At 31.0% G+C, this 110,630-nt stretch overlaps 2 protein-coding genes across 3 annotated transcripts; one reads left to right on the top strand and one right to left on the bottom strand.

The window, feature by feature from the left end:
• Positions 1-53,518: 53,518 nt before the first annotated feature.
• Positions 53,519-69,898, bottom strand: LOC129961628 (thioredoxin-related transmembrane protein 2 homolog). 2 transcript variants are annotated; one of them, XM_056075144.1, is made up of 8 exons: positions 69,500-69,878; positions 66,226-66,286; positions 65,668-65,787; positions 64,362-64,438; positions 61,924-62,030; positions 60,911-60,976; positions 55,638-55,767; positions 53,519-54,511 (listed from the first exon to the last, which is right to left on the bottom strand). In XM_056075144.1, exons 1-8 carry the CDS (start codon positions 69,647-69,649, stop codon positions 54,398-54,400), a joined length of 825 nt encoding a protein of 274 aa, XP_055931119.1. In that variant the 5' UTR covers positions 69,650-69,878; the 3' UTR covers positions 53,519-54,397. The 2 variants fall into 2 exon arrangements, with proteins under 2 accessions (XP_055931119.1, XP_055931120.1); XM_056075145.1 differs by lacking the exons at positions 53,519-54,511; positions 55,638-55,767 and adding an exon at positions 57,735-58,980 and having other exon boundaries at positions 69,500-69,898.
• A 178-nt stretch (positions 69,899-70,076) lies between these two features.
• On the top strand, positions 70,077-109,856 carry LOC129961923 (uncharacterized). The gene is made up of 11 exons (XM_056075560.1): positions 70,077-70,467; positions 74,274-74,414; positions 76,517-76,624; positions 79,101-79,235; positions 83,139-83,230; positions 86,703-86,772; positions 90,291-90,816; positions 96,980-97,566; positions 101,659-101,788; positions 104,587-104,698; positions 105,331-109,856. The coding sequence occupies exons 1-11, from the start codon at positions 70,378-70,380 to the stop codon at positions 105,482-105,484; spliced, it is 2,145 nt and encodes a 714-aa protein (XP_055931535.1). The 5' UTR covers positions 70,077-70,377; the 3' UTR covers positions 105,485-109,856.
• Positions 109,857-110,630: the final 774 nt, after the last annotated feature.

Genomic DNA, 110,630 nt, shown 5'->3' with positions numbered 1-110,630 from the left:
TGCTTGTAATTTACGAGCATGTTATGCGCCTCGGACCAAATCAATACCAAGAAATTAATGTTATCTTATCGAATGCAGACAAATTGCAGAAATTGTTCCAATTAAATCCGTTTTCAGAGTAAGGTTTCAATAGACATGACTCAATAGATAATATTAAATACACCAGACAAGGCAGAATATTATTTACGACAAAGGACCCGACTTGTGCTGTGCAATTATATTCACCAAACAAATTTATAGATAAAGATATCGTGACAGATGTAATATGGAAAAACATCATTTCTCGCTTCTTACTGATTGACATACCAACAAATACCCCGATGGATGAAGCAGCAGAAATACAAGATAAAAATAACCTTATTGTGGTTGAAATGTGGAGAATTTTAAAACAAGATGCTACAAAAGATATATCACCAGACCTGAGAATAACTCTGCCAGATTCTGTCAAAATTTCATTTATTAACTAGCGCACCCAGCTATTTATAGACCACCCGCGACAATGCAACAAATGTTTTTCTTTTGGCCATCCTACCCGTATTTGTGGGAAAACTGACAACTGCCATCTTTGTGGAGTGACGCATCTTGAGCCTTGCCAAAGACCTGAGAAATATATTAACTGCAACGATCCTCATAATGTCAAGCATAAATCATGTCCAGCATATGTAAAAGAGCAAAAGATACTTCAACTTAAGTGTCATAACCATATAACTACTGGCGAAGCTCGCAGAACTTTCAAAGCATCAAATATTCTGATACTGTCAAAATCATGCTGACAACTACTGACCTACAAGATTCTTTCCAAGCGAAATTCGAATCATTTCTACAATCAATAAACGAAAAATTCGAAAAACAAACTGCCCTTTTTGCAGACATGCTTCAAAAATCTATTGAATGCATAATCCAGAATATGTGCAAAGTAATTTCACAAAGTATCGATTGCAGTTCATCTCCTGCACGCAAAAAGAAAATCCTAATCTTTCCTAATTTTTATTTACACATTAAATATATATATATATATATGTAGAGAGAGAGAGAGATAAAATATATGTGATAATTATTTGAAAAAATATGATCAAATGTGTGTTTCAATGTACTCACTAATACAAAAAAACTAAAAAAAAAACTATTTACTATTTATCAACATTTATTTTTCTAGACACTTAGAAATAATGTACACACAGTATGACAAGAATGTCAATGTAAATGATGAAATCATTTTTATTCAACAGAAACATCCTAGATACTAAAGAACAGGGTTTTTTTTTATCACTAATAAAAACATAATGTTGAACAATACACTTTTAAAGCAGAACATTTATGAAATATTTTTAAATGCTAAAGTTACATTGATAAAAATTACATTGAATGAATATCATAAAATAAAACAAAAACATAAAATACAGTAAATTTAATAAACAAGAATAAGATCATGATATATATATATATATATATATATATATATATATATATATATATATATATATATATATATATATATATATATATATATAGAGAGAGAGAGAGAGAGAGAGAGAGAGAGAGAAGTTAAATAGGCTATAAAGAGGAGTTGAAAGAAACACTTTTGTGCTTTCACAGAATTTTATAATTCAAAATTGATATGTTAAAGAAATAGAAAAAAAAGTGAAACATGCATGTAGCAATGAAGTTGGGAATAAAAATTATAAAATAAATGCTGATATGGAAATTGATTTTCAATGAAAAGACCTTTATTTAATAAAACAGAAATCACTGAGGTGCACAGTATTATAACAGGATATCAGGATAACAGTCAATTTCAGTTTAAATACAATAAACTATTGACATTTCATTTTTAAAAACAGAAAAGTTGTTTGATATAAATTCACTTTGAATCCATCACAAACCTGCATGTAATTAGAAAACTAGTAATATTCACTTCCACCTAAGATTAGCATTATAGCAGTTGTTATTTTTGCAACAGGAGTTTTTTTACTTACATTAATTAAATTTAGATAAGATTTTGTAAAAAAATGCAATGTAATATCCATGTAAACATTTTAAAACCTTCTAAGCATATTCAAAATTATCAGAAATTTCATCAAATGTGAATAAATTAAAATTAGAAATGCACTCACGATTTTGTTTGATTGTTTTTGACGGCAAATCGCTTACAGCTATATTTAATAAATGGACACATACTGAATGAATTCTTCAAATGAACGGAGCATATCACCGACTTCGAAGGCTTGAAAAAATCTATACCAAAGCTATCAACCCAAGTCAAGGATTGTTAAAAGGAAAATAAGAAAACATTTTATCATGACAGTCACTCTTATGTTTCGCATTAAAGCATGCATCCATCAGCACACCAGTTTTTTCTCTTTTAATACATAATAAGAGGAAAGAAAATAACTCAAAAATTATAACTTCAAATGTAAGCAAAAAATCCGCTTCATACTTGGCGGAGAACGTTAATGGCAGACTAATCGACGAAAGCGGTGCGGATGAAACTTAAATGCCATGCGCAAGAAGTACATGATATGTGACTTTTACGTCACATGAATTGACCCCATTACTACAAAAGACAACACAATGACGTCACGCGGGCTTCATATTGGTCGTGTTGGTTATTCCGGGTTATTCTATTGTTCGTTTTCTCGTCCCTGTGATCCTGAGCTCTCATTGCTCCTGAGATTATCTTTTATTTTTGCCTAAATATAATTTTGTATATGTACTCTTTTCTGTGTGCGTGTTTTATATTTTTCAGGATTGCTATGGATGTGAACGCCGATGATGCCGGTCCGAAAATTAGAACCCTTTTTATGTGAAACCCCTGGATAAGTTTTATTCGGAATTCCTCCAGATGAGGACAGTTATGATTTCTTAGGCAATTTGTATAGTTGCATGATATGTACATGCGAGGTAACTTTCGTTTTTGCATTTTCACAGACAATACATACTATTCATATGTATTAATATCTCAACTCGTATAACTAAATTAATCTCCCTAAAAAATAATTTCCTTGGGTGAATTTATTAAAAATTATATTTGAACAAAAAAAATTTGAGAAAAGAATAAAAAGGAATTAATTTGAAAAATACTTTACACTTCTTAAATTTTTTTATCCTCGTATTTTAAAATATTCATACTCTACGAAAGGGATAATTATTTTCTGTTCATATATTAAAAACATGAATATGATTTTATTTAAAAGAAACTTAATACTTTTTTAATGAAATTTCCACATGCTTTAAATTATTAATTCTCTACAAAAAGCAAATCTCAAATAGTGAGGAAAGGGTGCTGGATTAGAATTTTTTCATAATAGTCATGGAGTGGATTATTCACACAGATGAATGAGAAGCAAAACAAGCTTAAAACTTCAGTCCGTCGATATCTAAAAATAAAGTACTGCTCTACTCTAATCTGTAGAAAAAAATTGAAAGACTCCTTACATTAATGACTAAATAGTAATTCTAAATTAACAATGCATAAAAAAATTACGGCTGCTCCTAAATTTCATAATTGTCGAAGCATTATAAAAATTTAGGAAAATTAACGATAGCAATTGAAAAAACTTTTCACATTGTTGTCATGGCGACAGGCATCCTCTCCTGTCGTGATGACGTCACGATGACGTAGATCGGTTAGTTCAATTGCGGAAAGTAAGAGGCGCTACTGTCTATGGGAAGCGCTATGTTAAAAAAGTTGCCATTAGCGTCTATGAGAGTGAGACTCTCTCTGTTTCTCTCCTTCTCTGTGTTTAAATCTGTGTCTTCATGTCCTATTTTGCTTAACAATATTGCCTACAGTGCCATTTCACCCTTGGTGGTAAGTTTTTGAACTTTATTTGGGGTGGGGCAGGAAAGAAATTCCCATGACCTCCTTTAAACTACACTGCTCAAAACAATGAAAGGATATTGAGTTTATGGGTTGATCTTGCACCTGAAGAATTATTTGAGTGATTGATACATTATCGACAAATATAGTAGGCAATATGAGACAAAAATGACATTTGTTTGGCAGAAAAAAAAATGCGTTTTATTGAGCATTTGGATACAAAAGGAGAGAAAAGAAAACGAAATTTCTGCATATGAGAAAAACTAATAAAAAAAGGTGTTTCCTTAAAAGAAAATCGTTTTTAGTAGAGGGTATGGTTTCTCCGGACGACCAGCAACGTTGAACACCTTTGAAGCATCGAATCAATGAGGCTATTGATGATGAGCTGGAGTATTATGTCCCACTCCTCCAGAAAAGCTCTTTCCAGTTCTTCGAGAGTTTGTGGGGGTGGTAGGCGTCCAGAAATTCGTCCGCCTATAATGTCACAAACATGCTCAATTGGGTTCATGTCGGAGAACACGCTGGCCAATCCATTCGCATGATTCCTTCCTCCAAAAAGAAATCATTCACCAAGTTAACATGATGTGACCTGCAATTGACATCCATTTACATGAAGTCATTTCCAATTGCTGCAGCCTAAGGGACTACGAAAGGTCTCAGGATCTCATCTTTATATCGACGACCGGTCAGAGCTCCATTTCGAATGATATGGAAATCGGTGCGCCTATCAATGGAGATGCCAGTATAGACCATCATTCCCTCACCGCCAAATCTTACATTTTCGTGCACGAAAGCAGGATTATTTCTAATGGCACGTTCCCTCCAGATGAAAATACGCCTATTATCAGGATGAACAAAAAGACGGGACTCGCCAGAGAAAAGAATATTCATTTCTCCTCCAGTTCACAAGCTCTGTTGCCCACTCCCTACGGGCACAATGGTGCCTTACTGTTAACGTGACACACATTGATCGGCGAACATACAGAGCTACAGAGTGAAAGCGGTTTCGGACAGTTTGTGCCGAAACTGTGGTACCAGTAGCAGAGCGAAGGTATTGTTGAAGAAGAGTGGCATTCATATTCCGATATCTCCGAGCCGTTAGCGTTAAATAACGGTCTGCATTGGGCATTGTTGCACGTCTACGCTCTTGCCTTGATCTTCGGTCTGCATGTCCAGTCTCCAAAAAGCGATTCCAGATCATGGAAATCACACTTTGTGAAACTCCAATGGCGTTTGCTACTTTGGCTTGTGTTTGCCTCCCCGCCTTCTGACCGGCCAACAACTCTCTAAGCTTCTGATTCAGTTAAATGACTTCGTTGAGATATCACACTCATCGAAACAACGCGTTTACTGAATGTCGATCATTCTTTTCTGCTTTGTCTTACATTATGTTGAAAGCCAAATCAAATTCGCTGCCGCTAAAGCGTCCCCTTCGACATCAAACTCAAAACTTGCACACTGCGAAGTTTAAAAATAAGAAAAATTTACATTTGTGACTCACTTTTTCCATTTTATTCAAAAAGATTTTGCTTATACTGTTATTTTAAGCAAGACTTACAACATCCTTTCATTGTTTTGAGCAGTGTATTACCAAGTTTGATAACATTTCGTCATGTAGTTTTCATTTTATAACCATTTCAACTTTAATTATAACTACCATGTATTTTGGCAGTCTCTTTGCCAGCCGATTGATTCCAAAATGTGACACAAAACAAACTTGTAGCCACAAGATAATATACCCAATTTCATGGATTTAAGTCATTGAACTTTGCGAGTTATGGCATTTACATGTACGCGAAAATACAGACAGACGGGCAGTGAACTGTCTGACAACTTGGTTCAAAATATGATAAGTGTCTGCATTTTAGATTCTAAATCTGTATATCAAATTTTATTTACATAGTTCTTTGCGTTTTGTAGATATTAAGTTCACTTGGTTCTCGAACAGCCAGACAGCCAGACTTTCCATTTAATGGATGTCGTTCAAAATTTGATAGAAATCTTCACATTTAGTCATAATTCCATATATCAAATTTCAGCCGTCAAGCTCAAAGCGCTTTTAAATGATCGTGATCGTGGATAGACAGACATTGTGCCAAAAAAATGTGTTTTTCGGACTCGGAGGTCTAAAAGATGGAAATTCGGCGAAACCCCGCAAAAAATTCGGCAAATTTTTTTTTTTTACAATTATAAAATTTCATTTTGTAAAAAAGTAAAAAGCACAAAACTCTCATATACGGAACACCAAAATTATAAACGTGCGCACTTTTGGCCCGCCCAAGGTTCATAATTTTATACGAGAGACGGACATCACCATTATTATTGAGCATAGATGGCAGTGCGAGTGAAACCACTCTTCCATATCAGCCTCGAGTCATTAAATTCGAAACTGGCTTTCAAATTGCAGCCAGAGACTTTTTTTCATTTAGTTTGATTTGTTTAATATATGTAAGGATGGAATTTGAAAATGGATTATTTTCTCCTGATGCGTTAGAATTCTAAAATTTTGCAAAATAAAGAAACCAATGAAATATTCCCTAACACTATGTTTGGGGACATTTCTTATATACCTACCTCTACGATACGCGTGAGTTTCACACCAGAACGACTGCATATATTTCAAGAAAAAGCAACCAACTAGAAGGCACATAATTTTACTCCATAAGTAAAAAATAAAAATATGCGATATCTATTCATAGAAAGTTTTTATTTAAAAATTTTAGTACACATTATTTCAATATTAAAAATTCATTTCACGCATCTTTTACACAAATACTGAACTGTGTGTGTACACTTTCCGCAAACAATCTGTTCACATATTTTATAAGTGTTATTGCTTCTGTTGCTTTTACAAAAGCCAATTTGACAACCCTTTGGTTATTGCAAAATACTAGGAGACGGGAGATTTTAATCTATACTTTTATATATATATATATATATATTTATTTCCGTCTGCAAGTTTATTGGACAGCTGAAACAGGAAATCCTTTAGAATAGTTTTGATGTAGTATGTTCTTGAATAAGATATATGCGTTTATTCACATTAAATCTCAAATGTTGAAAATCAGCTAGAGAGACCATTGTAAAGATGCTGCTTTGATCGTATATTTGCCCATTTGGTATACTGTGTCGACTCCAAACTCTGTCTCGTTGTAATATGCTATTGTTTTTAGGGGATGTTTGTTATCGTCTTTTTCACTAGGTTTACGATCGCGTCAAATCGACACACATTCGTAAAGATACCACAGAGAATTACGATATTTCAACCCATTTGAAAAAAATAGACACCGATATATATTTACCTCTTTCAACGGCTAAAAGTTAATGCAAGAGATAAAATAAAAATAACTAATTTTCCTTATAATATTTGAAATGTGTCAAAAGGACGCTCTTCCATAAACCTAGTGTTAAACAACATTTAAGTTTGCATAAAGTACAATTTTTATTTTCTTATCAATATGTAATATAACTTTCCTTTTATAAGATTTTTAATTGTTTAAAAAACACTTTTATTGAAATGCGGAAAAAAAATGATTAATAATCATAATTGAAGTTTCGTTGTTCCAGCGAAAATAAAACCAAGCTTAAAAAAGCGTGTTCAGAGTTTTTTTTAAAAACCATTAGTCATTCCTAAAACAATTACTTCATGGCATTTGTTGAAAAAATTTTTTTTTTAATTGTTTCGCGTTTGTAACGATGAAATCTTGTAATCGAATTTTAATTCATTTTTCAAATACTATAGAGTTCAAAAATTTGGGCTGTTTGCATATTCCCATAACAATATATTATTTTAATATTCTTAGACCTTCATTGTAAGTTTAATTAAATGAATTTAAATGCAAGAAGGTGAATAATGTACATTGTTACAAGATAATTTCAAAGCGCAGGATATATTCTTACTTTCTCATACGAATATACGGAACGAACTGTATTCCAAGGCTTCTAAATTTGACGCAGTTAAATCTCATTAAACAAGGTTATTTCAGCGTTTTAATTGGATCTTAACCAGTGCACTCTAATTCTAATTGAAGATTTTACCATTAACCTATAGTTCATAAGTAATTTCTTTTTATTGGTATACCACATTTGTTAGGAATCCACAAAATAGTTTAGGTACCAAATGTCATGGCAATGACCCCCTACAATTCCCAACTTGAGATTTCACCCTTAACCTATAGTTTGTAACCAATTTTTTTTTAGTATTGGTACCGCTATTACCAGGTATCCATAAAAATAGTTTATATACCATAATGGTATGGTAGTGGTACGGGGGGTCTCAGTTTCCCAACAGGAAAGTACGAGAGATACAAAAGAATATTAGATTTCAATTCTCCGTTTAAATACACTACCATTAAGTAATTGGACACTTATGATAAAAACAATTTATTCTTATTCAATTGTTGGTATAGCGTCCACCTGAAGCAATTATAGACTCAACACTTTAGGGTATGCTTTCCACAAATATTTGGATAGTAAGCAGGAATATTTTCTTTCACTCGGATCGAAGAAGACATGCAAGTCCACTCACCGATTTTGGACGGTTGCTGCCCTCCTTAATTCGGCTATTCAACTCTTCCCAGAGGATTTCTATAGGATTCAACTGATCTCCGGGAGGGCGAGTAAAATCGGTTCACCTCATTCTCATGCCAATTCATGGTGGACCCCTCAACACAAAGCCGGCGTTCTGGCATAGGAGTAGCGCATCTTGCCCGTGATCTGGAGGTCCCGGCTCGGGCATGGTTCTGTGTTCTATCTGTGAAGTGCCTGTCTAAAAAAGGTCGTGCAAGCGAATATGACCCATGAAGTACCCAAGTCGTACTCTTGGCCCTAGTTGAAGTTATTGAAAAAACAAGAGACGCTCATTCGGCTTAAATCGTTCACAGATCTTGTGAAGTGCCATAAATCACAAAAACATGACAAGTGACATTGTCATCCTAGAAATAACAATAGTCCTACTCTTAAAATTGCGTGGAAGCACATTATCCTTCATAATAGTGGAGCCGGCGCCGAGATTACCGTGAATTGGGATCAAGAGTCCTAGTCCATACTACGAGAAATACCCCGAGATTACAATTCCTCCTCCAAGCTTTACTGTATTCACAATATTTTCCGTCGAAAGCGTTCTCCATGCATATTCCAAACCCAGGCTGCCAGCTGATTAAACCTTGATCCATTCCAGAGAACCCATTTCCACTAATTTAGGATACAATTCTGACGTGCCTTGAACCAGTGCTGTCAGATTTTGTATTCGAAAGCTTATGGGCGGCAACAGACCATGGAAACCAAGCAAGTGGGCTTCCTTGCGTTAGTTAATAAGTAGACGCGGATACTTATTGGAACTCCTTGATTCTCTGCGTCGTAGTTGAATGATATGCGGGATTAAAGTGCATTCTGGCCACTACAAGTCACCTTCCACTTCCTAACCACAGAAACTATTGACGGCTTTGGAATATTTAACACTCTATATCTGCCCTTCAAAGATCGGCCATCTCAATGATGTCCAACAATTACGCCTTTTCTCGAAGTCAGACAAAGTTGAATTTCGTAGCATTTTCCATGTAGCTAATGCCACTGCTGGATCCTACACGATATTTAAGTAGAGAAGATGTGACGTCGATCATGACCGCAGATAATCTCATTTACATGGGTGCGCAAATACTTTTTGGTAGATAGTGTATAATCTCAAGTTCTGCTGTTTAGAATTGCCTTCTGGATTGCGATTTGTGTTATTAAGTATTTAATATTTATTTATTATTACGATTTAGTATTTAACTCGTCTTTTTGTTGTTGTTGATTTCAAAATTCTTTTTTAAATTCTAAAAAGTTACGAACCTAATAATAGAATATTATTCTATCCTGGAGTTCTTTACCAGGGCTTCAAATACTTTTTACAACTGTAGCCTCATTTGAGTTCATATTATTTGTGTTCTCAAGTGTATTCATAATCAAGGAAATTTTAAAGAAAAACTAATAACTGATCTGCAATAAAAGAATTTAAAAAGAAATATAGTTTATTGTGCTTATTTGTAAAACTGGAATGAAATTCTTAAAATTAAATGGAGTTATTTATCGTAACTTAATAAATAAAAAAAATCCATATTGCAAGGGCTGATGAAATTTTAATAGCATAAAAAGTTATCAAACAATCATGATTAGAACCTGAACCCATAGCTTAGGGAGTTATGCTCTAGCCCATTGACTTGGGCCGCTCGGGAGAAATTAAGTACAGAAAATAAGCCAGGTTGCAATTATATTCTTCTACTATAAAAGAAATGATTTCAGATGCTTTTTTTTTTCCAAAGCATTGATAATAGTTGGTATTTAATATTGAATAGTGACGTAGATATAGTGAAGACGTAGTGACGTGACATAGTGGTCGATTATTATTTGCAAAGATTTTTGGTATAGTGATAGCTCACTTCGACTTTGTCGGAATTTTGAAAAAGGAAACCTCGACTGCCTTAGGATTGAGACAGACTCCTGTTAATCTCAAGAAGGCAATTTTTCTCGTGCTTCTATTGTAAGTTATTTATTATATTCTGTAAATATTTAGTATGTTGTGGATGTTTTCTGATACTTTGTTTTAGGTTATGAACTGATAATTGTACACCATCGCCGTTCTGAAAATTTTCGGGTTTTTTTTTTTTTTTTTTTTGCAACCTAATTTTTCTGAGTAGTCAATTTTTTCATAACACTAAGTATTTTGCTGCAAATGAAAGTGAATAATACGTGACGATAGTTTTTAATGTTCCTGTAATTATGTATCTATAGGATATTCATCCTCAGCCAGCGTATAATATGTATCCGCGTTTATAACGCTTTGTTATGCAATTTTATTGAATGCTAAAATGGTAATTGTGAACCATTGTTCTGAAAATTAATTTAATCTCATTTTCGACACTTTTTGTCGTCTTTTGAGCATTTACTCTTCTTATTTAAGCGAAATCTATGGATTAAGCTCCAATTATTGGCTTATAACAATTGTTTTATTGTTGTAGAATTTTTGAGATTCGAATAAGAAATTTATCAATTAAAAGTTTTAACGGCATATCCCGGCAATTTGCTTGTCCATTTGGGTCGCAACCTTTAAGTTCAAAACCCTTATGACTGGATCAGTATGTACAATATTTAGTTCGCAAATGCAAAATAGTAACTCTCTAACTGCATTCTATCCCTCCACTGAATCTATAGAATTACGAGAATTTGAAAAATCGAGTTCAAACATATTGCGATCAATTTTTTAATAAACCTTTTAATCTCTCATAATATTCTTTGGATGTAAATTTAATATTTATTTCTAATTTGGTTAAGTTCATTTGTGTTTTAGTTGTAGCAGCATTAGCGCTCTCTAAATACAATGTATAAATTATATGGATTCAGGAAATATTATGTAAGTGAATTTTCATATTGATCATTTTGGATTGATAGTTTCCTATTCCTGCATCTGGCTGGAATTAAGCTGCACTTGCGCTTTTCCACTAAATGCATCCTTTAAAAATAAAAATACTTTCGCTTTTGGATTTTATTCGAGGATTCGGGATTGTTGAGGCAAGAGATTTCTTTCCTTTCTGGTACCAATAAATTAAAACTATTCAAAGGTCAACTGCTCAGAGCATGGCCCGTCGCGCGCCTTACGAAGTGGCACTGTCGGTAGCTTTGTGCTTGGGGCATCCACGGATAAAAAGTTACTTGCATGACCTGTTTTGTTCAAAAAATTTTAAAAATGCAAAAAATATCGAGTTTGTGATAGCAAAAAATGTAAGACTTGTCCACTAGCTAATAAAGAGCAAATTAAAAACGAAATTACAAATCGAATTGTTCTGTAAAAACCAAAATCGTATTGATTTGTTGAATTGTAAAGAATGTAATTTGAATGACATAGGACAAACTAGTACTGGACTAAATAAACGAATAAATGGCCACAGATCTGCTATTAAAAACTTTATTAAAAATGAGTCTTTTGTCTTTGAGCTTCTACACTTCCAATGTCATAAATTTGATAATATTAATATTTACATTTTGGAAGATAATATTATTGATTTAAACAGGAGATTAGACTTGGAAAATATCTGTACATGTAATTTAAAAACATGGCTTCCTTATGGACTTGCTATTAAGTTAAATGGAGAAGATTGCGGGGATTTGGATAGAATTTTTATTTATAACAAACTTAACATCTTTAAAGATTTTCTAGATAAGGAAAACAAAAGTACGATTTAAGAGGCAAAAAGAGGTGGCAATTTTGATATAATATCTGAGGAATTTCAGAATTTTTGTAACTTAGTATATAATAATGAGAACATTCTTAAAATTAAGAAATTTCTTTTTGGCTTTAGGAAAAATAAAATGAGATGGTTTATTAATAACAATCTTAAAGATTGAAAATTTAAATTCTTTCACTAAATTCATAATCCTAAATCTAATCAAATTCAAGCTTAATATAGGGAAAAACGATTTACAATTTAAAAAATAAAAGTAATTTAAATAAAGAGTAGTGTGTAGCGAGACTTTTGGATATTTACTTCGAAAACCTAAAATTATGCACAACAGTAAAGAAATTTTTCCTTTAAAGGATAATGCAATGGTCTCAATAGCATTTAGTTATTCAGTAACTTTAAGGAAAAGAATCTTTAGCTATAATTACTATAGCAAAAATTTAAATAAGATAAACAAAACGGATTGTAATTGTATAAGAGAAATTTATAAAGATTATATAGATGCTGACAAAGGACGTATTATAACAGGGAATTTGAAAATTATAGATTCAAACTCAAGCGATCTAATGGAAAGGGAAACAAAATTTAGATTGAGAGAAAAACTAAACATCAAAAAAATCTTAATTTCTATCTGAGAAGATCTGGATATTTTTATTTCTAAATTATCTAGGAAATACCACTGGCCTGCAGAAGGTTTCAGAGAATGGAAAGTAAGGATTTTAGAAGAAAGAAAACAAAATTTAATGCAGATAACGTTAGAACTAAAGAACGAGGAATTTATTTTAATAAATCATTGAAAAAAGAAATTTAAGAGGTTTATTATTACAGTAATAGATCAATCGGCAAATAAATTTCGGTGTAATTTGTAAATATTATAAAGAACTTCTAATTAATGAATATAACTTTAATTCGATTTACAAATTAAATAGGAATAGGAATTGGAACAAAGGATGTTAGCTTTCGCCAAAAAAAAACTACAATTAAGTCTTGCTCTTTAAACTATCCTTCCTTGTTCCCAATAGTTAAGTTTCATGAAAACCAATAAAATTTAGAATCGTAACTTGTAGCACCGGTAGTTACAATGACTATACGGGAAAACATTTCTTTAAATACTTGAAAATTATCCTAGATAAAATTAAAAATGAAGATGGCTTTATAATCAATAGTAACAAAGATATTTTGGATTTTGTAAAAGATAACAATATTAAAAAGTTTAATACTCTTGATTTTGAAAATTTGTATACTAATCATCCTCATGAAAAATTAATAGATGTCTGTACTATTATATATGGCGAATATTTAAATAGATATTACAAAGTAATTGGCTAGATTTATGTAAATTTAATATGAAAGAAAACTACGTTTTTAACAGATTTAATTTTTATAAACAAGTAAAGGTAATTCCATTGGGAACAGCTTTTTCAAGTGCTTTAGCCAATATTTTCCTACATTATTATAAGAAAGAAATAATTAAACACAACTTTATAAAATGGTGGAGATATATTGATGACTTAATTTTTTTAAACTTGGATAATCATAATATTGTTATTAATTGTTACCCAAAAGATTTAGTTTTAACTCAAACAAACGAAAATCAACTTAAAGCTAACTATTTTAGATTTCAATATAGAAATTTCTAATGGAAAAACTTTAATGGGTATTTATGATAAAAAGGATGAATTTAATTTTAAAATAACTAAACTTAGTAATTACCATTCTAATTTAAACTCTAAAATTTTCAAAAATTTGATATTCTTACATTTTAACAGGATTAAAAAAAATTGTAGTAATAAAATTTCTTATATTTTAGCAACAATCTCATTAAAACCTTAACTACTAATGAATTTTCCCAAAAACTTTTGCAATATACAGGTTTTAATAAAAAAAAGTTGATCTAATTTCTGACTTACTTCAGTTTATTCACTTTGAATTTTAACTCAATAGATGGCGCTTCAATTATGATGACGATGCATTATGACGAAATGTGGTAGACGTATATAGTTTTAAACGCGGTAAAATTATATTTAGTTTAACTTATCGAAGTGTAATTGCACTAACAATTTTTTTTTTTTTTTGCCTCACACTGTCTTTTGGAATTGTACTTTCAAATGGTAAACGTTTCGTTTTATTATTTAAATGAATTTGGTTCTATTTTAATGTTTTTCTTTGATTTGCTGTGTTCTTAGTTGGATTAATTTACTTGTTATTATATAATCTTTAATTTTGTGATATTTAATTTTATATCAAAAGCCTCAATTTCCTGAGATTTTCGGGTCACGAGGGGTCAGTTTGTTGGACGAAAGTCAGACCCCCTACAGAAAAAATCCCTGGTTTGAATCCTTGCCTGAAGGTGACCCTTGAGAAAGTCTTCAGGCCGGATTCATTCTTTCTTTCTTTGACTATAAACTTAATATTTATTTCCAATTTGGTTTCTAACTGCATTTTATCCCTCCACTGAATCTATATAATTACGAGAATTTGAAAAATCAAATTCAAATATATTCCGATCCATTTTTTAATAAACCTTCTAATCTCTCAACGATTGCAATTATAATTGTTTATTTGTTGCTTCTTTTTCTCGGCTGGCTTTCTCTTGAAATTTGAAATCTATACTTAAAATGGAAGTGTATATATGTGTGTCGGAAGTTTACAGGACAACCATTAGAACTATCAAATTCGGCACAGGTATACTTTACAGGATGAAAATGTTTATCTCCAAGCGATTTTATAAAACTTTAATTGCATACTAAATGAAACTTTAATTTTCTCGGGTCACAATTTCCTAAAACATCGAAGGAAAAAATTTAGTTTTTACGTCTTTTTAAAATTTAAAAAATCCTCTAAGGAAATCTTATTGCCCTACAATTTCTTCTGAATGTTGACAGATTTTTAAAGTAATTGTTAGTCTTTCTTGTATTTCATTATTGTAATGATATTCAAACCATTTGTATTGTTTTATCAAATAGCAATCGCATGACATTGTTGCATTTGTGAAAGCTTCAGGAAAAAAGCTTCTGCTAATCCTGGAACAAACTGTAATTGCATTACCTTAAACGATAACTTGAAATTTGAAATAAAATATTCGGAAACTTTATTTTGAGAAACTTAATAAACCTTTAAACGATGTCATGGAATTATGCTTCATTAAGTGTATGCTTCAGTTGAGGAGAGAATCATGAGCGTCAAGTTGTATTTACGAGATTCAGCATAAATCGAAAGCGATATTCCCTGCATATCAATTAGTGGTTAGTCTGCAATACTCTCCAACCTGAAAGCGGCTGTATTCGTCATTGAGAATTGCAAGTCGCGATCCTTTAGGCATCTGAAACTGGAATGTTGCCGATATTGTTTTAACTTTAAAAATTCGCCTAAAACTATAATGCGAGATTACTAGCTTCTCTGCGTTGAATACAAAGATTTTATATGCAAGCCTAGTGTTACTCCTTGAAGATAAACGGATCAAAATGAGCCACTCTGATGTCGGAAATGCAACGTATGGTTACAATGGGAAAATACCTCCAATTTTGTTGATTGCTCAATTATTTATATAGAAATTTTTTTGTGGAGTTCACATTTCAAAATGAAGCGTTGCATTCATCCATTGCATTTTGTTCTTGAAAAATTTCAATTTTAAATGAAGATGCATCTAGGGGCAGTTGAATGATTGGATTATGTCGCATCTAATTAGTTACTTTGCCTTTTAATGGGTTTTAATTTATGCCATTTCTCGTAGCTTATTATAATCGCTAAAATTCGAACTCGTGTTTTTGATGAATTGTCATGTTTTAGTCCTCCACGAGTTCGGAAACTGTCTTTAGAAATGTCTGTATTTGGCCATAATCGAAACTCGTTGAGCTACAATAATGAAACGTCGATCAAAATTTTACGATCTCGATTAAATTTTGGACCAAAACCATTCATAGAATACCTGTCTTAGTGCAATACAATAGCTGTGAAGCATAAAAAGGTAGACGCTTGATATTTGGTACAATTTTAACATCTAAATTATCTGTGCCAAATCTTGAAACTAATCAGTCAATGAGTTGACTGTCAGTAAGTATATTTGTCTCTATGCATGCGATAAAAACGCACCATTTTAGTAAGATGAAATCTGACATGTGGTCTTCGTACAAATATTGAGTTTCTAACAATTTTAATCTCGAACGACGAAAAAGCCTTACATTCTCGGTTCACTATGCTATTGAAGTACGAAAGGTCATATTCGGATTTCAAATAAGAAATTCGTGGCGGTCATAACCTTAACAATGGTTTACAATTTTAATGCTAGGGCAGGAGGATAACAATTGTATTGGGGAATTTCTTGACGCTTCCGCATGTTTTGTCAAGCATGTTCTGCATCAAAAAAACTCACTGATTATTTAGAATCAGCTCAACACCTGTGTGCTGTCGTTTAATTCTTTATTAACCGTTTCTCAAACGATGACAAGTCTAACTCGTTCATCGAATAACTAAACTTTTATTAATCTGCAATTAAGTAAAAATAACAAATTAAAAGACAACACTAAAACGCTTCACTACCCAAATGCCATTTTAATAGAAATTAAAATAATGCCCCAAATAAGTTGAATCGTCTGATTAGCAAAATTACTGTGCCAATGGTTTTATAAACTGAGATCACTTTGAGGATCATGCAATTTTCTATATCTTTAAATTGTGAACAGTTTAAACACGTTTCACTGATGTATTTCCGTTCTTTTCAGGTTATTCAATCCGTCATCTCATTTGCTATTGCCTGGATACTTGGTTAGTCGAGAAAATTCGAATAAATTCCGGGCTTTTATAAGATTTACTATGCAAGAATCGACTAATGCCAAGTTGATGCCAAAACGAAATGGAAGCAACTTCCGTAACCATCTGCTGGTGTTATTCTAGTTGCATCAAGGATAAAGGCGGATCGGGAGATGAACAGAGCTATACGGGACGAATACAAAGGCGAGTAAACTGATAAACATCATTATTTTGCTTTGTTCATAATTTATACTTTGCCGTAATTCTTCCTCGCATCTTTCAAGCCTAAATGCTGAATGTTATATTTAAGAAGCTTGCGTAAAATTATCTTCTAAAATGAGAATAGATTGAATTGCTAATGCTATTTATTGACAATAAAATCATACCAAGTATGTTACTAAATGAGTTTGCTGCATGTGCTTGGCGGAAGGGTTGATTTTTTTTAATTGCGACTCCATGTTCATTTTAATTTTCTCATATGAAGTTTAAAGTATTTTAAGCTTTGAAAAATTCAAATTCGAGATTTGGGCCTCTCCGATGTGAATAACGTTAGGTTTGTTCGTTTGTGATAGACAATTCAAAAGTGTTTTGAGGTAGACAAGTGAATTTGGGCTGAGGTCTTTACATATTTCTAAAATTTTGCCAAATTATAAGCAGAATCCGTCCTAAAGAAATCTGCCCTGCTGTTTATATACAAAATAACACCGTTTAAAGAATTGAGATGAAATTTGGTAGACTTTTATAGCCCTAGTATTTCTTTAGAACGGGACGTTAATATGACTAAATTTGGTACAGGCTTAATATCTGTAGTGTAGATGCCCATTACATTTTGAATGAAATCCATCAAGGGACTTGCCGTCTGTCGGTATGTACTTTCAAAAGCGTGTAAAAACGATATATAGCGAATGTAGCATGGGTTTTTGCGATTATTGTAGTTTTGGGTCAAACTTTAATTTTAATCGGTTAGGAAAAACGCGTCTAAAACACACTAGTTTTCCGGATACTATTAACCATATGTCGAGGATTAATGCGATCCTCTCTAGGATCACACGATAGATTCAGTAAAAATGCTAAATTCATGCTGAAATTAATATTTCATAATTATTGCACTCCAATGCCCTGAAACGTATTCTCTGGAATAACACTTTCATTATAAAGTGTACGAGTTTTTAGGACAACTTCATATGGTTCTTGTTTATACGGTTAAGAGCGTGTCTTATTCTTCAGTGTTGAAATAAAAGCTGTAAATTGTAAAGTAAGGCATTTAAATTTACCGCTATTCCCAATCATTTTACTGAACAAAAGCAGTCTAGCCAATTAGCAGCAAGCTGTTTCTTTGCCTTAAACCCTACTTAAAATTGTCCTTTTTCAGTATTTTTCAATTTGTTCATAAAATGAAAGTTAAATGTTTCAAAACTATTAATTAAAATCCGAAATATACTCAAAATAGTTAATGAATATGTTGCCATCTAGAATGTTTTTAACCGATTGAATTTAGGAGTCAATTTACGCCATCTAAGTCAAATGCCGATGAAACTGCTCATGCACTCCACTACTTCAATTACACGCATTGATGTGCTCTTTCATATATATTGAATTTTAAAATGGATACGGCTTATTTAATATTAGCCGCCTTTGTTGACCAGCTGGGTCACCAGGTACAAAACTCCCAAAATTGAATTAAATATCTGTCTTGGTCTCTTAATAGCTTAGTCAAAATATTAAGCTTCAGATTTAGTTCCATATATAGAAGCTTTCCAATATAGAAGCGTTGCGATATTTTGTTCATTGTAATATCCAATTTGCTGTCATCTCCAATTCGCTGTGAGATTTAAGTTTGAAGTTGAAACGAACTTTTTTACTGAAACCAGTCATTTTTTAGTTGCAGAAAATCGAATCTCTCAGTATTGTGAGCTTGCATGTATCGTAGAATATTTAATAATTCAGTATTTAAAACAATACACTAAACTTCTGATTCGTCAAATTCAGTTTTGCCTTCAAAAAGATTTAAATGCGGCAAATGTTATTTCAATCAATATACTTCAGAAAATAATTATGAATTCTACGTTATACAGTTCTTCGATCATGGTCAGTAAAATTATCTTGCGTCTAACGGTTGTCTTCCGAGATCAAGCCTGATCTAGTTACAATACTTTGAATATCATTATTTTAAAATTATCATTTACATTATTTTAGACAATCAACCTTAGAAATTCCGAGCCCTGAGTAGCGCATTTTCATCAAGACGAATCTTTTTTATAGAATAGGCATTCAAATTTTCATAACTTCATACATTTTAATTGCAAAGGAGTGGAACTTTTGATAAAAATATGCTTGAGACATTAATATTTAATTACTTGTAGAATGTAGGATCCCTATAAAAAATTTTAAATATATAAAAAAATTCTGTAAACGTAATTTATAGGAATATTTTATTCAAACTATTTAAAGTCTCATTTAGACTAATTCGCGTATGTATCTAATAAAATTATAGAAATTAGCTGTTGGGTCCTAATTAATGTGGATATCCTATGTATTAAGCTATATATGCCTTAAATAGAATTGAATTATTAAACTGATAGCCATTTTAAAACATCGCAGAACTTTTTTCGTATTGCTTTTTAGAAAATATAGCATTTTATAGTCTATTTCATACAGACAGCAATACCTAAAAATCCTTTTTAGGTTAAAATTTTCGGAAGAGTTAACTCAGTCTTTCAAGAGTTATCAGTTGGAGTTTTTGCCAGCGTAATTACAACACGTTAATTGGAACCACTTTTTCCCTACGTACTTTTCATCTCTTCGCGAAATTCTTTGAAAGCATGGTTAAAATATTCTCTTAAAATTCATTAAAAGTAGAAACTTAATTTACAAGTTAACACTGGTATAATTTACGATTGTTTGAACTTTAAAATGATGTAAAAACTATTTATGCTATATTTTCGTAAGTCATACCAAAGATACTGAAGAAAGACACCGAAATTTCGCTTCATTTTCAGTTAATGATAATTCTGATTAAAATTTGCACTTTTTCCCGAAGTGCTATCCCCACCCTCTAAAGTATATTTCTGACTAGTTTGGTAGTTCTGGGCAGTAGCGCAGATATATTAAATTAGCATGAATAGAATATAAAATAGCGCGAGTTTCCTCGCGCTATTTCATTTTCTGACGAAAGCCATGATATTCATCAAGGCACAACCCTTACGCCGATTTCATCAAACTTTACTTTCTCATACGAAGTATTGTAATTTGCAAAATATTCGTAATTTTTCACGGACCTTTTCTGATGTCTTTAAATCCAAATCGCATTTTTGGCATTCCCGTTTTTCTGTGAAAATTCAAACGCTTTGAGCTAAACAGATGAATTTGGTATGGGACTTGATATCAAATTTTGAACAAAATCCAATCGGAGAAAGTTATTCCCCAGCTATCCGAGTAAAACGAGCGCAGTAAATACAAAACTTATAGAACCAACGCATAGTTTAGTGCCAGCCACCGTATAGTGTGATGCACAGGTTTAGCGTCTAAAATGTGGATTCGGTTCAAATTTGGAATCAAACTCGTCTCCAAATTTGACTCTTATTAGTCTGTACTTTCACATGCATATAAAGGCAATTTAAAATCATACAAAATTCTATTAATTTCAGATTACATTTATGTCGGACAAATTTGTTTTAATCGGTTAGCAACCAGCGGGAGTAGTTCTCTCGCAAGCTCTCCAATAAGTGTTATTACAGAGAAAGTCAAATGTAAATTGTAATTGTATTTTAAGCATGTGTCATGTATATGCAAAAACTTTTTATTTAGACGAGCCACTTTGAAGCACATATCGTTTGACACCCTTGGGGCCGACAATGTTTGTTTTGGTGAAATTCGACTTAAAATGATTAGCTTCTTACAATGTTCATTAAATTTAACCTGAAAAATGGCGAACGACAAATTTGTCTTTGTGCCACTGAACCAAACTAATCCTAGAGAGGCTGGGAGAACTCCTTGCATAGCATTAGTGTACTATAGTTACGAAATATTAACTTTTGACATCTTTTTGCCATTTGTACTGAATCTGTCTTGTATTCTTTGGCGAGTTTTCTGCCGATTAATCCTTGGAATGAGGTAGAGAGCATTTGAAAATCTAATTTGTTTATATGCAATTTTTTCAACTGATTGAAAGAAAGACTACATTTGTAGTCACAATCGCATATCAAATTTGTAACGCGTAATGTTTCTGAATGTATAAATCGACAAACTGTCAACCACAAGTTGGATTTGGCTCAATTTCATACAGATGTTAAATCTGTGTACCGAAGTTGATCCATTTTTAAATCCCATCTCTTTGTAATTACCGCGTTAACTTAAATTCGAACAGACATCCACTGAACGGATTTTGTTCAAAATTTGACTGAAATCTAAAAATCTCGTGTAAAAACGGTGTATCAGTTGTTTGACATTTGGAAAATATACATACTAAAATTTATTTCGGATCTGAATTTTTATGGTGTCCTTGTGTTTTTCAATTCCGCGCCATAATTTTGTGTAAACAGATTAGAATCCGATCTTTTTGCAAGTTTCGTGATCTGTGGTTGGAAACAACTGCAGTGCAAATTTGGCTACTATTTTAACTCGCCTCGTGTACTTTTTTAGACGGAATATTAGAAGTGGTTTAAGCTCTTCGGTCGAGGCGGAAGATAAGTTAACTGTGGGCAATTGGTTTGTTTCGCCATTTTAAGACGGTTTCTTTCCGTTTGTTTAAATATTAGAAAGGATGAATGGTTAGAATCTGTTTACCAAGGTCTGGTAATGTTAATCTGAACTTTGATTTTAACATTTATCGTATTTTGATTGCACCAGTAATGAGCACATTGACTTTATAGTTTATAATCAATAAGTTATTTAAAGGAAACTGCTTTACGCCTTCTTGACATAAAATTTCAATTTCAATTTTGCTAAAATTTGGGTTAGTTTACTCAGAGGAATAAGTTTTCATACGTCTAACTTAAAGCTTTTTCAGTTCTGCCATATAGATTTAAGGATGGAAGGTTTTGTAGTTATCGTATTCATTTTTTTTCGTATCGCTAGATTTCTACAAAATTTGATATTTACAAGATATGTAAATGTCACTTACCAAACTTCATCCACCGGACTCAGTTTGCAAGTTTTCAAGTTAAGATACAACTCCAAAAATGTTTTTCGGATGCGAAATGGCTTAAAGCGTGGATTCATTAAAATCTCGAGTTCGAATTTTTCGACATTCACAATCTTTTCTTATAGTTCAGACATGATTAGGTAATGTTTGGTAGATTAAATTTTCTCATTAAATTTTAATTTTTCTCATCTTGCATGCATAGAGGTTTAAATAGTTATTTCTTTTTAAGATTGTTGGTTCTTTCATTACTGAATATGGATCTACTGCAAGCTACTATCTGAGGAACCTGACCAGATAGAAATTATTTCAGTCTGTTCCGGTAAACCCAGAATTTCAAGCTTCAATTTGTTTGCTCTTCACGAGAAGTTCGGAAAGTGTCTTTAGAAAATCAAGTCCAGAAGATCCCAAGGAATCGAATTTAACATGGTAACGTTTCTTGAAAATATTTCTAATCGTAGTTTAAGATTGTCTGGATTATTTAAGACATCTTCATGGGATGTTTCTGAATATAATAAATTTGCGTAAAATGAGCATGTGCAATTAATACTTGAAGAGCTTGATTGACTATAAATCCCAATTGTTGAATGATTATTTTTGCAAGTGCGCTAATATTTGATCAGACTTCTGTGGCAGATTTTTCAGTCTCAACGGAATTTCAAACCCGATCTTGTTAGCAAAATATTAATTTTCTTTCGCAATTGCATGCAAAAGATTTTGATACAAAGGTTCAAATGACTTTTATTCTCTCTTTTCCATTAGATGTCTAATTTTCAGTGTTAATCCTATGTGGTATATGTGCAGTTCATTGCGAAGTAGTGTAGGAATATTTTTCCAGTTCTGAAGGCCCGAAAGACTTCGATTAAAATACGGCGATTCAGCCTCTTGTCAAGCGGCTCCTTTTTAGAGTAAGTCGTTGGGAAGGTTTCTGTGCAATGGGACATATTTTGGAAATCTTAAAGGAAGTCGGAGCATTTCATTTGTGCATTAGCTCTTGGAAAAAATGAGATCGTAGCCATTTTTGAGGGTATTTAGTGAATTTCTGACAAATGAACTCTGGTGTTTCAGTATTCAACTTCAGAATTCTTCAGACTGTAGGAATTGATTATTCATAGTGTTTCTGAATAGGAATTTGTCCCAAAAATCCTCGGCAATACAATAACAGTAGTAAATAGTTTTTGAGCATGAATTTCTAAAGGAAGGTTGTAGTTAGAATATAAGCCATTTGATGCTTTGACATTGAGGACTTTTAACAAAAACCTGATTCTTATAATCGAAGCAATCCTTACAGTGTATTTAAAAGCAATACAAAAGAAATTTCCGATTATGGGTGCAAAATCGAACTCGAGTCTATTTTCTAATTGGTTTAACATGCTTCAATGAGGCATTTGGCCTTTATGTTGGAGAAATCTGAGTACATAATTTCTATAATTGAATCTTTATTAAGTCATCAGGCCTTCGCATTCGGATGGCAATTCAGGTTCCAATCATTTAAAGCGGGTAACATCGGGAAAGTTGTATCTGATGCCAATAACACTCGCTTAATGATCTTCATAACACTCGCTTAAAAGAAACTCTTTATATTAATCAATATAAAATATCTTTAGAAGTAATGCTCCAATGGATTTCTCCATTTTCTATATGGAATTCAAACATGCTTAAATACTCTAGGAAACAAATTTATAATCTTCCCTCCCACCCCCCAAAAAATCTTCATTCCATTAAGGTTAGAATTCGAAACTAATCCTTATATAAATGGCTGCTCCGAGTAAACAAGCCCCAAAGCATCAAAAAAATTCTATTGTCTGTGAAGAATACGATGTCTTGTTTTGATAGACCATGTAAATATAAACATAAATTTGAAACCGTTTTAAATTTTAGTTAAGTACCCACAACATACCGTTGAATAAAAGAAATTCAATCCGAGAAACTCAATACTTTGAGCACCGAACAGTATTCGATATTTAATTCGTCCGATTGAAAAAATTCATTTCAATACTTATGAAATTGAGAATAAAATTGACTTCATCAAGTCATCCGACTTTTTGCCTTTAGACTTAAGTGATGACTCTTCAAGCAATTTTTAATTTCGGAGCCAAGAAAGTAAATATGATGTTAAAAGTGTATACTACACGGTAAATTTGAATAAATGGTGACATTAATTCTGGAATTAAATACTCTGAAATTTTGTAACTTAAAAGCGAATATTAATAAGTATTGGTGAAAATTCGTAAATTGTATAATTTTTCCCCTCTCGATGCCATTTTTATGCTAGGAAAATTTTGCTTCAGAATAGGAAATGCTAAGAATTTGTTATTGATTTTCAACTGTTAGAAAGTGTCACTGAATTACGATTCTGAAATGAGAGCTCAAAAATTAATAGGGTGTCTACCACAATAATGCAGAACTAAAGACATGGAATTAAGATGGAAATATAAATTTTCCGACCATTGAACTATGCGCCTAATGCTCATCTTTCTCGATATCGAAATATTTGAAACTTCAAATAACCAGTAATAATGCATTTAGAGAACTGAATGTAAAATGGTAGGAACATAATTCTCAATGCAAAATCCTTCATCAATAACATTAGGTGCGGGAAGAATGTTTCATTTACATAAAATTACAATGAAAGAATTTTTTCGCAATTGTATTTAATTCACGACCAGAATCTATAAATCTCTAATAAATTGCATTTCATTCTATCAATGTTGCCTACTTTCTGAATTTATCTTCCTGCACGAAAGCTTGAAGTGAAAATGAATCGATTTTGTAATAACCAATCCCGTTTCACTAACTTTTTAGTAATCGGTGTCCATCAATCCACGTCGATTCACTTAATTATTATCCGAAGGTCTCGATTTTAATAGTCGATCATTTTAACGCTCTCGCATATGTAAAGTATAACAATCGCTGAAAGTTCGAACTCGAGATTGACGCCCCTCCCCATTCCAGATTTACATGAATTCGAAAAACCTTTTTGGGCAACTTCCATCTGTTTGTGACAAAACTCAACGTCTTTGAGCTAGGCGGTTGAAATTTCTCATGTCCTTGTGAGAGAATGTTTTGAGGCCACTTCCGTAAGCGTACTAAATTCGTATCGATTTGTTAAGGGTAACGTCGCCATTCGAAAATTTTTCTTAAACACTGTCGATCTTAACAGTTTAAGTATAGCGAATTTCGTATTCATTTTAATTTGTTGAATACAAAAATTAATATTACATTGACCTTTCATTAATATTACATTTATAACTCCAACCCTGATTGGTACAGTTTGGCCATATTTGGCTCTTTAATTAAACCATAGCTTATCGGTATACATTTGCAGTGGCGCATCTTGGCACAGGCGCATCTTGGCACTGAGCCTTGCGTCATGAAATCGAAACTCGATAACTTCTCAGCAGGTACTTGGATACCATTTCAGTTGCAGAAAGTTAAGGAGAAATTTCATTTCTTTCCCTCGTTCCAACTCTGAAGTATAAAGATGGACTTATTTTAGAAAGATTCACATAAAAATAACGGGAAAATGCGCGCGCACTATTAGGGTTAGGTATTTAATAGAAAGGTTTAATATATTAACATTAAATTGAGAATAAAAGGTTTAGGATGGCACCCTCCCCTCCCCTTTTTCTTAAATGGGACGGAATAGTTACCAGCCGGCTGGTGAGAGGGTGGGAAAATATTCGCAACTATAAATTCATTTGTCCCTTGTCCCCCAAAAGAAGCTTAATTTACACTTTCAGTTTTGGTAGTGTGGTGGAAAAAAATTGAAATTTCCCGATGAAAACATATAGAACGATAATGTCAATCTTTTTTATGCCAAATTTTAAAAGCAAACCAGAAGTGCGACTATTCACATTATTTTTCCATGTAGTAAACATAGGCTTTCAATAGTCACTTTCATGTTAGGATCGATCGAGGCTCTTTGGGTTAGGATCGATCGAGGCTCTTTGGGTTGGGATCGATCGAGGCTCTTTGGGTTGGGATCGATCGAGGCTCTTTGGGTTGGGATCGATCGAGGCTCTTTGGGTTGGGATCGATCGAGGCTCTTTGGGTTGGGATCGATCGAGGCTCTTTGGGTTGGGATCGATCGAGGCTCTTTGGGTTGGGATCGATCGAGGCTCTTTGGGTTGGGATCGATCGAGGCTCTTTGGGTTGGGATCGATCGAGGCTCTTTGGGTTGGGATCGATCGAGGCTCTTTGGGTTGGGATCGATCGAGGCTCTTTGGGTTGGGATCGATCGAGGCTCTTTGGGTTGGGATCGATCGAGGCTCTTTGGGTTGGGATCGATCGAGGCTCTTTGGGTTGGGATCGATCGAGGCTCTTTGGGTTGGGATCGATCGAGGCTCTATGGGTTGGGATCGATCGAGGCTCTATGGGTTGGGATCGATCGAGGCTCTATGGGTTGGGATCGATCGAGGCTCTATGGGTTGGGATCGATCGAGGCTCTATGGGTTGGGATCGATCGAGGCTCTATGGGTTGGGATCGATCGAGGCTCTATGGGTTGGGATCGATCGAGGCTCTATGGGTTGGGATCGATCGAGGCTCTATGGGTTGTTAGGAATACACCTAAAATAAAACGTCATGTTCTTCAAAGCTGAATGCAAAGTACAGAATCAAATTAATACTTTTTTAATCTGTTAAATATTTAACAGCGGTTCCCTCTTAACATCTTCATTGTCAAAGAATGTGTAGAATTCTTCCAAAAATTGAGCGAGTTCTATAATTATAGATGCGTTTAACTACATATTTAACGTCTATTCAAATTTGCGCTACTCTTATTCTTAGAGGATATTCACATGCGCTTATGTTCTGTAGTATTTTAAGTCTTTGAAATAAAACTTACTTCGATAGCAAACTTAATTTTTTCCCTTTAAAAATATTTTCACTAAAAGCGCTCTTTTAGAATTTTATGTATTAACGACTTGCGTAAAATTCCCGAATCCAGTTTGGCCCTCTGTTTGATATCAAATTTTTCCATCTATGGATCATTTGTTAGAAATAACACATGATTAAATATTTTCAGGTGCTCAAAGTTATTGAATTATTAGGAAGCATAACTAATAAATCAAGTTATTGAGGAAACAATTTTGAAAGCTTTTCATAATACAAGTCGAAAAGTAAAAACACGCCCCAAGTCAATTTTAAAGATAAACACATTAGCTTTTAAAATTCTAGCATTCGTTCGAGACGAGTGCCGCAACATTTAACCATCCCAGTGACTAAGCAGCAATTTGTACGAGTCGGAAGTTCTTGGCTGCGGCCTTTGATTTTTGAGGGCAACATTTCTTTTAAAATTGCAGCGTTGAATTATATTGCGTAATTAGACATCGTTTAAAAATTTTCTTGATGTAAAAAAAAATATAGCATATGTTACATATGAATGCTTTAATCGGCAAGGAGAGTTCACTCAACTGCTAACGTAGTCTCTAGTAGACTTTGAAAGTCTTTATTTTATCAGGCTAAAGACCCCTTGGTTCATTTCCAGTATTTTGGATCTGTGCTATTGGTTGTCTACTTACTAGTGCAATAGTTGATGTATTGGATAGCTTCAATGCATTTTTCATAAACCTGTCTTCAGTTGTATTGAAATGCAATGAAATTCTTGTTCGCTTATTAATTCTTGGCCCCCTTTGCATAACTTTTCTGCTTATGTTGATACTAAGAAATGAAACTTGCCGAGTTCTTCCAATTACTCTTGATTGAGTTGACCTGTAGAAATAATTCATGGATTGGATTTTCATATTTGCTTGGCCACTCCGAAATGGACCAAATTAATCGAAATTGTAATGCTTACTGTCTGGTTTTAAATACGTCTTAAAATTATTCTGATAGTACAGGCTGCTAATCTGCACTAAGGAAAATAATGGAGTTGTAAGATGAAGCATACTTTTATCAAGATCATAAAATCTAGAAGGAAATCTATTGCATAACATTCTTGCATTTCCGTATATAAAGTATAAAGAGAAAGAATAGCTATTGTCAAGTTTCGAACTCGAGATTTTGGAGATTCTCCTCTTTTAATACTTCCCCGAGTTTGAACACATATTTGGAAATTGTCTGTGACAACTAACTCTTTATACCAAATTTCAACCGTCTAGCTTAAAGTCTTTACACCAAATTTGCAGATTTCTTTCAAATCATGAGCAAAAGTCTTTAAAGTTCGTCTGCCTTTCTGTTCGAATTAAGACATTTACAAAAAGAGCTAGATTAATAAAACTCGGTTAAAATTTAACATCTCTAAGGTAGACTGCGGAATTTTGAGCCAAATCCAACAAAGCGATAACTGTCTGTCTGTACCTTCAGAAATATGTAATTGCTATAATTCAAAAAAAGTAATTTAAATATATCTAATATTATGATTTTCATTACAAATGCTGTTTCAATCGGTTGAGAAAAGTGTCTAAAGTGCTAATCCAATTGTAGGAGACTATTAACGCATGCCGGCGATTATTTGACAAATAACTTGCCAAGGATGACAAGATAGATACAGTAAATGCCAAATTCAAATCAAAAGTTAATTTTTCGTTATTATAGTGCATCAGGTTTTATAAGCTAATGCAAAGTTGAAATTAATTTCTTCATTCCAGTTCTGGAAAATTAGGTAGTTTGTCTAATCCTGGGTCACATTTACAAAACTGCAATCTTCGTAGAAATTAGATTCTTTGCATTTTGGATATCCAAAGAGATGGAATTCTTACTTGCTTTTAATCGATTTTCTAACAATACTCTAAATGTTATTAAAGGGCAACATGGACATTCAAGCTTAAAATAACTGCGTCTCATTATTGTTTCAATCATTATGTAATCTGATGCAACCTGAAATCCTAACAATGCATGCCCATCTGGTTTAATTATAGTAGCTGCCTCGTGTTTTATTTTGGATTGGAGTCTCAGTTTTAAAATCCAGTGTGTTCTTTTTTATTTCATTAAAGGTTTTCTGGAAATTCGAATAATTAAATTCCAAACTTAAAATTTCTTTACAGTATTGGGAAAATCATTGCAGTTATTTAGTTGTGTGAAGATTTAGTGCATCTCATACTTGTCGCATTCTTTTAGTCGCATTCTTTCATACATGGAGGCAACTTTCAGTTTGGAACTTTTATCTCTAATTTGGAATTTTGTTACTATTTCACTGTTATAATGTATTATCCTATGGATTGTCTTCATTCTGTAGTCTCAGTGTGGGAAACCTATATTGTCTACTTTATCGGTGGTGATGCGACTGATTTCGAGAGGTTCTGGCATGTCTAATTGTTCACTTTTAGGTGAATTTCATATTTAATACTATTGCAGAAATAAACCAGTGAATATGTAGTATAAGTTTAGTATGCCGAGAAATAGATGCTTTATTCTATGAATATTTCAGGGTAATTCTGAATACAGCTAACTTAGCCGATTTGTACGCATAAATGATACTTGTAGTCACTAACGCATTGGCATAAGGCATCTCGCTCTGTAAAGGACACAACAGCGTTCGGAGTAAAACTGAAGAGTGAGCTTTGCGTTTAACCTAAAATTAGCTGCTAGAGTTTCATATAAATTCTTACAAGGCTTGCAATTACAAAGAACACTTATTGGATCTCCGTTCTTGAAAATTTTAACTCTCCATAGGTTGAAATATCCCCGTTTTTTCATTCATATAAAGCATTTCGCTAGACGACCGCTATTCAAAATGGTCCCTTTTTAAAATTGCCCATCGGTTAAATTTAAAAATAGCTCCTTGGTTTTATACAAATTAGAACAGTTTCAGTTTATTAAAACATGAGCAGATTCTTTCAATAATAGACTTCTATAACAGAAAATCCAAAGTTAGTCTTCGAAATGAATTGTTTTGTTGGTAAATAGTTCAATATACTTCAGGATCCTCGAAAATTATACCGAAAAAATTACTTATTTCTATATTCATTCTTTACTTCAGTTAAGTAAAAACTTTAAGTTAAAAATATTTGTCCAGCCCTTTAAATTTCTTTAGATTTAAGAACCATAAGGACGAAAGATCTTAATCTAGTGAGGAATTTGCATGAAGAACGCAATACGTAGAAATAACTTGGTGCCATGTTTCACCTTTCAATCGTCAAATTCTAGTGCTAAAGAATCGAAACCGGAATGGCTAGTAAGGTATAAGAGGGTTGGGAAAGAGCTGGCTTAAGAGGATTTGTCGTCATCTGGCATGGATGAAAGATTACTAGGTACTTCTTTCAATATCCCCTCTCACAACATGAAAACGAGACTAATTTTACCGATCCCAGAAAGATCTAGGATAAATTCAATGTTCTGTGACATTCTCAGGATAATCTGATGTCGTGAAAATGTCAGATTTTTTTTGAAAAATTAGGATATGGTAAAACAACTACGGTTATTAAATTTCTGATTTCAGGAGATCAATATCTGTGGTCAAGATATTTTGCCTACACGTTTTATGTCAATACCTTAAGTTCAAAGTGTACATCATCGATAGGGTTGAAAATCATATGGGGATATTGACAGCTTTTATAAGGAAAGCTATCTTTAGCAGCAATGCCAATCAAAGCGAACTTTGTAGGAATGCAGTTAAATCGGATATAAATCCTGAGAGAATTTGTGGCCATCCTTCAAAACCGAAGGACTTTTTAACAAGCCAGGCTGTCATGGATGATGCACTGGTGCTCCACCAATCGGCTCACTTCATGAGTGGGAAATCTAAATGTGTCGACAACCCGAGTGGCTGTCATCATCGTCACCAATAATCAACATGCGCGATGATTCCCTGTAGTGCTTCTTGCAGCAAAACGGTGCACCCACGAATTTGGACAAGGCTCTCTGCATTGGAAAACGTACTTTATGAAAGTACTCCAGAAGTGACCACGCAAGTCATCTCTTCTAAATTCTGTCATTTTTTTAAATGTGATTGTAGGATGATTGTGAACAGTTTGGCAACTTGTGTAATGAGAATTTCTCGAATATGAGCTAGAAATTGCATTTTTCATGACAACCTGAAATAAAACTGAATTGCGTTTACTGCTGTTAATTTCATTCGTTGTCTTTACAAACATTAGCATAACTTTTCCTATTGTAACATTACCATGCAGATTATCTTATACGCATTCTATATTCCACATCAAGGCAAGGAATAGCTAACAAATGAAATAGCGATGCTTCTTTGCTTAACGTAATTGTCCTTTCTCTACAAAAGGCTTAATTGTATTTGTTCAACACGGTTCATCCGGGAATTAGCCATAATATCAAAGGTCTCTTGGGGGAGGAGATTCCTTCTTTTAAACTATCTTAATCGTGTGACTTTTTTGGTGTTAACGATTCCTAATTTGAGAACACGTTTGAATATCTTTCTGTAACTGTGAATAATCTCCTTATTGAAAGTAAAACTCTAAAACCCCGAGTGTGTGTCTCTTTGCCCCCCGAGTGTGTGTCTCTTTGCCCCCCGAGTGTGTGTCTCTTTGCCCCCCGAGTGTGTGTCTCTTTGCCCCCCGAGTGTGTGTCTCTTTGCCCCCCGAGTGTGTGTCTCTTTGCCCCCCGAGTGTGTGTCTCTTTGCCCCCCGAGTGTGTGTCTCTTTGCCCCCCGAGTGTGTGTCTCTTTGCCCCCCGAGTGTGTGTCTCTTTGCCCCCCGAGTGTGTGTCTCTTTGCCCCCCGAGTGTGTGTCTCTTTGCCCCCCGAGTGTGTGTCTCTTTGCCCCCCGAGTGTGTGTCTCTTTGCCCCCCGAGTGTGTGTCTCTTTGCCCCCCGAGTGTGTGTCTCTTTGCCCCCCGAGTGTGTGTCTCTTTGCCCCCCGAGTGTGTGTCTCTTTGCCCCCCGAGTGTGTGTCTCTTTGCCCCCCGAGTGTGTGTCTCTTTGCCCCCCGAGTGTGTGTCTCTTTGCCCCCCGAGTGTGTGTCTCTTTGCCCCCCGAGTGTGTGTCTCTTTGCCCCCCGAGTGTGTGTCTCTTTGCCCCCCGAGTGTGTGTCTCTTTGCCCCCCGAGTGTGTGTCTCTTTGCCCCCCGAGTGTGTGTCTCTTTGCCCCCCCCCGAGTGTGTGTCTCTTTGCCCCCCCCCGAGTGTGTGTCTCTTTGCCCCCCCCCGAGTGTGTGTGTGTGTGTGTGTCTCTTTGCCCCCCCCCGAGTGTGTGTGTGTGTGTGTGTCTCTTTGCCCCCCCCCGAGTGTGTGTGTGTGTGTGTGTCTCTTTGCCCCCCCCCGAGTGTGTGTGTGTGTGTGTGTCTCTTTGCCCCCCCCCGAGTGTGTGTGTGTGTGTGTCTCTTTGCCCCCCCCCGAGTGTGTGTGTGTCTCTTTGCCCCCCCCCCCGAGTGTGTGTGTGTCTCTTTGCCCCCCCCCCCGAGTGTGTGTGTGTCTCTTTGCCCCCCCCCCGAGTGTGTGTGTGTCTGTCTTATTTGGTAAGAGCTTCTTAAATTCAGCGGCATATTAATACCGAGATTTTATTGTACCTTTCTACATGAAGACCAGTTATTGAAGGGAGAAGTTCGATGTCGGTTCATGGGTTCGTTTAATGGGTTTTAGGAACGAATGTAGAATTAAGCATCTTGCAGAGAAATGGAAGTTAAATTAAGCAGGAAAGTATCGTCTTCATTTTATGTTGTCATCTCTTCCGTGTCTTGATATGGAATGCAGAGTTTTTAAAGGATCATCTACATAGTAGTGTTGTGATTGGAAAAGCTATATTAATGAATTCAGTGTTGTTAAAATCGATTAACAGAAATGAATACGAATTTTTGTTTCAGGTTACAGCTAAAAGAAATTTCTAGCCCGTATTTTAGAAATGTTTATAATTGTTGCCAAACTATTCACAATTTTCTCAGTTTGGCAAATGTAGTTTCAGAAGCGATATCCTGCGTGGTTGCTTCTGGAATACTTACTTTCATAACGATTGATTTACGATGCTGAGAGCCTTGTGGAGGCACTGTATTCTTCAGGAGGCACTACAGGGAATCATCGCTCATGTTGGCGATGACAACGGCCATTCGAGTAGTCCAGTTTAACGACACGGTTATAGATTTCCTATTCATGGAGTGAAAAATTAGAGCAGACTGGTGGAGCACGAGTGTATCTTGTATAGCCCATGCTGTCATGGATACGTCCTTCAATTTCGGAGGATGGCCTCAAATTACCTCCAGAACTTTACTGAAGCTGCATCCTTTACACAGCCATATGTAGTGACATTGATGCTAGTGCAACACTCAATGACTAGCTGTATTGCCAACTACAGCTATCCGTTGAGTGTTGTATAAAACCTCGACGATTTCCAACTCTAACAATGATTCACATTGTGATTTAGGTGGCATTGACACAAAAGGGCAAGATATCCTGACCACAATCTCCTGGTATCAGAAATTTAGCAACTGATTTTGATATTGCTTCACTTTAAGAATCGTTTATTTTCAGGGCATAAGATTATCTAGAGAATGCCACAGAAACGAAAGCTGTCGTATCTTTGTAATCCTTCTGCAATTTCTGATCTTGAGGCATTTTGGTGAGCACGTTGAGGAATTGCGCGAAATGGTAATCTAGGATAACTTCAATGTTTTAGACGCTAATCTTCTTGGGATCGACAAAATTAGCCTTGATTTTATTTTGTCGAAGAGATATTGGAAAACAGACCTAGTAATCGTCATCTGGCCATGATGTCAGACACGTTCCTCTTAAGCTGATCTTTATTCGCAAATGTTCATAGGCAGGAAACGTTACTCATCTGTAATCCATTTTTTGGACCTACCAAACTCAAAAATTAAGTTCAAGCAAAAACAATTATTCTAAAATTTTTTGAAATTTTGTGCAGTTTAGTTAAAAATCGTAAACGATTCTGAAAATTAAATATACTATAGAAAATGCAATTTGCAAAATGTGGACGTAGATCATAGGCAAGATAGTAAAGAAAAAAAACTTTCAGATATATTTAGCTTCTTTTTAGATAAAACTAGACGTCAAACGGTTAATATAACCACATTCCGCCTAATGTATTAATCCAAAATTCCCCATAAGAAATAAAATATGCAACTGCATGATAGGTTAATTTAACTTTGTGATATCTAAAACATTGATTTTTGTGCTTTGTTCCATTAATTCGAAATCATTGTTTTCTTAATGGCTTCTTATTCTTGCGCCTTGATTTTAAGCATAAGTCTTCAAAAGCAAATTTTGACTTTTCGTCGAGGAGAAAATTCTCGTATATACTAGTTCGAAAATGCAACGAACATTTGAAGTAAAATTTTCTGTTGTGCTAAGACTAAAAATTAATTCGTGTTAATAAAGTGGTTTCTTATTTAATCCGATAAAGTAAGTTCTCCCATTTACTGCAAAACTTAAAAATAAACAATCCGTGCTAGTTAGATGCGTGCATTCTTCAGAGAAAAAAATTGGGCACTCCCTTCAACTTATAGGAAACTGCACATCGGAAAATATGAATAATAGTATTTCATGTATTTCAACATTGATTGAAATGAGAGGAAAAAGCATTACTCGATTGGGTATCTTGGATAACGACTTTTCTGAAAAGTGGGTTGTTAGCTGTATGCTTAACTTAATGCCTCCATATTCATTTCATAACTTTGTCATAGATATGACTATCAATACATATTTAATAAAATGCAATTTTGAACTCAAACACAGCTGCAGTTGATTTTCAGTTGGCTGCAATATACAAAAGGGCTCTCTAAATGGACAAATGCATTAAAATTACCCCCATTTTCAATCATGTTTCGTAATTTGATTCTTGGTCTATGCAATGGTTCTCTTGTACTTGTCAGTCTTCCATCATTCGGTTTCCAAAGATTCTTTTAGCGCAGCTCTTTGAAGGTTCTATACTCTAACAGTGTCGGTCTTTCTTGGCCGTTTGTTTAAAAGCTTGTCAGCTATTTTGTTCTCTTTATTCGATATATGCTTTAGTCCATATTACCTTTATGTTGGAATGCTTCAGAAGCGTTGCTGTGATACGTTTTCTATTCAACTGTTTTTGTGCGTTGCAAGTCTAAAAGTTGCCAATTTTGCGTCGAAAATCAATTGGATGGACCAATTATGGGAAATATCTGCTCTCAGATGCAATACGTAACACCAACTACAAGTTGGGTCTTAGTCATCTGTGTATACATGTCAATGTAAAACTGCAAAATGCCAGTCTCCAAGTGAGGTTTGTTCTTGGACGAAGTATCTTGAGGAGTTTTCTGTCCAATTTGCGGCTTTATATTATGTGGATTTAATGTCAACAGTCTTAATCTGCAGAGGCTGGTCATTCTATTTTCCATTTCTTGAGATTAGTCAACCTCTAAATGAAATGGTGCTGTCTATAATTTATATCCACAACTCTGTAATAGGCAGTCAATGTTCGGTTTTCGAACATCCTATAACGTCTCTGGTCACCAATGTGATAGGATGCCAATTTTAATGTGTATACGATTAACTAGGCAGTGCCGGAGGTTAAAATAAAAGGTTAGCATTGAAAGTATTCCAGTTGGCTTGCATCTGTGAATTTTTGTTAGTTTTTCAATATCCAAGGCAGCTACTCTCCAATTGCCTGTATTGTTCCAAGTTTTTTTTAACGTTGGATATCATATTGTCATTTGTTGTGGGAAGGAATTGCATATTTTTAAAAATATTCTCAATACTTGGTTTTGAGTTTCTAGTTTAATATTTCAACTTGAAAAGTATACTATACTTAAATATCAAGTGAAAATTCCAGAAGCCATTAACTTGTTTGACTTCACCAATGACTACCAACAATAAGAGCCATGGTTATGGGCATATATTGATCAATTCTGAGAACATATGTCCTAAATATTTAGGAATTCCATTTGACTGAGCGAAGAGACTGCGTAGAAAACTTTTATTGCCTTCTGGTAAGCTACTTAATTTTGACTTATCTTCAGAAATTTATCTCGACTGATAAATCCCAGGCAGACAAAGCAGGGCTTTACTTCCTGTTTAAAATTTTTTCCTAGAGAAATCTCGTAACTGATTCAGCCAAGGTACCGTTTGAGTTTTTAATGATCGTATTTAGCATCTAAATAAAATTCAAATGTCATTTTGATCCAAAAACTGCCTGAAATCCACAAGTCGCAGGTGTTCGATGGAAGTGTTCTGTCTCCAGAATGAAATTGAATGGTTGGATAGACTCGAACTCTCTTACTAGTAATCTGATTTACTCCGTTTCGTAATGGAGATAAATATTGTATATTTGAGGTTAGGCATAGGAATCATTATCCTTCTAAATGCTTAAAAACCCCGATCTTCGATCCTTCTGACTTTCATAAGACTACAGGTGAAGAAACTGGCTTTCTCAGTTTCCATTTGCTCTCGTCCATAAAAATCTCTCGGTGAATTAGATGCCATTTCTAAGACTGTTTATACAGATTTGTATATAGGATTAGATTTGTTCATAAGCAAATTTATAAGCCAGTTTTAAACTTGAATCTCTGCCAACTAAATATTATTTTAATTTACTTGTAATTCTTCTCTATCTTAACCAAGTAAAAAGTTCCTTAAAAGGAAACGCAACTACTGATTAACAACCAATATTATTTGATTTCGGCAAGTCTCTTTACATTTGAATAAATTGTATTTAAGCCTAAAGCATGCACGAGATTCAATGTCCTCGTAACAATATCAGTGGAATGCTGAGGCTAAATTTTTCCGCACATTTTTCTCTGCATACGCTTGTGCTGACTGGATTGCACAAATTTATTGTAGGTATCCAGTGGGCGAGAATCTGACTAATTCTGGTCAGTCTCCAATTGCGGCAATGGTTCACTAACTTCAGTTCTATATACCATGCCTTTGTCTTAATATTTATCTGGTCTTATCGATTCGTAAAAAGCTTTTTCAATTTCTTTTTGCATTCATGCATGGAAAGCATAATACATCGTGGTTATTTTAAGTTCCTCTCAGAATACCCGTTTAAAAAAAATAAGAGGCTGGTTAACTACTTCTTTAGTCTAATTCGTTATAGGTAGAATTGTGATCGTTTAAATTTCAATCTGTTTTGTTTAGATTACTTCAATTTTCAAACTTCTTAGATTTTCACATAGTCAAAGTGTAATATTGTAATTGAATTGCATATGCATGTCTAAAGATAAAAACGAATCAAATAATGTATTCAATTAGGAAATGCCCGAATCAGCTTTAAACGTAAAAAAAAAAAATATATCGGAAAACTCTCATTAGCCTTTGTATTATATGGCATATGTTTCATGTGTATAAAATGTGTTTCTATTTCCAGCGAATGTAATGTAATGTGTTTCTATTTCCAGCGAATGTAATGTAATGTGTTTCTATTTCCAGCGAATGTAATGTAATGTGTTTCTATTTCCAGCGAATGTAATGTAATGTGTTTCTATTTCCAGCGAATGTAATGTAATGTGTTTCTATTTCCAGCGAATGTAATGTAATGTGTTGTAAATCGTAAATGGCGCCATTTAAAACGAGATATGTATCAAATGTTATGAAATTGAAATTGTGTATCAGTAACTTTTGTACATCTTTTTACATAAGTTTTATGTATTTCATGCATTTGTATAAATTTTGCATTGTTCGTGTATTTTTGTATATAATATCTATAAATGTAATCTGTTGTTTTATGTGTTACAATTGGCTGTATGCAATTTCTAATTATCCTTTATACTTGTATACTCCGTAAGTTTACTAAGATACTTCTATTGTATAGAAGACCGACTGTAAATGCCTTCGACTGGGTGTAATAAAGTTGTTTTGTTCAATCAAATTTGTCATTTGTTAATTTATTCGTAAGATTTATTTAATCGTTAATTTAATCGCAAGATCTCTATTCTTTGCCGTTTAAGTAAAGTCATAATGGAAACAAAGATCTAACTAAAGATTTTAACATCTTGACTATATATTTTAATTGCATCTAAATCTGAAATTAGATTGTGAACCAAATTTCGCGTGTAAATTTATATTTTAAAAATATTTAGAGGTTTTGAAGACCTATTCTTAAACTAAAAATGTTTTGTACATAAGTATTTCGAACGAATGCAATACCCTCTACTAATCTGAACTAAAATATTTTGTAAAGACTTTCTTGGATGTTTTTTTTTTTATTCGGTCAGGAATATCTCTAACCAGCAAGAGTATCAAGTTTTGAAATTATCCAATTTCCTAATACTTCTGACAATTTAACAAAATACTGATGAGTATAATCCTATTCTAGGTAATAAAACTCGGAAAATCTCGGAAATTCCCAATTACTCAAGTGTTAAATTTAATGTGTGTACAGTTCCCAAAAAAAAAAAAATATCAAAAGATTATAATTGCGAAAACTCCTTGTAAATTTGTAGCTATCGCATCTACTGAAAATTGATATCGATGGAAATGACTCAAGACAAGTTTATGGAGTTTCGGTTTTTATGATTTCCGTATTTAATGTAGGCATTAACTTCTTAAAAAGTGTCTAATTCATTATAAGGAATTGACTTGTTTTAGAAAACGTGTTTTGATTTTCTCATCGTTTTAACTATAACAAACCATTTCTAAATCAATTGTCGAAAAACGCGGTACGTAAGGAAAATACAAGCGAAGCTGGAGAAGTAAAACGTTTTATATTAATCACAGTTAACGATGTTTAAGCAGAAACTACACATTTAACAATACAATTGTCTTAAAATAAAAAAATAATACAAACGATTCTTCAATTTTGTTGCTGTCAATCCGCTCCAAGTTTACTTAGATAGAAAAATTAACAGAGTTAGCATTTCGGAATTTTTCCATTCCGAAAATCCGATTTTTTGATCATGCAATTCAGTATCTTTATTAGCATCAAATTTCATTCCAAAATTCGTAGTGTGAGATATAATCAATTTTGGATCTTTTCGGGTAGTTTTAAGCAATCCACTAGGGGCCACATCTATATCTATTCTATACTTATAATAAAGCTCAGTGTGTGTGTGTGTGTGTGTGTGTGTGTGTGTGTGTGTGTGTGTGTTGGAGCTCTACAGGCCAGGTCATTTGACATACAGCTATCAAATTTGGTACATGTATACCTTAGGGACCCCAGGTGCACATTTCCGACCTCTTTTTTTGAAATTTTAATTAGTTTTTAATTAATAATTAAAATTCTAACTTTCCCGCCAAAAAAATCTTCCATTTCCCCCACCGCCAAATTTTCCGCCAAAATAATCTTCCATTTTCCAGACCGCCAAATGAGTAAGGCTTCAGCTTTTTTTTTTTTTTTTTATCCCAACAATGAGGCTAGGGTTAATATTTTTCGGCGAATTATTTCAAACGATTCTGTTTATTTTCTTAGTGTTTTATGCATTTAAAATTAAACATTGTTAATTAATCCATGTTTCAGATTCATTCTGAAGTACTTTTGAATTAAAATAACACAGAATAAAGGAAATTAAAAATGTATAATCTGCATAGCGTTACCCCAACTGACGTAGAAAAATTCACGCATTTGCGTTACCGTAACTGGCGAAAAAAATTCACGCATGCGCATTGTGTTCTGATTGTTGACATGATAACCATTATCAACGGATGACTTAAACTATTTTTAGGTTAGTTGCATGCTTTTGTAAGTAAATTGTATTTGTTAGTTATATATATTTTGTATATGCTTATAGTTTTAAGTACATCGTTTTTTAAGTAGTTTTTTTAAACCTGTTTTCGACCGATTATTTTAAACGATTCATTTTATTTTCTTAGTGTTTGATGCATTTAAAATTAAACATTGTTAATTAATCGATCTGTTCATGATGAATCTGTGAAAATTTTCTTGACAAATTCTTGAGATATTACATAAATTAAGAAAGATATTCTTTAGTGCGCATAAAGTTTAAACGCTCAGTGATTCTGTTTTCAGTAATCATATTATGCTTTGTTTCAGTAAAAAATATAATTATATTAATTGCAGATTAATCCTTTCTACTTTAATTTAAAGTATAAATTCTACGGGAGCTAACAGAAAATTAGCGAGATCCACATTACGCTATGACTGAAGGCCTTTATAATATTATGAGTAAATTATATGACTATCAAAATTTGAAGTTTTAAAATATTGTGAGGAAGAATCTATTAAAGTTGGAATTGCATAAAATATTTAATTACTAAAATTTTAATGAACATTAAGATTGGCGAACCGGCTGGTCGCCAAAGGCGGCTAGTACTTATAATAAGGCTCAGTGTGTGTGTGTGTGTGTTGGCGCTCTACAGGCCAGACCATTCAACCTACAGCTACCAAATTTGGTACGTGTATACCTTAGAGGCCGGGAATGTGCACCTGGGGGTTATTTTTTCGAACTTTTAATTAGAATTTTATTTATTTAAAAATTAAGCGAAATTTTGGCGTGTTTCTGCTTTAACTTCCGAAAATATTACCGCACAAAAAAGATTTTTACATGAAGTTAAAGATAAAAAAATTATCTTTTAAATGATACCAATGTTTTAACCTTAAAATTAAATATCTATTTTTAATGAATTTTTAAATAAATATTAACTATATTTTTCCATAATTTTTTTTCGTACAAAATAAAAATAAAATTTAAGCTGCACGAGCACGTTTCGCATTCATGGGAAAAAAAATTAGCTTTTTTCAAAGTGTTGCCATCACATTGATTAAATCTCCAACTAAAAATAAATTAAATCTTTTTGGAAATGAAATCTGCAAAAATATAATTTTCGGCACGTGTCTGTTGGAAATGAAACAAATATGAAATATTTTTTTTTAGAAAATAAATTCAAGAAAAATTATTTTATGATCTTTTGCACTCTCCATATTATTAATCCAATAAATCAGTTTTATTTTAAGGCAAGTTTTTTTTAATATGAACAGGATATCCATTCAAATCAGGGCCACACAGCTAATTTGTAAACCTTTAGTAAGACACAGATCTGCTAAAATGGTCTAAATGGAAAATGATTATTTTATGTAACTTGATTCAATAAATGCTCTAATAAATAACGAATTTTTGATTTTACATAAAGCTTCTGCTTTGGAAATCACGAATAACAAAATTTTCTTGAAACACTAATATTTTAAATAAAAAGAGTTAGTTTAAGTGATTGATTTAGTTGATTGGAAATTAACTCCTTTATGAAAATTTGAATATCACTATTCAATAAAAAAAAAGGATAATTTTAATTTTCCATTGATCGTTTCAAAGAAAATACGCCAATCAGCGCGCAGGTTTCTCAATATTAATTGGCCTAAGATTATGAAAATGTTGAGTTTTTCAAAATTTTTAACATTCAAAACTTTATAAATAAGTCTTAGTTGATCGTGGAAAATAGGAACATTCATTCATTTATTTAAAATTTGGTGTGTCCAAAATATTTCTCAGAATATGATACCTTACTGCATTAAATTTAGACTTCATAATTTTTGAAATATATTTATAGGCCGGAACCAAAATATTATTATTGATTTCATTTCAATCCTTTTGAAAACAAAACTAAAAACTGAATTTTATGCTGAATGTGAGAAATTTTTGTTGAATTATTGTTTGAGATATTACATAAATTATGAAAAATATTTTGTAGTTCACATAAGACTTAAATACCGAGCGATTCTGTTTGCAATACTCATATTCAATAATAATAATAATAATAAAATAACAATAAAGATGATAAATAAAATAAAACGCTCGGTTTTATTAAAAAATATCTTTATATTAATTGCAATTTCATCATTTCCACTTTAAATTAAAGTTGAAGTTTTACCCGAAATGACAACAAATTAGCAAAATATATATAGTAAATTGAACGAAACGATCTAAACAACAGTAGAAGTTTGGTATGACTATCAAAATTTGAAGATTAAAAATGTTTTGTTTGAGAATCTATTAAGAGACCAGTTACTTAAAATATTTAATTGAAAATTGTAGCGAGCGGTAATAATGGCGAACCGGCTGGTCGCCAAAGGTAGCTAGTATTAAATAAATCTGAGTTCTAAAAGCAAAGCAAGTGCATTAATTTTTATTTCACTTGGATTCCAAAGAATTAACTAAACTTGAATCTGACTGATCGTTAGATTAAAAATCGTTTCCAAATTCCAATTAATATATTTTTAAAAATTTCAGGACTTCATTAACTTAATTTTTCAGAATCCGCCAGTGGTTTATCCCTCCCAAGCGAATTTTATATCATGAAATTTTTATTGTGATTGAAATTCGCTTCTACTACTTCTGAGTGAAATTTTACTTTATGAAGGAACTAATTAGTTGAATGACATTTTAAGTCAATGACTTTATTAACGTTTAAATAAAGATGAATTTAAAGTCAGCCAATCATAAATTTCAGTAAGTCGCACATCAGCAGAAATTAGATTGCTAATGTCTGTTCTTTCAGCTTATACACAAGATCTTGTTCTCGACAAGTACGTACTTGTCGAGAACAAGATCTGTACAGTAGGGTGGAACGAAAAAACCAACTTTTGATTTTTAATTTGGAATAGCGCCGGAAAGTTGCCTTTTGGTTTAGATAAAATAAATTATAAATATGAGCAATATTAGAGTACGTCTTGAGGTGCCGCAAGAGCATACAAGTGTCATAAAATTGAAATTTTTGTTACATTTTAAAGTTTTTTTACGAAATAATCGGCTTTTGATTTTTTAATTTGTAATAGCGTGGAAAAGATGTCTTTTGGTATAGATAAGATAAATAAAAATTATTAGAGTACATCTTGTGGTAGGGATGACGAATATTTAACGAGTGGTTATTACGTAACTAATATCATAAATTCACAAATACCAGTCATCAATACTTTTCAAAGAGGTGTGATTCAAATCCTTGATACGATCTTACTGGTGATATTTCGATTACAGGTTTTGGATCACTATAGAAAGTAACAATCGATACGATATCACTGACATTTATCGGAGCGGTGACTTCACTGGAAAGTGAGAAGTCGCCGTTCCACTTCATGAGAGTAACCTTGACTTTCCGATATTCGCATTTGATGATGCACTATTCCATATAAATCCTTTTTAATTGCTTGTGATTTGACTTTGCATATATTCCGTTTACTGCTGGCGCCATCTATTGGTAGAATGTAGAACTAAAGTAAACATTTAAAGAAATAAAATATTTAATTCAAATTTTTCAGAAAATGGTTTACTCTAATAAAGAAATTAAATAAATATTTCTGAAAAAAAAATCAAAATTAAGAAGTACGCTGAAATAGATAAATTAATTCAATCACACGTTAGTTAAATTAGTAAATTAAGTATTAATTACAATTATTAAAATTTATATTTTAAGTAATAATTTTTAATTATTAATATGATTGAAATAACAGATATTTGGAACAAATATTTAAAAATAACAATAGCAAAATTATTTGTTATTCAAAAAATCGTGGATTATGCATCTACTCAAGTACATACTCAATTCGTGATCTTATTTTATGCTCTGTCCAAGATTTCGAAGAAATTGAATGCTCTTCCGAAAGTGATCATAGATCCATAATAGTGCCATGGTCAAAACTCAATGATGTTTCTAAATTTGGCATTACAGGCAAGATCGTTAAATAGGTGCACACTTTTCTGCAAGATGGAGCCTTTCAGATTAGATGGCGAGACACCATTTCTGATCCAAATCTCCTTCATAAAGGCCTTCCCCAGGGAAGTGTTCTCTCGCCGATTCTTCTTGCCGTTTTCATGAATGATTTCTTTGAAACATTAGACACAAATGTCGAGTGTTCCATCTTTGCTGATGATATTTTTGTTTATTGTTCTCATCTTTCAATGGATTAAATTAAAACTAAATTGAAAATACATTGAAAAATATTTATAAATGGTGCTTTTATTATAAAATTTCCATTAGCGCTGAAAAAAGTACTATAATTTGAAGGAAGCTCTAGAAAACACACAATTTTACTTCCGTGTATAACGTATGGCGGATTCCCTCTTACATGGAATGAATTGATCAAATATCTTAAAATTCCGTTCGCTAAAACTAATCAAAATGGCAAAATTCTAAAAAGTCTTTGAAATAAGGCACTTAAAAAAATACAAGGTCTCAAAATTTTAGGATCCATGAGACGTGACCCCCCCCAAAAAAAAAATAATTAATTAATCACAATCGTTCATAACAATATACTTATTTTATTACAGTAGTCCTATCATTAACAAATTTTCTGAAATAAATCTCAAATCCTGTAATACAATCCAAACAATGGCGATGAGAATAGCACTTGGCGCTCCCATCTGCCTCCCCCCCCAAGACTATTTTATTAAAACTTCAGGGCAAGAAATACTTTCAGAAAAATTAAACGCCTTGCAATCCAATTTTTCATCAAACAAATGGTTAATTTTAGTTTCTCACCTTCTTTAAAAATATTTACTTCTCAAGGTGAAAATATTTTTTATCTTTCCATAGTAAATATTCAAAGAGAATATTTTATAAAGAGACATAGAAACCTATTTCTTATATATTCCAAAAAAACAACATTCATATTTAACAACATTCAACATAAATATTCAAAGAGAATATTTTAGGAAGAGATATTGAAATCTATTCTTATATATTTCTAAAAAACAACATTCATATTTTCGTTTATTTCTTTAATAATGCTTTGTGACACATCTGTGTGTTCTTAAACACTCTGAAAATACAAATAATAATAATGATAAATGAAACTACTTCTGAGAAATGGGGATAATATAACTATTACACAATTAATTATGTATGAAGGTTTCTACATTATTCGTCATTTCAATTGCATCATGAACCTTTTAAATAATCTCGTATATAAAAATGAATTTTTGTTTGCTCTTATCTTTTTCGCTGACCAGTTGAGATAAAACTTGACCATCTCATTACCTGCATTTGCGTGAAGGTTATGGGCATAGTACAATTATCGGCATTTATTTAGATTACAATAAAATTTGCAAACAAATTGATTAAAAACTCAAAACTTTATCGCAATAAAGAGATTATTTCAGAGAACGCTTTGCATGACATTTTCGTATAATTGTTACGAAATATTAATGCTTAGCCCAAATTTAGTATTTTCATCGAATCCGTCGTTGGCTTTTTTTTGGCGATTAATCTCTGGCATGCGGTTAATTGTATCCGAATATCGAGTTTCTGTCTTAAATGTGTTTTTCCAACCGAATGAAACAAGAATATGACACAGAACTATAACTGCAATCACACATCAAATTAGATACATTGAAGAAGTTGTGTTTTTGAGTTGTCCCATTTACATGCTTTTAAACAACAGACGGCCAATCTCTTGTTACATTGGCTCAAAATCTGATGGGTGTCTGCACTGAAGATGTACTCAATATTATTCATTGTGTTTAACTTATTTATGTTCCAACAGCAGGGTACATAAACTTCCTCTGAACAGATTTTGCTCAAAATGTGATAGAAATCTAGAAAATTGGTGTAATAAAGATCATGTACAAAGTCCTATCTTTGTCACAGACATAATGACAAAAATGTGTTTTCTAAACTCGATTTGCTCCAATTTTTTGACGATTAATATACTTACTATATATTCCTTACACAAGAAAGTAAAAACGGATGGAACAAGGCCAATGTTGGGGATGATGCTTCTTTGGTTTAGCCAATTATTTTAAACATATGCATAATTGTATTATTAAGTATGTTAATGAATGATCGATGTTTAAAGTTTATAAATGTTAACAAAATTAAAAATATATTCTGTCAATTAAAAAAAACCTTTTACATCGGATTTAACTGTTTGAACTATGCATGTGAATATGTATTGGCAATTTCCTTTGACTTGGGAAGCATGAGTTTTTCTTTGCCGAAGTATTATAGACTGGCTCTTGGTGGAAACACGGAGAAAATGAAAAGAAAATTGTAGAAACAATACATTTCAAAGATTAAACTTTCATTGATTCTACATCAGAATGACTAAAGATCATGGTGCTGCAAGAATCATGCAGAAGTTTTTTTTTCAGCAAAATTTTTTTTCATGTATTTATTTACAGCTAATCATATCTAAATAAATTGTAAGAATAATTTAAATCTTAAATATTGACTTGTTTAGAAAATATACAGTCAAAGAGACATCTCCAAAGCAGGTTTGTAGAGCAAAAATTTGTCCGTCACTGAACCGGATGACGATTTTCAAAATCTACCAACATCGATGATTTCCAAAAACTCGATATCACCGACTGATCCTCTTTCTCTGGCGAGGATTCAAATTGAAAAGCTACTAAAATTTTTATTTGGAAGAATTCGTTTCAACAAGACCTCTGCTTGGCCTTCCTTTTCTGGCGAGAATCAATGATACAATGTAAACAAAACGACTCCTTCTACGCAGGAACGGCGGCCGAGTGTTTTAAAATATAACCGTTTCTTCTAGCGTGGATCTTTAAGAAACACACATCACCATTAGACCAAATGGTCTAATTCTCTTCTTTTTATTTTATTTATTCACCTAATTCTGTCTTGCTGCTAAACTTGGAAAAAAGGAATCAAAATGAAAACCTTCCGTCTATTTCGCAAAAGAACAGTGGTATGAATTTTTAAAAATTTATATATATATATATATATATATATATATATATATATATATATTGTTCTGCTTTTGAAGTGATGATTTCAACACAATAGTTCATCAAAGCTGCTTAACATTACTAAATTAATGCTATTAATATGATGAGTGTGCATTTAGTTATCAAAAACCAGCCACAACATTCTTCAATGTAATGTGTACTTAATGTGTTCTTCATAGATACAGAATCAATTGCTAATAATATATAAATGGATGTAATCTGTGATTCACTGGTGTTCAGTTATGAAGACAAAATGAGATGAAGTTAGGATGCCTGAATTTCAGAAATATTTGTCATTCTGGTTCGAAAACATTTAAAAATGGCACATGAAATTATTCCAACAACTGGAAGTATTACTAAATGGAATCACTTATCTTTACTTTTAGTACTGCTTACAACATCCACCACTTGTACTGTATATGGCAGAATAAGGACTGAATCTGAAGCATCAAATTCAATTTCTTCAAAACCTTGAAATTCATTTATACGGAGCATTTTTGAACTGCATCCTTTCCAAATCATTACTAAATCGGGAAAATCGACTATATCTTTTCTTATAAGCAAATTAGGTCCTTGATATGCATCATCGGAGACAACATGCAATTTCATTCTTCTGAAAGCTAATTTGTTAACACTGATATTTGCTATACGAATTCCAAACGATTTTGTTATTCCTCGTCTGGTAGTAACACCGTTACCAAGAACAGATACATTTTTTTTCGTAGACACATACTTTGTGATGTTTATTATGAAATATTTACCGAAGGGCTATCGAATGTTTGAACTGGTGGATTGGACGGACTTTTGGATGTTGATACTGTCCGAAATTATTAAGCCTTTTAAATTTTCTACTGTCTCTATTTTTAATCCGTTTATCCAGTATGAGTTTCGAGTTCATAAAAACATTTCAGTCAAGTTTTTCCATCCTAAATTTTATTAGAGTAAAACAATTGTCTAAACTTCTCAGCACTTGATTTAAAGCGTTTAAGTTGTATTCCTTGACATATGAATGATTTTCAGCTAATTTCTTCTGGTTCTCTCATGATGAGCTCTACTATTTCGCTGGAAACAGCTCCAATTAAACAAGCCATCCACAATGAATATCTCATATTAATTCTCTTCCTTACTCTTTCGAAATGTACTAAAAACAAACCAATATCATCAATTGTGGAATGTCGCAGTTGTGCTTGACATTCAACTTTTGGTTTGGGCGATGTGTTGTTGTTTGCTACAATTTGGGCAACTTCCAGCTCTTTCATGTTCAGCGACTGATCTTTTTGTTTCTTAAACAGCTTTTTTTTTTCATTTAAATTAAATAAAATTCCGAGTATAATTCCTCATCGTAGTTGTAACTCTTTAAAATCGAGTTTTTGAAATCAGCAATCTCTGGAATTTCTTCTCCAAGTTCAAATACGATATATTGCAAGTCGATCTTAAGTAATCTTGATAAAAACGACGTTATTTTAAAACGATTCTAGTTAGCTAATCCCACTTCCGAATTGTAACGTAATTAAAAAAAAAAAAAAAAAAAAAAAAAGGTTCTAGTGTAGATTTGAGTGTCCTTTCGATTAGCGACAATTTTCAGAGATGAAAGCACTACTTCTGGTTTACATAATGTTTTGTTTCCATTGATGTTACTGTTGGATTACCGATCGAAATTTTTTAATCTTGGCATTAAAAAAATCAAGGAGCATCCAAATGTAAACTTTTACAAAAAAAAAAAAAAAAAAAAAAAAAAAAAAAAAAAAAAAAACAAGAAGGCGAAAAAAAAATGCAGCTTATGCAGTTAAATCAAAACGAGAATGATTTGAAAATGATTAAATTTACACAAAAACACGATGCACGTACAGGAAACCAAGAGAGATACAGTTACAGGTATTAAAATCACAATCACATTACAGATTAATTAGGATATTGTTTGGATGTCTCTGTATAGTCGCAATGTATTTCGGTAAAAATAATATGTTTTTCAGTAGTGTTGAAGTAATTTTATCAAAGAAATAGGCCATTATTTAATGTGAAATTACTTTACAAAATAAATATAAAGGAAAAAATATTTTTCTCCAGATTAATTCGAAGAGGTTTTGTTAACTTTGTGGCGATCCTGCTTCCATCAAAATGACTGTATTCGAAAAACTATTTTCCTAACTGCGCACCGGAAGTACGAAGCAGTTATCTACGATCAAGCGCGCAAGCTGTGCGAATTAAAAAGATCAATTTCCGATCTTTCACAAAATCTGTTGTCTGTCGATGTGTTAGCGTTAAAAATTAAATGTTTATTTTTATATAAAAAAAGTCGTCGCTCATTCTTTATGTGTGGATGTAACTTAACTATCCCAATTTGCAACCTTCTCCACTAAAACATCCCACATTTGGTGACTCGAAAAGTGAAAGGATAACTTTCCCAGTTTTCTTTATGCATTAAATGGCGCCATAGCGCATTTCTTCCTAATGGCGGTAAGCGTATCGTTGAATATTGTTTCTATTTTCACAGCCTAAATAATTTCCATCGGAACTTCTGTTATAATTTGGATTAGCATTTTCATATTATTTACTCTGATTATCAGTATATTATTTGTATTTTCGTATTTCAAAGCAGTTTTGTGAAATTATATTTATAACGTGCCTTTGATTTCTTGAATAAAACATGCCAGGAGATACTCCAAATTCCGCCAACAACGACGCAACAGTTTCTCGTGTTGGCGTCAAACTTCCGCCTTTCTGGAAAGCTAACCCTGCATTATGGTTTGTTCAACTTGAGGCGCAATTCGCCTTGGCGGGAATTACTGCTGACGATACAAAATTTAATCATGTTATTTCTGCAGTGGATTCTGATATTTTGAATTGTGTAAGCGATATAATATTGAAACCTCCTGATACTGATAAATATCCAACATTAAAAAAACGTTTAATTGAGTTGCATTCTGAAAGTGAAGCTTCGAAAATACGTACGCTGCTACAAGGCCTAGAACTTGGCGACCAACGACCATCTCAGTTATTAGCTCGTATGAAAACATTGGCGGGCGATACTGTTGGCGAGCCACTCTTAAAATCTCTTTGGCTCGGAAAACTGCCAAACAGCACACAAACTATTTTAACTGCTTTGAATGAAGATTTAGCTGGTTTAGCATCAGTTGCAGATAAAATAAATGATTTGGCTGGCCATTCAAACATTAATTCCGTTACTCCTCAATCTTCGAATAATCAAATAGCCCAACTTGAAAAACAAGTCGCCCATTTGACGACTTTAGTTGGCGAGCTTACTACAACAATGCGCCAATCACGCTCTCAAAGCAGAAATAGAAATCGACCTTTTAAAAACAGTCGTAGTTGCTCTCGTGATCGCTTAAAAAAATATAAAGAACCTGCTGATGGCATTTGCTTTTATCATACAAATTTTGGCACAAAAGCAAAAAAATGTAGTTTGCCTTGCTCTTTCAAGAATTCGGGAAACTAAATCGGCGGTCGTCCACTGGCCTTGGCCACGATCGCAAAATTAATAGAATTATGCTGGCCGATAAAGTTAGTAAATGGAAATTTTTAGTGGATACAGGCGCAGACGTATCTGTTTTACCACACAATTATGCTCCTAAAGCTGATTCCTCTAATGAATTACTCCTCTTAGCTGCTAATGGCACAAAAATAGCTACTTTTGGTAAAAAACGCCTTACGCTAGACTTAAATTTACGGCGAAATTTTACTTGGTCTTTCATAATTGCAAATGTGAACCAACCAATTATAGGTGTTGATTTTTTAAAACACTATAATCTTTTGGTTGATGTTAAAAGTGGTTGTTTGATTGATGGCATAACTAAATTAACCACTCAAGGCAAATATACAAACACAGATTCATTAACTTCTGGTATATCCATTTTGCTTGGTGATTCAGAATTCTATGACATTTTATCGCAATTCCAAGACCTCACTAATCCCTCTCAACCAACAAAAAGCAAAGTATCAACTAAAATACATCACTTTATTGAAACAACTGGTCAACCAGTATTTTCGAGACCTCGTCGCTTATCTCCCGAGTTGCTAAAAATTGCACGTCAGGAATTTGAATTTTTAATGTCTCAAGGTATTATCCGTCCTTCTAGTAGCCCATGGGCAAGTCCTCTACACATGGTGAAAAAGTCTAATGGAGAATGGAGACCGTGTGGCGACTACCGTCGTTTAAATTCAATTACCGTTCCTGATAGATACCCAGTTCCTCATATTCAAGATTGCACTCAAATGTTTTTCAATAAAACCATTTTCTCCACCCTGGATTTGATCCGAACTTATCATCAAATTCCTATTAACCCAGCGGACATTCCAAAAACAGCAATCACAACCCCATTTGGTCTTTTTGAATATGTTTATATGCCCTTTGGTTTAAGAAACGCGGGACAAACCTTTCAACGTTATATGCATCAAGTTTTGTCAAATTTAGATTTCTGCATTCCTTATTTTGATGACATACTGATTGCATCAAATAATGTAGAACAGCACAAACAACATTTAAAAACAGTATTTGAACGATTATCTCAGCACGGATTGAAACTAAACCCTTCAAAATGCGTCCTTGGGAAGCAATCGGTAAAGTTTCTAGGTTGTCTAATTACATCTGAAGGCGTGAAACCTTTACCGGAAAAAGTTCAAGCCATTTCTGATTTTCCCAAACCTCAAAATATATCTGAGCTAAAGCGTTTCTTGGCCATGCTCAATTTTTACCGTCGATTTTTGCCTCATGCCGCTCAGACTCAAGCTAGCCTACACGAACTTTTAAAAAACTCTAAAAAGAATGATAAGCGACTTGTTCCTTGGACTGACCTCACTACAGAAGCTTTCGAAAAATGCAAATCTGATATTGCAAATGCAGCTACTTTGAACTTCCATTCACCTAACCAGCAATTATCTATCATGGTTGATGCTTCAGACTCAGCCATCGGATCTGTCCTCCATACAACTACGTCTAATGGTCAACAACCTCTAGCATTTTATTCCCGAAAACTTACGCCCTCAGAACGTAAATACAGTACGTATGATAGGGAACTTTTGGCGATATATGCAACTATCAAACATTTTCGACACTTGTTGGGAGGTCAAAATTTCATAATATTTACAGATCATCGACCTCTTACTTTTGCTTTCACCAAAAAATCTGACTCTTCTTCTCCAAGACAACTAAGATACCTTGATTTCATTGCACAATTCAGCACCGACATCAGGCACGTATCGGGCTCAAAAAACGTCGTAGCTGATACCTTATCTCGTATTAATGAAATACAGTTACCAAAAATAGACTTTTCTGCCATGGCGGAAGCACAAGCATCTGATGAAGAACTTCAGACTATTTTGGCAAAGAATGAACTGTCACTTTGTTTAAAACCTCTCTCAACCGACCCCAATTCATCTAAACTTTACTGTGATGTCAAGCAAAACAAAATTAGACCTTACGTCCCAGAAATTTTCCGAAAGAAAGTTTTTCTATCTTTGCACAATATTTCCCACCCAGGTATCCGTGCCACTAAACATTTGATTTCAGAGAGATTCTTTTGGCCGTCCATGCAAAAGGACATTTCAAATTTCACCCGTTCATGTCTAGATTGCCTAAAATCTAAAATAGCTAGACACACCAATAGTCCTCTTAAATCTTTTCAATTACCTGCAGCCAGATTCGATCATGTTCATCTAGATCTCGTAGGACCTCTTCCACCTTCAAACAATTGCGGATACCTACTTACCTGCATAGATCGTTTCACACGATGGCCTGAGGCAATTCCCATTCCTGATATTTCTGCTGAAACTGTTGCGCGTGCATTCATAACTCATTGGATCTCACGCTTCGGTTTGCCTTCAATAATCACGACAGATCAAGGACGACAATTCCAAAGCAACTTGTTTTCTTTGCTCAGCAAACTCTTGGGTGTCCAAAAGATCCGAACGACCCCATACCACCCAAAAAGCAATGGAATAGTCGAGCGATTCCATCGATCTCTTAAACAAAGCCTCCGATGTCATGCATCTACGAAATGGACCGAATCAATTCCTTTGGTTTTGCTCGGACTCCGAACCGCATTAAAAGAAGATCTACAGTGCACATCGGCCGAACTAGTTTATGGCTCAACCCTTAAACTACCATCAGAATTTTTTGAATCCCCTTCAATTAACGTCGAGCCTCATGAGTTCCTAATAAATTTACGGACCTTGATGGATCAACTTAAACCTGTTGCTACTGCACCTCATGACACCAAGAAAGTATTCGTTCATCCAGCTCTGGACACTTGCTCACATGTGTTCGTGCGCCACGATGCTGTTAAAAAACCTTTACAAGCGCCATACGATGGACCATACCTCGTACTCAAACGAACTGATAAAATGTTCACAATTGAAAAGAACGGCAAACAGTCCACAATCAACATTGATCGCTTAAAGCCTGCGTTCTTCGAGAACTCTCACCAGTCCTCTGCACCAGCAATATCACCACCAGTTGCAGTTCCGACTTCACCAAAACCAGTACCTGAACTGTCTCCATCGAGTCCTGTGTCACCTACAAATTCTACTCCAGTACCTTATGTGACCAGATCTGGCCGACGAGTTCGCTTCAACACTCGTTACCTCTAACTTCAGTGCCTGCTGCACTACTAGAGGGGGGAGTACTGTGGCGATCCTGCTTCCATCAAAATGACTGTATTCGAAAAACTATTTTCCTAACTGCGCACCGGAAGTACGAAGCAGTTATCTACGATCAAGCGCGCAAGCTGTGCGAATTAAAAAGATCAATTTCCGGTCTTTCACAAAATCTGTTGTCTGTCGATGTGTTAGCGTTAAAAATTAAAAGATGTTTATTTTTATATAAAAAAAGTCGTCGCTCATTCTTTATGTGTGGATGTAACTTAACTATCCCAATTTGCAACCTTCTCCACTAAAACATCCCACAACTTCAAAGATATAGGAAACCTTTATGGCTGGAAAACGATACTTTTTATTTGGATCTAATGCATTAAATGATTATTTCTGTGGGTTTTCAGAAATAACAAAAAAGTGGATGTGAATACATATATTTTTAAACAAATAAAAAAGTAAGCATACACATTTTGGATGTCACAACCTTTTTATTTATATATTTCCTTTTTTTTATTTGTACAACAACAATATGGTGATTCATTACAAATAAGTTGATTTCCTCTTTAGTTGAGATTCTTAAATACAAAAGGGTTATAAAAAAGAATAAAAAGCATTGTGACATTATGAAAGAAAATGATGTCAAATCAACAAATGATGATTTGAATACAAACATTTAAAGTAATATAAAATATTTTATTAATCATATTGATCAAGATGACAAAAAAAAAAAATCCACACATTCACTCCATTTGATAGGATCAAAATTGTTTCTTTTTAATCAAAGAGATTATTATAAAATAAGAAGTATCTGCAAAATAGGGGGAAAAAGTATTTATCTTTACCTTTATTAATTTTTGTTTTGTTTTATAGTTTTATGGCTTTAAATATGCAGCAGAAACTGGCTATTCAAAGCTCACAGGACCACTATAAAAATTCGAATCACCCTGCTTATGTTTAAGAACTCTTTAAAACACTCTTTATTTTAACCAGTTACTCCTTTCAACTCCTTTAAACTAACACATATTTAATAAGCAAAGAAGAAAGAGTAGAATTTTCAATGCATTTACTCTCGTTAATAGGTACTAAAAATGATTTTTTTAAATTAATAAAACATTACAAAAAAACCTATCCAGCTAAGGAAAACGTTTTTAAAAAGATGTTATAAAGGAAGCAACTGCTCCTGAAAGATTGAGAATAAGAAATAATGCACAAATATTGAAAAACAAAATACTAAAGTACAAACAATAAACATAGATGAATAAAAATGATAAACAAAAATTCCACTTGTGTCATAGATGAGAAACTTAAAAAAAGAAAAGACTGAACCATCTTTGGTTATTAAAAAAATGGCAACAAACTACTTTCATAAAATAATGTGAGTTCACTACCAACTAATTGTATTATTCAGCTTTCACATGATCGATTGCATTTTCCTCCCTTTTGTGTTTCTTGATAGGATTGGCTTTACATTCCTGATATAAGTTGTTCAAATCAAAAGCAGTTACAACATTTTCCTGAAAAGTAAAAATATATGCATTAAATCTTTCTGTTTAAGAATCATACAAAATACAGTTTTGAGTTAACTTTCTAGGACTGTGCAAGGTGTTTCCAAAATCATGGGGGAGAGGGAGAGAAAAAAATAACTTGAAGAATAGGTTTACAAAATAATTCTTTTTTAAAATGAAACATGAGAAGATATATACAAAGGATGAATCACTACAATAACCTTTTGTCAGTAAATTATATAATAATCAGTCTTCTGAAGTCATCTTTTAATTATACTTCATTACATTTATTTCATTTTTTTAAAAAAAAATTGTTTAGTAAATGGTTTAAATAATTAAATAAACTTATTTCTGTAAGTCTTGTGTTGCATAATGTAAAGTTCCTCAAGTACAATAATAAATTATTTATATCTAAGCAAAATAACTTTAAAATTTCAGAATATTGTCACATAGAAATATAGTATAGAACTCAATGACACACACAAGAGGTAGAGCTAAACCAATTTATTAACTGAACTCTGAACTGAGAATACAGTAACTGACAAATCTTCTGCTTTTATACAAGCAGAGAAAGTTCCAGAATACTCTTCTGGGGACAGTAAGAAAAGTCCAGAACACTTGTCTGGTAAATTAAAGAAATGTCCAGTATCTTCTGGAACATGAAATAAAGGGAAACATAAAATCGAGGAATTAAGTATTTACATATACTATTAATCGCATTGTCTCTAGCGGGATTCGAACCCAGGTCTCTTGATCATGAGACCAGTGCCATGACCATTCGGCCATGGATATTCGACTGTCTTTCTTCAGTGTGGCAATATTAACAAATGAAATACCAATTATGGTGTTAATAAATATTACTCTAATTAAATGCAAAATATATACTTTTTTCTAATATATTATGAAAAGACTAGGCTAAAAAAAAGAAGTCATTACAAAGGCAATAAAATAATTGAAATTTCATAAATATTTAAGATTATTTATTTTTTATCCCCTCTCCCCACTGTAAAAGGCTATTTGTTTGACACATTGACCAGCTTTGAAAAATGTTCTTGAAATTTCGTTTGATACAATGCAATCATTTTAAATAATAATAATAATAAATGATTCAGTAAAAGGACAAAATTTTACAAACCTCAGAAAAGAAAAACTTAATTAATTGGCATTTTGAATCAACGGTTGGTCTTCGGTTAACTTCCTTTCCATTCCTAAACAAGATGATAGTTGGGAGTTGTTTACTAAATGCTGATGCACTCACATGGAATCTATAATACAAAGCAATTAACACAAAATTTTTATATCTCACATGGAATCTGAAAATTAAAAGTTCATTTACTCTAATTACTTTTAATCTATAATTTATAAATCATTATAAAATGTAGGGAGAAAATTAAATTCAAAGTTTCATCTTTGAGTTTACATCACAGAAGAGAGTAACTTGTTTTATTTAAGATGTTAGGTTGTTGAGAACATTTTACTAAATATGACAAAAATTTAAACAGTCCTTCAGTCAAATTAACTTTTTTTTCCTAATAGCATACACAGAGTGATTGTGGCGATTTGGCTGACAGCTGAAAGCAAATTGGTTGTGAGTGTTCACATTTATTCTGTTTTTGTATGCAAGTATTTCTATTATTATTAGAATATTATTCTTTAAATATTCCAATAATAGAAAATTATTTCAAATTCAAATAGTTAAAGGTAAATGCTATCTTAAAATCAATTAAATACTTATAATAAGTTAAATAAAAACATTTAGCTCACAAATTCTTTGAATTCTATTAATACTTATATTGATTATAGCATATTATTGCAGCATTTGAATACTGTTGGAAGCTCTAACAATTTAGAACTATTTCAATTACTTGCAATTAGTATTAAGATAAATAACATGTCATTACTGTTAATTGCTATGTAAATCAAATGAAAAGCCTTTATATTACATTGTTATAAACCCAAACTCATGTAATGTAAATCCTTATCAACAGTTCATTATCTACTGCCTAACAATGACAAAGAGTTAGGTTTAATACTCATACTGGCAATTGCTAATTCTTCGAACTTCTATAAAATAATGTAGGTTTGCTATTTCAACTATACATTATAAGCAGTCTTAACAATTAAAAATAAATAACATGCCTAATCAGGGGGAGGGAAGGGGGAGGGGGCACATGTCCACACACAATATGCAGAAGGTTCTCCAAGCATTATATCACACAAGTATTTGATGAAATGAATTGTAACAAACTGTACTCCCTATCATTTCACACAGTTCTGATTTCATAAAATAAATTTATTTTATTTGTAAAAAGTTGAAATAATGCCAGACTGTGCTATTGTCAGATGTTTAATACATTCAAAAAATTTTTAAAAAAATGATTAATGATATGTTATTGTACCCTCAGTGCTTTACGTTATGAATTGCTTTTTATTGTTTATAAATTCCAGGCTACATATCTTTCTGTTTAATAAAAATTATTTCTGCTTCGTTTCTTTTTGTTTATTTTACAACAAATCAAATAAGCAATAATCTTCTTTAGAATACCTTTTGGCTTTTTGGTGTCCAATAGAATTTTTTTTTTTTTCCTCTTGTCATTCTTAAGTAACTATGAGTATTCACTATGAATATTTCTTGTTTGATTATATATGGGCAATACTGCTCAATTGCTAAGGAAATTTTTTTTTGAGTTTTTCTATGATTAACAAACTAAAAAAAGCGTCTTATTTTAGTGAAATGTCATAGTTTTACAAACAATTTTAAGTTGATATAATGTCTGAGTGTACTGTTGTGCTGATGTTTGATACATTCAATAAATAAATAAAAAATCTGAATGGTCCTGGTGTTAGAAAAATCTTGATATTCAAATGCAGAAGGAAAAATACCAATAACATGCAAGAACTTGAATTTGTTCTAAGCAAAAAAATATAAGATGGTTAATTCAACATAAAGTTTCAAAAAGTACAAAAAGAATTTTAGGGAAATTATTTAATCAGAATCAAATAATGCTTACTGATAGGGAGAAAAAAAAATGTAGAAAATGGACTAAAATTTATATATGCTGAGTAAAAAATTTGTAACATTTTCTGAAAACAGGTTTTAAAGACATATTCTTGAATTCTCTATATCATATTTCAATGAAAAGATTTTTTTTTAAAATTTAAATGTCAACTTTATATGATGTGTTAACATTCACTCTTTTGAAGCATGGTGATTTATTTTCTGAATCACCTATTTTAAAGTATTTAATATTTTGTGGTTAAGTTTTTAAACTACTTGAAAGTATATTTTTAAGATTTAAATGCACAACTGTTCCATTAAATGGTTTAAAAATTAATCAAAACATTAATGAAAAATTATTACTTCAATATAAATGATTCAGAAAATGAACTACCATGTCTGAACAAATTAATGAAAACAAATGATTCCAGATTTTCTTAATTGCAATGAATATATGTCTGTTTTGATGAAATGGGTTATGAAAGCAGAATTTTGTATGATCAAGAGGATAGATGCAATATGGATTCTTGTTCGGATGTAAATAGTAAAATCAATATATAAAGCTAAATATGATATTTAAAATAAAGAAATTTAAAAATGAGCTGCTAAAGAGAGAGAAGAAATGGAATGTATCACACTGTTAGCCTTCTATGGATTAAATTATTTCATCATTTCTTGCACAAAGACCATATCAAAAAGCTAGATCAAAGTCATATTAAAATTATTTTTTTAATATTCAAATTTTTTTTATCGTTTCGTAATATGTGCCTTTTTAATAAAGCTTCAGCAACAACAATAAAAAATCGATGCATTTGCTCTCTGTGAACTCAAACTTTTTATTCATGAGTAATCTTGAAGTTTAAATTCAATTTACATATGTAAAAAAGGGAGGGGGAAAAAACCACGTATTTTCATATTTTGATTTGATGAAAATTATTAATGAATATCTTATACTGAATGATATTCTATCTTGAAGCATGTTATTTATCTGGAAGGTCAACAAATTAACTAATTTCTATATTGTTCTATGTCTACTCTGAATTCCGTTTATTTTTCAGGTAGCTAACAACAAGTAAAATCTTTTACTAATTTTTTCAATCAATTACATTTTACATGCACTAATATATTTAATATTTATTCATTCGTACAAAATGTATTTCTTCTTGAATGAATTGATTTTGATAAATCACTGCAATACTCTCAAATGCTGTTACATTTCAACTTCATCAATAAATTTTTTATTACTTATCAACTCTGTACCTGCTGCTGTCTTGAGCTTCATTTAAGTTTTTATTCTTTATTTGTTTGCCTCTTCTGAAATGATATGAGGTTTCTAAAAATAATATTGATAACACATGCTCATCCTAATAATCCTTTATTTGATTTAATAAAATAGGTGAACTCTTGATGGAAATCGTTTCCCAGAGCTGCTAATTCAAGGTTGCTGATGAATCTTCGTTCCATTAATAACTCTTTTCCTCTTCAAAGAGTGAAAACAAAAATAAAAAGGATAAATCTACTTTTGCAGCAAATATTTTACATTAAATTGTGCTATAATTATATAATATACAAAGTTATTTTGTTTATTTTGAAATTTAATGTCAAAGCATGTTTAATTTGTGTGAAATAAGCTTATTTTGCATACAATTACAATATTTAAGCTTTAATTTTGCATGAGTTCTATTTATGACCATGTAGTAAGTGTAGAACATTAAATGTAGTGTTAAATTGCAATGACATACATACAAACATTCATTAAATGATCAACCATCTATATAATCAACCATCTATATAAAAGTGCAACATGTAAAAAAAACATGTTTGTATAAGATACTACAAATACTTCTAACAATGAATGAGCATATACATACATTAGTAATTATCATAATTCAGTAATTGAATAACATTTGACAGTAAAATAAAATGTTTCACAAGCTATAAAATTTCTACTATAAGTGCTATTAGTAAAATTTACCTAAGTTATGATGTAAAAAAGTAAGATTTATATCTGCTAAAAATCTAATGTGAAACTGATAATAAGGAAAATGACACACAATTACAAACATATACCAAATAATGCTCACCTTGATTTGAAATATTAATAACTTTCTGCTTTTACATTAAAATAAGCTAATTGTGATCTGTTATTATGATGCTTCATATATTTTGTTATGAATAATACAATAAAAACACAAATAAAAGAAAGTAGTAAGCCCTCATATTTTATTATAATGATTTAAGTAACAATTCCTGTAAAAGTGGAATGCTCTAAACCAAATAAATAAAATGCAGAAGAAACTAATTCAAAATGAAAGAATTGTTCAGAATGTGCATAAAAATTTATTTTAAAATCTATTAAAATTTTTTAAAAAAACCCGTGTCACAACAAAATGGACTAAATTTAAAAGGTTTTATTTGAATTTGAAGATAGAATGCAAAAAGTAACTTTGTAAACTAATATTTTCATATCACCAAAACATGAACTTTCATATTGAACATTCATGATAAATCTTGTTTTATTTTACATTCCAATCTATTCCTATACATCTTCACATTAGTTATTCCCAAAGAAAATAATATAAGTGCATAAAGAGCATAATCAACTGTAAAAAAATTCTAAATGATCTAAATTAACATAATCAATTATATAATTAATTCTATACTAAGTTTTTAACAGCAGATATGTTTGATTTATTTTGCTAAATTTTGTGTTTTTAACAGTCAGCCACCTAGTCCAAAAGTGTTTGCAAAACAAAACACGTGTGGACGCTGTTATTTCTTTTCAAAAAAAGCATGTGTATTTTGTTTTCATTGGGAATTCACTGTATGCATGCTTCGGTCATAAAAGTCAGGGATGAATTTGCCGAGAGTGTGGGAGCAATGCCATTAAACAATTTAATCTCGGAGCAGCTGAACCATATGTGAAGGTATCCTTAAAAGTTATTAAGGATAACTTTAATAAGCATAAAATATAATTCTTTATATCAATTGGGAGATTTGTCTAATTGGACGTACACAGACATCCTTAACAGTTTAGAAACAAGCTATTGGGCTACAATCAGAATGGATATTCTCTATTTTTTTATATAACATGTATATATAATACAATATATTTTGTAAATACATAATAAACATATACATAGAAATATAATGTAAAAAGATTGCAATGAAAAAAGATGTTTATATGAGTAATCTGTATTACATGTATAGTTATTTATATAAATAATCTGTATTTATATAAAAGTAATACATATTTGTACTATTTAAATTGTTTGTATTTTTATTAGTCATACATAAATTAATAATTATGTTCAATAAAATAGAAATTGACTATTAGCTTATATGTAAAATATAATCTGATTCGAACAAATGTAAAACATTTAATTACTAGTATATAGTAAAAAAATTACTTTTCAGCCACTTCTGGATATCTTGTTGCATCAAGTTTCCCAAATTTCAAGTTATCTAATCCATATCTAAATAATAATAATAAATAAACAAATATTAAAAAAAAATTTAAAAATTTAGTCTAAAGCATTACTGCATTATAATGTTTTTGCACATATCAGTTTGAATTATATTGCATTATGTTTTAGACTTGATTTGTCTACTTTTCTTTCATTTTTCAAATTATTTTTAATGATATAATAACAATTAAGTTCAAGCAAAAAATGCATTTAACACTGCTCAAACTGCATGAGTAACTGCATACAATAACTCAAACAATTAAAAGTGTCATTGTAAAATATACTTGAAATATATATATAAAAATTCATCAAATTTAGAGATAAAATTGAATTAAAGCATAATTATGACCACTGAAAAGCTTTTTTCTTCTTTTTTTAAATTTTAAATTGGTATAAAAATGGTTTTTGTGTATAATATGTTCAGAAATTATTGAGAAAGAATATTAAAATTTTAATTACTATTTAATTAAAATTTTTCAAAACCTTTATTATGAGAAAATTTACTACCAAAAGAAGTAAAAATTCATCCAATTTGACAACTCTAGATCCAAAAGCTTGCCCAATACAGAATTTTTAAAATTGTTTTAATCGGAGATGTCACACTATGCATTTATAGATTATACACCAGTAAATAAACATTATTATATTAAATAATAAAATGTCTACAAATAAAAGGTAATAACTGATTAAACAAATTATAAATAACAAAAGTAAAAAATGTCAATAATTGCTTTTTAAAAACAAAATCAACTACTCACATGATATTCGAAAAAACAAGAAATCCATTAATACAAAGAAATTGTTTTTTTGTTGGGTGACAGTTGACAGTGATCTTTTAGACAAAATTATCATTTGCTCAAAAATTTAAAACTTATAGAATTGGGTTTTTCTAATTTTCTTAGTGATATTAAATGTTTAATAATTTGACACATTATCTAATTGACTAATTGACTCACTTAACAGACATCTCAGCAAAAATTGGTGCAAAGTTGACGCAGTTTGAATTCCAGACAGTATAAAATGTAACGAGCCAGGTCACTCTTGTGTCTCTTTTCAACTCCTCCTATATTTAAAAAAAAAAAAAAAAAAAACTATGTAAAATATAATAATAAAATATTTTGAATTGTACATATAATTTCAGATTTCAAAAATTTTATTGAATTAAATTTTAAATGCAAAATGATATGTTAGTTAATAATAATATATTTAGTTATTTAATGCCTGAAATATTCACTATATATAGCAGGCATTTTCACAGACATATGATACCCAATCTAAAATAATGCACAATTTTAAACTTTTTAATTTACATTCACATTTTTTTCTTTTAACTTTCAATTTTAGTCTATTGTTCAATCATAATAAGCAGTTAAAAATATTCTCAGTTACTTCCTATCTATACTTATTTTTTTAAACTAATAGTCTTTAGTAAAATTTTCAATTCAATATTTTAAATAACTTGGTTTCTTAATAACTACTTCAGCAAAATATTTTTAAACTTCAAATTTTACTAATCATGTAGCTCATACTATTAGAGAAGTCTTACATTATTTAGTTTACTATATTATGTATTTCTCTAACTTTCTATCTCTCCTTGAAATTTTAATTCAAAGCAGAAGTGATTAAACTTCAATTAATATAAAACCATTTTTACTCAAACTAAACATGTTTTTTTAAAAATATGAGTACACAAAACAGAATCGATAAGCACTGAAGTTTTATGCATACTACAATATATATATATATATATATATATATATATAATTCATATAATATCTCTAAAGATTATTTTACAAAAATGATTTATCTAATTTATCACAAAAATCAATTTTCAGTTTTAATTTCAAAAGAACTTAATGATGTAAATAATAATATTTTATTTTGATAAGCCAATAAATTTATTTCTGAAAAAATTATTAAAAAAAAAAGTAAATTTGACACAGTTCTTTGGTCTTAAAGTGAAATATTTTTGGCATTGCAACTTTTAAATTAAAAACATATTTCAGTCTTCTGCAAACATATCTGACCAAGTCATGAATGTCAAGCTTTGAATATCATTTTAAGACAACTAACAATTTCATCATTTCAGGTCAATCAGCCAAGCAGAAATTTGGGTGCTGTAAATGTAATTTCCAAAATAGTCCAAAATCATATATTTTTATAATGATATTTAGATTTTCTAATTTTGATAAGGTTTTGTCAGAGAAAGGAACTTCTTTTTATTAGTGGCCCAACAATATTTTATTAAATACGACTCATTTGATTGAGAGTCTACATAAAAATTTGAAATTCTGTAATTCTTATAATTATTTATTGATTTAAACTGCATAAAATATAAATTTAGTAATAAATTAATTAAATTTTACATCATTTTTTTAGATGTATATACTTATACATTTAAAGTATATACAAGCTGTAGGATTCTAATTAGAATGGATACTTCATATATCTATTGCCTTAATTAACACAGAATTATTGAGTTATAATATAGATATTTTGAAAGGTCACAGAAAATTCTCTCTTACATTTATTTTTCAAAACAATTATCATGTTTCACATTGATTTTATTTCATATTGACATATGCTAAAAATTACCTTTTTTAAATTTTAGTTTCTATTGAGTATTAATTTAATCTTTCATTTTGAGCTTTTGCATGATGACAACATGTTGATAAAAGACTTTTTTTCCCCAAGCAAACAAATGTTCTTGTGCAAGTTGAAAAGATTGCTCTTGGTCAAACACACATTTTCATCTTTATTATAATTAAAGATATGAGACTAATGTGGGTGCATAGCAAATCAAAATGTAAATTTAATGTTCTAAATTAGAGTTACATCAGTAATATTTTTATAAATCTGAACAAATTTGTTGTGATAAACCTTGTCTTATATGAAGGCCAAGGAAGAGATATTCTAAATATTTTGAGATTTTTTATAGGTCATTTGTTTAAAATTTTAGCACACAGCAATTCTTATGGAGGGGGGGGGTAACAAACATCATACCTTTCATGTTACACTACTAACCTTGTAAATTGCCTTTATTAATAATAGAAAATCTTGAGATGAATTTTTTTCAAATTCAATATCAGGGGGTCACAATTTATACAAATTCAACATTTAATTACATTAATGAATTATCTGAAATTTTAAGCATACTAAAGTACAATATTATCCCAAATAATATACAAAATTTCCATCTTTATAAGCATGAAATAAATCTAGTTAATTACAGGGTATAAAAATAATTTATAAAACAATACTATGCATAATTTTCTAGTTGATTATACATTTTAAGACACTTAGGTCATTCAATTTTAAAAATAATAGCTTTTGATAAAACTTTGCAAGTATACAAACAGTATTATATATATATATATAAAAGAAATCATTTTACCTCCAGGTTTGGTCCAGTGAAGTATACAACATTTTCTGGTCCTTCATATGTTGGTTCAGGTAGAAGCAAAAGATGAACTGAAATATGTAAGAATAACTGTAAACATTAAAAATAATAAAGATTAAAAATGCATGGACATGATAGTATAATATTCTTATCATTTTCACCTGTTACCAAAAAATATAAAGAAATCCAAAACTTCAGTTTTAATGCTTTGTTTAAAGAAAAACATCTGTCAGAACAAGATAAAATGATAAGTTAAATAATGGCATTCTTAGTCAATAGCTCCCAGAAATATTATCATACAAAAATATTTATTGTATCATATCATAAATAAAAAAAAATTATCTTTTTAATAATAATTTTAAATTGAGAATTCCCCTCCCCCCTCGATTTTGTACATTTTATTAAGAAATATTTTCAAAAAAAATTCATTTCATCACTACAATAAAATTTAAATAATTTTCTTTATTTCTAAAAATATCAAACAGGTTTAGTTTTCCTATTATTAAAAACAAGAAAAGTTACATTTTATTTTTTTATATTCTTTGGCATAGAGAAAATGAATTTTTACTTCCTTATTTTATTTCATTCAATTTATTTGATGAATCTTCACCAAAACCATTTAAAATAGTAAATAATATATCCAATATGTTAAAAAAATCATATTGAGTATTCTTTAATTTTCTTATGTTTCAAATGAATTAATTGTCTTTTAGATACCCTTATGTAATACATGAGGGTATTAAAAGACAATGTACAATAATTCCATGTAAAATGTACCATAACATTTTAAAATTGGAATTAACTTTGCATTTATATATAAGAAATAAAAAAAGTGTAGTTACAGCATTAAACAGTATGTAATTATATATTCAGAAAAATGGACAAGTGCATTTTCCATGCAAATGTAGCATTTATTCTGATTTAGCATTTAAACTGTCTTCATTAAGAAAGCTCATGTACATAATAAAAAGAACACGTGTAAAAATATTACAATTACATGAATAAAATATCTCTTGTAGCTTGTTGTTTAAAATTACTTTGCTAAGAAAACCATGAATACCAAATTAAACATGAAGGATTTAAATGAAATTAAACAAAATAATATTCCTAGTAAACTAACTGGTTACCAAAAGCAACTAGTAAATAATAATTCAAAAAAAAATTTTTTTTACTCAATTATCCACTAATTAAAACTAAATTCTATCTGAAAAATTAGATTGAGAAATGCATTTAAAAACTGATAAGCAATGATGCAATTATAATAAATTATTTTTTTAAGGACTATCAAAGGGATACTCACTTAAACACAGAACACCATAAATTACACCAAATCGTGGATCAGAGTAGAAGAACAGAGCAATATTGGCTAATTTTGCATACATGCATAAAGATGTGAGGTATGGTATCATTTGAACAGCCCCTGGAACAAAATCTGTATATTTAAAAGGTTGCAATTCCTAAAATAACACAGTAATAAATTCATATCTAGACCAGTTACATATGATTTATTTACAGCCTAATGTGAAATAAAATTAGAAGTCATCTAGAGACATTAAAGTCTAGAATGGCAAAATTCAGATAGCCTATAAAATATTTTGCCTCCCTTTCTATGGAACATGTATATAGAAATAAAGATGAATTCTAGAGATAATTTTCATAGATATTTTTTTAATGGATAAAGTATAAAAATCAGGAACAATGTTATAAAATTAATTAAAATCACAGATGAAACTGCTTCCTAACCAGAATCTCCTAACAGCTTTTAAAATCAAACTGCAATTGTTTAGTAAATTATTTACTCAGCACTTTAATTAAAATGTATTGTAAAAGTTTCCTTTTATATTAAAATTCATCTCACCTCTCTTTTTTGTCCGCAAAAAAACTATCACAGCAAGAAATATCAGTATCTCTGTTTCTTTCTGAAAAATTCAATTATTTATTAAGAAATACATTTGAGTTATAGATTAGACTAAAAAATAATATGGCAATAAAACTTGAACTTTTCTAAGCAATAATTTATCAAATTTCAAAATTAGGTTCAGTATAATTAAAACCTACTAATAGGTGGAAATCTGTGCATTTGGTAACTGTCCATACAATGTTTTTAAATCAAAGAAAATAATTTTGTATTCAGCATATTCATCAGCTTAATAATTTTACTAAATTGAAAATATAGAAGAAAGAAAAAATTCTACAAATGTATTTCATGCTAAAAACATAAAAACAAAATATTTTTTAGAGTCGGAAACACAAAAATTTAACCCCTCCCTCAAAATAAAATTAATAAAAAGAAATATAAAATTTAAAAGGAATATATAGCATGTAACACTTTCACTGATTACAATCAAGAAAATCATGTACATAATCTTTTTTAAAAAAAATCACAAATCAATAGAAATTTCAATGGAATAACAGAAGGAATAACTTTGGAATGGAAGTAATTAATAATGGAATAACTAATAAATCACAAATCAATAGAACTTTCAATGGAATAATAGAAGGAATAACTTTGGAATGGAAGTAATTAATAATGGAATAATAATTTGGAAGGAATTAATAATGGAATAACAGAAGTTTGAATGTATGTTAAAGTCTTTATATCTATGCTTTCCAGAGCATAATTACAAAAACACCCCTTAATTTGGCAAGCTATTTTTGATGCATCTCGTTTTTCAAAATACCAAGTATGGAATTTTTTATCTCTAACACATTTCTAATAACAGGAATTTCTTGTAATGCAATTATAAAAAGATTCAATCACTAATTTGATATATAGTGACTATAAATTAATGTTGTTGTTTCTAATGGCACTTGTCATCGACAAGCCCACTGACTTTAGAAGTCAGTGATTTTAAGCCAAGGGTATGTCTCTTGTTTTTCAGTAGCGCCATCTAGGGCCAAGAGTACGACTTGACTACACACATGTCGCAAAACTTTTTATGGGGTGGACTTCATTCATGCATTTCATTCACTCATCCACAGATTGTAATTTAGACCTGAATCAGAGAACGATCACCCCTGATCCAGTACCCCCAGTGGTATTACTCTGGACAGGGAAGACTTTGTGACCACAACAGATTTATACACACACCAGCTACCACATACGTGGGGAGTCTTCAACCGGAGATAATTACGTTCATCAAAGATACTCAAAATTTTATACTCTAAAACTATAATGAATCCAAATTTTTTAAAAAAATTTGTCTTTGAATGTCAACTAAGACCTTTTAACATTGAAAGACCACATGAAAGGTAGTAAAAACGGTTTCTTAAAGTGACAGTAATTCTCCTTAGAAATATTTCCATTTATTTTATCGTTTACTATGACACAAGCTGACGTAGGATGAGTTTCAGTAAAATCAAAACCACAGTCACACAAATTAAAATAAAGTTTATATATAAATAGGATTTTGTTCATTTTTATTTTTTCACAATTTTGATACTATGAGTAAAATTGCCAGTGATAAATATAAAAATAAATAACTAAAAACCGATATATATTTAAAAACACAGCAGTAAAATCAGAAAGATTATTAAAAATTAGCCACCTTTGGTGATCAGCTTATTTGCCGAAATTATTGACTTTTTAAGGTGTTAAATATAAATATAAAATTTTTCATAAATACATTTTTGAAAAATTTCACTTTGTTATATGAAACTAAACAAATGAAATTTATTGAATAAATGTATTAATTACTACGGATGCAAATTAAAAACTGAAATAAAAGTCGAAATGAAAATGCTATTTCCGAGTCAATGCCCAAAGAGAGTAATAATAAATAACAAAAGCGCGCAACTGAATGTTATAAGGATTGAATTTTATCATAAAATTAAAAACACAGTTACAGATATTTGGTATTTTGTTCAAGCTGACAAATTATGGGCAAGTTAAATGAAAACTTTAAATGAAATTTTAATAGCAAATAATAATAATAGAATTTGTAATGATAATAATTATAGTAAGTCTATATTAAGAATATCAAGAAATGTAAATAAATCTAATTTTTTTTTTCTTTTTTTAAAAATTTTTATCTAGTTTATTTTAGACTCATTTATATATATATTATTTATGCCTTTAAAAATATTTTTAATTTAATAATTAATTATATTTCAATTTACAATGATTTTTCTTGTTGAAACTAAACTACAAATTTGATATGTTCTTTCACCAATCTGATATTCATTGCATTTTGACACTGAATGGATGGTAAGTTGTCAAATAATGATAGGTTGGCATAGTTGAAATCTTAACAAAAAAAAAAAAAAAGTTTTTATTCAAAGTTTTTGATCTCTAAGAAATAGTGCAAGTACTAAAATAAAGAATTTCTAGCATGTTTGGAGTAATTTCAGTTCTTTTTAGAAATACCTATTTTAAAACATTTTACAAGTTTGTGTAATGATATGTCTTTAATTTAATCCTAATTAATTTTCTATTTCTTATTTTAAATTAATTCATGATATTTCATTCTAACATTTTCTTTTACTTCCTGATCAAAAGTCCCTTTTTTTATTTCATTATTGTCAACATGCACTCTAAAAATTCCCTTTCTTTGTTTTTCCATGCCACAAATGAAAGGATAAAAATCCCTGGTGCTTTGCATACTTTTTCAAAGATACCTAAGATTCCCTTCCTGAAGTCAAACAACACATATCAACAAAATCTCTATCAGAATCTCATGGTGAAAACACAAGAAGAAAAAAAATTCTGACACTTTGCTCTGATATCATGATGTGAACAGATGTCTTTTTATCAACATTACTTCCTTGTCAAAATTATCCCTCTACGGATGAAATAAAGTGGGGGTAAAATTTCTAAAGTTCCTTCTTTTCGGACAAGTAACTGTAAAATTATATATATATATATTAAGAGATAAATTTTCATATGTAAATAAAAAAACAATGCTACTATTCCTAGAACTAGTTAAATAACAATAACTTTACTTATGAAATTTATTAAAGACATTTGTACATAAGAATGGTACTTTATGTGCTAAACAATAAATAGGGACCATACTGCTGAACTAACACTAAATTAACACTACTAAATTTGATAGGACATATGCTCAATTATCTTGCTAAAGTACACGTTTTTCTTTAAAATTGAAAATTAAAATTTTGAATCGAATACTTACGAATTCCAGCTCACATCCTGATTTAGGGTATAATATTGTGCAAAACGGTCGAACAAGTTTTGTGAATAAATATGAACAAGCTAAAATAAAATTTAAAATATGATGAGGATGAATCAGTCGTTTTAGTTCCTTTACTGTAATAATAACCATTTTAAAAAGTTGTATTTCTATTACAATATATATATTTATATATAATATAATAAAGAATTAAGTAGTGCCGTTAGAATCGGCAATCTTTAATACATTTTCACTCGTGAATGCGATGGCCGACCTAATTTTGTTTATACTTTATTGAGATTTTATCAATAAATCATCTGTATTTCCTCCTATTGTTTTTCAGAAACACATGGAACACCAACGGAATTGATATAGAGTTTACAAAAATGTTTTTTTATATCAAATATTTGGCACTAAAATATGAGACAATAAAGTTATATTCAATTATCTTTTTTTAAAAAAGAAAAAAGTTAGAATGGATAAAAAGAATTAAATTTGGTGGCTAAGCTGCAAGCTATAAAACTGTTAACCGTCTGATTATTATTGATGACGTAATAGCTCACAATTTGTCACATGTTCTGTTTGTTTATTTTGTTTGGATAAAATTTTCTTTTGGTGGATGTTGGTCCCATTACAATTAAATTGATATTGTTAATGTTTGTCGATTCAGTTCAGTTCTGTTAATAGTTAATTTGATGAAATATGTAGCCCGTTTAATGTGATTCATAATTTCTTAAGATTATAATCCTATTTCTATTCAAGAATAATTTAGTGCTAATTCAAAAAATAATGATATGAAATCATTTAAACCTAAGAAAGTGTAATCTATACGAAATATATATATATTGTATGAATTGCTTTCTGTTTCGTATTCATAAAGTATGAATTTATTTTTTGTTTACGATACTGTATATTGTAAGGAGGATGAAGATGACCCCAAAGATGCCATTATATATTTTTTCCCGGTGCAGGTAATCTTAATAGTAATTTTTTATTAAAAATCTATAATCGAATGTAGCAAAAATAAAAAATTATTCCGAAAGAGCATTGCAATATATATCTTGAAATCAGTATAAGGCTGATTGACATCTAATTACCTTATGTATATGTTAGAAACTGTTATTATGAGTTTATGACTATTAAATACTAACGAGGCACATAAACAAATACAGTGGCTCCCAAAATTGAGTGTACACTATACTCTTTCTTCTTTAATTTTATTCTTTTTGATCTTAACATTCCTATTTATGACTAATATTTATAAGGACGACAAAATATACATTAACAAAAGTATTAGTCTAAAAAATAAAACAGTGGAATCAATAATATTTTTATTACAGTAATTTTTATGTCAAAGTTACAAATTCCAAAGTCGCAAAATTGAGTATACATCTAGCAACATTTGTCAACAAAAAGAGAAAAAGATAAATTAATATTTTGTTACATATCCTTTTGCATTTAGAGCAGCTTGTAAACGGTATGGCATTGAGTTGACAAGAGTTTGAGTTGTTTCGCCGGATATTTTCGATCACTCTTCTTGTAATACTCTTTTTAAGTGTTCCTTGTCCCTAATATCGTGTTTTTGAACTGATTTTCCTAATTGTGCCCACAAATTTTCAATAACATTGAGATCCGGAGATTGAGGAGGGGTGTGTAATTGCATTTTACAACTATACAACAACCATAACTTAACTATTTTAGCTGTATGTTTCAGGTCATTATTTTGTTGAAACAGAAAACTTGACCCTAAACCCAAATTCTGGGCACTTTGTTTTAAATTGTTCTTCAACATATCCAAATATTTAATTTTATCCATGATTCCATCAATGAAAACTTAATTTCCCACTCCTTTCACAGACATACAGCCCCATACAAGAATTGAACCACCTCCATGCTTGACAGAAGAATTGGTGTTTTTAGGAAGAAGTTCAGAATTGGGCTTTTTCCAGACATAACATCGACCATCACTACCAAAACTTTGAACTTACTTTCGTCACTGAATGTTACTTGATTCCAGAAGTCAGGAGGCTTTAAAATATGACTTTTAGCAAATGAAATTCTTTTATCTCGATTTACTTTGGAAATGAATGGTTTTGTTCTGGATACGGAACCATTATAATTTGCTTTTCAAATTACTCTTTGAATTGTTTCTGCAGAAACACACTTTCCAATTGTTCTTGAAGTAGATGAAGCAATTTTTGTTGCACTCATCTTAGGATTGTTTGCTACCTCTCGAATAACTCTTCTCTTGGTCGTGGCACTGAGGATTTCTTTTCTTCCTCTTCCAAGTTTATTAGCAATTTGTCCATGCATTTTATACTTCTGGATAATTTTTTGAATGCATCAGTGACTGCGTTGAATTTCCCTTGCAATTTCTCGTAGAGATTTACCATCTTCAGACAATCGAATAACAAGTTTCTGAATTTCAACATTTGTTTCATTTCTGGAGCTCATTATGATAACCAAAAAGGTTTGTTTTTGCTTGGAAATCAATGATTGCTATTTAAAGTAACAAAACTATTTTACTTATTCATTTGGAAATAAATAATGGTAGTCAAGTCGCATATTTTATAAGGTGTATACTCAATTTTGTGACTTTGGAATTTGCAACTTTGACATAAAAATTACTGTAATAAAAATATTATTGATTCCTCCATTTTGTTTTTTAGCCTAATACTTTTGTTAATGTATATTTTGTCGTTCTTATAAATATTAGCCATAAATAGGAATGTTAAGATCAAAAAGAATAAAATTAAAGAAGAAAGAGTATAGTGTATACTCAATTTTGGGAGCCACTGTATATATCCAATTGTTGCTTTCTATCAAAAATAAAGTTATGTTGTTGTGATATGAGTGCAATATTATTTTTTGATAAGAATGGTGTTGCATAACTTAATTTCTTTAATTAAAAATTTATGACTTATTTATTCATTGTTTTATTGGCCTGAGTGAAGATTAGTGTGCACCAGCTGTTTGTCGCCAATATTGCAACCCATCGGATCCCTCTTATAGCAACCGTACTGCTGTTTTGTTTACTACTTTTTGCAATGGTTGAGTTGTACTTAAACTACAATTAAATTATGAAAAATGTTAAATTAAAAATATTAAAAAAATATCAATTAAAGATTTTACTTTTGTTCTTTATTATAAAGAAATTTAAGCTTATAATTAAAAGTTATTTTCTTCTTTCTTTTTTTAATGTGAATACGAACAGAAAATATTTATTCTTTTGCAATTTTTAATTGTCAGTATTCGCTTTAAAAAAATCGTCTGCATTCTCACTTTCAAAGACAGCTGCAAATGGAATTCTTCGCAGTTCTCGTAATTCTTTTGGTGTTATAACAGTTGGTTCCCTTCATAATTTGTTATGTCGGGATTATTTCGAACCTGTAGAATGGATGAAGAGCGAGGTAAATATGCGTACATATATATTTTACGAGTTAATGAAATTAGGAAAGGATTCTTGTTTGAAATTTTGTATTGAGAATGGTTTGATATCGAACCGGCAGAATGGATGGAAGGTGAGTGGAATATATTCTTTTACAAGTTGATGAAGGTGGGGAAAGTATGTTTGTTTGAAATTTTGTATGGAGAATGTTCCGATTGCTTATTTCTCCGTTTTTTCTTTTCTCTTGGTTATGTACTGTTTCTGTTTTCCACACAGTCTTTATGTTCAATGTGCTAGCGAAGCTACTAGGTTCCCGCTCCCGCTGCTAGCGAAGCCGTAGGATGTTTTTTTTAAGTTAAAAAATTCTGCCCGGTGCCTTCTACAGATGCCGAAGGCATCTGTAGAAGGCACCGGGCAGAATTTCCTCTGAAATCCGTTCGTACAACATCCTTCATTCTTTCTATTCAATTGATTATGTACAGTTCATGTTATCCACACAGTCCTTATGTTCAATGTGCTAGCGAAGCTACTAGGTTCCCGCTGCTAGCGAAGCCGTAGGATGTTTTTTTAAAGTTAAAAAATTCTGCCCGGTGCCTTCTACAGATGCCGAAGGCATCTGTAGAAGGCACCGGGCAGTATGAAAAAAAAAAATACTTATCAGTAAAAAGTTCTAATTAGATGGCGGGAAATAGTAACCGTAACTGTTCCGCGGAAGTATTTGTTTATTTTGTCCGCCATCTTTATTGGCGACTTGGCATTGTTGGCGCAGCTGGGTGCACACTAAAAGTAACTTTTACCGTTTTATTTACTTGGTTCAATACAATTTTTGGTTTGGTAATTTCACTCACTATTTATTCCTGTGACTTAAAATTTACAATGCCATTGATTATTTAAAAATTTTCAAGGTATTTTTATAATAATTTTTACCTGAATTTGAAATACCTTGAATAAAAATACAACTTTTTAATACTGTTTTTGTTGCTGAAAATTTTAAATAAATTGTATTGATTAGAAGCAATTACTGAAACAATATTTTTAAAGTGAAAAAAAAAAAGTAATATTGAAATAATGTAAACTATGTGCGTACAGATTAAGGAAAATTTAAGAAAATTAAAAATGTATTCTGCATATGTAAAATATATCCCTGTAGTAATTTCTGAAATGTATGAAAGTGATGATGTATGTATAACTATAAAGTATTGATTAATATTTATAACTAATAAAATATCTAATAATAAAAAACATTCATAAAAAAGAAATAATTACCATTATTTCTCTTTTGATGAATGTTTTTTTAGGATCTCTATTACCATATTAAAGTTATCATCTTGTAAGACAAACAATATTTATTCCAATTTTAAAAAGTGTATATTAACTTGCATATTCCAGGCATCAGAAAGTCATCGTTACTTTTTGTGTTGCCAACTTGTTGGTGTTGCCAAGTTTTTAAAATCTGCATTTTCTACACCATCAATTATTGTATTGGATCAAGGCAAGTTTGCATTTCTATGGTCAGGTAATTATTTATTGGTGAGTATAAATACTAATTATTTAAAATAGATTGTTTCATTTTTACTTTCTCATACAAGAGATATAAAAAGTATTATGGAAATCAAATATGATAATTTAAAAATGTAATGCATTACAATTATTAAATTTAAAATGTCATCCTTTTAACAAATTTAGAGATTAACTATGAAATTTGAATGAAATAAATCTATGTAAAGCTTCTCTGTCCACCCATTTATATTCCTCTAAACATAACTTAAAACTGTGAGAAACTAGACAGATGAAAAAAGATTACAAAGGAACCTCATTTAATGAGCATAATCCGTTCCCGAATCGTATTCATAATATGAAACACTTATTAAGTGAAGCAGTTTTATCCATATGAATCCATACAAAATAGTTTAATTTTTTTTCTGTCTTTTCCAATATATATATAATTTATTATGTACATATTTTCTTTACAAAAAAAAAAAAAAAATGTTTTTGACTATGATTCAAAATCTGGCAAAATTCAGGCACAATATTATTGTTAAATGAATTTGTAGTGGGCTTAGCTATTGCCTTATTAGGGTATGCTTCTAATGCAGCAATTTCCTATGCTTTCAACATTTCCCTTGTTTCACTGAAAGGTTTTTATGTCTGTTATTTCTTCCCTTCCTGGCTGTGTCTCATCTGTTGCTTTTTATTATGACATAGTCTGCAGCTCCATAAGATCTTTTTTTAATTCTGGTTATGTTCTTCCACCAGCTTATCAATATCATTGCAATCCACTTCTTGGCCAGAGTCAAAATCTTGTCAATGAAGGTTCCACAGGTTCTTTCTCAGGTCCTTTGCTAGACAACATTATATGGTCAAAACTGTTTCCATTGTCAATATAAGGGTTCTCTTTCTTTTTTAGGTTAAAGGGGACTTAAAGAAATTAAAATATTTAACAAAAATTATGAGTGTACAAATTGCAATTTTTCAAAACTGATGGCCTGTTGATGTCTAAATTTCACATTTTATTTCAAGTTTTTTTTAAAAAAAACTTTATTTTTCATCCATCTCTGTACATCTTGTATTAGCTACGTTTCTCTTTCACTCTTTAAAGTTTCCATTTGAGTCTCCATTAAAAAGAACCTCAAACTAAATTGAAATCATTAGAAAAAATCTCATGTTATAAAGAGATTTAAGATAAGACATGTTAAGAAAGGGATTCATAGAATAGAAGATAAGAATTACATGTTATTCTTCAACCCTTTCTTTAACAGCTTCCAAAAAATTCTGCAGTAGTAAAAGTTGATGAAAACGGATTTCTCTCCCTTTCTTATTTAATTGATATTCTAACTTATGAAGAAAATTAATCAGTTTTTGATTTTAATGAATATACATATATCTTATCCAATTTTTATTGCTCCATATAAAGAACTTTTATTTGATGCACAAAAATTACTTTTCTATTGAAAATTCATTCCCAGGGAGAAAAAAAGGTGAATATATGTGAATTCCACTGTTTCATCTGCCATTTAAACTACATTTAATGTCTACATCTCTGCATGGACCTTGATTTATCTTATTTGATTCATAATGAAAGGATTGCATTCATTATTCATGAAAATTTGACATACTGTAAAAATTGACACAGTGTTTGTAACGAAATAAGGCACAATCTAAAATAAATGCAATAAAAACAATTTTTAAAATTTTGGATTTACCACACACTTGTAAATTGTTTGCTTTTTATGGTATTGTTTGGGTAATGTAAATTTTTCTTTAAAAAAACTTTATTTCTTCTCTGGTTTTCAATTTTTAATTTATTATTCATTGTTATAAATGTTATAAGATTTTATTATCAATATTTTATTTCAATATTTTTTACCGAAATAAAACAAATAAAGTAAAAATGTATATATTATAAAGAAAAAAACTTTCATAATAGTGTTATTTCTCTGGATATTTGCTTAAAAAAACAAAATAAGATCTTATTTTATTCTTATAAAATTAGAATCATATTAGTAAGAATCTTAATTATTTATTGATTACTGAACTATGAACATTGGATAAATATACTTCTTTTATGTATACAATAAAAATAATGTCCTAAATGTAAAATTGCCTTAAACAATTTTTTTTATATGATTTAGGTTCTTGGTGCAAATTCTGATATAAGCTCAAATGTACTGAAAGATCAGCTCTCATTTTTATGTGGAATATTTTGCTTTTACCATGGCAGTATTAATAATGTTCTCAAGGTATATTTTCTTTTATTCCGATTTTATTTCAATGATTTATTTGTAAGTGAACATTTGAAACATTTATTTTGCTTTCCAAAGTGATTTTTATCTGTGAGATACTTATAATTATATATATATATATATATATATATATATATATATATATATATATATATTATAAGTTATTTAGATTTTGAATATTTCTGTTAGAAAGTTGAAAAAATTCTAAAATTTTTTTATAAATTTTTATTAAAAAGTTAGTCATTCAGCTTTTTTACTTTGTGTTTTATAAATATTTTATTTATTTTGATCAGGCATGAGTATATGTCTGTCAATAATTTTCCAGCCAAACTGATAATTCTAGGTGTACCAAATTTGAAACAAATATGCTTCTGAAAATGGAAATGTGACTCCTCTAAGCAATTTTTTTTTAACAGTTGAACTTAAATTATCCATCTTAAATGTAGCATGACGATGTTGATGATGTTTTCAGTTCTAATCTAACACCCATTCTATAAACTATAAAGATGCTAATTACCTTTGTGAAATGAAATTTCTGACTGAAAATATTTTAAATATAGTAAACTTTTTCATTGGTAGGAAAACATGATTTAAAAGTTTGATAAAACAACAAAATAAGTTTGACTTTCATTTCAGTAGTGAAAAATTTTTGCCAATTATGTCTAAAAATTCTATTAAAAAATTGTTAAAATTGTGGTAAAAATTGTATGGCATTTAAATTTATATCATTAAAAAAATAATTTTTTGAATACAGTTTTGAGATGATGAAATATATTTAAAAGTTGTGACAATAATTTTGGAATGTATCACCTAAAAATACAGAAATTACCTTTTATTTTTGATTAATTCATATTAAAAGTTAAAAAAAAAATCTGCATTCCTACCCGCCAATGCATATATGCAAGAGATTTAATAATTCTTGTGTTAATACTCAATCCAATTAAACATCAAGCATATACATACACATTTGCTTTTAGTAGTAGTAAATGATTGATTATTATTACAGTTTTCTCCCGACATTCATATATATTCTTCTTTTGGGATAAACAATGATATATGTGTTACAATGGTGTTTATGAAACACTAAATTACCATTTATTTAAATTAATTCCAATAATATATTTCCTATATAGATAAGTTAAATCAACTGTACCCATATGCTGACTGTAATCTGCAGTAGCTTTCAAGAAGATTATGCTGCATGTATTTCCTTTTATACCATATTTAAAAATGTTATTTTACTCTTGATTTATTAATGAACCTGATTTAAGGATTTTATTTTACTAAGAGAAAAAGATGAACTGTTTTTTTTTTAATTGTTTTTGATTTACAAATTAGTATTTTATCTATTTGTTATATATACTATTATTCCATTAAGTAAAATATTGTGTATACCTAATATATGAAAGGGACATTTCCTTCAGATTCCAAGAATTTGTTTTTAAATTTTTTGAAGTTATTCTTCATAATACTTTGTATTTCTCACATTTGGATATCTGTGCTCCGCTTCTTTCGTTGACTAAATCAGTTGCTCACAATAGGCATTTGCTTCTAAGGAATAGGTGTCAGAATGCAGTCAGCACTCTATTCAGTTCTGTGGCATGATTGGATTGGGAAAGGCAGGGAAAATGCCCAGGACACCATTTCCAAAATGTAGTTAAGAGAGCTATTTTTTATAAATATTTAGCTCTGTTTTCTTTTGTATTTATATGCAAAGAGAAAATATCTAATCAATAAAAAACTTTATCTTGCATTTTTAAAGCATCCATATTTCTAAATAAATAAATAAATTTAAATAAAACTAATGAAACATTGTTCTCTGTCTATTCATGAACATTGCAACTAAAACGTTCAAAGAAATAGACAAATAAATTTTGGTATCCTATCATAATCCTGAAAATTATAGATCTCTACCAAATGAAATCTACAATTTTTACTCATGAAAGGAAATCCATGTATCTAATTGAGCAGTACAATAAGCTAAAAAAAATTTTTAAAAAAATAAAAAAAATTGCACATGCACATCAAATTCAGATAAAATCTGTTAAAAGTTTTTATGCTTTTCCATCATTATCACATGAACACTATTTAATGTAAAAATTTGTGTAAATGAAATTTGGTATGTCAAGATATTGTGGAGCTGTATGAAGTGTATGATAAGAAGATACCCACAATTCAAACACAGTACAAAACAAAAATACCATCTTGTAAATTTTCCTTAATTATAAATTTTTAAATTATTTTTCAAAAATGTTGACTAAAATTCATTATAATTTGGTCTTGTACCTACTAAGGTCATCCTGCACATGGTAATGTATAGTTAATATACTATATGCCATAGTGATAGTTTACAATATTTCTGAATTTTTTCATTAATTTTTTTCAAATAAAAGAATTTTATTTTGATGATCATAACTGATAATTTTATTTTTATAAAAAATTCTAATTTCACTTTAACAAATTTATATTTTAGGCTTGTGATAACAACCGTGACGAATTTTTAAGTCGGATGGAATTAGCATGGTCACGTTACATTACTCTGTCACAATGTTTTGGTAACGTTCTTCAACTCTCTATGAATGCTTTGCCACTAAAATCTTACAAAAAAGTAATTATCTACCAAAAGACTTTTATTAATATTTTATTTTCATCTTTTTTTGTTACTTGGGATGTGTAGAAATTGTATTTTTTTAGTGAATATGTATATATATTGAAGTAATGTTTAAATAACAAATTTGAATTGCAAAGCTAATGAAAATCCTTCCTTTCAAAATTATATGGAGCAAAACTGTTAAGAATATTTAAAATAAATATAATCTCTAAAAGACTATTATATCAAAAAAGTTTAGATTATATCAAAAAGTTTAATTTCTCAGCATTTAAACTTTTCCGTAAATTTTTCATTATTACTTCATTATTGAAAAATATAATTTTTTTGTGGTGTAGATTTGGGAGAAATTGTAGGTGGATGCTATGTAGAGCTACATACGATTTCAGAAAAAAATTTGTTCAATGTAGCAATTTATTGGCTGTCTAAATATGCATGATTTTGAATTATAACTGGATTCAGGTTTGCATTGGTTGTGCTCAAATTCTGGGATCTTTTGACTGCTGGAAAGTTCTCAGATACTTGAGTAAGTATGTCTCTTGTAAGAACTTGGAATAGATGGACCATATACAGGTGATTTTAATAATTTGTTGCAAATCTGGGGTATTTTTCAGATAAATAAATAAAAGCTTTTGCATATGGTTCAAAATAGGGTAAATTTTGAGAACAGTATATAGTTTTCTGACATACTCCAAATTAGCATCTAGAATTTTCAATAATTCTCTAATTGGATTAGCTTGCAATTTTTTGAGGTTTTTTTTAGAGATGTTCTTCACATTGGAGATTCATATAACATTATGGGTCGAAGAATTGATTTGTAAAATAAAAGCTTGTTCTTAACCCTTTAACTGAGAATTAAAAAAAAATTTTTTTTTCTTCATTTTCTATACAAATGAAGAGATTAGAGATTAGTTTCTGAATAATAAAAATTTGTTCAAAATTTCTTTTCCAGATTTTTTTTTTTTAAGCCAGAGACTGGATATGATGTCACTACCTTCAAGAAATTATTTTTATTAGGAACAATTGACTCTAATTTTTAAAAGTTAGTGGAATACTCTAATTTTTAAAAGTTAGTAGTTAATTAGTGGAGTGTCTCTTTAGTGGTCATATGACTCATTGCCAGCTTACTCTTACAAAAAATTAAGCTATGGAGTTTAAATCTCTGTTTCTGGGTTTTGTTGAAAGCATGTTTATAAAATAATAATTTTGTGTCAAGAATATACAATAAGTAATTATATTTATTTATAAAGGGGACATTATAATATATTTATTTATAATTTTATTCATTTAAGCTGAAAATTGTGAGTGAAATCAGAGGAGACATTTTATGTCTTCTAGTGTGCAGGAGATAAGTACATTTCAGTGGATTTTCTAGTCAAAGGGACAGAGTAAAGAGAATTGTTGTATTGCTAAGTTACAATCTAGAGCAGGGATAATGTTGACTTCAATGTTAAACAAAATTGGCAAAAGGAGACTTTCCTAAGCACAGCTGTTAAGGATTAGTCTGTGGAAAAAAATTACATTATTTACTCATGCCTGTGATTTACATGAGATCAGGAACAAGTGGATAGTTTTGATAAGTTGATCCAAATGTCCAAGTCGCATGAGCTTAAATATATGATAAATTATCATGACAAATCTTACCAAGTTTTTAAAAGTGACTAATAACATCAGATTTTTGGACTAGTCTGATACAGAAAGGAATTTGTAGGATAAAAATAAATTATATTTGCACTTCCTTTCTGCTACCATGAAATACGATCGAGTTAAAAAGGATAACGGTATTAAGACATTAAAAGAATGTTTTAGTTTAAAAATCTGGCTTTGCAGTTTATTTGTCAATGCAAATATTGAATATTTAGCTGCAGCTGGTAAACAAATTGAGGATGGTTGAATTGTATAAGTGAAATGGCCAATATTCTGTAAAAATATAATTCCAGATAAAGCTATCAAAATGAAGAAAATCTCAGTTTTTCGAAATTAAACCATTTGGAAAAATAACCTGAAAGAAAAAAAAAATCACTAGTATAATTTTCAAGTGCTGGGCCAATTACTCAAAAAACATTTTTTTTTTTTTTTTTTTTTGTTTATTTTTAATGTGGATTAAAAAGAGACGGGAAACTAAAAAATAATTTGTAATTCAATGCTTTGACAAAAAGGGGGGGGGTATTAGAACTTGTTGATAAAATCTGTAATAAAATAATGATAAAATAAAAGAATTATAAATAATAATTTACTTAATAGTTTTAAAATTTAAAACACCAGGGGCAGATTAAAAACAAACAAACATGCATTTTACAGTTCCATTCACTATTTTTGGTCATAGTGGTGAATTTTATGTTCATTTTAACATTTGCTGCTGTGCCTAGTGCCATTTAATTAGGCTGTTTTTCTGCACAAACAAAGGAAATCCTAAACATATAATTCAAAAAGTATTTTTTTTTTTTTCAAAATATCTGGATGGTAAATTGTTTTCAACCTCTAGTAGTGTTGGAACTAATGAAAGCATTAGTTTTTGGAATGATGCTGGACTACTTCAACGAATAAAAAAAAAGTTTTATTTTCAAGTCTTTTGTTGGTGTCTGATTATCCATCCAAACTCCTGTTATCTTTTTTTTTTTCAGGTAATTGGAGCTACTTCTTTGTTGGGGATTAGTTATTCAGCTTATCAATTAAATTTTTTAAGTCACTTCCACCAATGATTTTGGGCAATAGCCCTAACCCCTATCAATAAGAGGATTTTTGTCATCAACAGTCTTTTTTTATGTACCTGAGATTCTTAAAACTATAATTTTCAACTAATTTAATAAAAGTGAATCTTAAAATGATATAGTAATGAATAAAAATAGTTTAAAAAGCATACTTTTGTTCATGAACTAAAAAAAAAAAGTAGTTCCTTTTTAGTGTTTAATTTACAATGCATTATTTAAAATTTTATAGAATCTTGAAATTATATTTTTTTCATAAATTCACTATCAAATGATGCCTCTCCTATGATAACCATGAGAGGCTCCTCCTCTACTCAAGGAATGTGGATAAATCTGAATGACTGGAACACAGTGACAGCAACTATAGTTGACTCCTAAAGGTGGTCATTACCGTTCACTCTCTGTTAGCACAAAATACCCAACAACTTCGTTATGATATCTACTCAAGGTTGGCTGGCATTCAGAATATCGGACAATATTGTGGAGATATATTGTAATGCCTTTTTAGCACAAGATATTGTGCAATATCTTGTGCTAATAAGGCATTACAATCTCTCCCACAGGTGGCAGGGACATCCATCATTGGAAGAGGGTAGCTCATCCCACAACATTTTTGTACCCACCAGGGCAACACGAACCAATTACCATGCTGGAAGCTCCTCTTCTCTATGTTTGAGGTTCTCTCCCCCAGAATTGGAGAGCCTCTAATATGACAGTAAATTTTAATTAAATGGATTAATTAATATTTAACATGTTGATTGCCATGGGCCACTAGTGACTGTCAGGCCCATATGAATTGTATTGTAAGAAATTCTGCACGGTAGTCAATGTGTTAAGTTCTGAGAATATTTAAAAAACAAAATGGGAAGAGCTCTGTCAACCACAATTCACGAGTGGGCAAAATGTTTGAATGAAGTGAGTGGAAAAATATAATATAAAATTTCATTTCTTCGAGCATGAAATAATGCAATTTATATTAATTTGTGTTACATTCGTTGAGATGTGTAAAATTTTCTACTGTTCCCTTTAATCTATTAATCAAAAGTATTATAAAAATCTTTTATTATTTATGAAACAAATCAAAGTTAATTTTAATTGATATTTACAGAATTATTATTATAATTCTTGTGAGTACAAAAAAAAAAAAATGTATTATCTACAGAGATTGCTAGATGAAACCTAATTCATTTTTCAGAATTCTCATGTTATAGCAATTGCCAATCGTTTGTTGCATGTGTGTCAGTTGAGCTCATCTGTCACAGCTGGATGTGTTTTCCACAATAGCAGGTTAGATATATTCTCTTAAATATTATGAATGTTTTTGGAATTTTCATCTTATAACTAAAAAATTTTATTGTTAAATAGTGTGATGTAATGAATGTGATGATAGTATAATCACTTTGCATTAAATTAATATTACAGTATTCCCTGATCAGTATATAAACTTAAACTTATATGTAACTTGTATTTTCCATGCTGAAATTTATAAATTCTGAAAGTGTAAATATTAATGTCATTTGAAATAAATTGATTCAATATTTCAAATTATGTTTATAAATTCATTTTTTTATTGAAAGAAATTGCATTTTAAAGTGTGAATTCTCCATACTGCATGTTAATTCATAAATGACTATTTTTATTATAGTTTTTTATGTACACTACATGTTCATTTATTGATTAATAAATAAGAGAGTATATGTTTAAAAATCTAATTATTTCTTGTTCAATTATAACCTGTGAATTTATGACATATCTTAAAATCATTGAAGCACCCCTATAAATTTTTAAAAATTGGTAATTTAAGATCAAATAATAATGAGAAGTTAAATTAATTGTGAATGCAATATGAATTTAGTAAAGACCTGTTTAAAATTTTTATAAGAATGTATATAATGTATTTTATGTATATAAACATAAAAACAGTAGTAACAAGTGCAAAAAAAAAAAAAAAATCATTCCTTAAAATAATTTAGTACACTAGAGGTAAAATTGATACTGAAGGCCATGGGTGTAACATAATTATAATCTGACATTTTACTAAGCACTAATTGTCTTAGGTGACCAACTGGTTTGCCAGACATATTGATTATATTTTATTTAAGATAAGTAATTTACATATAACTCCATGTATGTAATTCAACCAGCCTGTAAAGTTGCTTCCCAGCACGGTTAGTTCTATCACCAGAAAGACTGATTTACAATCATCTGTATTGGATGCTGCTCAGGTGCCGAGCCAGTGATCCCAGAGATTGGCGACAGAATATATAATGCTGGAAACTTCGAGAATTTTAACGATCCGTCCATTAGGAACCGAGATACGCCTGATTGGCCTAGAAGATTCTCGGCCCGCCTCCCGGGAGCTATAAAAGGCTGGCAATCTCAAGCTGCAGTGAACCAAATCGGAATCGTAGACAAATAACGAGTCTTCGAGAGGATAGCGAAGCAGTGGCGGAGTGCCAACGTGTGTGGAGCCCAAGCTATTGTTGAACTGGACTGTGTGCTTAGTCCTGTTGTCTGTTGTAGAAGCAGCGTCAAGTTGTGTGTGGAGTGGCCAGTTGTGCAGCTAAAGGGAGGAGACAGTGGAGAAGTTCAGCCGTTTTGGAGAGACCGTAGAGCGAAGCTCCGAGGATCTCCTCTCCTGGTGAATTCTGCCTGGCCACTTTGTGTGCTGTGTTCGCTTACTACTTGTAGGCTACTGTCTGTCGTAGTGTGCTGTCCTGTGTTCGTCTTGGCTGTAAATATCTGTGACCTTTGTGTTAGTGTCTTCGTGTTAAATAAACGTCGTTATTGTTTTCTACTGAGGCCTGCTGAATGTGTTCTATTGTTTGTTCCCACTACAAAGCGAACCCGGTGATCCATAACAATATGAGTCATTCTAATGGAGATTAATCTCGTGACATCATAGTGCTATTAAAAATGTAAATGCCCAGCTTATCTATCTTCTAATTTTTGTGATATGAGAATATCACTTTTTTGTCTTGTAAGCTACGTAGATATTAAACAGAATCCTTCTTATTTACCTTTTTTTTATTGTGGATGAAAATCACACAATTAAGTATTTGATGAGAAAGAAGAAAACAGTTTGAATTTCTGGGCAGCAATATAATTTATTGTTGGAAATCAGGGGGGGGGGGAGGATGCTAATACTTAAGAAAATTTCCATGGTTATTAAAAAAAGGCATTTTTTTTTTAAATGGGGTAAAATTCATTTTTGTGCCATTATATTTTCAAAAATCATTGCAGGAAAATGTCAAAATTCAGCTTAATTTTCAGATAATTAAAATTTTTGAAAAATTCTCTGAGGTGTGCATTTTTCAATGTGTATATATATATATGCCAAATTTGGTATTATAATTCTAGGTTAAACAGCCTATATTGTAGATCGCCAACACATGCATATTCTTCTTTATTATTAGTAGAGATCTATGAATTTATGTAAGTCTTTATTTTATATGGAAGATGTCAGACACAGTCAGAAAACTTTTTTTAAAAAATCATAATATGCTTTTTGTTTAAGATTTAATGAACTTATTTAGTCGATAAATCTGATGTGTAAATATGATGACCTATTACTTTTTGATGTATAAAAAATCATATCATAGATGAAAAAATAATGATTTAGTGTTTTTTATTTTTATTATTTATTACAGACTCATTGGTTTGCCTGTCATATTGATTTTATTTACCTAGATGCATTGACCAAACTTCTAATTTTGCTATTTATTTAATTTTTGATAATTAAATATATTCTTTAAATAATAAGAAAAAATGTTAAGTTGGAAAAGTAATTTTAGCTTTTGAACTAAATTTTTGTGCGTACAAATAAGGAAAATATTTTTATATCTAATGCTCAGTCAAATAAGTTTACAAAAATATAACAAAAAATGAATATTTTATATTTTGTCTTGCATATTTCTAATTTAAATTAAAAATTGCACATTATTTAATTAATTATAAAGTAACATGCCTTTGAATAATAAAGAAGAATTTATCTGTTAGTGCTCTACAAGGTAGATCATTTGATCTAATGCTACAAAATTTAGCATTAACATATTTTGGAGGGAAGGAATGTAATTTCCACCTGCTCACCAATTCTTAAGTATAAAAAATTTTATATATGATTTTTTTTAATTATCTACATTACATAGTTCTTTGAATTGTATGTTGCATACAAATTATAAAATATCACAAAATACTAGTTTGACTTTGAGACTAGATCAGGCAAACAAAAACAAATAATTTTTATATTAGAACTTGCAGTTTCAAAAGAAAAGATTACTGCTGCAAAGGGCTGTTTATTATTGAATTAGATAAATAAATAAAAGAAAATAAAAAGAGAAAAGAATAGGAAAATAAAGAATTTTAAAACATGTTTGATAATAAAATATCACATTACAAGTCATATGCCCCAAGGCAGTTGCAATGGCAAATAGAACCCAATATCCAAAACAAATGTTTGGATTACTTAAAATAAATATTTGAAAGACTTACAATATGAAACTATACATACAATTTTATTGTTGTAAATTTATATTTCTTTAAATCTGTGTTGTACACTTAATGTGTGTAAAAAATTTTTTTGTTTCTATGTATTCTATTCTCTTACTTAATGAGCAGTCAGTTTCCTGCAGCAATCAACCATACTTTGTTCTTTTGTAAAGATGATTTTATGATACTTGACCTTCCCTTAAAGTTTAAAAATGACCTTTCAGAATACTGTATATACTTTGTTTTATTAATGCATCCTGTCTCTTTTTAGGGTCCTGTCCACACAGTTTTTGCCTCAGTTAACGAATTATTTGTCTCTTCTATCAAACACTAATGCAGCTGTAAGAATATTTGATTTGTTAATTATTTACATATCGTTAATATAATTAATAGAAACAGCCTTTAATCCATGAAATTTTTTGTGAACAGTTCTATTAATTATTCTATTCTAATAATAATTCTATTAATAATTAATTTGCTTGTAATGAATGTTTTTAACTAATCAAAAAGTTATGCATTATTTTATCCTTGTACAATATTTTCTGATTTGCATTTTTTATATTAATAAATTTTTGATACAGTAAAGTACATGCTATTTTTTTTTTTTTTTTTTTTTTTTTTTTAAGATATATAGTTCAAGTCCTATTCATCATTCTAAATCAGCATTACCAACCTTTCTTCGGTTTCAGATTCCTTGATTAGCCTTTTTATTTTGGAATGTGCTTTATGTGTAAATACTCCCTTTCCAACTCTCCCTTTGCATAAAAAAGTCTTAAATGATAGTATCAAGTGCTTAGATTTGATTAAGATTCCAAGGACTGAAATGAACTTTAAGGCATTTGTTAATTTGTTTTTGATTTTACATTTGATTTTGTTTTTATAACAATACTAACTGTTGTACCTGCTGTTATGCCTGCATTTATTGGATTAATGTAAATGGGGGGGAAAAGATTTTTGTGCTTTTTTTCAGCACCTTAAGATATTTTTATCCTATTATTCATATCTTATTACTTATTTCTCTGCAGCTTTTGTATAAATGGCTTTTTCACCTCATTATTTAAGGTTGTATGTAAAAATTATATGGAATGAGGACTTTGGGAGAAGAATAGTTTTTTTTTTTTTTGTTGATATCAGCAACTTCAAATGATTGTGCATCAGATTTATTAAATATTGTTGTAAGAGCAAAACAAGCTTTAAAATTAAAGGCATTAAAAATCCTCTGAAAAATAAAGGGAATGCAACTAATTTCTTCTTTATTATTACCTTTAAGAACAATTGCATGAATTATTCTATGCATAAATTTGATGATATATAGCCGATTAAGTATTTTTCAGTTTCAATGAAACAAAAACCTTCATGATTCAATTTCTCATCTTAAACCATAAAAGAGTATTATGGCTTTTTAATTAATTATTAGTTAATCAAATTACTTATATCTATTTTGCATTAACTTATGTATTTAACAATATACAATTAGTAAACTTTTAACTTAGTTTCATGCCATTGACAAACTTCGGGCTTAACTGCACAAAATTGGTGAATATTGTCAAATTTTAACTGTGATTCACATGATACATTTATCAGTTAATTGAAAGCCACAATGAACATATCATTTTTGGTGCTTATTGTCTGGTATGTGACATGCCACATACTCTGTATCTCTGCACGAAGCTGTAACTATTAAGCTTAGTATGTTTCTTTTCTTAATTAACCTTTTTCACAAAGTTTGCTTTTATAGAGATTATTTGGAATAACACTCTATGTGCAATCTTTTTTACCCATAACTCTGTATTTAAAGCTCTTTAACTATATATGCCTTTATTTTTTAGTGATGTGGGATTATAGGTTAAATTGATAAATAATATGCATGTAAAGTAACACTATCTTATTTTAAAAAATTTCACAAAAAAGAAACTTAAAACACTGAAAATAGGGCTTAAATCTGAAGTCATATCTTTTTAAAAAATCATCTATGATTTGGAAATAAATTCGTTCCTTTCAGATGTAGCAAATTTGAGGTAATTATAGTTCCAATATTTACAAGAGTGTTAGATATCACCATTAGTGATCTGTGTATCCTCAATAAGAACTCGTGAAGCTTGAATCAGGTCATCAACTATTACATCAACTTTTACTTCATTTTTATTTTAATCATTATTAATATCAAGTTTTTGAATGTGTGTTTCAATTTCGCTGCCGTCCTAAGCTTAGGCTCTAAGGTATGTCACTCTTATTTTGGTGTGTCATATAAGAAATTAATAACTAAATAAGCTTTTAATAGATCACTTTAATTTGGGGAAATTTATCTCAATCTTAAAAATATTTTCATATTTCCCTGAAAAAAAGAAATGCTTATGAAAGTGTTGATTTTCCCAAAAGACCTGCAGATTTCTCATGAGGGATTTTTTTCTGATGTCTAGTAACATTCAAATTGGCATATGCTATTTACCGCAGAATATTTCATGCACTTGCGTGTACTACCAGAACGAACTAATTGTTTCAAAGTCAGTGGGTATGGTTGATACTAGTAGGTGGATTGCTAATTGTAGGTGAGAAAGTTTTATCATCTTTCCTCTGTACCTTGGATTTATTTGACTTAACAAGACATATCCATAATATATCCTGTGCACAAACGGTTAATCTCAGTCCCTACATTATTAGAAGAAAGCATAATGCATACATTTGACTTCGGTTAAATTTTTTTTAGAACTATAAACGTGCTTTCCAATCAATTCATCTGTGTTCAATGTGTTCAATCACACCTTTTTTTTCAGTGGGTTAATTGTAATTTCAACTACAGAGAACTATCTTCCAATTCCAAAAAAATCTGTTTGTAAATATTGAAGTTCTGCAACACCTAAAGGAAGACTGTTAAGTGTTGTGGGGTGAGATTGCATGATGATGCCATATCAAATGTCATCTGATCGCTATCTAGAGTTGCTGCATCCTCTTACGATAAACGATCAGTTTTTGACTTTTAGGTTACAATTGAAATTTTCTGGATTGCCACATTTGGTGAGTTATTGCTTGAAAAATTCAGTTTCGGTGACGTGATCGTTATCCTAACTGAGCATTACATAAACTCATGTAATGAACATAAAATGTCTGTTTTACTTTTTCAGGTTCGGGTTAGTAATACTCGTATTAAGAAGTTTGTCAGTATGCAAATTTTAAACACAAGGGTATATCTAACGTGCTGGAATGTAACAGCATTTCTGTAGGTTCATACATTTTATTATGAAAATTATTTGTTATTGAAGCTTATTTGTTTGACTGCAATGAGCAATATGGTCTCGTCATTAACCGACTGACGATTTGGAGACTGTATATTAACTTGAAAAGCTTCCCATTCAACTTTTAGCTTATCTGATTTCAATAGAAGTTTTCTGGATTGTTGTACTTGACGAGTTATCGCTTTCGTCAAAGTATTGTTATCTTGCCTCTCAGCCTCACTTTTGCCTTTTAATCCTCTATTAATCACAGTCAATGGATAGGCGCTGGGTTGCGATATTGCCTCGTCGCCAAACTTTCGAGAAATACCCAGTTATTCAAATGCTCGCCAACCACCATCAACTTAGGTACCAGCAAAACATGAAGATTCGCGTAAGAAACATTTAGTTTCCATTTTATGATAAAGCACTTTAAATTTAATAGATTGATTCTACTTTTATTTGTTAACAATAGTAAAAAATCGGTAGTAGAATTGCTTGAAAAACTGCTCCGTGTGCTTGTTTGGATTGGCATATCATCGATAAACTCAAAACGCATATTAAAATAGATTTCAACCATTGACTGGATTGATACGATTGTAATATATATCATGCCTAAATGGACATAAAATGTCTGATATTCTTTTCAGGCTCCTGTAACCAATGCCATTCATGTATTGAGAAATTTACCACCTGATGTTGAGCTTAAATATGTTTATTTAAAACCCAAGGCTGTATCAAACATCTTGAAATACAATCACACTTCAGTTGGTTCTCGCATACGAGTGAAAACAAGCACTAAGATGCCTGTGCAGTCCTTCAGTCCTTCTTCAAGAGAGCATCTGAGTTCTGGGTCGGAAGGGGATGTTGATTCCGGAAATTGCAGCGAAAGCGTCCAATCGAACAAAGACGAAAGTGCCTTTGCAAGAAAGTCGAAGCGTTATTCGTCCCTCAAGTCTTCAAAACAGAAGAGGCTTTGTACCGTTTCTTGCTGTGTGGGGCATTGTAGGCTTTTCGAAAAAAATCTGATTGTGAGCCGGAATTTGAGTTTGGCATCGTATTTTCAGAGCTTTGGGCATCAGGCAAAAGACAGCAGTACGGTGGAAGGAGAGAGAACGAGAGTCTTTTCAAAGTCTGTGAATAGCCTACATAGAGAAAAGAACCTGACATATTGTGGTAAGTATTTTACTTTTAGTGAAAAACATTTTTTTTTTTCAAAAAAAAAGTTGTATGATTATATTGAAAGTGAAAGTATTATTATTGTCAACAAATTATCTCTCGAGAATCGGCTGAATATACACATTTCAAATCTAAATGAGTTTTTAAAAAAAAATCTGTTCCTTTTTTCTTGGTTCCGTACTCTAGAGAAGATATCGTAAAGACAAAAAATTCGAAATCGGGATTTTGACGAATTTCCGTGATTTATACCTGCCCAAGTTCGGAAAACACATTTCTGGGAAATGTCTGTGTATGACTAAGATAACTCAAATTTGAGCTAGACGGATGAAATTTCGTATATGGTCTTTACACCAAACTTGCCTTTTACCAGATTTTGTGCGAAATTTGTTCATACGAATTTTTTTTTTCCGTTCAATTGTGCAGATTTCTATTGAAGTTTGGTCGAAATTTTTTATGAAAAGGTTGTTTGTCTGTCTTCTCATGTGCCTAAAAAAGCACATACGCATACAAAAAAAAATGATATTATATCTTCAGATTTATAGATCTGTATAAGAATTTGGGCCGAATCCGTCAACAGGAGTATATTCTCATGATGTAAATGTTATCGCCGAAGTATGAAATCCAGTATTTTATGGATTATGATCATTTATTTGTTATGAAATAATTAGGAATTCTATGCAGTTCTAAATTATACACTTTAATGTTGTCTGAATGAATGGGCCAAACTTTAAGCGTAAGTAAAATATCTATATAAAGAAGCTTTTTTTTTTTTTTTTGTATAGCAATATGGGTTTGGAAGTGAAAAATGTAGGCGGAACAAATAAAAGTAAGTACTAGCAAGACTGAAAAAATGCAATATCTACTTGACTCCAATTGATTCTGAAGATGACCTAATTGCAAAACTTTCAGCCGCTGTTGGAAGTGTTCATGAAACACCTGGCATTGTCGAAAGAATACGCCAATCATCTGCTAAACGCTACCAGGTCTATATCGACATGGATGGTGTCGTATTTGTGCACTTACTGTAATATTATTTAAATAAAGAACTTTCCTTCCAGCACTTTTGTTTTTCGGCGTATACTTCTCATTTTCGACCCCTTATTGCTGTACAAAAATGAATAAACAAATAATAATAAAGCTTCTTTATAAGTATTTTACCTTCTCTTAAAGTTTGATTCATGAATTCGGGGGCACCCTGCAAAATTGCACACGTGGGAATTCGATATCTCAGAAAAGTCACAATTTACCTAAAGGAGACTGATATGGCATATTCTGATTTAAAGCTTATCCAATTTTAAACCAAATCAGTCGAAGGAGATGGCTCATTGCAAACCCACTTTTCTTCAGCCTGCCACGAAGCATTATTCGTCTCTATCCAGAAAATCGGTGGGGCAAGACAAATCCGACGGGATGGCCAGCACAATATCTCTCGTTTGGCTTCAAATAACTCGCAATAATTAATTTTACATTTAATTTAAAAAAATAAGTATTATTTAATTCTTTTTTATTCAGATGCTGATCCTTTTTTTTTTTTTCATTGTTAAAACTTTATAAAGATATTTGTAAAAAAACAGGTTCTCAGTTTCTTTTACTAACCATAAAAAAATTGTCAATATTTGAGTCTATTTTTTATGAGACTCTTGAGATTTAATTTCTCTGCGATCTAATTTTAGAAAGAAAAAAAAATAGTCACATTCCATTCTAGATTGTAGTATGTAGATAGAAACACAGATTGTAACAGAATGACGTGTCATACTAAATGGACAAATGCATACTTTTACTATTTTATATCAGAAGCTATATAAAATGAATGTTGAAACAAAAAGTTTTATAAAAGTAACTGTCTTAGAAATCCAGAATAATAAATAAAAAATATTCGATGTTTTCTCCAAAAAACGATTTTTCTGTTTAGTCCCCTACGTAAAATATTTGTTAAGTAAGGATTGCAAGAATTAAGATGTGTTTCGAATCCTAGGAAAATAAGTGCGCCTACTCAACAAAAATTTACTATAGTTCGGACACGAACAATATAGAATGCAGAAAAGTTACAGTATGTTGTTTTTTAAGAAGGCCGGAGAAAATATTATGTAAATATATGTACAAACTTACTATCTGCTTAAACATTAAATCACCCTTGTATTTATTTTTCTATATATTTAGGCTTAAAAAACCCAATGCATTTTATTTGGAAAGTAAAAAAAAAAAAAAAAAAAAAAACTTAGATCTTGAACATGAATTCACCTCTCTTCATTTTTATTTATGTACTTTCTGACTATTCAATGCACTATTAAGTACTTTCGTAATTCGAAGTTATTACAAGCTAATATTTTTACCAAAAAAGTGAGTTTTATCCCTTCAGTTGCATGCATAGGCTTTTTTTAACCCCTTCATATACAATAGCGAGTCTAACTCGCGTATGGAATTATTTAATTTTTAATTTTAAATCTGCAGTTAAGTGAAAGTATTAAGAAATTTAAAACGCTAAAATCACTTGAAAACACATTATTACCTCAAATGCCCTTATATTTTTCTGGGGATTAAGATAACGATAATTGTCCCAAATAAGATCTGCCATCTAAATAGGAAATTAAATAAATTCGTATATCAAGGGGTTAATGTGTTATTTATGAATATTCTACGAATAACTATTTTAATCATCTTTTTATCAAGACATCTTTATTCAAAGTCTATTAAAAATTTAGGAGCATCTGAAATTATATACTTTTTGCCGATAATAGTAATGGAAATAAAAGTATATATAAATGATACGTTCTCCAATTACATAGTCATAATCTTAAGCATTTACGTTGTAATTTATTAAAAAAAAATAGTGCATACTTGGATAAACTCTTTTAGTGTAGCTAAAAAGCTACCATACCCAAAAAAAAATTTTTTGTCGTGAACTGCAGTCGGTAATCTTTTAGTGTAATAATTGTAGCCTGATAAATTAGATTGCAAAAGAAAACATATATTTTATTGTAAAATGGATTTAATGTAAAATTATACAATTTACTTACTCCAGTGATTTATAAGGAATTCACATAATTTGGTTACAGCAAAATAACTCTTCTTAGCATGCATACTAACAAGAGTGTCAAATGAGATCAGTATTTTTTTAAAAATTTATTTTAACCATTAACTAGATTTTAGTCAGGCAATTCTCATAGTGAAATAAATAAAATAAATTTATCAATTCGTTACCGAGGAAGTAACAATTATAAGAATAAGATGATGATTAATTTTAGAACTTGGATTTGAATTGTGAATTATGGGAAACAACTTTATCGTCCTATTCATGAATAATATAAAAGCTTCAATTTCTCTAATAATTCCACCGGCAGGTAAACGAAGTGCCCGATAAAAGCAATTTTTTTTTTTCCCCATAATCTATGTTAAAATTTTAGGCGAAGGATTGAGATTAGTTGGAAAAAAATGTGACGTCTTATTCATTTGCCAGATTATTGACTATTCTGCTAAACATAGTATAAACTATATGCTGAATGAACATTATGACTTTAAATAAAATAACTGAGAATTTGGACTCGTCAACATCCCTTCGCATTGAATTCTTAGTCAACCGATCAAAATTTTTTGACAAAATGCGACATGTCATGTCATATGAACGACATTTGAATCAAATTTCTGAAAATCTGCGGATATATTTATTCTTCGACATTCATCATATTTAGTTCATAGTCGGCCGCCCAAAAGTTATCAGCAGAATGCGGTATCTTATTGTCTTGTCGGATATATTGCCTAATCTAATGCAAATTATAAGCTAAGTGAACGACATTTCAATCAAATGTCTGGAAATCTGCAGATTTAACATCTTTGGAACTCACCGCATTGAGTTTAGTCGACCGACCAAAAATTGCTAGCAAAATGGGAATATCACCTTGTCAATATCTTATTCACTTGTTACTTTGTCGGTTATATTGGCAAAAGTACTACAAATTATAAACTTAATGAAAGACATTTGAATTAGATGTCTGAAAATCTGCGAACTTAACGTCTTTGACATCCATTACATTCAGTTCTTAGTTTGGTCTATCAAAAATTGTCCGCAAAATACGGCATATTATTGACCTACCGCCCTATTGATTATTGACCTACCCCCAATCGATTTTGCCAAATATAGTCAAAACACTTAAACCATTACTTGCATATTTCGATTGTTTACAATATATTAACTTTAAGGTGGATTTAAATAATCATATTTGATAATACTCAACTCTCTACAACCATTATGAAATGGTGAACACTTTTACCGACGAAACTGAATTTCTCGCCGATGGGGAGCAAGAGGCTGCCGACAGGGGGCAATTGCCCCCCTTGTCCCCCTTCTACCGCCGCCTCTGGGGGGGGGACTCTCCCACATGTGGTGATGTTGACTCCTTCACATGTTATTGTTGCCTTCCAGCACGCGACTCATTACTCTGTGATTTGTTGAACGGATGTTTGTGTGGGCAAAATCTTATAATTAGAATGAGCAGAATTCATCCCATTGTGTTGGTATAAGAAAAAGTCGAGGGAAGAACATCCCTGGTGGCTTACTACTAATTTTTTTTCTTGCTCTAAACTTAGTGTTTCTTACAAGTATATGTGTAATGATTGAGAAACATAAAGTTTTTTCCCCCTGTGGCTTGTTCCATTAATTTATTTTTATATATAAATTTCTTTCATTAGAAAGGAATGTTACTATAACAAGAAAATGTTGTACCATTTTTTGAAACTAACTTCTATCTAGTTTTTATTAAAAAAGTATTTATGTGCTAAAATTATATTTTGCAATTGTTTCTATGAAAGCAGTATTTAAAAAAATAATTAATTAATAAAATATGTAAATTACATATTGTAGTCTTTATTACTTTAAGTGTTTATTTGCAAAGCATTTCCTTTTCATTTATATCATTATTATACTATATTTTCTGAATGTTTGAATATGTGTGATTATTCTCTGCTTTTATTTAACTTGACATGTTTTATTTATTTATTTTTTGTGAAGATAGGCTTTCAATTTGAAATTTTATCTTGTGTGTTCTTGTGTCAAAATACGATTGCTTCCATTAAGTGCTTGAACTTGATGATTCTTAATCTCTAATATTCAACAGATATTGAAATGTTTTTAAATGGATCACATTTTTCTGAGTACATAGAAAGATATAAGCATATTAAGTGCAAGGTATAAAAAGACAACACCAATAATAATAATAACAGAAAGCCTGAATATTTATATAATAAATTATGTATCTGTGATTGCTGTAAATTGTTTTAATATTTTCATTTTAATATTATTAATTAATGAATTTTGATTCTTTGCTATATGATGCGATTTGGGAAGCAAATTTAAGGAATAAATAATTCTATTTTAGAGATCCTTTAAAATGATTTTTAATCTTATAAATTTGTTTGAGGTAATTATTTTATTTTCATCATTATTATTAAATACTCATATTTGTAAGCAAGGAAAACATTAACTAATAATTATTGTTAATTTTTCAAAAAATTTATTTTTTTAGTCATTTTTAGATTTATTAGACATTAAAAATGAACAAATAAAATCGTTTATAATAAAACTTTTATATAATATATAAAGTTACTAATAAAAAAATTTAACTAAAAAAATCACTGACATGTTGATCAGATTAAAAATCTGTTGACCCTATGTTAAAAGACAAGCATCATTATATGGGGTTTCAAAATGCTTGTTTAACGCATCATGTTGAAAAATATCAATGGAGTTGGCACTCATTATGTTGAATCAAAATATAATTAAACGAATTATTTAAAAAAAGTATCTGAAGGTAATACAGCTAATGCGACAGTTTTGAGCATTAGATAGAACTTTTATTAAAATTGAAAAAGAAAATAGAAGTTGAAAATTTAAATTATTTTTTTAAGAATGAAAGAAAAGTGCTTGAATCACATTCTGAAAATAATGTTCGGCGAAATTTTAAGGAATGAAGTCTTTAACTTAAAGGATTGATAGCACTATGATCATACTTTTTCATTTTTAAACATAATATTAGTTTTAATTTAAATTGAAAATGATCCTATTGCCCTTGGGTACATTAATTAAGATTTGCTATATATCTATTTTTGCTGAATCTCTTATGTCTTACGATGAAATAAAAATATTTTTCTTTCATTTTTCATTTAGCTGTCAATGTGCTTTGCCATTCCCATGCCCGGCTATGGGCATGCAGTTTTGTATCCAAATCCAAGATGCAGCATACTAATATGATGAGCAGTTGCGATTTGGAATTCAGGTGTACTTTGTGCACAAACTGTCACACTTCCATTAGACTGAATAATGTATCTCTCAAACACTGGAACTCCGATGTAAATATATCTGGATACGCGCATCATCAATGTGCATGTGAACTCTTGACATCTAAGCCATGTGAAGGTCATTATTATTCCGATCGCACTGAAACACCAGAAGAAATTTCAAAAATCCAGGTTCTGAAGTGCCGTACTTCCAGTGACACTAGTAGTAGAAAGCCTTATTCTACCAGGCGACCTGTTCTGTCAAGGCGAGCTACTATTGATGTTGGCGTTCCAAATTATATTAAAAGGATGCCAGTAGGAAGCCAAAGCTTCGATTGTGCGCCTAATCCTATCGATGTTGATAGGTTAGAAAGTAACGAGTTCCAGAAACATGTTCTTTATGTACAAAGATATGGAAGCAGTACTCTTGTTCTACTCCTTCACAAAGTCTTTGATGAAAAAGTAATTAATTACTTGGTAAGGAATACTTTCTTTGTTATTTCATTACATGAATCTTAATAAACTAAAATTTAGAATTCAAAAATATTATATTACAAGTTGCAAGTAAATTTATATTCCAAGAGTATTTTTAATATGTATACTCTATACCACTATGTTCATAAAGTTCCAGAACTCTTTTCATTACATTTTTGTAAAAGCTGTTCATTTGGTGTTTCCTTCGGCGCAAGTACTCGATGTCACTGCGCATTTTTTTTCTTTCTAGTATGGGGAGTATCAAGAAAGTATTGTAATCGGCAAAAAATTCCAATTAGAAATTTTGATGAATCTTCGTTTTAAACCTTCTTGGGTTTGCAAAAAAACATTTTCGGCAAAATTAAATTTTGAGCAAAATCTAATACCAGAGGAAATCTGTCTAGTTATTCGATTATAAGTTCACACGGTAGCTGCAAAAGGATGAGAGCTAGGTGGATAAAATTCGGTGCACAGATTTAACGTACTGTAATTTCGCGCGTATAGTCCGCGGACTATCTGTGTTTAAAATGCGAATTTTTGAAGCTGCGGACTATCCACCAGTGCGGATAATACGCTGGTTGTTCGCGGTTAAAATCGTTGAAATTTAAAAAACACGCTGTCGTGAACTGCCGATGATCAGATATATAAAAAAAGCGCGAGATTGCAAGAAAACATTCGTATGTATCGTATCGATAGTAAACCATAGAGCATAGTGCAGAACGAATGAGTAGTAGCAAGTAGAGCTCCTAAAATCCAGGCTGGCGCATCAAGCGATGCCGGAATATGAGCACTCATTATTATTAGCGTGAACAAAAGTTTCAAATCCCACGTACGTGCTTGCTGGGAGAACTGGATGTCGGAAGGTTTACATACTTTCACAAAAGGAGGAAATATGAGACGCGCTTCATACACTGAAGTTGCCGAATGGGTCGATAAATCCTGGAAAAGTGTTAAAGTGTCAACCATCCGATCGGGATTTATAAAAGCTGGGATTGTTTGTGAAATCACTGACAGTGAAGATAGTGATGCTGAAAATGAAGTTTCGGGCACTCTTCCCGAAAATATATTAGAACTGTTTAATTCCGATACCGATTAATCGAACTTTGAAGGTTTTCGTTAATGTAGTAGAATGTGTGATTAATTAGTAAGCACTGTTTTTTATTTGTATTTAGCGTTTTATTTCTGAAGGTATATTAGTAAGTAAGTACTTTTTTTCTATTTATACTTAGTTCTCTGTTTCTAAAATACATTCATATTGCCGTATTAAAATAACGTAATTTCGGACATATAGTCCGCGGACTCTCCGGTGGTGCGGACTATCTGACGATTTTTGAAAATTTTTTTATATAAAATCGTGTCTGCGGACTATACGTGCGAAATTACGGTATATGTTGTATATAATCTATCAAATTTTATGGTAAACTCAATAAGCGGTTGACGTTTGTCGATCTGTACTTTCAAAAATATGTAAATGCGATCACTGAAAAATGTAATGACTTAAATGAATAAAATTGTGTGTGTGATTTTGGGACTTCAAGTGGAGCTCTGTGTCAAATGAAGATTTCAGTCGGTTGTGAAAAATGCATCTGATGCGTCTTTTGAACTTAATAATCATTGCTACTTTATCAAAATCTTTCTCTGATGAAAAAGTTATGTGGGATGATATCTAAGGGGAAATAAATTGTTATGGAAGTAATGAAAGGTATGACGTTTCAAATGGTAACTATACACCAATATAGATTTCTGAACTGGCGTCATTTCTTGATTTTTTTTAAGGAAGTTTGAATGTCTGTAATACTAGCTACGCGCATCCACTGAACTGGGTGAGACCAGTTGATCGCAAGGTATTTTAGTTGTTTTGCAGGCAGGAAATGGCATAGTTCATTTACATTTGAAACACAAATTCATATTCCTGAATTTATTAAATGTAGCCGGGGAAAGTGGTTGATTTGCAAAAAGCGTTACTTTGATTACTGATGAATACAACTTCCTTCTTAAAGAAATAAGAACAACTCATTTCAAACATCGCAGAAAGAAAGTTTTCTTTCTGAGATGGGCCCTTTTGTTTTTTAACTAATAATAATTAAATGTATAACCCTAAGATTTATTCCGATGAAAGTTCTGCTATGTCACACTTGAATCCATTAGGACACCAACGGACCATTTACTATATCTTCTTTCTTGAAAGCACTTATAATAACTAAGCATGTATTTTTTTTTTTTTTTTTGGAAGTTAAAAATATTGTAATCGTCAAAAAATTCGACTGCTAGGGTTTGATGAATCTGTGTTTTTCCTAGAACTGTTTTCCGAATTATTGATGCGTATCTGTGAGCACGAAAATTCAAAAACGTTTTGAGTAAGACGGAAAAAATGTGACATTGACACCACATTTGTAGATTTCTATCCATTTTGGGCGAAATCCGTCCACATAAAATGTCTGTCCATGTGAATAGGATGACTAGAAAACAGAAAAAACTGTACGGTTAAAATTTGGTACACAGTTTAATCACCAATATCAGACTACGAACCCAATGGGTTGACTGTCTGTATATTCGCCTTTTTGTGAACTCGATACATGCCCAACAATAAGAAGACTTAAACGAATGAATGTTGGTATGCTGTCTTATAACCCAAATGGTTGATGTCTGTGAAATGTTGGTTTCATCTGCCGAAAAGAAAGCGAAAATACTGGATATTAAGAGGCGGAAGAGCTGTTCGAATAGTGATTCGCTAGTGTGTTACATGCAAAAGATTCAATCTCAAACATATTGAAGTAAATTTCGCTCCACCCCCTTCCTGAAGAGCGATGCCGCCTTATTTGAATGTGTGGGAATCGATCTAGCGGGTCCAGTATTCTTGAAAGTGGAAATAAATCGTGGATCGTTTCTCTGCGAAATTCATCTGGAACTCGTCACGTCCGTGTCAACGGATACATTTTTTCTAACACTTCGGGGAATACCAACATTCATCTGTAGGAGCTGATCATCTTTTTCAGAAGATGGATTGGGAAAAAGTCATTGCTGATGGAGCTCATTTGGAAATTTATGGTGGGAGTGTCTTTTGTTAAAGATTTACTCAAGAGGTGAAGCGTGTTTAAATTAGGAAGAGCTCAGTTGCGCTACTTTTGCGAACTTCAGACTTCTCACATATGTGTCCAAAGATATCTTAAAGCTTCCGAGTTTGTGCAAAGAAATAAAAGAGTATGGCGTACCTGATTTTGACAATTTGGAATCTGTGAGTCTTTAAAAAAGATGTCTGTATAGAATGAGACTTCGTGAAGACCGTAAACGTTGCAGGTCGGGTCATTTAAGACAAAATGCTAAGAAAATTCGGAATGCTTATGGAATTAAAGTGGGAGAATGCAAATTTAAAAAGACTGTTCTGGTCTTTGGGAAAAGTGACAGAGACGTTTCCCGGTAAAGATGGCGTTATTCGTCTAGTTAAAGTGAAAAACTCCAACGGTAAAATTTTTCGTCTTATACAATGTTTGTATTCTCTTGAAATAAATGCAGTTTTCTGCAGAGTCCCTTTGTCTGCTGATTTTAAAGGTTAGGCAGTGGGAGAAAGCCAAGAAACTTCTCGATTTTGGGGGTATTAGAGAATTAGTTTGATCATCCTGCATCTAAAAAAAACAAGATGTGGACGATAAAACAAGATTGTCAAGAGATTAAATTTTTAATGACTGGCTTTAATTTTGAGTTTTAAAGCTCAAACTCAAAAAAGTGGGAGTATCGCGTATACGATTAAATTTAAACATCTCAATTTAACAATTTCTTGTAAAAAACGCCAACGAAAATTTAAGCAAATTCTTTTAGAACTCTTTTTTATATATATAAATATTAGTTTTATCAAATTTCGTTTCTTATTCTGAGCGGTATTCTGCCACAAAGCGAAAGAACTTATCTAGTTCCATATCAATTTTCCGGATTAAAAGAATCTGATATTCCGGCATTTTGATAGTTACAGAAGTTTTATTTATGACATTTTGTTGACACTAAATGCTGATGCAACAAGCACTGTTTTTTTTTCTTGCAAATTTCTGTTGAAAAAAGTTTTTAATTTTGATAAGCTCTTAATTTTGTTTCATCCCACAGTGGAATTGCGGTTTCACCATTCTTAGAGAGCTTGAATACAATGCAGAAAAGCAAGAAATGGAAAAATCATACGAATTGGAGCCAACATTTTACCTTCTGCTCTACAATTATGCCCATAAAGTTTTAAAAGGTTAGATGTCTTAGTAATCAAATGATATTTCAGCTTTCCTTTTTGTTGTTAAATGTGTTTCCTAAAAAGTCTATTTTTATTTAATTTCGTTTTGTGTTTGTCATGCTATGTTATAAATTTTGAAAATTGCATTTCATTTGCTTTTTTGTGACTTGGCGTGTATTGAACAACATTTGATCGCCAGCATTAACAAAGACACACTGCAGAATTTTTAGTAAAAATTAGATTGTATGCTTAATGCTGCTGTTTATAAAACGAGTATTGGGTAGCAAAGTTTTTCAAATTAGTACTAAAAGTTGAGCATAGAAGTACAATAGTGGAGAAAAAAAAGGAGACAGCAAGCTTTATTCTGGCAATCATAAAAAATGGACATCATTCGAAAGGAATCAACATAAAGATTTTTTTTAATTAAATGTTTCATAAGTGGCCGTCTATATATTGAAATCAGAACTTTCTGTTTTTAATCACAATAAGTCATTTTTCTAATTAAATTCAAAACTATATATTAGCTGAAAACCTAGTTTATATATGATATTATTGGTTGATGCATATATAATTATTTAAGAAAAAAACATTATATGTAATAATAATAATTCGGATAAAATTATAAAATAATAAATTTCAATTTACTTGAATGTTGAAATGAATAAACGTTTTGGAAATACAATCTTATAACAAAGAGAAAAAAAACACTTATAATTTTAAATGAAATTTATTTTTGAGTTATTACTTTTTTTAAAAAAATTTGACACTGAGAAAACATGAGATTATAAATGACTTTTTAAAAAGTATGTGCAGTCATTTTTTTTTATTTGACCAAAATTATATGAATAATGGTGATTTGTCAAATAATTCTGTTTAAGCATATTAAGGTGCTGTTTTTATATCTTTTTGAAAAGAATTTCAATTTTTTAAAGAATGAATGCAAAAATGACACTTGTACTCTCAAACTTTTAAGTATAATTATATTGTTTTTGATAAATTATACTTAGGTGTATTATGACAATTTGTTTTGTCTTTATATTGATTTTATTAAACCATTTAATACATTTAGTTGATAAATGAACCATTTTTTCTGTGCCGGTTTAAATGAATTAATTTAAAGTTCTACAAATTTTTTGATGATTAACCTAATATGTCTTACAAACTTTCTTTGGAATAATTATTTGCATAATTATGTATATAGTTATTCCTATAATCACAATGCCCTTCAAATTTTTATTCATGTCGGAAGCAGCAAAATATGTGATGGATTATAGCTTGGAAAATACGACAAAAATGGATATTTAAGTTTTGCACAATAATTAAATGAATGAACATTTAGAATAATATTTTGCACTTTGCATTGCACCTCTGAAACAAACATATATCTTGTGTACGTATCTTCATGCAATCCAAAAGGTCTACGTGGAGCACTGGCAAAGAAGGGAAGATTTATCAATGAAACGCACTCCTTTTTGTGTGTCTCGTAAATGTATGCTCATTTATGAATAGGAAGCAATGGTGATAGGAACGGTGAAATGCAAGAATAAAGAACAAAATGAGTAAAAATCAGTTAATTTTTCTCTCTCTCTCTGTCAGTTTTATTTGTCTTTCACTTTACAACAAAGTTTTCTATTTTAATGTTTCAGTGCAATGTCGATTCAAGCTCAAACGAATGAAACTTCTACAAGAAATTTTTACTGTAGATATTTTTTCATAAAGTAGCCATCGATTTTAACTTGCAAATTTACAAATATGTTGAAAGTGTTACACACACACACACACACATGGAAATATTGTCTCTTGAATTATGGATACTTGTGTATGCTGCTATTTAACATGCTATATGTTGCTATTTAACTTTAAGTTTAACCACATATCATGAGCGAACTTTACGTGCAAGTGCAAGTGTATAGGAAGCTTTATATTGCTACCTTTAGACATTTATTAGGCTAACTTTAGACATTTATTAGATACAGCTCAATAATAAACATACTGCAAGCAAGCCAAGCTCGCCACGGGATATGGTAAGTTTCTAAAGCTTTGCCTATAGCATGTCATTGGCAAACATGCTTGATGGACTTGCGTGGCATCTTTCATGATTAGTAGCTGACATGTGGTTGGTACACAAATGCCAAGGTGTGTATGGATATGCAAATACATAAATTAATTTGGGGCAAGTGTGTCTTTATAAAGAAGGCATACTAAAAGTCGTCATTGAAAAAGCAAAACGTCTTATGTGAAAAATTTTATTTAATTGAAATCCACTTGAGGATTACCTTTCATGTCATCAACGATGCTAGGTGACCGATGAATATAAATTCTGGTCACTTAAAGTGAAAAAGATCTAGTAAAAAAAATCTCATTTGCCTGAAATCCTCTTTTTACTAGTCATCAATCCTCTTCTTACTAGCCTTAATACTCTTTAATCTTGCCAAAGAATACCCAAAGGACTGCTGAGGTAAACCATGCAATGAATCAGTCATAATTAAAGATTTACTGCTTAAATTGTAAACAAGCTTTCATTTTTTAATTGGATAATTCATATGTGCCCCCCCCCCCTCATTTGTTTGTGTATTTTGGAATTTGTATATTTTGTGCTTGCTCTGCTGATCAAATATATATCTTCACGATTATCTTAAATTTTAGCGTAGGAGATATAAAAAGATATGACTAGTAAAATGGAACTCATTTTAAAATGGAATTTGCACTTTGAGTAACAGTATGCAGCAATATGTTTTAAATGATTTGTTTTTGTTAAATTTATTCATTGTATTTGTACCTTTTCTTACTAAAATAATTTCTTTTTTGACTAGAGTATCCTCATTTCCCGTCTTTACTTCTTACTGAGAAACATTCCAGAAAAACCATTCAGCAGATCCAAGAAGATTTTCAGAATGATCCCAAGTTCAAATCCATTTGCCTTTTGTGAGTCTCTGTTTTTTTAAAAATAATAATAAAACTAAAGGAGAGAGTAAAGTATTTTATCTTTGTTATTTAGGAATCTATGCGCCCTTTACAATAAAGCACCCTTTTTGTATTTCCCAATGATCATTTACATTTGTAAGTCGTTCTATCGCGATCTTTCATGGGGATGCAAAGCTACAACTGCAGTCGTACAATCACATATCAGATTTCATGTATTTAAGTCAATGCGTTTTTCACTTATTGCGCTTACATCCCAATGTCATATTTGGCTCAACATTTGGCAGGGGTCTGCACACATAGATGATAACTCTGTGCACCGAATTTTATCTCTCTTTGCTTATATTCGAACAGCCGGTCGGGCAGACTTCCTCTGAATGGATTTTGTTCAGAATTCTGCAAATTTGATATATATGAAATTTCATCTGTCTAGCTCAACGTATTTTTTAGTTACAGTCACAGAGGCAGACTTTTACCAAAAATGTATTTTTGAACTCTGGAAGGTGTGAAACGTTTCGATTTACCGACATCTGGGTTTTCGAATTTTTTTAGCGATTACAATATTTTCTCTGCACTTCATAAAAAAATACCCAGTAGCACTATTTTGTGAGCATTTATTTATTTATTTCGTTTAGGTCTTCCAACCACAGCATGTTCGCCTGCCAGAGCGATCACAGTCTCGCCCTCTATCTTCAGCCGGAAACAGACACCCGGAAAGTGGATCCTCTCTACCATCTCAGCAAGAAGGCGTCTCGGAGGCTGGGAAAATATTTCAAGTTGACTCTGTAAATTCACTGTTCTCAATGAAGCCATTTTTTTTTTTTTTTCGATTGGTTGCCAAACCGTGCAAATTAGTTTTGTAATATGTTCGTCCCATCAAAAAAAAAAAAAAAAAAAAAAATGTTGACTCTCTTCTATCATACCTCTATGTTATGTCTGTTTGTGAGTCTTTTTATTGTAGTTTAATTGTACTTATCTGTTATGCACAAAAAATGTCACCCCATATTTAGGCCAAAAAGTTTTTAAATTATAATTTTTAGAATTTAAAAAATGAAAAGAGGTAAGATAATATAGATAAAATAGATAACTAGCAGTCATCGTTTGAAGGGAAAGCGAGCGCAACGAGACGTTCCCTGTCTCCTTGAATTTTACAAAGAGCGATCTAGCATCGTCGTCATATCTGATAGCTTGGCATTGGAGGCAGCCTTATCCGTAGGATATAACGGTGTCCCTGCGCGTTGGCTGTGCTTAGTAGAAAGAAAAGGAAGAGCGTCAGACGTGTTGTGTTTTAAAGAAACAACAAAGAGCGTTCCGGCAAATTTACCGCAAGAAACGAATGAAGACATTCGTAGAACTATTGTGTGATCCTGCCTGCCCCCCCCCCCCTCCGGGCCATACTAAGTCTGATAGTTGAGAGTCTCCCGTATCCAAAATACATTATTTTTAAAATTTTATCAGTCATCATAATTTTTTTATAATAATCGAAATCGTTTTATGTACGAAATGTGGAATTCAGCATGCTACAAGGTCAAGAAAAATCATAAAACATTTGCATTTATTGATCATAAAGTGCATTATGTTTAATTCTATTCCGTTGGAATGATTTTTTTAAAAAACAATAGATCCTTTATCTACCGTATTGACCTTTTGAAGTTGCGAATGAATTTTTAGCTGTCTTCCCAAGTGCCGCCACCCTTTGAAGACAGGACAAACAGAGTAGTTATCAGAACTAGTTATTGACGCACTAAGATAGAATGCTAACCTTCGGTTTCCCGTTAACCTTTACGCAAAATTCTGTGCAAAAGTGAATGCTTGGATGCGCATAAAATTTCTTTTGGAACCTCTTATGCTTCTTTTCAAAACAATTCTTTATCAATCGTGTCAATAATTCCGATTTAAAATGAGAAAACAAAATAATAATAATAATCGCACGATGGTAGATCCTGACTGTTTGAAACATGACGCACGTATTTATATTTTGTTTCACCAGTTAATATGCCTCAATGATAGAAATTTGAAGAACTGCTTTAACATGATGTTGGCAACTGATGACTAATCATTATTTGTCATTGCAATATTGAAAAAAAGGAATGCACAGATGCTTTGAAAAAATATGATGAATTGATCAATATAGATTCATAAATATAAAAATTCCTGTTGATTGTCAGTTTGAAATTATAATTCTGATTAAAATGAGGGAGCAAAATAAGATCACAAGGAGCTTAATTTGGAATGTATGGAAGGCGCGGTCGGCGTTTTGTTCGGCCTAACACTGAGCAACAGTGGCAGAAATTTAAGTTGTGCCAGTCAAATAGAGAGATGATAACTGGTCATTATATTTCGTTTCATATTTGTTTGGAGAACACATAAATTCAAAAAAAAAAAAAAGCGTCAATTAGGTTTCATCTTTTTAAAAAGTCGCAATGAAAGTGTCCTCTTTTTAATGAAATTGTTCATGTATATGCATAAAAATATTTATTTAAAAAAAGCAACTAAATTATTTTTTGGAAGAGGAACTAAGTAACAGGGGGAAAAAATTAGCACATACTCAATGTATGTGTTTGCGTTAATTTTCATTCATTTTTGTTTTGAGTGTATTGCCAAAAGTTCGGAATCTTTTTAATGAAGGGAAAAAACATTCTTCATTGTTATAATGTCTTATACTATATTTCGTTTTTTCTAGTTCTTGTACTGATTGTATTCTGTACTTCATAAATATGTATTTGTGTATGTGCTAAATACACTAGCTAAACTGATTTTTAAACTAAAAGAAAAATCCTGGTGACATTTCCTGAACTATATTTGTATAATGTGATAACTTCAAAGTATGTTGGAAACCACATATTTCATGCCATGAATCGGAATACATGTAAATAGAATGCAGAAATGTGGTGTATATATATATATATATATGCTGTTTTATGAAACTATATATTTGTATGTTAGCAAATTTTATTACCTTTCTGTATTACTTTAATGAAAGAAAATGAGTATTTGTCAGTATTTATATTGCTTGGTTTTGCAGGTTAACATTGCATGATATTTCGGTTGAAATCTGTTTCAATGGACGTCTTTAGTTTGGCGTCAATATGGCATCTCAAACAATGAAACACAGTAATTCCACGAACAACCCTTTAGCAAAGCTTTGCTGCATCGTCTGTCTTCGAAGCCATCTTGCCTTATAACATTGGCGACTTGGCATCATTAGAGATATCAATGGGCACACTAAAGTAGATTTCAATTGGGATTTCTCTTGCTACTTATATCTTAGTACTGATGATTAACGAATAATCTCGCCTGCATTTTATAATCTACCAGAAGGGGAACTTTTCATCCTACTCGCCTTATTTTATCAAGTCTTTGAAAAAATATTGGTGCTATTCCGTCTGCAGGGTTCTTGATAGCACCAGAAAAGCATGCGAAATCATAGCGTTAACTTTCATCAGCAAAATATCATCCATTGAGTGTAGACGTTTAATGGAATAGCACCAACTTTCAAGTTTGGTGACAAGTGGAGCTCCGCTTATGAAAGAGAGTCAGTCTGTTTTTTTGTTTAAATATTTCTGATTTTAGGGATGTGTTACTAAACTATTTTATTACATAAAAGTGTTATTATAAGAGTGCGAAAAATGTGGGTAGAAATGACTAACACGATACTATCGCTGGGTTTGAAATTTTTCTAGCAATAACTTGTCAAATTTGATATTAGATTTAACATGACTAAAACCTAATAATGGATCATGTCTTGCCGACAAAATCGTAGTGTGTTCTTAAATGCAACTAAAATGTGCAGTAATGTGAAACGTGCTGAAATTAAAACAGACATTACTTTTGCATTCAATTTTTTCTGTGATATCATTATATACATTCCATTAAATAAATAGACTTCCTCATTGAAGTGCAGATTATAGATATAGGTTTATTTATTAGAGAAAAATTATAGCTTAAGACTGTAGTATGGACGCCAAAGGTGAAATTCTTTAGGATGATTTCTACCTGCATATGGTAATTCCTATGGCTTATTGTAGAGATTTAGTGAGTATTTTTTGTGATTGTTGATGTTGGACACTCTTAAGTGTTGCCATAAAAGAATATTATTAATAAGTCTATTTTCATTTGAGCGATAATAAAGTAAAACTCATCCCGGTTCATTGAGACCAGACTTGATTTTGAATCATCAAATGTTCAAATAATTGATGAAGGGAGGGGGACATTATTTCCCGGGGGGGTAAGAATTTGCTTGTAGCATATTCATTTGATAATTCCGAAAGCATTATCATTTACATTTTTTAATCTTAACGCACTATTGTCACTGAATATGTCAGTCAAATCCCATTTTTATTGGGGAGTTGTTTTTTTTTCTGCGGATTCCCCTTTCAGAGTGATCCGGATGATTTGAGTTTGATTGTGACTTCCAGTCTGAATGTATACTTCTGCTTGGTTATATTTTTATTCATTTTGACTTGTTTCTTGTCTGTAAAGATGGAATTTTTCAGTCGATTTGTCTTCATGTACTGAAGTTTTGTGCACTTTTATATCCTCGATCACAACGAATCACAATTTCTATATTTCTGAACTTAGATATCACAGTTAATGGATTCATTTTTAATCAAACAATGGCGCCGTCTGATAATGAATTTAAGAAAAAATCATTACAACTCTCGATTATCACTGGCGCCAAAATGTTTTTTAATAAAAGCTTCAATCGCAAAAAAAAAGTAAACTTTTAAACGTATAACGTATATATAATATTCAATTGTTTATCGAGTCTCGTATGCTTGGACCAACAACTTAAAAAAAAATTCTCAAAAGCATCTTCGAGTTATTTTACCGCCTTCTGCCATTTTCGAACTGTCCACTGTTACCGTGTACCATAGAGCCATTGATAATCGAGAGTATATTGTATTTATAATGATGAATTATAAATGACAGCCTAAAAAAAGTAGAAAAGAATCCATATGAAATGAATTCTATTCTGTAGTGCTTTAATAAAAATGTGTTCTCAAAAACGGATTTTGTTACGTTTATTTCTTCACTTATGTCACAGCGCAAAATGTCGCATTTCAAAAATGAAATGTAGTAGAAATCTGCTGTCCAGTATCTTTTCATATCATCCATTAAACGAATGAGAAACTATATTAAGGAAATGTTACTTATTATGACTCTTAAAGTTTGTTTCCAGATAAATCTATGTTTTTATAAACTAAAATAACTATTTTTTTTATAAACTGAAATAATTTGTAAAATCGTAGGATTAACTTTAATCTAGTGTCACTACTTATTGTATTATACTTTTTGCTGAAATATATATATAAAAAATAATATTTCAAATTCTGTTATGTTTGCAAAACAAAAACAAAAAAAAAAGTACTTATTAAAAGCAGAATGAAAGGAAATAAAACTTTTCACACAAACGCAATGGCATAGCGTCATTGCGTTTGTGTGAATACTCAGGGAATATGTGGCTTGCCCGCTATAGCGAGAGGGTGAATTAAAGATTTTTGTGGTCCTCAGTTCGAGTCTCGAAACCGAAAAATTGTTTTATACATTTTTATTCCTTTTTTTTATTTTGAGTATTATTCCGAATGCAAATTCTGTGGTTACTCAGAATTATTCCAATTCTTATAATTCAAAAATGAAATATTTTGTTACAATACTTATAGATTTATTTGAAAAATTAAGTGTCAAGTTCACAGACATGCACGGAAGACATTTCTATTCTTAGCATTGTGTTTTTAGACCAGACTTCAATCTTACTTGAAACGTGTATTGCCGAAATATGAATGAAAGACCCCTCAATCACTCAAGGAATATGTGGCTTGGTGGCTATAGCGAGAGGGCGAATCAGAGTTTTTTGCTGGTGCTCGGTTCCAGTATTGAAACCGCAATATTACTTTATATATATTTTTAATCCTTTTTTTTTAATTTTGAATAT

Source organism: Argiope bruennichi, chromosome 2 (assembly GCF_947563725.1).
Source record: "Argiope bruennichi chromosome 2, qqArgBrue1.1, whole genome shotgun sequence".
In the NCBI taxonomy this organism is placed as follows: domain Eukaryota; kingdom Metazoa; phylum Arthropoda; class Arachnida; order Araneae; family Araneidae; genus Argiope; species Argiope bruennichi.
This window is presented reverse-complemented; position numbering and strand designations above follow the sequence as displayed.

What these genes read in the sequence shown, in the direction of transcription:
- LOC129961628 (XM_056075144.1), bottom strand. Translation starts at nt 69,649, where the DNA reads ATGGTTATTATTACAGTAAAGGAACTAAAACGACTGATTCATCCTCAT. An exon ending in TTATGGTGTTCTGTGTTTAA is followed by an intron (nt 64,439 to 65,667) that starts GTGAGTATCCCT and finishes TACATATTTCAG; the next exon opens with TTCATCTTTTGCTTCTACCT. An exon ending in TCACTGGACCAAACCTGGAG is followed by an intron (nt 62,031 to 64,361) that starts GTAAAATGATTT and finishes TTTTAAATATAG; the next exon opens with GAGGAGTTGAAAAGAGACAC.
- LOC129961923 (XM_056075560.1), top strand. Translation starts at nt 70,378, where the DNA reads ATGAATTTATTTTTTGTTTACGATACTGTATATTGTAAGGAGGATGAA. An exon ending in TGTGTTTTCCACAATAGCAG is followed by an intron (nt 83,231 to 86,702) that starts GTTAGATATATT and finishes GTCTCTTTTTAG; the next exon opens with GGTCCTGTCCACACAGTTTT. An exon ending in TTCAAATCCATTTGCCTTTT is followed by an intron (nt 104,699 to 105,330) that starts GTGAGTCTCTGT and finishes TATTTCGTTTAG; the next exon opens with GTCTTCCAACCACAGCATGT.